This window comes from Chrysemys picta, chromosome 3 (assembly GCF_011386835.1).
Source record: "Chrysemys picta bellii isolate R12L10 chromosome 3, ASM1138683v2, whole genome shotgun sequence".
NCBI classification, from domain to species: domain Eukaryota; kingdom Metazoa; phylum Chordata; order Testudines; family Emydidae; genus Chrysemys; species Chrysemys picta.
Genome location: NC_088793.1, coordinates 64,826,905 through 64,971,083, shown reverse-complemented (window position 1 = coordinate 64,971,083; position 144,179 = coordinate 64,826,905). Strand labels below are relative to the sequence as shown.

The following is a 144,179-nucleotide window of genomic DNA, read 5'->3' as shown; positions in this document are numbered from 1 at the left end:
GTGGCTGCTGGCCAGGCACCCAGCTCTGAAGGCAGTGCCCTGAAAGCAGCAGCGTAGAAATCAGGGTGGTAATACCATACCATACTGTACAATACCATGCCACCCTGTCTTCTGCGCTGCTGCCTTCAGAGCTGGGTGGATGGATAGTGGCGGCTGCTGACTGAGGACCCAGCTCTGAAGGCAGCAGCGTAGAAGTAAGGGTGGCAATACCATACCATACCAGGCCATCCTTACTTCTGCGCTGCTGCTGGCAGTGGCTCTGCCTTCAGAGCTGGGCTTCCAGCCATCAGCCACCGCTCTCCAGTTGCCCAGCTCTGAAGGCAGCGCCGCCGCCAGCAGCAGCACAGAAATAAGTGGAGCAGTACTGCAACCCCCCCATAATAACCTTGCGACCCCCCACCTCCACCACTCCTTTTGGGGACAGGACCCCAACATTTATAACACTGTGACATTTCAGATTTAAATAGCTAAAATAATGAAATGTGTGATTTTTAAAATCCTATGACCGTAAAACTGACCAAAATGGACTGTGAATTTGGTAGGGCCCTACAAATAATAAAGCAAACATTGTGAAATAGTTTACAAGAACTTAAAACACACTATAAAGTATGTGATAGGACATCAGATTTCAAAAGATCAAATGCTCAGTGCAATTTGTTTTTGAATGGGCATTGTTTCATTTAGTATTCTTGCTTCTTCACAGAATGTAAACATCTATGGCTTTTATTCCCTAGCCTTCATCTAACTAGTAATGAGTCATCTCACCCACTGAGTTATACAGTGTACTGCCAAGCTGGACACAAATTGATATTAATAAGGGACTGATCCAAGACCCAATGAAGTCAATGAGAATCTTTCAATGGGCTTTGGATTATGCCCTAAATGATCACAGCTGAGATGAACTACCTGGATTTGACTTAGGTACACAATATTAGATATCATGCATTTTCCTGTACATCACCATTTTGTAGTTAAAGCATTAAAAAATCCAAAATTTGAGAATAATCTTTTAAACCAAGAAAAAAACAAGTTAACCGATTAAGCCATTTTTAAAAAACATTGCATCTAAGAAGAGAAAATATGAGTCAACTTCCATCCCAATATAAATTAAATTATCTGAGTTATGCACCCCATAAAAACCTGGTTTAAAATACAAAAATCAAAATGAGCTATTGCGGTTTTGCTAGATACATACTGTGAAATCATAACTCCACAAAGAAAGCCAAAGAAATATTTAAGGAGCTCTGCAGTCATCAAACCCAAAATGTGTCTGTTGCCTTCTCCTTCTCTAGACAATAATCTCTCCATTTGATGGGTTTCTATGAAATTAGGTTTACTAATGTGCTACATGATTTCAGACTAATGCCAGAGAAAGTTAATTAAACCTCATGAGTGGCTGGCCATCATTCAGAAAAGGACCAAGAATAGCAAGATCAAGAATGATTGCTCAGCATAGAATGTATTGCTCTAAATGTGATGTTTGATTTCACCAAGTCATCTACGCTCTTTGTTTTCAGTGCAGATTAAAGAAAGACAGATATGGAAACAGTGGGTTATGCTGAATGATTTGGATTTCTCTCGTTTTATTTATGGAGCTTATTGAATTTTTTTCTTTATGTTTCCTGTTGCTTGATTTGCATTCTCCTGTACTGAAAATTGCCCTCCAATTTTGTGTCGAACAATTTTGCAGGCACCTGTAATTGATGGCATCTTATATTACTTAGATATTTATTGTAAATGATTGTGCTAGCAAATGAGGTAGTTAGACACCCAAGTGCTTTAAAATGCACCCATGATTCTTTGCATGTGTAACTGTCTGCAAGTAGAAAATCAGAATTTATATTGATGTCCTTTTAACCATCAGAGCCTAAATATTTAATTAGTCCAGATTTCGGCGTATGCATATCCTCTCTAATGGCTGGAGAGTAACTGTTTTTTTCTAGCTTTTTTTTTTTCTTTACATAATAGAAGCCAAATCCTGGGGTTCTTATCAGAGAAAAGTTTCATAGAAGTCAGTGGGATTTTAAAGTCAGGACTATAGGATTTGGCACTAATCCTGAAAATAAATAAAGTCTGAACAAACAAACGTTCACTCTAGAATATAATGATCCTGGATACTGTGCTGTGGTGTGCATTCTATGCTAGAACATATAGGGTTAATGATGGCCTGAGAGGCCAGTTAAGTTACCTGATATCACCTGGGAGGACCAGAGTTAATTAAGAGTGAAGCCCAGCTGGAGAAGGGCTGGGACAGCTGTCGAATACCAGGAAGGAGGCTACAGGGAAAGGAGGTAGTAGTTACTCCCCGGTGGGGGCTAGGAGAAGATGAAAGGAGGAGGTGAAAGTAGCCACAGGAAGTAGAGTAGGCTCCTCTGGTAAACCCAGGAAGAGGCAAGGGAAGAGAGAGAGGCTGGGTAGGAAGGAGCCCAGGGAAACAGCAACAGGGAAGGGGCTTGAGCAGGTCTAGATTGCTAGGTATAGGGCCCCTTGGCTGGAACCTGGTGTAGTAGGCACGAGAGTTCCCCTCGCCAGCCACTGGTACAGTGGCACAGGGCCCTGAGCTGGGGTTGACCACCATTCACAGAAGGCAGTTGGACAGCGGTCCTGCTGGACTTCATAACTGCCCATGGACTATATCAGGACCTGGCCAGAGGGCCAAGTTATCAGAAGACAAACTATCGCAGAGAGAAGAAGGGGACACCCAGTACTGTGAGAGCTACTTTCCCAGATCTAGACACAAGGAGATGCAGTAGCAGTGAGTGGGAGCCATGTTACAGATGTATAGAACCCACACTGCCTGACTTCAGCACTGGAAGTTGACCAGCCCCGATTTATAGAATTGCCTAAAGTGTCCATCCTTGAGGAAGGCAAAACTGCAAGTGATAACTAAAGAAAGAATGGGGAATGAGAGGAGTTAGGGACAAATGAGACAGAATCTCTTTCCTTACCCAGGAAAGGTTACCTTGTCCCCTTCTGCATGAAAAATAATAGGAGATGAGGTATTTGGGGGAACCCTTAACAGAGAAATTCGTTGTTGAGGGAAGGGAGCAAGACCACCCCCAAAACTGGCAGATTCCAAAGGATCTGAAGCATCTCCTGGGTCTGCCCCCCTCTTCCTGGCTCTGGCCCCTACCAAGACCCCTCAAGTTGCCTGAAAGTTGGTGGTGATTGTGGTGTTATGCACAAGGAGAATGCAACCTTGGCTCCCTTTGTACAGGGAACTTGAGGGCATGATTGGTTTGCGTTATCACTGAGTTCACTAGGCTTCTCCACAACTCATCCAGTAATGGTTTTGGCTGGGACCACATATAGTGATGTAAGCAGGTCTGAATGAGCTCTCCCCTGATATCTAGTGGTGAGCTGTGGAAAAAGACTTCAGAAGCTGATCTCGTTTGCATAGACATACCCACCCTATGTAGGTGCTCAGCATGATGGGACTGCATGCCCAAATAATCACTTGTGGCTGGTGTTGGATCGCTGGTCTCCTTGTTATTGGGACAGGAGTAATAAAGCGTTGTTATCTTTCTTGTGTGAACCGAGGGCAGCAGAACTGTACCTGGCATACCCCAATGGAGGGACTCACCCTCAACTGAACAGCGCTCACTAGGCAGGGGACATGGGTTCGAAAGTCAAGTAAGTTGAGAGAGGGTGGTGATAGGTACTTCTACCTGATGCTGTGGGCCCTGTTTAAGGGTCCTAGATGCCATTTGACCCTTCTGCTCCCCATGGTATAATAAAAGGGCTAACTTAGACTCAATTGAGAGTCTTGTTACATACTGCAGAGCTGAAATCACTGATACCTAGGTGTAAGTATTAGACCTACTGTGGGACAGTGTCTCTATTGCAAGAGACTGTCTGGTGTACACCAGCAGTGAGGTCCCACTAACAGCTGAAATCACTGAGAGCTGTGTTAAGTGTGTGATGGGGGGCCTGATGACACCTTGGTGAGTGGGAAGCTGGTGGAGAGGCGTGGCAAGCGGCTAGCAGAGAAGCTGGTGGAGAGGGCCAAAGCAGAGCCCCACAGGGGTCTGACAATCAACTGTTGGGGTGACAAGCGAGTGCCCGAGCAGTGCAGCATGTAAGGTGCCTCCTTACCCCCACCCCCTGTCGCCCTCCATGCAGGGTAGGAAGTAAACTGTGCAGATGAACATCTGGACTTTGGGGATGCACTGGCCAAGGACAGCAACTGTGAGTGGGGTACAGAGAAGGGACAGGCACATTACAGGGACTCTTGGGTTGCTGTATTTAAGATCCTAAGGAGAAAAGGACACTGCCCTACTTACTTGGGGGTGGAGCTTTTGCTCATGGTTTGTGTTTATGAACCCAAATTGTGGTGTTTTCCCAAATTAATGCTGAGTTAATTCCCTCCTTTTATTAAAAGTTTTTGCTACACTCAGACTCTGTGCTTCTGAGAGGGGAAGTATTACCTCTTATTGGTGCCCAGGGGATGGTGTGTAATTGTCCCAGGTCACTGGGTGGGGGCTTAAGCCGCTTTTGTGTTGTATTGTTGAATAGGAACCCCTAGATACTGAACCCGGCCCTAGTTGCTGGTGGCAACACCTGGAAGAAGGGTTACAGTACTATTAACACTAACCTCAATGCTTTCACAATTAACAGCTACTGCAAGTTCTTTTGTTCATTTTCTTTGCCTGAAATATTTATCTTTCCACCTGTTCTTATGTGGTGGAGTCTCCCTGCTGTTGGAGTTTGTTCCAAACTCCCACCTCTTGCTTTGGGATGGAGAGCTGTCTGACAGCTTTTGTGGAGGCAAGGAATCACCCAGAAATCACTTAAGTCTCTTCACTGACAAGCAGATGCTCAAATATATAAGAAAACAAAACAGTCTTGTTGTCCCTAACGCATCGGTCCCTGAATCAGCAATCAGGGCCTGGGGGCACCTCCTTCTCTTGGGTCTCTGGCTGATTCTTCCATGCAGTGTGGTGCAAGTTCATAGTGGCCATATTCATAGTTCCTGGGCCTGTCTCCCAGCCCTAGCTCAGACTCTGGGCCTGCTCCAATTCTCAACAAAAGCATAACACATGCCCTCTCCTACAGCTTCTCAATGACATCTCCATCCTCCAACAGGAGGACAGCTGGAAGCAGGGAGTAAGAGTCAGATTTCCTGCCCTCTCTGCAGGTTAGAGCTCCACGCTCAGAGGAAGAGAAAATAACACTGTGGACTCAATCCTTTTCGCACCTTCTTCTCAAGTTCTGATTCACAGACGATAGATGTCTGTTCAGCTGGAGATGGGCTTTCACCTGGTAAAAGACAGCTGCCATCAAATATCTTGGTGAAATTAGTCACTGTAGCAGGGGAAAGTAAACTAGACCTGGAGCTTTAGTGGACATTTCAGGGCCTGTGGGAGTTAGAACCTTAATGGCTCCAACCATTAACTTTCCCTTTTGGGAATTCACCTTTGTTTTCATTATGAGCTGTCATCCTGACTGAGATTTATTTCAAGCTATTAGCTATTGGCGGAGTGCCAGAGAAACAAGACACAAAGGAAGTGAAGAAAATTACAATCTAATGAAGCCGTGTTGGGTAATGTGCAATGTTCTGGCGAAGGAAATTCCTGCCTAAGATCCCTAAATAGTGTATGGACACGTTCAGGAAATGCTGGTGGTGCCATGCTGGGCTCCCACTAAGGCCTAGCCCATGGAGAGGAACTCAAGCATATAGTTCCGCCCCCACCTGCAGAGACGGATGATTGGTGCATTCCATTTACTAAAAACAGTTCCCGTTTTGTCCATTCATACTCATGTTCCCACCCGCCTCCCCCCCCCCATTCTCCCACAACAGGCTCTTCTCCCCACCGCCGTCTAAATTCCTATCCTGGTTCCCACTCATCCTGTATCTATTTCCCAGATCACACGTCCCCTGTTCCTCACTGCTCTGCAGTTCAGTCATGCAGCTTCCACCTCCTCCTCCACACTGCCTGGGCATCAGCAGGGGGAGCACTGAAAGCACAGAAAAATTTCCCCACTCTCAGTTCTGATGTTTGGCCCTGCAGCACCCAGGAGCAGCAACTGCAGGGATAGTTCGGCTCATCTCCTGCTGCGCTGGGCTGGAGCATGTTCAGTATAGATGGGATATTTGGAGATTTTAGCTGTCAAAATAGGTCTCTACTGAGCATGTGTGAGTTGTAATTTCCCAGAGGCTTATCACTTTGCCAAAATTGGGGAGTGGGAGGAGTTCATGGAAAATATCGAGTCTCTGCCTCAAATCATGGAGGTGCCTGTTTTGCAATAAAAATGTAAGATTTTTGTTGTTGTTAATCACACTCTTGGAAACAGCGGCAACATTTTTCCTGAAACTTTCATAATAAATAAATAAGATCACCCTGAGGCAGATATCTCACATGGAAAAATTTCAGCCCAACTGCTTAAAGTTTGGCAAAGTTATAAGCAACTGAAAACAGGGTATCTGAAACTATAATAAGAGAATATGAAGGTTGGCAGTTGTAACATTGCTGGTGCCACTGTAAGTTTTTCAGTTTCTTACCTTTGAGTTCTTGATCTTGCCAATTTAAAATGTTAATAAAGTTGGTACTTTTCATATTGCATTTCTGTATCTATATTAGCATTCTATTTCTGTATAATTTGTACATTTATAAACTAAGTACTTGTAATCCTTTTAAATACTGATTCCTGGGTACAATTTTTAGTAGTGAATTTAATACTAAGGGAAGGGGCCATCTGAGCCTCTGAAATTCTAGGGACATTCAGTAGTTCATTCAAACGATGTTGATAACCTTGTGTTTAGGAATCAGTGATTTCATACAATTTTTATTTAAACACACAGAATGAGCTGATGCTCCTTATGATCTTAGGACCTCAACAGACCCCTTCTCTTAAAGCAGTTTTAAATTGTCTAGTTAGTGCAATTGGTTATGCATCTTTTTAAGATGCTCATTTCAATGGAATTTTAGCATGTGCTGAAGTGTTTTGCCAAATCAAAGTCCTTGTGGGAATACAGTGAGATAAAACTTAGGTCATGAATATCATGCTGTCTTGGTCATCTTCCAAAACAACAAAAATGCATCAGCTACCTGTGTCAGGTTAACCGATTCATAGGACTGTAGGATCTCATTGATTTTTACACAGAACACAATGGAGAATTATGCATATAAATCATTGGCCTGATATGAACTGATAGATCTTAGGATCATATGAAGCCCTTGGGGTGTAGTCTGACCCCTGATCACTATAGCGCTATTTACAAGGTTTTGTGGGAAGGTTTCTATTTCTAAGCTGTTGCAGCAACAGAGTTACTGAGAGTGGAAGCAATATGATGTGATGAAAATGTTGTGGTTTGTGCATGAAAACTCTTTGTCTGCAAGGATAGTCTTCCAAACATCTGGCTAGTATGTTGGATGTTTATGATAGGTCTATTAGCATTAAATTAAGACATTCCTTTTTCACTTGTCACAAAAATCTCTTGGAAAATCAGGCTCATGATACACTAGATTAACTGGCACCTGGGTAGCATCAGACAAATCATTCTTCTATAACAGTATTAGCTTTCTATTCCAAATCTGCTTTCTTTTTGGTTCTGTTCTGTGCTGCTTTATGTATTATGACCCAGCTATATTAATTGCATTCTGGGCAACGTCCTATGTAACTGTCTGGAGACTGTCCCATGTCTGTTTGAGACTTGGTATTTTTAGTGAAAATGCTTATTTGAATTAGATTTACAAGTATTTCAAACATTGACTTGCTCTATGATTGACATTAATACTAAGCAAATAGAGTTTGTGTAAACATAATGGGCCACATACTGAAGTTCTTACTCAGGAAAAAACTCATTGAAAGCAATTTGCCCAAGTGATGACTATAGGATTTGACCCAATATGAATTAAGTATTGCTCAGCAGTCATGGTGTCCAACATTCCTGCTAAGGGTGTGAGTAACCATCACCTGCCAGTTGGAGTTGTGAGAGTGGAATCTAAGTATAATACCCACAAAAAATGAGAGGGAAGGAAAGAAAAATGCTCTTAGAGAATCAAATAAAATAAAGATGGGGGGGGGAGGGAACGACTAGGACACGGTCCTTAATGTCACTTTCTATTAGTCCACTAGTGCAAAGTGGCTTTAAACCCAGCAGATCTGGCCCCCAGGTGATCTCCCCTGCCTATGTGGAATCTCAGAGAGCCAAGGAAGGAGTTCTGCCAGGGACTCCCTTGAGTCAACCAATCCCCAGCTGCCACTGGCAGATGTTTTGGGCGAGAGTGCTCTTTATTTCATGGACCAGGTGCAGGGAATACTGTGCAATGGTTCTCCATCCACTTGGGGCAGAGGCCACTTGGGGCAGAGGGTTGCCATTTCTTTGCTCTTACGGGTTGGAGGGAAATGGAAGAGGAGAGAATGGAGGGGAGGTCAAGATCCTTCTGGGAGAAAGAGCACAGATGAGTATATTGACCATTAGCTCTGTGTTTTAGAACTCTGAGCATATTTATCGCACTTCTCAGTGAGCTCAAGGTTAAAGGGGGCGGCGGCAGCACAATGGTATTTTGTGCCTTCAAGTAACCCAGAACTGGAGGAATCCTTCTAACATGCTGTTACAGGAGTCCTGTATAAAACAGATGCCTCTATATATGGATAGTTATGAGATAAAATGCCAGTCAATGGCCAGATCCTCCACTGGTGTAAATTGCCATAGCTGCATTGACTTCTATGAAATGATACCAATTGACACCAGCTGAGGATCCTTAGGAGTAGATCAGATAAAAATATCAGACTTAAAGCAATCATAGCAGGGGAATAACCGTCTCTTTTTGGCTGCTCAAAACAGTTTTCTAACAGATTCCCTGTGGGCTGAGTATTTCTATGCTTGCTCTCTGCTCAGGGGAACAGTCCTTTAAAAGCTTGAGCACATCCATTTTTTGCACTTCAATTTTCCCGATGATATTTGGGTCAGATATTTTGTGCTTCGATAAATCAACAAGGATAAATTTAGAAACTTTCAACTTAAATAAAGGGCCACGGGTATCAAAGAGCTTCCTCATTCTGCCACTGCACTCCATGTTGCCATCTCATAGACTCATTGACTTTAAGACTTGAAGAGACCATTGTGATAATCTAGTATGACCTACTGCACATTGCAGGCCACAGAACCTCATCCACCCACTCCTGTAATAGACACGAACCTCTGGCCTAGTTACTGAAGTCCTCAAATCATGGTTTAAAGACTTGAAGTTACAGAGAATCCGCCATTTTCACTAGTTTAAACCAGCAAGTGACTCGTGTCCCATGCTGTGGAGGAAGGCAGGAAAAAAAATGGCTTTCTGCCAATCTAACTAGGAAGAAAATTCCTTCCCAACACAAATATAGTGATCATTAAACCTGGAGCATGTCGGCAAGACCTACCAGCCAGATACCTGGGAAAGAATTCTCTGCAGTACCTCAGACCTCTTGCCATCTAGTGTTCCACCACCAGCCATTGGGGATTTTTTGCTACTGGCAGTTGCGGACCAGCTACATGCCATTGTAGGCCGTCTCATTATACCATCCCCTCCATAAATTTATCAAGCTTAGTCTTTAAGCTAATTAGGTTTTTTGCCTCCACTGCTCCCCTTGGAAGGCTGTTCCAGAATTTCACTCCTCTGATGGTTAGAAACCTTCATCGAATTTCAAGCCTACACTTGTTAATGGCCAGCGCTTATATCTATTTGTTCTTGTGTCAACATTGATGTTTAACTTAAATAATTCCTCACCCTTCCTGGTATTTATCCCTCTGATTTATTTATAGAAGCAGTCATATCTCCCTTCCGTCTTTGTTTGTTTAGGCAAAACAAGCTAAGCTCCTTTAGTCTTCTCTCGTGAGATAGGTTGGCTGTATGTGTTCCAGTTTGAATTCAGCTTTCTTAAACATGGGAGACCAGAATTGCCCACGGTTGCCAATGTAAAATGAATTAGTGATTTCAGTCTGCTCTCTAGCCCACATCACAGTTGGCATGAATAGGCACCTTTTTCCCAGTCTCAGTAGAGAGGCCAAGTACTCATGGTCACAGAGACTGTAGCTACAGTATAATAGTTGCTGGCAGCACAAAAGGCGGAAAGAAAATATTGTACAAAGAATGGAGGCTACGTTTTTTTCAAAATATGTGAACTGCTGCTCCTTCTGATTGTGGATGTGATATGAAACTACCTGGGGATGGTTAAAGTGATAGATAACTGTTCAAAGGTTTAGTTGATTTGTAGGTCATGTCTATAGAATCAAAGAAATTAGAGCTGCAAAGACCTTTGAAGTCATCCGATCTTCCCTCCACTAGTGAAGAACTGTTCCCTACAGTATGTTTGCTAGAATCTTGCCGAATATAGTTTTAAATATATCTGGTGATTGGTTTTTTTACCACTTCCTTAGAAGACTATTCCACAGTCATATCGATCTCACCAGGAGAAAGTTTTTCCTAATATTTATCCTGAATTTTACTTACTGTCATCCCATTGGTTCTAGTTATACAACTTTCTACCTCATCTAATAGTTCCACCTCATTCTCTTCACCCCTTGGTGCATACAAGAGCTGAATTAATAATTTGTAATGAATAATTTAATTTGAAAAATTTAGTCTCTGTGCTTGCAGAATACTTGCAAGCAGATAGCTATTTCCTTGAATTCGTCTTATAAATTTAGTCAGTGAATTCTTTGATAACTTTTTCCTTTGCGCTATGGATTGACCATGAATAGTTAATTGAAAGTGTTCAGCTCTTGATTTGGGATTTGAAATTCAAATTCTGCTGTTTGTCAGGCTTAATCAGATATGACATATAGTGTTGCTGTCAACTCCTCAGCTGGACAAAAACCAAAGCTCTTCTGATGTGAATAGTGATGTGTGCAAATTTAAAATTCACCCCCCACAAATGCACTTTGAAACTTGTATTCCATGATCATTAGTACCAGCAAAATGTGATCATCCCAATGCAAAATCAATATGAAAGGATGTGAACATGGTTGTAGCTATTGTATTTAATTTTTTGACCAAATATAAGCTGCTCATGTTTATATCCTTTAAATATTTTTACATTCTTATGCCTTAATCACCACTTAACCAAGCTACAACCATATTTAGTTATGTTACGCCTTCTTCTGAAGACAACTCCATGAGCTCCTAAATAATTTTTATTGTTCTTTGAACTCTCTCCCCAGTTTGCATTTTGCTCATGGAGTGGCTGAAGAGAGATCCAAAGTAAGGATGGGATGAGTAAGGCTAGAGTACTGTTCCAGCACATGTTGTTTAGGGCATCCGGAAAGATAAGCCAAATAACTAAAAGTGTGATCTTAAAGTGGATTAGTTAAACCACAGTTAAACCCCTGTGTGGACACTCTCGTTCAGAATTAAAGTGCCCTGTGATGGCGTTTATGCCTACACTGGCACTGAAAGGGTTAATTGGAGCTATACTTCGAGCTATAAATTAACTGCAAATCAGGCTAGATTTGTTATTAGACCCAACTAAGAGGAGCTGGGTCTTTTTCAGTAAAGAGGGAGTGAAAGCTATAGAGGAGGCTCAGGAGGGACCTATGACAGAGAAACCCAGGAGAGCGGCAGTAGGGAATTCCTCCTATCTGGGAGTGGCCTGGAGAAGGCCAACTGAAGAAGGCCACAGGGACAAAATTATTACCCGTTGTGGGACTTGGAAAGGGTGCAGAGAACAGAGAGGGGGATTGGTGTTCCAGTAAAGAGCTGAGAGCACCTAGGGAGAAGCCAGAGGCCTGGGGATGAGAGAAGAGGCTGTAGGGAAGTTGCACAAAGAGCTCAGCAGAAGGAGAACTTTTAATACAAGGTCCCCAGGCCAGAACCTCAAGCAAAGGGTGGGATGGAGTTCCACTATTAGCCCTGAGGAAGAGGTTGTGTGTAGGTCTGATGTAAGGATTGATGAAACCAGGTTCAGCTGAAGATTGAATCTCAAGGAGGGGTCTGTGGTATAGTCCAAGTGGGGGCAGTAGAATTTTTTGGGTTGGGATGTTTTTGAACTTTTAATTGCACTTTTCTTACCCCAGAAGGGTTGGAACTAAATTGTGACTTGGTCAGAGGGCTGAATCATGAGAAGAGCAGCCCACCACTGATCTGCAGCGACTGTTGTCAGGAGGTGCCAGAGAAGAGAGAGCCTGCCACACCATGCCCAGCCATAAGGGAGCACTGTGTGATATACCCTTAATTCAGTTTAGCTTAATTCTCTTCCAAGGCTACGTCCTCACTACGGTGGGGGGGGGGGTGTCGATTTCAGATATGCAAATTCAGCTACGTGAATAGCGCAGCTGAATTCGACGTATCGGAGCCGACTTACCCCGCTGTGAGGACGGCGGCAAATCAACCTCCGTGGCTCCCCCATCGACGGCGCTTACTCCTACCACCGCTGGTGGAGTAGAAGCGTTGATTCGGGGATCGATTGTCGTGTCCCGACGAGATGCAATAATTCGATCCCCGAAAGATCGATTTCTACCCGCCGATTCAGGCAGGTAGAGTAGATCTGCCCCAAAGTAAACAAAACTAAACTGAATTAAGGCCACTTGAATCCTGAATGTGAGTGTCCACACAGGGATTTAATGCAGTTTAACTAATCAATAGGAACTGTGAATTTAAAGTGAATTCAGATTAAGTATTCTGAATGTCACCCTGTATGCAAGCCCTTAGACCTTATTACTTCATCTTTGAATCTCCTAACAGAAAGCAAAATTGGACTAAACTGGAGTAGTGTTATCAAAGGTTGCCCCAGAAAAGCACACATCTTCACTGCAGGAAGACTCGCTGTATATCAAAGCTGTGAATTAGTCTTGCTACTTGTAACTGCCATCTTGATCTGTTACCCACAATACCCCCACTTTGCCTTCCAACAGATTATGAGGCTTGTAGCAACAGAAAAATATTCCACAGGATGTATAGGACATGGGTACCGCTGTTACCATAGCAAAATATATTATCATTTTCTTTTAATGAATGTTTTTAAAACACATATACTTAGTTGTTTTGTTTTGCAGCGTTTGCCAGTAATGATGCCAGTGCATCAAGTGCTGCCAAGATAACATCAAAATGAGACCACAGCTGTGATGGATGAGCTGTGAAAGAATTATTTATCCATGGGAGTAAGAGACGGAAAATCAAATCCTTGTGTCATGTCATAAACAAATTAGCCTACACACCAGGCAGCATAACGATAGATCTGAAGAGAAAGAGAATGGCCTCTTAGTCAACAGGATAGTGACCTTACTCATGTAATTTCTGCAAACAGTTTATTCCGTCTGTAAGAATTAAAAGTCTCTCTGTTTTGCTGTACTAGCAAAGGCATGCGTGAGGTGTGAGGGAGGAGTTGAGCTCACCTTTTCTCATTTCAGGAGAAAAGGGAAAGAACTACATACTGTTAATTCTTCTCTGCAAAAAAAAGTCCGCGCCCTCCTCCTTCTGTACCTCCTCTTAAGCCTTCAATGCAGGTAGGATCCTCTTTCAGGCTGAATGGTAGCACACTCTACCATCCATTTTATATGCTCTACTGAACAGAGGTTCTGGGCTGGGGTCAATGGAACAAGTAGGACTAGAGCTCCAAAACACATTTCTAGAGCTAAGCAGCTGGTCAGCAGTGGTGGCACACCAGCTATCTCACTCAGCCATCCCCGTTCTGAATCTATACGCCCAGGAACAAAGAATGGAGGCAACACTTGTATGATGGGGGACTCTATCCTGGGGAGCAGTTACCCTGATGAAGATTTAAGACTTGTGGTAGATAATCAGCTGAACATGAGCTGCCAGTGCTATGTTGTTGCCAAAAGGGCTAAAGTGATTCTTGGATCTCGTAGTCAGTCGGCTCAAAGCCTGGATCAGCCATTGTCTCTTTGTCTCTTGGCCACGAGTTCCCCCCTGGAACCACCACTCCTGCAAGCTCACTGTACCCTGTCACTTATGGGATCCTTTTGGGGTCTGATTATCACTAGTCCCCAGACATCTAGAGCCTCTAAACCAGGGTTCGGCAACCTTTGGCACGCAGCCCGCCAGAGTAAGCACCCTGGCAGGCCGGGCCGGTTTGTTTACCTGCCGCGTCCTCAGGTTTGGCTGATTGCGGCTCCTACCGGCCGCAGTTCGCCGCTCCAGGCCAATGGGGGCTGCGGGAAGTGGCGCGGCCCGACGGAAGTGCTGGCCGCCGCTTCCCGCAGCGTAAGCATCCTGGCGGGCCGCGTGCCAAAGGTTGCCTATCCCTGTTCTAAACAAAGGGGGAAGGGGAAGGGAAGGGAAGGCTAGTCACTCCCTTCCTGAGCTCCCTAGCAGGCAAACTTTCCCTTCACTGCTCTGTGGCCAGTTTCACCTTTTTACATTTCCCTTCTCCAGGCAGAGCATGCTCTGCAGGTGTGCCTAATTGGCACTGCCTGAGTGCAGGGACACTCATTAGGTTTGCTGTCAGTGAGACAGGGGCCTGTCCCATTACAGATGCATAAACAAATAGGGGAATCTCAAGTAGGATGAGAGGTGTTATTTCACCTCTGCATTTGACACTGGTAGGACTGCTGCTGAAATACTGTGTCCAGGTCTAGTGTGCACAATTCTTGAAAGGATGTTGATAAGTTGGAGAGGGTTCAGAAAAGCGCCACAAGACTGATTAAAGGTTAAAATTATGCCTTTTAGTGATAGACTCAAGGAGCTCTATCTATTTAGTTTAACATATAAAAAGTTAAGAGGTGACTTGGTTACAGTCTATGAGTTCCTACATGGGAAATAAATATGATAATGGGCTTTTCAGTTTAGCAGAGAAAGGCATAAGATGATCTAATGGCTGGAAATTGACATTAGTCAAATTCAGACAGGAAATAAGGTGTACATATTAAACAGTGAGACTATTTAACCATTGGAATGATTTACCAAGGGGTAAATTTACCAATTTAAGCGATTGGCTTTGTACCTCCAGTATTCTGCTCCTTACTTTTGTGTCAGGCAGTACACTGAACAGAGTGCCTGTCAGAGAGTATGAGAGCACACACATTTGGTGGGATGTGTATGTATGACAGGCATTGGCCTCATTGGAAGTGTAGAATGAGAGAATGGAGTCAGAAGGCAGATTCAAACACAAATCCCTTCAGGAACTGAAGGAGGAGACGGATAGAGGACAAAAGAAGATTCAAGCAACACAGGTGAGGAGAAGTTGGGTGCAAAGGGAACAGTTAAGAAAAAAAGGAGGAAGAAAGTGGGAAAAATGGAAAAAGAATTGTTGGTAAATAAGAAAATGGGGCATAGAAACAAAAGACCAGAGGTGAGACAAAGGCAGAATAAAGAAAAGATGCAGAAAAGCCATCACACTAGGAAATTATGGGATAGATCCTCTAGAGGCAAAGATGGCCTCTGATGCTGGAGGTAGCCAGACTCAGGGCTGCTCAAACTTGTGCTGGCTGGTAACAGTCCACGTGCAGCCATTACACTGCTGAGAATACCTGGAGTTGATGGGGCTCTGGGCTTCCAATCACCTCTAACATTTCCTTTACTTCTTATGGGTGTGAGCAGGAGTAGGTTGGGGCAGGGGGAAGGGCCAGAAACTGCCACGTTAGTCAGGTTTCAAGGTCACACAAATGGGGCAGAGGATCTGGCCCAGCATCTCTTGCCAGTCAGGCAGATAGAAAGTACTGCCTCAAAAATGTTGGTTGTGACTGGAACAAAAGGTTGGGAAAACTGAAAAGCAACTTTACATTCAAAGATGCAAGAGGAAGAGAGAGGTATCACATTTCTTGTGATATTGAAATGCATCCAGCTTATAACACATCAGTTTTTCAAAAGAGCAGCTTTCATGTGCCTGGGCAGCTAAAAGGTGTGAGCACAAACACACAGTTAGCAGATTGTTTGTGAATCCCCTATCCAGATCCCAGATACTAATGCAATTAACTAAACGAAATGGCAAACTTAGGTGCTATTTGTTTGACAATAATTGTGATGATGGCAGATATGGGAGATAAATGCATATTTTAAATACACAGTTTCACATACAGTGAGATGGGGGAGAGCACACTCAGTATAACCACATGGGGACTATGCTCCCTAAATGCCAAGCTAGAGCCCTATTCTATTCTATTCTATTCTATTCTATTCTATAGATTCTTGTATAGCTCTCATCACTCTAGTATTTGAACCCCTTCCAGTTGTGCATTAAGCAACATGACCACAAATATGTCCACACTGCAAATATGTCCATGATGCGCAGACATGCTCGATTACCTGAGCTAGTTTTGATCTAGCTAGCTCACTGAAAATAGCCGTGAAGTTTCAGCAGATCAGGTGGCACCTGACTATGTACAAAGGGTCCTAGTTTGGCTTGTATTTGGGCAGCTAGCCCATGCCTCTCCCCATGCTTCTGAGGCTTCATTGCTATTTTTAGTGATCTAGTGCAATCAAAGCTAGCTCCACTATGCATACAAGTGCTACAGTCACACCTCCCAATTGCAGTATAGGTATATGATACCATCATTCACATGTGATTCATTTTCTCATCCTCTCTATAGAGGAAAAATGAGTTTGCAGTGTAGTGGTTTGGTTTCTGAAGGGGTTTTTTGTGTGTGTCTTTTTGTTTGTTGTTTGTTTTGTTATTGGTATGTACATGTTGCCGTGTGTTTCGGGTAGCAAAGGCCAGGTTGAAGAACTGTACTTTACCATTAGCAGTGAGGTTTTTGATGGTCCTTAGTTACTGTGGAAGTTCATCTGTTCATCTGACAGTCTGTGATTAGCCCTGGAGAAATCTCTGTCTCCTTCACAGACTAACTTTATCCTTAAGGTAAAAAGTTCCATCGTGACTTATGGTGTTCACCGCAGAGCTTTAGGCAATCTTTTAGTTATGCTGGGCCCAGTTCATTTAGCACCCTGAAGATAAACACTGAGACCTTAAACTTGACTCTATATTCTATGGAGAGCTCATGCAGAAAGCACAGGACAAGTCTGATGTGCTTGCATATTCCATGTTGCTTTGGAGACCTGCCGCAGCACTCTGTAATAATTGGTGTTCCTTAATGTCTGATGACTTCATGTCCAAGTATGCCATCCCTTTCTGAAATCCAGACAGAAGAAGATGAAGGCATATATAATTGAGGCCAAGCCATTGTCCACCAGGATGGGATGAGGCTCCTAGCCAAACAGATGGTGGAAGGAGTTACTTGCGGATGCTGTTATGTGCAAGCTTAGCATCAATGAGGAATCCAGGAGCACCCCTAAACTACAGTCTGACTTGCCCAACTGTGGGATATGTCTTCAACTAAAGGAGACTTCACCATGACTATGAACTCCTCAAAGTGCTCTCCTCTGCCCACCATCATAACTCTGTCTTGTTTGGACTGAATCTTAACCAGCTGTTCTTCATCCACAAGCTGATCTTCTCCAAGCCTGGGACACCTTGGTGGTAGTGGTGTGGCCATATGTAGTGAAAGTTAAGCGGAGTTGTGTGATATATGCATATTGCTAGCACTTGAGTCAATATCATCGAATCAGTTCACCAAATGGCTGTGTGTAGCTGTTGAATAGGACTGGAGAGAGAGCCCTGGCTCTAATGCAATTAAATGAGATAGACGGGGAGATGTGATCTCATCCTTTGCAGCTAGGAGAGAGAATGCATACAGACCAGTATATGTAATGCTCTTTGGAACAGATTCTTATTTACACTAAGACCCTTACTCATCACACTTACAGGGTAAAGGTGCCCTAATAGGGGAGCACATTATATCAGTTTATAGTTGAAAGGGGTATTAGTGCAAGTGAGAATCTTATCCTAAATATTCTGGCCCTGGTTCAAAAGAACATCCCTATTCAGGAAAGATTCTTGAGCATATGATTAACTTTAAGTACTTGCTTAATTACTTTCTTGAATTGGGGCCTTTATTTGCACCATGCATAAAGAATAGGTTTGTTGAACTGTTCTCCAAACTCCTTGAGAAAGGCCTGGCACAGAGGCTCTTTCTAGAATCTGACTGCCCTTCACAAATAGAATTGAGCGTACACATGTACACTGACTCACTAACTCTATGTGAATGTGCCAAGAGAAAATTGTATGTAACATCTACTATAAGCAGCAATAAATATTACAGTAGCCTAAATTTTATAAGAATGATGCCCAAGGCAAGGCCTGTAGCCCAGAAATCAAAAGATTTATTTTAATCCTAGGGAAATAATTCTAATATTGTTTTAGACTTCACACCCTTTAATCCTCGAAATATTAATTAAGCCACAAGATAATGCTGTGAGGGAAGTAATTTTGGTAGTATAATGCCCATTTTGAAAATAACTAGATTGAGGCAAAGAGTGATTAAAAGTCTCTAAAGTCATACAGAGCACACATTTTTAGTGATTTTAATCCCGAGCAGAAACATACGAAGACTGGTATCCAGCAAGTGATTACTCATGTTTAAAAATGTGCTCGTATCTTTGGCAGAGTAGTATTTCCTTAAAACAGATGCTTTGGGTAATAATTATATCACTCCCTTTTCTCACCACTTCAGTACATCAACAAAGAAAAAAGTGAGGTGAAATTAAAGGATAAAAGGGGAAAAATGTTGACAAATATTTTTAAACAATTTTACTTTGATATACATTTTGAGATGTTGAGTATGTCAGCAAAGTGGTGTTTCATTGATTTATATGTAACTGTCTAGGGAGGAAAGCTTTCAAAAATTAATCTCCTTAGCATGTGGTATTGGGTTTATGCCAACGTGAAGGTTTTGGTAATGAACTGCTAATCTGACTTTGCTCACTACGTACTCAAGGTACTTAAAGTATGGCTCTGTCTCAATGTCAGCTGCAATTAAGCATTAAGAGCAAGAGCATCTTAGAAATTGAGTGAGTAGTGAAATAGATTTTCTTGACTATTTATATTTATGGCCCTTTTCATGTTTAAATCACTCTCAGCCACTGCACACTAAACACTTCCTCGTAAATAATATAGCTGGAAATAGCATATACAGTTACTTGTCACTTTATTTATATATGTGGAGCAAGATGCTATCAATAGGAGAAATGAGATGAAATGAAGAAAGGAAAAGTTCAGTATGGAAAAACATCCTGGTAATATGACTTGCTAGACTGAGGAAGAGACGCCCGAGGACAGCGGTAAAAGCCTCATTGCCTGGGACATGTAAAACTAGACCTGACAAAATTCCTGAAAATGTGCTATAGGAAAAAAATCCTGCACTGAAAGGGAGGTGGACTTAAAAGATATTTTCCATGACTAGTTTCTCTTATTTTCTGAGCTGTTTTCCAGGCATAAATTTCAGTTCTCTTCCAGATAATGTCAGACAGGGTGGTTCCCTTGCTTCATTGAGGTTAAGGCAAAGACTGTTACAATGGGGAGGTTAGATTTTCTTCCCAGATGGAAATGCGTTTGATGGTAATTCAGTCTAGAACCACTTCTGGGTTAATTTAGAACCCTGTAATGGATGATCCAGGCAGCCTCTTTTTGATTATCTTCAGATTATCTGTGATGATCTGTGTAATTTTATTATTCACAGAATAGGTTTGACAAGGAAATGGCTGTAATAGTATTCTCATCATGAACACTCCTAGGAATATTTATTCGTACTACTAATCATGATGCTATTGCTTTCTGGGATCATTCTTAGAAAAATAACCTTGCTAACCCAACTGCCCACAATTAGGTGAATAAAAGGGGTCGGGAATAGCAGCAGTCCAAATTGGTGAGTATAAGTCAACTGCATATTAACAATTTTATTTTCTGTATTCCCCCAGAACTAGCTATGAAGCTGATAGATAAGGTGTGTTAGAGGCTGAGATGGGAAGATGTGTAAATTTATTGAATCTTAAAAACGATTCCGTTCTGTTTTATTTTTTTCATCCACAGCGGGGGCCAACGTTGGAACCATTTCTCATTTTAGACAAACTGCTTTGCCCAACCCTAACTTTAGCATTCTGAAATATGCTTGTAGACAATTTCAACTTTGTTAAATATAAAAACAATTGAGAAAATACTAATTACATTTATACTGCCATAACATTTCAATTTTTTCACCTTTTTTTCCAGCTGGAAAACAGAGAGAAAAAATGTTTTCCCTCCACTTTGTCTCACTTTTTTTTAAACCCTCTACCTCCTTTCTTTACTGTGGGGAGAGAAAGAAAGTCTTAAAAATAACATATAAGGGAATTTTCCCCACCAAAATGAAATGAATAGTTTTGAAACAATTAAAGAAAAATATTGCCACATAAATTTTGAAATAAAAACAAAATCTTTATTTTTGTCTGAAATTTTTCACAAAAAGGAAAACGTTTTGACCAACCCTAATAACTAGCTTTCTTGTGAGATTTCTAGCTGAGATTTTCAGACTCAAGAGATTCAATGAACATTTGAACGCTTGTATGACTGTTCAAAATTTGAGAATCTGCCCTCAAAGATCTGGTGACTGCTAACCATAACAGCAATTGCTCCTAAGCAGCAGTTAGCTATTTTTCTATTTGCCCATTACTTACTTTCAGTGATGATGCCATATTCTTTAAATTTAGAGATGGTTCTGGACACGAAGATCATATTATTAGATTTAAGCTCTTTGGAACAGGATTCTGTGTTTGCACAGTACCTGGTACAATGGGGTCACGCTCATGGCTGGGGCTCCTAGGTTCTATACATATCTTCTCCATATCAAATATGCTTTAATATTAGTGCATCTGTGTGTATAATTATACATAAAAATGAAAGCATTTGCTACTACTATATTTCACATCTCCACTGAATTTTACCTACAGTTCAGATAACCAAACTCATACATATCTGTGTTAGGGTGACGAATGCAAGATCTAGCCCCAACAAGCTAATTGAAGACAGTGTTGGTTTATTTATTGCTAGTAATGACATTTGCAGAGAGGATTTCATAATGAAATACACTCTTAAGGATCTCTCCTAGTCTACGGGACCACAGCACCTTATCCTACCAAAATTGTTTGCTGCATACGATACGCCTTTCCTGTTATAGCCTGTTCCAATACCCCAGGAAAGAATAAGGAAGAATTTGCATATCTGAGTCAGACAGCTAGAGACAAACATTAAATAAAATGAGGCAAGAAATTTAATTCATGTTAATAGCCACAGTTCTTATCTTTTAGATAAGCTTCAGCCGATTTACTCCCCACTAAGGCAGGCTATCAGAGAATCAATTTATGCTTTTCTAACATTTATGTATTTTATCAACATTACGGAACCAGGAAATTGGAAAATGTGTCTCAAAGCTTAAAATGCTTTCTCCCTCTAGAAACTGCTTAGGAAAATGAGATCTTTCATTTAGATTCACAAATTGTTTACACTCCTAATAATAATTACATCATCCCTTGCCCAAAGTGAAATAGGTTGCTACACATCTTCACACCTGTGCAAAGGGTAACTCCAGGACTCGTGTGCTAACACTTCAAGCACAGAGAAGCCACGAACGCTCAATTTCATAAATTAGATTTCCAAGGTTTAGAACATATTCTTCTATAAGATATAGATTAAAGATTGTCCAGGACTGTGCTTTGATACTATAGCGATACATATTCTGAAAATATCCTAGATCAGGGGCCTGAAATATCACAACCCCCAGAATTTCCTTATGACAGGCAGATAAAGGCTGATTATGGCTACAGATAAGTTATCCAGAACTGAATAGCTAGGGTTTCATCACACGCTACATTGACTTAGTAGTCGGGTCACTGAATATCTGGAAAATTCTGCAACATTATTCTTTAAAAAACTGTAAATGTAAATAATTCTGCAAAGATACCAAACCCACACTACATAATTTGTTTGGGGTGTTTTGCTAATGGCTCTACTCATTAGCATTAATGGCTGCTGGTATAGTATAGGAAGAAACTAACATGCAAACAGGAGCAGAAGAAATGTTTTTAATGTACTGTGGATTTTCTGTCTACTAGTCTACTGGCACTCTTACCTAAATCTTCCCTGTAAATCAAACAAGTGGTGTGTAGTAAGTTTTTAAAGTGGTCTGGCCAATGTGTACATAATTGGTGTACTGTATAGTGGATATTCAGTAGTAGGCCTGTAGATAACTGTCGTGTTCTTCATCTTGCTCCTAACATAACAAACAATGGCTATTATCCAAATTCAATCCCTTTCCTGAAGTTTGCCTGTATTCATTCTTTTTAAAATAACAAAGCCCTAAGCCAGGACTGGATTTACAACAAAAGCCTGAGTCCCCAAAGGCCCTCCTGAGATGTCTGTTTGGGATATCTACTTGCTGGACACCTATCCTTCTCTCTAGATCTCTCTCTTACCTCAGTTTGAATTTCAGCTTTTTATATTCCAGATTGAAGTTCATAAAACCTATCTGGATTTGGTGCAGTGTTATATCAGCAGAATATCTTTGTACTTCTATAGAGTTCTTCAACCTGATCATCCTTACAAAGGTAATACTACTCTCTCTTTTACACTGGTGCAGCTTCCATTGGTCCGAACTTGTTAGACTGGATTTATGACTGGATCAGTCAGAGGTGTATTGAGTCTTAAAAAAAAATAAGTCTCTTTCATATGTAAGTTAGAAAAGCAACTGTAAAATCTAGTACAGGTATTTCTAGATATATCTTTTTTTAAAAGCTACACTTAGCAAAGCAGTTCTGCCTCTATCTTGTCCATTAGCAGCACTGAGAATGACAGCTGACATGGTGAGGGCATCTCATAGCCAATCTCCTTTTAAGTGTTGCCACTGGAACTTCTGTGATCTCAAAGTGCTGAAATAAAAAATAAACACAATAAAAAGAAAGAAATATAAACACGCCATTTGTTTTCTGGGGACTGAAAGCTGGAAATCCCTAGCACTTGGCTTAACAATAATGTTTTTACAGTTCCACATTAACCTTTTGCTTTTAAAGTTAATTTATCAAATTGTACCTCCTGAAGGGTCACCTGAGTTCATGGACCTTGGTGTCTGGATTCAGATGCTGCAATGTTAAGATTTTTCCAAAGGCTTTTTTTTTTTTTCTTTTTTAAAGCCAAGCCCAAAATGCCCAAAGCTGCCCTGCCTTTTCTCCAAGAATGACTGGAAAAGCCAGGCCTCTAACACTAATATGAAAGAATGTTTCACTGTAAAATTAAGAGGAAAAAATAAATAAACAAACAAACAAACAAAACAAAAACACCCTCACACTGTTTATCCAGCATATATATTTCCTTCCGCCAACTTTGTGTCACTGAGGTGGCATGCTAGAAGAAATTGGCCTTTTCATTTAAACTGGGTCTGTTCCATCAGACAAGGTAGGAATAGAAATATTTATTGAAGGTGAAATGTTCCAGACTTAAACACTGGGTAGGAGAAGCAAATTCCTGAATAGCAATTACTGTTTAATTATACAATATTTGTTTTGTTTTATTTTCCTGTTTTCCTTAAAGCCCAAATATTTCTGGTCTGATATGAAAGCTGAAGCCATGCTGCTGCATTGGTATTTTTGGAAGTTTTATTTTGGGGGTTTGTTATTTGTGGATCAGACTAAACAGCATTTATGTGAATATTCAACCCTAACAGTTAAAAGCTTTCAAAGTTTAAACATCTCATTATTCTAGGATGAGTTAGTGCAATGTTAAATGGTTTTCAGACATTCAGCTAACATTCCAATGTATAGCCTTCTCCTTCCTCTTCAGACTGCCAGATTCCACGTTAGTCCCAGTGAAAGGAAACCTCTACCCTGCAAACTGAGGTTTAATCTAGCTAGTATGGGTAACAATAGCAGGTGTGGGAGCATGGGCTAGCAATCCGAGTACATACTCAGGGTCCCCAGTAGGCTTGTACTTAGGTGGCTAGCCCATGCTGAATCCCGTGACACCATGTTTTCACTACAATTGTTACCTTGCTAGCTAGATTAAAGCTAGTGTGGTTATGCCTATTTATGCTACAAATGCACCTTAATTTGCAGGGCAGGCATACTCTAGCAGGGCCACACAGAGGGTTATGGGGGCTTGGGACAAAATCTAAAACTGAGATGCCCCCACACTTCCAAAAATTACCGTGGAGGTGAAATAGTTGAGGAAGAGGGGTGTGGATGGGGGCCAGGGAAGGCCCAGAACTGTGGGATCGGTTCTCTCTCTGCAGGTAGCAGGGAGCTCTGCCCTACATGTGGCCAGGGGGCTGCTCCTGGTCCCACCTCTCTCTGAACTCCAGAGCTGCTGTGCATGGGAGCATTATCCCTGACCACCAACCCTGTTCCTACCTCCAGGTTCTCACCCTCAGGATTGATGCAATGATACCACCAGTGGCAATGGTGGGACCTTGACCTGGCTGGGGCAGGCAAGTTGCTCCCTGCACTGTCAATGGCAGACACCAATCCTGAGTGGTGCTGCAGCTGCAGCACCCAAATTTGGCCCAACCGCCCCATGACAGGACAGAGGGGTGGTTGGGCCAAACCCGAGTGGCACTGTGACCCCATGCAGCAAGTTGCAACTCCTCTCACTCAAATTTGGCTCAGCTGCCCTCTATTATTTTGGGGGACCTCTCAAATGGGGGTGCAGAGACAAACTGCTCCTTTTGCCCCTCCTTCTGGGCAGCCTTCTAAGAGATAAAGGATGCTTACAGTGCACTGCAATTAATATATGTATGTCTTCCTCTTGCAGTTAAATGATAAGCCTGTATAGGCCCTGATTCATTGAAACACTTAAGTATGTGCTTAACTTCAATTGACACAAATAGGGCTTAAGTTATTGGTTAAATCGGGGCCATAATTACTCTCTAAGCATAGAACTGTATGTAGCAGGGGACTTCTGAGAGATTTCAATGACAGTACAAGATTAGTGACTAAAAGAAGGCTAGGAAAGAAGTTAAAATCTGAGGGCCACATCCTCTGCTGGTTCAAATTGGCATAGTTCAATTGACCCCAATGGAGCTGCACCAATTCACATTAGCTGTCAGAATATACCAATTCACATTAGCTGACAGAATATATGTAAATATACAGTGCCATGTGTTTCAATGGGTGCACTTGTGTGTAAGGCTATAGAATTGGACTGGTAAATATAACCTACTGCTAACAAACCTAGTGTGAGGAGAGAACACGGATAACAAGAATAAGATCATGTGGTTGCTTCACCTGGTGACATATACATCTTAAATCCCTATGTATTAAAATATTCTGTTTATAAATGAGCTATTGCTTTAAAGGAGAGAGATAACATGATGGTATAATATAAAGATTTTCATTGCATGTCTTTGGGTTGGCTGCATTATTTATAATTATGCTAGTTGAAATTATTCAAAGTATTTGCACTGAAAAATTGCATTTTTTAAAAAAATGAAAAACTTCATGAAAAACTCTTCATGAAAAATACATATATTTTTTCTCTGAAGTTTGCCATGACACTTTCTGTCAGAATTTCTCATTTTTTAAATAAAAAAATGTCATTAAAACTTATCAAAATAATTATTGATTTTGTTTCATATACTTAAACCCGAGCTTTTGGTTATAACAGTTTCAAGAATGTTTTCAATACATTATGCGTAGACTGCGTAGACTGTCGGTCCTTCATCAGTTAAGACAGAGCCGATCACAACACATCTTCCAATCTTCTCTCGCTCTGGCCATCCTTTGCCATGCTTGTCCATATCTCCTTGTTAGGAAATCATCCCACCTCATTGGAGGCCGACCGTGTGGCCATTTCTGTTCTCGCGGATACCACTCAGATATAGCTGCAGTCCATCTGTTGTCACTGAGTCGGGCCACATGTCCCACCCACCGCATTTTTCTGAGCCTGCTTTCCACACCAACATCTTGCACTCCAGACTGCTGCCTAATTATTTCATTGGGGATGTGATCATGGAGTTCGTTCCATCACCCTCTGTGTGACAGACAGTTGATGTTCTTCAGTCTTTGTCAGCGACCATGTTTCGCTGCCAGATAGCATCGCTGGAAGCACGGTCGAGTTAAAAAGATTTGCACGAGTTGTTTTGCTGATCTTTCCTTGGAGGATGTCCCTGATGTCATTGAATGTGCACCATCCAGCTTTTTTTCTGAGCAACAGTTCGCCTTTCTGATCGTGTCGCATGTTGACTTCCTGGCCCAAATAAACGTATTTGTCGACCTCTTGGATCTGCTCTCCTCCAAGAGTTATTTGGGTTCTTGGCAGAACATCTGATCTCATATATTTCATTTTCAACAGGTTCATTTTTAATCCGACTTGACTACTTTCCGTGTTTAGTTCTTTAAGCATTCTCAAGCTGGACTGTATTTTCAGCTATCAGCACTATATCATCTGCGAACCTGAGATGGTTTAGCCGCTCGCCGTTGATATTAATCCTGCCTTTCAGGTCTTCTTGTCGAAAGACCAATTCAAGACAGGCTGTGAATAATTTTGGTGAAACTGTATCTCCTTGTTTCACACCTTTCTCGATGGGGATTCGGATGGGAGTATCGAATAGTGATATATCCATGCTGCAGCCAGAGTTCACTTCCTTTAATAATGTGATATATTTTGCGCTGATGCCCTGTTCTGAAAGAGCTTCAAGAACGGCGTTAGTCTCCACGCTATCAAACGCCTTCTCGTAGTCCACAAAGGCAATGCACAAAGGGGACTTGTATTCCCTTGAACGCTCTAGTAGTTGGTTTAGAGTGAAGATGTGGTCTATCGTGCTGTAATTTCTTCGAAAACCGGCCTGCTCTCTAGGTTGCTGTTCATCCAGGTTTCGCAACAGTCGATTTGTTATTATTTTGGTGAACAACTTATAGACATGTGAAAGCATGCAGATCGGGCGATAGTTCTTTAGATTTTCTTGATCGCCTTTCTTATGCAGCAAAATGGTATTGGGCTCTTTCCAGCTGGACGGTATCTTCTGGATTTCTAGGTAACGGCTGAACCTTTGGGCGAGAGCTTTCCAGAGTTCCTGACCTCCCGCCTTAAGCACTTCTGCTGTCAAACCATCCTTGCCTGAAGCCTTCCCCTCTTTCATTTGATGGACTGTGTGACGGACTTTGTTGATGAGAACCGGGAGTATGTGTTCATCGGTTTATTGAAGTGATGGCCTTGGGACGTCTATATGGGATGCAAAGAGCTGGGTATAGAAATCCCTGCAGATTGCCTCCATCTCTGTTTGATCAGTTACTGATTCTCCATCCTTGTTCTTCAAAGCTGATAATGATGGCCTATACAACGCCAGTTCCCGTTTGCATTTTTTGAGACTTTAATGATCTTCAGCAGCCTTTGGAAGCTTTTTGGTTTGAAATTTCTTGAAGTCTTCCTTCAGATCCATTCGTATGAGCTTGCAGAGAATGGAGTATTCAAGCCTGTCACTGCCATTTCTTTTCATTTTCCTCCTCTTCTCCAATAAGGTCTTTGTATTCTCTGAGATTCTTCCACTAGCTCTTTTTGGTCTTTCACGCTCAGCTGATTTCACACACCATTACAGTCTCTTGCTGAAGTTCTCATAATCATCGTCAGAGTCATCCAGGAGGCTCCAGTCTTCTCTGGAAATGTTTTCCTTCAGGATTTCCTTGTCGAAAGCTACCAGTTGGTGCCTTCTGTTTGCCATACACAGAGCCTTTTTCTCCACTTTCACAGTGAATGTGAGTCTGGCTCTCAGTAGGCGATGATCACTACCGATGTTAAATGATGGCACTACTGAAATATCCTGCACAATGCGTCGTCTATCAATCAGAAAGTAATCGATTTCATTCTTTGTCTTCATGTTAGGTGCGATCCAAGTCCATCTCCTGTTGGCCTTCTTTCGGAACCAGGTGTTACCAATGAATATTCTCCTTGTCTCTGCCAATATAGCTAGTCGTTCTCCTCGTGCATTTCGTTCTCCAATACCGTACTTCCTATGAACTTTTCACCCTCTCTCCCTCTTCCAACCTTGGCGTTAAAATATCCCATCGCAATTGTATATGTGGAATTCTGAGTGAGGGTTTCCTCCAGCTCCTGATAGAATCCTTCCACATCATCATCTTCGCATGCACTTGTGGGAGCATAGATCTGGATGATTTTGAGGGTGCTGTTTCGGTTCAATCAGAGGTAAAGCACCCTGATACGCGATGACTTCAAATGGCATGAGACGATTTTTGAAGACCATTCCTTCTTTATGATGAATCTGACTCCTCCAACTGTCCTCATGCCTTCTCCTTTTCCTAGAATGACCGTGCTTCCATCCCTCCAGCTGACCTCCATCTCCTTCTTTCGTCGTGTTTCGCAAACACCCAGCACATCATAGGCTGTTTTTGCTTTTTCCTCCATGAGATGGTTTATCGATTCCTCCCTCATCAGTATTCTGCAGCTATAAGTGCACACTAAGAGAGTTGTCCGGTTTCCTTTTGGCAACCTGGCACCTGAGATTCTTTTCAGCCTCTCGTCAATTGAATGCCTCACTGCCTCTGGAGTGGGGATCGAGGGAGGTGCAGAGAACTCAGACTTGGTTTTCCATATTGTTTTAGTCATTATTTTCAGCCACCCGCTGGCTGGGCTGTCATTATGAAGGGTCAGAAAACGTAGGACCTTAACCTTCATCATTTGTCTGACTTGATTGTTTCCCATCCTGGGCATCAGGGCCACTATAATTTTGGAGAGAAAGTTTGGGGCAGGAAAAGAGGAAGAAAACATTGTGTGACAGACTGACCCCTTGCTCCCCCAAAATGACCAGTGTTTTTGAAGTTTCTCAGAGATTTAGAATAAGTCCTTAAGAGAAGACTTTTTTAAGCAAGGAGCAGGTGTAATGGTAGAAGTGTATGATAAATCCAATTGAACACTTAGTCTTACGTATTTTCACATTGTGTATGTTTTGTATAAATATGTTTGTGTGTTTTCTTCTGGGGAGAGATACATGGCTGCATAGTAACTGCTAAATATGCATTATTTAATAGAAAATGAAGACCTCTCTTTAGGTTTATTGAAGCTTACTATGAAATCCTGCATCTGGGTTGTATTAAATTCTATAAGACCTTTCCATAAGGTGGTTCTGCTTCTTCTGAAATACTTTAAATGGCAAATTTCCCATTGACTTCAAGAGCAGCATTAGGCCCAAGAACAATATACTTCAATATGAAGTTCTGAGGGATGCTTGTTTGAATAAAAATCCTCTTTTCATATTTAGGATGCAGTATAAAAAATGTACAGATAAGCAGCTTAGTGGTGGGCTGTTTTCATGTGTTAAGTATGACTGCATAACTGGGATAACTGTAAAGATGAATTGCAAAGCCACAAGCAAGTTGCTGTAAATTACCCCTAATTAGTAAAGAGTGAAAACATTAAATGCAATTCCTATCTTGGCACCATCTATTTATTTCACCCTGTTGTAGGTGAATTAATTTTCCTTTAAATTTTGTTAAATTCATTTTCTAGAAATGATTAGAATGATTTGCATGGCAAATATAGGAATGTAACTTTTTACTACTAGATTTTGTAGAATAATTACGTATTTGTGTGTTTGCATATCCATATATATAGTCATCACCTGTATATGCACTATCTTGCTACTCCAAACACCTCATAATTCAGAAACACAAAATGTGGGTTAGTAACTAAAACTAAACTATACTTGTCAAATGATACAAGTACATTTTATGATTAACTTTTTTTTGTTGCTAGAAGTCTCACTAATTCAAAAAAATAGCTAATTTGCAATGGATTTCACAGAGTTTATTGAAGATAAGGGAGGTTTTACTCTTTATACTGAGCATGCCTGCATACACATACACACATCTTACATGAAGGTGGATTTCGTTATTATTATTCATATTTATTTAGTAGTGCCAAAGGATGAGACCCCCACTATGCAAACAGAGTAGTAGACAATCTCTTCCCCAAAAGCTTACAATCTAAATAGACAAGACAGCCTCAGCGTGGGGGAGGGTAGAACGTTCAAGCAAAGTGAACAATATGATGTGAGCAAACATCATGTTAATGCCATGATTTTTTGGTGGTGTGTGGGCGGGCTGGCAGGCGGCTATTGAGGAGCTGATAACTAAATGGAGAGAAAGGGAAGGTAAAGGAGGTGAGGAGAACAGGGCAAAACACCTGGTAAACTATGTAACCCTGTGCTAAATGAATTGCCATTTATCTTTGAAAGCCTACCCTCTGTTCACTAATACATCTACTCAGGACTGATTATCTTCCCAATGTCAGGAGCAGTTGCAAACAGCAGCCATTTAAAAAAAAAAATCCACATGCCAGAGAAATGTTTCTTCCTTCAGACTCACGAATTTGAAATTTCCCTTCAACCGCCTGCCAATAAATAAAAATCTCACCTGACAGAAGCCCAGATTAGGCAAGTTTCAATCCTGGACTGGTAATGGTTTTCTACACATAAAAAATTGCGCATCTGTTATCTTAGGATCCTGTAGGAACAGAAATGGGAGCCTTTTACCTTTTGGAAGGGCTGATTACCAGCTCCTAATGGGTCCCTTTCAGTCCTGGTCCACTTGAAAGTTGTAGTGGTATAATTATTTTGCTTAGAGGTGTGACTTTTTTTTATTTGGTATAACCAAAATAATTATGCCAGTACAACCCCTCCTCACAGCCATGGGAAGTTACATGGGTATAAAAGTGCCTGGCATACTTATTTCCCTTCCTGTACAGGAATAAGTGAAGGTATAAACACCTTCATATCATTACAGTGGGCAGGGGGTTAGCCCTGGAAGGACCTGATGCAATAAATGGACTTTTACATTTTGACATTGTTATGCATACCTGAGCAATTTTTGGACCTTAAGTCCTTGATTCAGATAATCTTTAAACTCACAAGTAATAGTGCCATTGACTTCCGTGGGACTACTTATGGGTTTAAGGTATCTCATGAGTCTGCGGATACAGACTAACACGGCTGCTACTCTGAAACCTGTCATGAGACTAAGTACCTTGTCAAATCAGGGACCATAATTTTAGTTTCAGCCCTGTATAATTAGACTCTTGGAAACTAAGACACCTGACTTGACAGGACATGAAAAATAGACCTGAAAATTAATACATTTTAAACTGTAAAAAATAAACTCTAAAATTGTTTCTTTGTGGCATATATAGAATATATGAGGTTACTCACACCTTTATCACTTGTGGGTAATGAAGTCACCCCAAACTCATGCCTATAAAACCTTATGCCACAATATTATATATCCTTATGCTCTGTCTAATAAATTATGTATGGAAAGTAATTTTGTTTGAGTATTTGAAAACAGTTTTCTATGCAGTATTGTTGTATCTCTGTCAGTCCCAGGATACTAGAGAGACAAGGTGGGTGAGATAATATCTTTTATTGGACCAACTTCTGTTGGTGAAGGAGACATGTTTTCGAGCTTACAGAGCTCTTCCCAGAGCGCCTGGGAAACATATTTGGAGTGTGACAGCTAAATACAAGGTTGAACAGATTGTTCAGCATACCAGCTAGTATGTTATCAAATATGACTGAAGGGTATTAACAGGCCACCTCACCTTGAATGGTCCCTTGGAATATGTGTTATGTATTACTTATGCTAAGCAATCTGTTCCACCTTATATTTAGCTGTGACACTCTGAGTACTTTTCCAAGACCTGAAGAAGAGCTCTGTATAAGCTCAATAGCTTTTATAATCTGAATGAACATATGTTTCATACTTTGGGATTAGTTTTACAGTTCTTACTCAGGAAAAGATCCTTGTATGCAGGAAACTGTGAATTACTGGGAAATTGACCTTTCCGCTAGAATACGACATTCTGGAAGCTGCTACGCATTGATATTTGATATCACCTACAGTAGCAGTATCATTTGATCCTGTCAGCCAGCTACACAGATCTACACAGTCAAAATCTGTATGCTTGGTTTTTTGAGACGAGCACAGTTAACTCTGATTAAAGTCATTTGCGAAGCTTGAAAATCTATGTGTTGTTTCATAAAGCAACACATTGCAAAGTGCTCGGCAAATCCCTTTCCTCTGGCATTAGAGACATGAATACTAGAGCCTGGAATTTGTACATTTTTCAGTCTAAGAAGTTAATTAATTTAAATTAAACTGCCTCACAGCCATTAATGGTGTTTGCCAGATACGTAACAGTTACAGTGATGTGCATATACTGTATTCTGTAGTGTTATAAAAGAAAAAATAGTATATTGGCCAGTCCTGTAAAATATCACTGAGATACTGATTTATCCATACAACTGCTCATTAGCTCTAGGAACCCATCTATTTGCTTTTAATAAGTAGCATCTAAATCCAGAGGGTATAAGTCTCAGTGAAAAGGGTGGCTGGGGTGTATGAGGTAAGGGAAGGGGAACAATAACAAATTAAGAAAGAAGCACTGAAATAAAGTAACCCCTCTGCCAGGTGGAGTTAGCAGCAAAAAGGACTGGGTTCAATGTCTAGAGGTTTCTCTTAACAACACAAAATAGAATAGAGCCCTCAACCAGTAATCTGGAAAAATTAAATACCACCTCTGGACACCTCTAAGCAACAGTATTTCCCCACTCTCAAGCACTGAGTCTGTGTATAACAAAATAAAACTTTTATTAAAATAGGGGCGAGGAGGAAGCATTGATTTGGGAAAACATCACAACCACAATTCCAAAGCATGTGACTATAGGCAAACACCCATGCCACAATGCATTGGGCAGTGTCCTTTACCTCAGTTTCTTGCCTAGTGGTGTGAAAGTCGGACAGACAAATGTCTTTGAATGTACCATTCCCCTATCCTCCGCTTCACCCCATTCACAGTTGGCAGTCCTTGGTTAGCGAACACACAGAGTTCAGAGGTGTGTTGACAGGGGTTCACTTCCCATGGCTGTGAGGAGGGTCATTGAGCAATGCCCCTGCTGCTGACTACCACTGCAGCTGCCTCGCTGCCACTACTGGCCACTGGCCACCTCTATCTTTCTGCTGCTGTTTCTCTGCCCTGTCATGTTCTGAGGTTCCACTACTTAACCCAGCTATTAGTGATTTCAGCAGGTAGTGGGGAATCTCATAGCCAGTACAGTTTCTGTGTTGTCTTTTGCTGTAACACATTCCTCACACAAGGTCTAAGGCTTAGCCCCTAGACCTGTTCAACAGTGATATCAGCTCCAAGAATCACCCACCAGAAACAAGAACTCTCAGTTGAGTCTAATCAGCTCTGTCTTTGAACACTGGAGAGGATCTGATCAAATGATCTCTAGGACTCTTTAGGGAGAGTCTTCACTGGGCTTTGGCATCCCTACCCCCTATCAGCAAATGAGGTTCATTTTAGGGTGACCCCCACCCACTCAGGACATGCTAAGCACTGTTTTCTGCCCCTTTCTTCTACAATAAGGATAACAACATTACCCCTGCATTCAAACACTAGAGCAATTTGTAACCTAAACAGGCCAAAATTGATCGTTTTCGCAAAGCAGCTCAATGTGCCGCACATCTAGGCAGAGTAGTACTGTGTATGCAAACATGGTTGGCTCCTGAATTCTTTGTAAAAAGGAGACTTTGATACCCCGGAAGGGGAGGACACATGTGACTTGGCCAAAGGGCTGAGCCACAAACACAGAGCATCTTGCCTCACTGAGAGCTGGGAAGAGAAAGCAGGGCATGCAGTGAGCGGTGGAAAGGAGATGTTGGAGCTGGAATCAGCTAATCCGCCGAGTGACCAGGAGGAAGTACACTAGTGGTGAGCAGACCCCATGAGAGGCACTTTACTGTGTCATTATTTTTATATCGCTACAAATGTACATTGCACTTTAAAAAACAATTAATGGGAATAATACTTAGCTCTTATGTAACTAAGTCTTATTATTTACTATTATTATTAGTTATGCTGATATATCAATAATACTCAGAATTTCAGACAAATCCCTGCTCCACTAGGCTTAAAACCTACTGAGACATCTTTATATCTAAGGCCTGGTCTACACTAGGCGTTTATGTTGAAGTTAGCGCCGTTACATCGAATTAACCCTGCACCCGTCCACACCGCGAAGCTATTTAGTTCGACATAGAGGTCTCTTTAATTCGACTTCTGTACTCCTCCCCGACGAGGGGAGTAGCGCTAAATTCGACATGGCCATGTCGAATTAGGCTAGGTGTGGATGGAAATCGACGCTAATAGCTCCGGGAGCTATCCCACAGTGCACCACTCTGTTGACGCTCTGGACAGCAGTACGAGCTCGGATGCTCTGACCAGCCACACAGGAAAAGCCCCGGGAAAATTTGAATTTGAATTCCTTTTCCTGTCTGGCCAGTTTGAATCTCATTTCCTGTCTGGACATCGTGGCGAGCTCAGCAGCACTGGCAACGATGCAGAGCTCTCTAGCAGTGATGGCCGTGCAATCTCAGAATAGAAAGAGGGCCCCAGCATGGATTGATCGGGAAGTCTTGGATCTCATCGCTGTGTGGGGCGATGAGTCCGTGCTTTCCGAGCTGCGCTCCAAGAAATGGAATGCAAAGATCTATGAGAAGATCTCTAAAGACATGTCAGAGAGAGGATACAGCCGGAATGCAACGCAGTGCCGCGTGAAAATCAAGGAGCTGAGACAAGGCTACCAGAAGACCAAAGAGGCAAACGGACGCTCCGGATCCCATCCCCAGACATCCCGTTTCTACGAGGCACTGCATTCTATCCTAGGTGCGGCCGCCACCACTACCCCACCACTGACCGTGGACTCTGAGGATGGGATATTGTCCACGGCCGGTTCCTCGGACATGTTAGGGGACGGGGAAGATGAGGAAGGAGATGAGGAGGACGAGGCAGTCGGCAGCGCTCACAACGCTGATTTCCCCGACAGCCAGGATCTCTTCATCACCCTTACAGAGATCCCCTACCAACCGTCCCCAGCCGTTACCCCAGACACAGAATCTGGGGAAGGATCAGCCAGTAAGTGTTGTAAACATCTAAACATTTATTTTTAACAGAACAGGAATATTAACAATTAAAAAAATGGGTTGCTCATGATTACTTTGCCCTAGGCGCTTAATGGTTCAGTCATGGGCAGTGCAACTATTGAAAAAAAATCTAGCAATGTCCGGTTTTGCATGATTGTCCTGCCCAAGCCGCTCTACTGTTTATTCCCTGCTACAGCAGCTACAGTAAAATGCGGTCTATATGTCCGGGGATAGAGCAGAAATCCTCCTGGGACATCTCGATGAAGCTCTCCTGGAGGTAATTGGAAAGCCGTTGCATCAGGTTCCTGGGGAGAGCGGCCTTATTGGGTCCTCCGTAGTACGACACGTTGCCGCGCCACGAGACAATCAAGTACTCGGGAATCATTGCTCTGCACAGCAGGGCGGCATACGGCCCTGGTCTTTGGAGGCTTTTCCGGAGCATTCTCTCTTTCTCGCTGTCAGAGATCCTCATCAGGGTGATGTCGCTCATGGTGACCTGCTTTGAATTAGGTAGGGGAATGTTAGTGTTGGGACTGCTTGCCCGTTCCTTTACAGAACTGTAACCGCTGGTTTGCAGCCACGCGGTGGAGGCGGGAGAGGGGCAGCCTACAGGGATCGTTCCCGGGGACAGCCGCAAGGGGGTGGGACGGGGCAGAGTTCCTGCTGGCCGGATTGCTGGCAGCAGGGACTGACATTGCTTTCAATGTGAAATGAGGCCAGTGCTAATATTAAAGTTTTAAGCTGCCACAAGTCTACGGCTTACCATGTCTGCCTGCTACAGAAATTCCGTTGTGCTGCCCCGCTTCTCAAATGTGCTGTGCAAGACCCCAGGCACTGAATGCGAAGGCCGAGAATTCGACCTTGTGCTGAGTGCGCATGTGATAGGTGCTGTGCATGGTCTTGTTCACAGAGAAAGAGTATGTTCTTTGTTCACAACTACATTTATCTTTCTGAGGAATTCACTCCCTTTTTCCCATTCCCGCAGCCACATCTGCGACTGTCTCACAACCTAGCCATCACACTCCCAGAGGCTAGCGCAGATTAGGCGTAGGAAGAAGAGGACACGGGAGGACATGTTCTCGGAGCTTATGGCCTGCTCCCGAGCCCAGGCAGCACAGCAGACCCAGTGGTGGGAGAACTTGTCCCAAATGCACCAAGCAAACATGGATCGGGAGGAGAGGTGGCGGCAGGAAGACCAGCAGGCGACTCAAACGCTGCTTGGACTACTGAGGGAGCAAACGGACACGCTCCGGCGCCTTGTGGATGTTCTGCAGGAACGGAGGCAGGAGGACAGAGCCCCGCTGCAGTCTATCTCTAACCACCCTCCCCCGCCACCAAGTCCCATACCCACCTCACCCAAAGTCCAAAGAAGGAGGGGCGGCAGAGTCCGTGCTAACTCTCACTCCACCCCTGCAGAGAGCACTAGTAGCAGAAGGCTCTCATTCCCCAAAATTTGGCAAGTTCTTTCCTTCCCGCCTGACACAAGCCCCCGTCCAAGTTTCACCTCCCAGTTCCATGTGTAGTTGATAATAAAAAATACGTTTCTGTTAACTACTGTTTCCATCATGTTCTTTTGGAGGAGGAGGGGAAAGGGGGTTGGTAATTGGACAGGACAGTCACCTTTGGCAGGGTACATAGGCGGGGGCAGGTACAGCAGCAGGGCACATACACAGTGCAGTGACTAGTTACCCTGGTCAGTTTGGGAGGTGGTTTTCGTGTTATGTGGTGGGGGGTGGGTTGCTCTGTGACTTTGTGGCGGGGGAGGGCAGTTACAGATCTTAAGCGGCGGTCCTTATGCAGCCACGCAGCAGGAGATCTGTCCTCCCCCTGCCACAAAGTCACATAGCCCCCCCATACACATAGTCCCGATCAGGAGGGGTGACAGGCTCCATTGAAACAAGCACCCCACCACAGCGGAGCCTGTCAATCCTTGAGTTTAGAAGCTTCATTTGCGTCACTAAACTACACCCCCTCCCCACCACAGTCTGCGTCCCAGTTTTAAAAAATTCCCGCGAAAACAGTAGTAAAGAAAACGGTGTTCATTAACAAAGTAGAACTGATTTTATTTCGAAACGTGTGTTGGAAGGGGGTGAAGGGGGTATGTAACTGGAGAGGATAGTCAACATTAACTGGGTAAAGAAACGGGGGCAGGTTCAGCTTCTCTGTACACAAACTTAAAAGTCACAGGTTACCCTGCTCACTCAGGAACCTAGCTTTCAAAGCCTCCCGGATGCACAGCGCGTCCCGCTGGTCTCTTCTAATCGCCTGGCTGTCTGGCTGGGCGTAATCAGAAGCCAGGCAATTTGCCTCAACCTCCCACCATGCCATAAAGGTCTCCCCCATGCTCTCACAGAGATTGTGGAGCACACAGCAAGCTGCTATAACAATGGGGATATTGGTTTCGCTGAGATCACAGCGAGTCAGTAAGCTTCTCCATCTCCCCTTGAGACGGCCAAAAGCACACTCCACCACCATTCTGCACTTGCTCAGCCGGTAGTTGAAGAGTTCTTTTTCACTGTCCAGGGCGCCAGTATAGGGCTTCATGAGCCAGGGCATTAGCGGGTAGGCTGGGTCCCCGAGGATGACTATAGGCATCTCCACATCCCCAACAGTTATTTTGTGGTCCGGGAAGTAAATATCTTGCTGCAGCCGTCTAAACAGACCAGAGTTCCTGAAAACACGAGCGTCATGAACCTTGCCCGGCCATCCGATGTAGATGTTGGTAAAACGTCCCCTGTGGTCCACCAGTGCTTGCAGCACCATGGAAAAGTAGCCCTTTCTGTTAATGTACTGGCTGGCCTGGTGGTCCGGTGCCAGGATAGGGATGTGAGTTCCATCTATGGCCCCACCGCAGTTTGGGAATCCCATCGCTGCGAAGCCATCTATGATCGCCTCCACGTTTCCCAGGGTCACTATCTTTGGCAGCAGTACATCAACGATTGCCTTGGCTACTTGCATCACAACAACCCCCACGGTAGATTTGCCCACCCCAAACTGGTTTGCGACTGACCGGTAGCTGTCTGGCGTTGCAAGCTTCCAGAGGGCTATGGCCACTCGCTTCTGGACAGTCAGGGCTGCTCGCATCCGGGTGTCATTGCGTTTGAGGGCAGGGGACAGCAACTCACAAAGTTCCAGGAAAGTTCCCTTCCGCATGCGAAAGTTTCGCAGCCACTGGGATTCATCCCAGACCTGCAGCACTATGCGGTCCCACCACTCAGTGCTTGTTTCCCGTGCCCAGAATCGCCGTTCCATGGCATCAACATGACCCATTGCCACCGTGATGTCCTCGGCGCTGGGTCCCGTGCTTTCTGAGAGGTCTGTGCTACTCTCAGACTTCAGGCCCTCACCGCGGTGCCGTAGCCTCCTCGCCTGACTTATCTGCATCTGCCTCAGGGAAAGGTGTATGATAAGCTGCGAGGCGTTGAGAGCGGCCACAACTGCAGCGATGGTCGCAGCGTGCTCCATGCTCGCAGTGCTGTGGCGTCCGCGCTGTCACTGACTAGAAAAGTGTGCAAACTGATTTCCCGCCGGCGCTTTCAGGGAGGGAGGGCGGGAGTGATGGACGGATGACGATAGTTACCCAAAAGCACCCTGGACACATTTTTTTTACCCAGAAGGCTTTTGCGGCTCCACCCAGAATTCCAATGGGCAGCGGGGACTGCGGGAACTGTGGGATAGCTGACCACAGTGCACCGCTTCGAATGTCGACGCTTTCCCCGTTACTGTGGACTCACAAAGTCGAATTACTGTCCTTAGTGTGGACACACACGTTCGACTTTGCAATATCGATTCCAAAAATTCGATTTAAGTAAAATCGAACTACTCTCATAGTGTAGACATACCCTAAGACAATCAGATGCCAAATAGCTATTCAATAGTTTGAAAGTAGAGGAAATTACTAATTTTTATTAGATCCTCAGCTGATGTAAATTGTCACACTTCCAAAGAAGTTAATCAAGTTAAGCTAATTTACAGCAGCTGAGAATCTGCCTCTTTGTCTAGGTAGAGTAAACCATGCTGCCCACTAGCCATACACTGGGACTGAGAGTTCACCATTTGGCATGTCTTCACAATGTTTCAAAATTCTGTTACAAAATGGGATCCACATCTAAAGCCTCTTCATCTCCTACAAAGTGTCCTAAACACACTAATGACATTTGTCATGTCTGCCATTCAGTTTGTTAAATGCATATGATTAATATTATTATTAATAATAATATTTTATTACATTTTGTCCAATGAAATCTATAAATCCTTTGCAACCTGACCTCTACAGTTAAGGAGCAGTAGCTGTCAATGAGTGTGCTAGGCTCAGATTAGACAAAAGTGAGCTTTCTCATGGGCTTTGATATCACAGTGGTTAGATTCATAGATTCCGAGGCTAGAAGGGACCATTGTGATCATCCAGTCTGACATCCTGTATAGCACAGGCCACAGAACTTCCCTAAAATAATTCCTAGAGCAGAGCTTTTAGAAAAACATCCAATCTGGATTTAAAAATTTGTCAGTGATGGAGAATTCACCATGATCCTTGGTAAGTTGTTCCAGTGGTTAATAACACTCACCATTAAAAGTTTATACCTTATTTCCAGTCTCAATTTGTCTAGCTTCAACTTCTAGCCATTTGATGACATTGGATTTTGTACCTTTTTTTGTTAGCCTGAAGAGCTCATTATTAAATATTTATTCTCCATCTAGGTACTTATAGACTGTAATCAAGTCACCCCTAAACCTTTGCTTTGTTAAACTAAATAGATTGAGCTCCTTGAGTCTATCGCTATGTGGTATGTTTTCTAATCCTTTAATCATTCTTCGCTCTTATCTGAACTCTCTTCAATTTATCAACATACTCTTGAATTGTGGACACCAGAACCAGACATGGTATTCCAGCAGCAGTCATACCAGTGCGAAATAGAGGTAAAATAACCTCTCTACTCCTACTTCAGATTCCCTTGTTTATGCACCCAGGGATTGCATTAGCTCTTTTGGCATCACACTGAAAGTGCACGTTCAGTTGATTACTCACCATGAACCTCAAATCTTTTTAAGAGTCACTGCTTACCAGGTTAGTCTCCCATCCGGTAAGAATGGCCTACATTATTTTTTCCTAGATGTATAGGTTTACATTTAGCCATATTAAAATACACTTTGTTTGGTTGTGCCAAGTTTACCAAATGATCCAGATCACTTTGTGTCAATGACCTGTCCTCCTCATTATTTACCACTCCCTCAAACTTTGTGTCATCTGCAAACTTTATCAGTGATGACTTTTTGTTTTGTTTGAGGACGTAGATAAAAATGTTAAACAGAGTATATGATCAAGAAGTAATCCCTGCTGGACCCCACTAGAAACACATCCACTGAATGATGATTCTGAGTTTACAATTACATTTTGAGATTTACCAGTTAGCCAGCTTTGAATCTATTTAATGTGTGCCATGTTAATTTTATATTGAAATTTTTTTAATCAAAATTATGTGTGGTGTGGTAAAGTATTTGAATGACTTGTCTACAGCACATCAGGTAGGAACCATCCCATTAGTGTCTCCTGTTGAAACTGATGGGCATGAGTGACCAGTGAAACAGAGAAAGCTACAACTTTGAGAGCAAGAGCAATGCAACCGGATGAAGAAGAGGATAATGAAAGAAAGGCAGTGAATCTCCTTTACCAGAACCACGCGGTCACTGCTCATCTTCAGGGCCTATGCTGCCAGAGTTCACCCTTGGCCTTCCTTAAATGCCATAAATGTTTGAGAGGGGGGGAAAAAAGCCAACATATACAAGTCTCTCAATTTGAGTGAAGTCTCCAAGAAGAAAAAAAAATCACTATTCTTGGCACATACCAGGTGTGGAGAGGAATCAGAGCAGAAAGAGAGAGGAAATTGGGTCTTCTGGAAGATTATGTGCACATGAAAATACTCAACAGAGCATTTGTTAAACCCTCCATCTCCCAGCCTCTGTCTTTCCCTGTGTGACCTCAACCCTCCCCTTCCCCCTGCCAACAGTCAGAGAAGGGGAGAGTTGCAGATTTCAGGCTGCCCTAGTGCTGAAGAGTTTTGCTCCGGTTGCTGACATATGTGGTGGAGACAGATTTCCATAGTATGCAAACTAAAATGCATAATCTGAATTACACTATGAGCCAAGCTTCCACACTGTTTATTAAAAACATCCCTGATGTTTAAAATGCTGTGGTCTTTTGAAACCCACCAATCAGCCCCGCAGTGATTCCTCCCATTTAGAGGGAACCAAACACATAAGTGCAGTCAGAACATGTGGGTCACTTTACCTCCCTCCCCCTTCCATTTAGCAGCAGAGACCGGTCAGTCTACTTTTCCTGGTTCACATCTTGGAATGAATCACTCCAGACAAACAGCTCTAATACAGGCACTGCTTAGAGGCCCACATAACAGGAGGAGAGGAGCTGTCTACAGCAGAATACCGGATCGCATGCAGAGAGAGGGATAGGGAAATATTTGTATGTCCCTTTATGGCAGTGTTTTGTTTTGAGACACTTTATTTTTAAAAAAATAAATTATTAGTATTGTTCTTATTTGTCTGGAAAAATCACTCCTTCAGCAAATCTCTCTTCCCGTCACTCATTCTTTTAACTTTCATTCTCTTCTGCTTTAAACTTAATTTTGGAGAGGTTCAAGTATTGGAGCATTTACGTTCATCTTTGCCTCTTTTCATTTTTGTACATGGCGATCCCTTCTAGAAAGCTGTTCTTTAGAAAAATATGGATAACACATAGGACAATAAATGCCTTGTATGTCTTCCAGCAGCTAGTGTAAACACCCCCAATAGATCTATCCAGGCATTTTGAAGCTCAATTTTAAATGCCAAAAGAGCATTTAAATACAGTTGTGCCCTCTTTACCTGCCAGAGATGGGGAGAAACAGGAAGAAAACATCTTCCATAAGTGAATTCAGTCTAGAGCTAGTTGGAAACTTTTTTGATGAAGCATTTTTTTTTCATCATAAAATGTTCATTTTCCCCCAAATTTTTCTCAGGTTCAGGATAAAATTTCTGGGCGTGGGATGGGGAGAAGGAAAATAGCCCAGAATAGCCAGTGGCTATGGAATACACTTGGGATGTCAGAGACCAGTTTCAAGTCCCGGATAAGTTTGATTTGGACCAGGGACTCAGTCCTGAGTCTTCCACTTTCCAGATGAGTGCCTTGGCTACTATGCTATTGGCTATTCTGGGGCTTGCTTTCTCTCAAAATTTGTGAAGGTCTTGGTTCATTCTGCATCAGAATGGAACCAAATGTCAAGGTTTTTTTGCTAACTGGAATTTTTGTTTTCCAGCCAGCCCTAGATCAGTCTAAAACAACAAGGAGTCTGGTGGCACCTTAAAGACTAACAGATTTATTTGGGCATAAGCTTTCGTGGGTAAAAACCTCACTTCTTCAGATGCATAGAGTGAAAGTTACAAATGCAGGCATTATATACTGACACATGGAGAGAAGGGAGTTACTTCGCAAGTGGAGATAAGATAAGACTAGTGCAACTACCTGTCCGAGTACTCAGAACTGACACCTGCAGTGTCTTAAGTGGGTACTGATGCAGATTGGATCTTGTAACATTAAATGTGTGTTTGTGTAAAGGTATGTCTACACTGCACTCTTCTTTTGCTGGCATGTAGAGTATATGCACCACACTTCCCCCTCGCACAGGTATAATACCGGCGTAGACAATGAAGCCTTGCTTAGGCAAATAGAGACACGCCTGAACCCTTAGAACATATACCTTGGTATGTACCCTTCATGGCTCTCTCCACACTCAAGCAGTGCCTTCTGCATCTACACTGCTATTATTAATAATGGGGTGTCTCTCTGCCTACCTGCTGCTGCGGCTTTTCTCCACTGCAGGGAAAGTCTCCAGTAGCAAGAAAGGCTCTAGCAGGGGAGAAGCAACAGGGAAAGTTTCCTGCCACGAGAGCCTTTCCCCACTACCTCCCCTGCCAGAGCCTCTGACTGACACATGTGCTACACACTCCAGGGTGGATGCAGCCTGCTTTTCACTGTGGCATGCAGCTGCACAAACCCTACACACCGCCACTAGTGCTGTGCAATGTAAACGTAGCCTGAGAGCACGAGAGAGATTCTCTTGATGGCATCAAAGCAGCTGGTTTACTGCTCACATCATGAAATCCTGTGTTTGACATGACTCTTTTGGACATCAAGAATCTTTTCCAATATAAGCAACACGACTCCTTCACCAATCGCAGAAGAGAAGAGAACTGCTAGAATCCCAGGATGAAAGCACTAGAGTAACACTGCATTCATTCTTTTGTATTCTGATGACAGAAATGTTGTTCATAGCTTGCTAGGATCGAAATATACTTTATGCTAATTATAACTGAAGAAACCTGCACAATGTACCTGAGATGAAAAATACTGCTATTTTCATCCAGCTCCTCCCAAATCCACTGCCCTTGGGAGTAGGAAAAAGCTTTATTTTTCCTGTCAACTATAGGCAACCTAAGGCCTTGTCGACACAGGAAACTTTTACCAGTTATGGCAATATAGTTACACAGGTATAGTTATAGTGCACTTTTATACTGGAATGAGTGTTTTGTTTTGTTTTGTTTGTTTCAGTTTCACTTAAATCCCTTCTGAAGCAACATAAATGAAACTGAAAAAAGGCGCTTTGATACAGGAATAAAAGCAGCCACATGGGAATAATATCAGTTTAAAGTCACACCTTGGGTTACACAGAAAAAGACCTTCCTGGGTAAAGAAGGCCTAAGGTAATGGCACTGAATATAGTAAACAGACCAACCTTTAAGAAGACTTTTGCAGACTGTGTTCCAGTGATCAGAGAGCCATCCAGTGGGCTAGAGCAAAACATGACTTACTCAAGTACAAATTTAAAATCATCTCACTATCTTTTCCCTCTCCACCTCTGATTGCTGACTTGTTTTTCACTGCCCTACATGTTCTTAATGAATGTATATTTCCTTTAACTTTAATTTGTTTTGCTCTATATTCCTGTACCATTTGTTAGAATTTTCATGTGATGGGTTGGAATTTGTGCACTTTTAAACCATGTGCTTCCATAGTTTAGTGTTGAATAGATATTAAATATGTGGAAAACTAAAAGCAAAAACAAAAAACCCAGCCCATGCCACTGTTGGTTCTTATGCTGAGCAGATGTTTGACTATGTTGAATGGACATCTAAACACCAGATCTGTTTAGTTTATTTGATTTCTACCCTGGAAACTGTTTAGAACAGTGTCTTCTATATAGTCATTCTACAATTAGAATAGAATGCTAAATGCAAAGTGAAGCTCATTGAAAGACATAATCCCAACTATACATACAAAATGATGGGATCTAAATTAGGTGTTACCATTCAAGAAAGATCTTGGAGTCAACATCCGTTCAATGTGCAGCGACAGTCAAAAAAGTTAACAGAATGTTTGGAACCATTAGGAAAAAGATAGATAATAAGGCAGTAAATATCATGACACTATATAAATCCATGGTATGCCCACACCTTGAATACTGCATGCAGTTCTGGTCACTCCATCTCAAAAAAGATATACTGGAATTGGAAAAGGTACAGAGAAGGGCAACAAAATTGATTAAGGATACGAAACAGTTTCCATAAGAGGAGAGATTAAAAAGATTGGGACTCCTCAGCTTGGAAAAGGGACAATAAAGTGGGGATATGATAGAGGTCTATATAATCATGAATAGTGTGGAGAAAGTGAATAGGGAAGAATTTTTTTACCCCTTCACATAACAAAGAAACCGGGGGTCACCCCTATGAAATTAACAGGCAGTGGATTAAAACAAAAAACAGGAAGTACTTCTTCACAAAATTCACAAGGCTGTTGTGAAGGCCAAAACGATAATGGAGTTCAAAAAAGAATTGGGTAAATTCATGGAGCATAGGTCCATCAATGGCTATTAGACCAAGATGGTCAGGGATGCAACCCCTTGCTTGGGTGTCTCTAGCTTTCAAAAGCTGGGAATGGGCAACAGGGGATGGATCACGCAATGATTGCCCTGTTCGGTTCATTCCCTCTGAAGCACCTGGTATTGGCCACTGTCAGAAGATAGGACACTGGGCTAAATGGACCATTAGTCTGACCCAATGTTGCCATTCTTATGTAAAAACATATCACTCCTAAGGCTCTATTGTGCTGTAAAGGAATAGACAGGGTACAGTGTGGGATCACTGCTCCTGCTCTACTAAAAACAGAGGGAGAGCACCCTCTTTTCTTCCTGGCTTGGTTGAGCAGTGCTCTTTTAGAGCTTCTTCCCTTCCTTGGCCGGTCCAATGAGAGCTTCCTCCCTTCTGTTTCAGTCTACTTCAACCACTGGGCAAAACCTTGCATTAGGGAGGTGCAGAAGCACATTGTCCCATTAGGAGCCTTGTGCTTACATCAGGCATAGTACAGATCTAATGAGCACATAGGGAGCCTATGTGCAACACTATTCTGCAGGCCATTGTGAGACCATAGCATTGCCTCTCTTTGTATACTTCAAGAGGCTCCCTGTTGTCTTTGCACACTGCCCAGCGTCAGCAAACATCTGCATGGTGGAAAGGGTTCTTGTGGTCTCTCCCCTTTGGATATCCATGCAGGACAGGGCATAATCTTACCCTCAGCCTTTCCATACAAGGATTTTTCCTGAATGATTCCCGACCAATCTATGGTAAGTGGTTAAATATAGAATTACAAGGAAAACTGAAATGTTAAGAGTAATTCTTGTTTTTCACGTTATAATACTGAGTATTTTATATGGAGTGCCAATCCATTAAAAATGACTAAAATAGGACAGAGATATTGTTAGAAGGTGATGTCACCTCATGTATGTACTACAATATTTTGGAGTGGAGTTTGTGAAATTTTATTCCCACATTTTTTTTCATCAAAATTTGATCAAAACTTTCATTAACATTTTGACCAACTATCCTTAAAAACATCCTAGAATAGGTTAAGGCTGGAGTAGCAAGCATTTACTTTGTATTTCCTGGCTTTAACAAAACCCTAGAAAATCAGGCATGTTCCTTTGGATCACTATGTAATGTGCAATGCATGACTACACAATAATTTGCATCATATATAATGGGCCTCTTCAAATGTACATTTTTTCTACTTCTCTTGCATATTGGTCCAAAAGTACAAATTAATAACATTCACAAGTAAAGAAAACCTAATTCCACAACATGAGTAAGTCCAGCCCCAATGTCACCCGTTTTCTGCCTATGGCCTTAGAATATCATGCACATTTATACCATCAGATCTAAGGGACAGCATTGAGTTTGGGTCTTTAGCTATGAGGGAAAAGTCAAAGAAGGAAGCCAAATAGCAGTTGTGTGTGTCATGGTGAAGCCCTAGCAGTGGACAAAACCATCAGCCTTAAATCCCTAGCTCCCGCACCTAGGAGTCGGACATGCCGGCTGCTTCCGGGAGCCGTGTGGAGCCAGGGCAGGCAGGGAGCCTGCCTTAGCCCCGCTGCACCACCAACCAGACTTTTAATGGTCTGGTCAACGGTGCTGACCGGAGCCGCCAGGGTCCCTTTTCGACCAAGCGTTCCGGTCAAAAACCAGATGCCTGGCAACCCTAGTGGGTAGTGAATTAATAAGAACACCAATCAGAATCCTACTTCAGGGTTCTCTCTAGGGTCCCCTGGCAATAAATTGATTGCAATAGTTGGTGATTCTTGCAAATGGGCACTTAAATTTTCTCCCAGAAAAAAAATACCTTCCTCTTCAATACAGATAAGCTTGCATTTGCCGTTGGATTCTGATGTTGAAAACAGATCCGGAGCAGATGATATGAAAGCAACATTATGACCCTGAGCAACAGAAAAGCAGCAGGTGCAGAAGAAGCATAGGCCAGGTTAACAGCGGGAGAAGCCATAGTATCAAGAGACACTTTGGGATTGCACACTGGGTGAATGCGCCAGTTTTCCCATAACATCAGATAATATTTATAAGCTATTGTATAAGGATCAAGAAATAATGTATATATGAATCTACAAACAATTTCATGAAGTAAATGCACAAAAATTACAAGTCTATAAAATTTCCTAGGCTAAAAACTTAATTAAGACAATTATGGTTGAGAATATACACACCATAATTATAAAGGTCTTAATTAAAATATTATAGTTTATAAAAAGAAATTGAAAGTCAGGAAATTTGGAGATAACAAAAAAGTAAAGAAACAAAACCTTAACTCTTACCCTTTCCCTCCTCAATAATGTATAAATTTGAGAAGTTTAGATCAAGACATTTCTGATATATCCTTCAAACAAAGGAAGAAAAGTTTTCAGTTACTGAAAACTCACTTTTAAAAAACAATCTCTACAGAACAGACAGTTATAGTTCAATCTGTAGTCCAGTTTGTTAGATTAAACTTTTTATTTTACAATGTCCAAAGGCATCTTCTGGTCTAAGAGTAAGAATGAAAAGTTTCAGGTGAATATGAGCCTTTTTGCTCCCAGAAAGCAAGAAGGTCGGTGTGTGTTCTGTGTGTATGGTTTATAGTGTATTAAAAACAGCCTTGTTATTACAGCAGCGGAAAAAAATTAGTTGAAAATAATTTATTTAGCAAATGTGAGCTTTTTTTTTTCTTCTGGTCATGAATTGTCCATAAGCAGCTTATGAATTTCTCAGATTTATTTGCTATTCAGAGCAGATGTCCCGGGATGACTGTAACGTCAAAAAACAGTTTTCTGGTGCTAATACTCGATTTACAGTATCAAAATTCCACTTTCCAAATATGCATACAATTAGCTGCTTTTGTTAACATTCCTGTCAGTAAATGAAAGCCTCCAATCTGCAAGCTCATATATGTGAGAGGATTCCTAACCTACTGGGGGGGGTCTATTGAAATCCATGATGTTTGGCATCAGCTCAAAGGTCCAGTTGCACCAGTGGAAACAGACTTGCTAAAGTTGCTTAAATGAATTTAGGGATTTTGTGTTTACTCTTTCATACAAAGGAATATTTGTGTAAATTTTTGAATTATTTGCTCAGCTCTCCTTAGTCTGGATGCTGTCTTTCAACCATAAATATAAAGTCACTCTGGTGACATCATACTAGTGAAAAGTAAAGGGAGAACAAAGCTCAAAGAATTCAAGTTTGAGTTCTATTTTTGACCATGGAGAGCAATGAATTTCAGATCCTGATCCTCACCAGCACCATCTCCTCCATATACCCAGAGACTACATTCTATCTAATCTGCCCCATGGAAGCAACCAGTTTCATCCTACTGGTTCTCTCCTAGAGCAGGGGTCCTTTCTCTAAAAAGGAACTCAGTGGCCTAGTTTGGTTCCACAGGCCTGCAGACTGGAAAGTTCATGGTTTGTCCTGAACTATTTCACCAAGCTCTATTTTAAACTTTCAAGAATTTGAAATAGAATCTATAGTCAAACTTAGAGGACTATATAACAGATAGATAGATAGATTAGATAAACATATATATAAAAGTTCCTGAAAGTAGATAACTATTCTGATTTTTAAAAAATCATGTTCAGGAAACATTATATCGCTCAACCATAGCAAAAAAAAAAAAAAAAACAGCACTGTGGTATAAGGCAACATTTAGTAAGAAAAGTGATTGTCAAGGAGGTAAAAAGAGAAACATAAATAATGACTGTTACTCTATTTAACAGGAAACATTTTTCTCCTGTGCACCTTGTCTTTATATTACTCTTGTAGACCTGCACTCTTAGGCCTTGGCTACACTTACCCGGTAGTTCGGCGGCGAGCGATCGAACTTCTGGGTTCGACTTATCGCGTCTAGTCTGGACGCGATAAGTCGAACCCGGAAGTGCTCGCCGTCGACTGCGGTACTCCAGCTCGGCGAGAGGAGTACCGCGGAGTCGACGGGGGAGCCTGCCTGCCGAGTGTGGACCAAGGTAAGTTCAAACTAAGGTACTTCGAACTTCAGCTACGTTATTCACGTAGCTGAAGTTGCGTACCTTAGTTCGAATTAGGGGGGTAGTGTAGACCTGGCCTTAGTCATGTTAATTCATAACCTCAAATGCAATGTGTATTATAGTTAGAGTTGAAACTAGGAATTTTTGTGGGAAAGTTGAAATTTGACCATTTAAAATTTGTTGTCATTCCAAATTGGAACAAAGCCAAATATTTTTGAAATATCCCTGGGAACAGAATTTCTCCAAAAATTCTGGTTTTTGAAATCTCATTTCAAATTCTATTGTATTTTTATATTTATTAGTTTTACATTATTTCATGATGTCAGTGATGCTAGAGCATAATATGCACTATTACTACCGACAAGTACAATCATAGAATATCAGGGTTGGAAGGGACTGCAGGAGGTCATCTAGTCCAACCCCCTGCTCAAAGCAGGACCAATTCCCAACTAAATCATCCCAGCTAGGGCTTTGTCAAGCCTGACCTTAAAAACCTCTAAGGAAGGAGATTCCACCACCTCCCTAGGTAATAATAAGTAATAGTATGACATAATAGTTGAAATCTATTCTATTTTATTCTTAAAACCTGGGACAATTAAGCATTAGGAGAAATTGTTAGAGCACTAGTGGTGTAAACCTTATTCCAGATCTGACCGACAGTGCTCCCTTGCCCATATGTTGTTGAGCAAGCGTAGGTAAAGTTGATGCCTGACTTTGATGGGGAAGTTCATAAGTTCTTGTTTAATTTACATTGTCTCTGGGTTATTTGGTTGAATCTGGAAAAATGGTTGGGTATGTTTGTCCGTTGGTGTGTTTTTAAAACTAATTTTTATTAAAGTTTTTATGAGCATGTCAAGAACACCGAATAGGAGGCAGTGCGCTCTCCTAGGAGTTGGATGATGCAAGTTCAAGTCCCTAGGCCAATGATTATTTATGCAAACTAAATGGAACAGCTTCAGCAGGAGAAATAGAGAGAGAATTCTCCCTGCCTATATCCTGGTGGTTAAGGCACGCAGCTGAGAGAGGGTAGACTTGGCTTAACTCCTGACTTCCCCACCAGGGATTCAAACCCAAGTCTCCCATGTCTGAGTTGAGTGGCCTAACCAGTGGGCTAAAAGTTATAAGCTGTTTAGCACCTGCGCCAGTTGTTTTGTGAATTTAGCCTCTGCCACCCCCCAAATTTCTGGACAAAACTATTTACAAATAGTTCCAGGCTGACAGAAACCGCAGTTTTCTAAAAATAAACTATTTTTAAAAAAGTTTTTTGCCCCACTCTAATCAACAGATAGGAGCTCATCTCAATGTGTAAGTAGTAGTATGAATCCATGCTCAGAACGTCTCCTTGTTTTGGAGGTATCAAATTTTATAGGCACATAAATCCTTGTGACGTTAACTACAGCAGTGGTTCTCAAAGCCGGTCTGCCGCTTGTTCAGGGAAACCCCTGGCGGAAAAGGCAAGTTTGTTTACCTGCCGCGTCCGCAGGTTCGGCCGATCGCGGCTCCCACTGGCCGCGGTTCACCACTCCAGGCCAATGAGGGCTGTGGGAAGCGGCGCGGGCCGAGGGATGTGCTGACTGCCGCTTCCTGCAGCCCCCATTGGCCTGGAATGGTGAACCGCGGCCAATGGGAGCCGCGATTGGCCGAACCTGCGGACGCGGCAGGTAAACAAATCGGCCCGGCCCGCCAGGGGCTTTCCCTGAACAAGTGGCAGCCCGACTTTGAGAACCACTGAACTACAGCACAGACGTTAGAAAAGGGCCCAATGTTCTATGAATGGCCCTGCCATGTCGATATTATGTTAAGTTCTTGGACAAAGCAGACTGGAAGAGATTTACAGTTCCTTTAAGTGGATTATCCATTCAAAAGGAAATGAATGAACTGATTATTTCAGATGAACTACAGGAATTTCCTGAAGCCAAGGGGAATTAAGAATGCTTGGGAAGAACTGGACGTGCTCTTAGTTTGATAGGAAATCCATTTGTTTTAGGTGTCTCTCCAGAAATGTTTACTATTTACTAGGGCTCTCAATTAATCGCTGTTAACTCATGCGATTAACTCAAAAAAATTAATCATGATTAATCGCACTTATAACAATAGAATACCCATTAAAATTTATTAAATATTTTTGGATGTTTTTCTACATTTTCAATATTGATTTCAATTACAACACAGAATACAAATTGCACAGTGCTCACTTTATATTATTATTTTTATTACAAATATATGCACTGTAAAAATGATAAAAGAAATAGTATTTTTCAATTCACCTCATACAAGAACTGAAATGCAATCTCTTTATCGTGAAAGTGTAACTTACAAATGCAGATTTATTTATTTTTTGGTTACATAGCTGCACTCAAAAACAAAACAGGGTAAAACTTTAAAGCCTACAAGTCCACTCAGTCCTACTTATTATTCTGCCAATCGCTAAGACAAGCAAGTTTGTTTACATTGACAGGAGATACTGCTGTGACAGTGTACCCCATAAGGCTTTATGGGGAGGGGGTGCTTATAAATGTATGTATGACATAACTGGAATATGTTTTGTGCTGCCTGTGCCATGTAACATATCTCCGTAAGGGTTATGATCTACTATATCTATTCATCCTATTTGTACGTATATATCATTTTCTACTCGAGCTTAAGAATATGGGCTGTATGCTTGCCTGATTTCTAAGTAAGCTTTGTGAGGCATTTGGTCAGCTTCTTTAGGAAGGAATTTGCCAGGTTAAGTACCTGATCAGGAGACACTTAGGGAACAATGCATCTTGGAATGCTCCAATCCACATGAGAAGTCTTCCTGGAGACATGCAAGATGCCATGTGGACAATGCAAAGACTGAGTCATGCAGGGGCATGTGACTTGCCCAGGTGACTCCAAAACTCCATCTTGGAGCTGGGCTTTGCATAGGAGGGAGGTCTCCACCCACAAGAGAGAGTCTACTTAAACCTGTGGGAGACCCCTCCATTTTGTCTTCAGCTGGCTAAAGAAGGAGCCTCGCCACCCCCCCCCCCCCAGGATACTTGAAGGAGACTGAAACAAAGGACAGTAACTACAGGGGGTGTGAGTGATTGCTGGACCCAGGCTAAAAGGAGCTTAGCCTGTAAAAGGGAGCACGCTGGAACTGGTGAGGAAATTATCTGTATTCAGTTTGATTAGGCATAGATCTGCGCATTTTATTTTATTTTGCTTGGTGTCTTACTTTGTTCTGTCTGTTACTACTTTGAACCACTTAAATCCTACTGTCTGTATTTAATAAAATCACTTTCTATTTAGTAATTCACTCAGAGTATGTATTAATACTTGGGGGAGCAAACAACTGTGCATATCTCTCTATCAGTGTTATAGAGGGCGAACAATTTATGAGTTTGCCCTGCATAAGCTTTATACAGGGTAAAACAGATTTATTTGGGTTTAGACCCCATTGGGAGTTGAGCATCTGAGTGCTAAAGACAAGCGCACTACTGCGAGCTGTTTTCAGGTAAACTTGCAGCTTTGGAACAGGAGATTCAGACCCTGGATCTGTGTGTGGAGCCAAACAGGAGTGTCTGGCTCAGCAAGACAGGGTGCTGGAGTCCTGAGCTGGCAGGGAAAACAGGAGCAGAAGTAGTCTTGGCACATCGGGTGGCAGCTCCCAAGGGGGTTTCTGTGATCCAACCCGTCACAGTGGCGTAGTCGAGCAGGATCTGTGCACAGCTGATTGCTTTGAGATACTGGTAGTGATTTTAAGTGAGTTTTAAGTGTGGTGGCTGGAGAACAGACAAAGTGGTTACTGGTTTATTTTCTGTTTGCTTATTTCGGGCAAGGGAAGTAGGGACAGAAAAGGAAGCTCTCGATTAACTAAGAATCCCCTGAGCTGAGTGCATCTCAGTTTCAGTGAACTGCAGAGGGGTTGTAGCCCAGCACGAGAAAGCAGGACAATGAGTACCAGTGACGCTGCTATTAAACTAAAGCTGGCCAGGTTGGAAGCAAAAGAGAGAGAAAGTGAACATAAGAGACGGCTGGAACTAAGACAATTAGAAATTAGTGCCATGGAGACAGAACATGCAAGGGAAGAGGCTGCCCACAAGAGAGCTATGGAGGCAGAGGCAGCGAGGGCGGAGGCAGAGGCAGCGAGAGTGGAGGCAGAGGCAGCGAGGGAGGCAGTGAGGGCGGCAGCGAGAGTGGAGGCAGAGGCAGCGAGAGAGGCAGCGAGGGCGGAGGCAGAGGCAGCTGCCCACGAGAGGGCTATGGAGGCCCAGAGGGAGGCCCGGAAGCATGAACTGGCTGTTATGGAGTCAAAGAGACGAAACCCTCCCCCTGCTGGCTCCACTTCCCCGAAAATCCATAAATGGGAGCGGCTATGTCCACAGTATGATGAGTCCAGCGATATTGCCGAATATTTCATCACCTTTGAGAGACTGTGCACCCTCCATGCCATCCCTGAAGATCAGAAGATGACCACATTGATAGCAAAATTGACTGGCAGAGCTCTGGACATATTCAATAAGATGCCTATTGATGATGCTTCAAACTATGGTAAATTTAAAGAACTGGTTTTGAAACAGTTTCAGGTTACACCTGAAACCTACAGGGTTAAATTCAGGAGCCTTAAGAGGGGATCTGGATTAAGTAATGTGGCTTATGCCAATGAAATGAGAGATTTGGTAGATAAATGGGTGCGGGGGAGAGGCATTACCAGCTTTGAAGGGATGTGTGATCTAGTTACTCAGGAACATTTCCTGAATATGTGCAGTGATGAGGTAAAACAGTATTTGTGGGACAAAAAGGTAAATGCAGTGGGTGAATTAGCTGAGTATGCTGACTCTTATGAACAAGCCCAAGCTGCAATCAAACACAAACCACTGGCAGAAGGGTATAAGGTTGGGGGAAAGCAGAATCACCGTTTTACCCTGGGGTCTGGGAAAAAAGAGGCTGGGCGGTCACCTCCCCATTCCCCTGGTACTCGACCCAAATTTCCTGTGCAAGCAGAGGAGCCCAAGAGGTGCTATCATTGTAAGTCCACTGAGCACCTGAGGAATAAGTGTCCCTTACTGAGTGAAGCTGCGGCTTCTCAGAGCCAGGCTGTGGCCTCTTTCCACACAGGATTTGTAAAGCTTGCTTCCACACAACCCAGCAATGAGCATATGCATGCTGTTAAGTTGAATGGTCAAATGCTTCTTGGATTAAGGGACACGGGTGCTGAGATTTCTGTGGTCAGGAGGGACCTAATCCAGGAGAAGGATCTGTTGCCAGGTAAAATGGCAGAATTAGAGCTGGTCGGGGGTTACAAAGTCCTTGCACCTTTAGCTAAAGTACACATGCAAACTCGGGATTTGCAGGCTGAGCTGACTGTTGCAACGGTGGCACACAATTTTGCACCGTTTCTACTGGGGAATGATTTCTTTAGTGTGGCAGAATCTGTCCCAGGGTTGGTTAGCAGTGAGAAGGAATCTTGTGCCAAAAGCCCCAGAGGGGGGGGGTGAAGTCACACGGACTGCTGGGGGAATAGGAGAGTGTCTCTTAGGTTCCTCTGCAACAGTAAAGGATGCAGCTTCGGGGGCAGGGCTGGTTGTGGCCAGTTCCTGTAGCCCTGGGGCTCAAGGGAAGTTCCAGAGGGAGGAGCTGGATGAAGCCAGCTCCTGTCCCGTAATCATCTCCCCTGGGGAGGGGGATGTACCACCTTGTAGCAAGGAGGCCACCACAGCTGCTGACTGCCAGGAAGTTGCATGTCAGCAGGGGGCTGGGCCTGCCCTGGGGTGCACAGAGGCGTGTGTCCCAAAAGTGGAAGTTGGGGTCCTGGGGACCGCTGTGGTGGGAACAGGCCCCAAGGACTCTATAGCTGAGTGCCAGCCCAACCCGAGTGGAAGGGGAGGGATTTTGCTGGCCAGCGAAAGGTCTGTCGTAGCTGGTAGCTGTGAGTCCACAGCTGGGGCAGGATCACCTTCCCTTTCAGGGGACACAAGAGTGTCGGACCCAGAGGGGAGATCAAAGAGGGAAGCCCAGATGGAAGGTCAGGGGGGGCCAGAGAGTCCACCCACCTTTTGTGGGGAGGGGCTTTCCCAGGAGGAGGGTGAAAAGTCTGCATTCGAAATGCCAGCCCCCTCTCCTGTGGATCAGGTTTTAAGGGAAACCTGGGGGTCAGGCCTCCAGGATGAGGGGGTCTATCCAGCTGACCCATTGGAAACAGAAAGTGGGGTGCCCAAAGGGGTCCAGAGCACCCCAGGGAAAGCTGCTGTTCTTGCTACACTTGCAAGAGATAAAACTCTCTCTCCAAGACGGGGGGGGGGAAATCTCTTCATGGGAGGAACTTCACAAGGGAGTGGGGCCCAGCCCAGAGAAACTCCAGAGGGAGGGGCCGAGGACAAGTATGGTTGTAGTACACCCTTTCCTGGCCAAAGACCCAAGCACATGCCCGAACTAGAAGTCTTCCCCAAAGAGGCAGAGGAATCTGCATCAGAGGGTCTACCAGAGGGCACAGAGAACTGGGAAAATGCAATGGGTGCTAAACAAGTCAAATTGAGTGAACGAAGCCTGTCCACTGTAGATTTGCTGTTAACCTTGTGTCTTTTGCTAATTCACCTATGGGATAAAACAAAAGAATTCACACTAGTGGTAAACCCTTTAAAGATGTGGAACATATTTGATTTGTGGAATAAGCTGTTATACATGCTGGGGATGGTGACAGGACAGCCCCACCAGCATGTTACTTTACAGCCCATACCTGTAAAAAGCAGCAAAAGCATAACAGGCCTATGCTGCTGTGTAGAAGGGGAAACTGAGGCACACCGCCTCATGGCATTGGTGGCTAAATGCCAAGATACCTCCACGTTAATGAGTATTGCTGCCTGCATTCTGTTAGCAATACTACATCCCTACCTGTTTGCAAGCATCTGGGGACCAGGGACCCCAAAACGGGCTAGAACCCCCAGGAGTGACACCATATGGTTTCAAGGTACTGAAAGGAAGTGTGACCAGAAACAAACAGAAATTTTACAGGTACTGCCCCCGCCATGGACAGTGTCCAAGTCTCTGGCAGTAAGTTCAGGGGGAGGGTGTGACAGTGTACCCCATAAGGCTTTATGGGGAGGGGGTGCTTATAAATGTATGTATGACATAACTGGAATATGTTTTGTGCTGCCTGTGCCATGTAACATATCTCCGTAAGGGTTATGATCTACTATATCTATTCATCCTATTTGTACGTATATATCATTTTCTACTCGAGCTTAAGAATATGGGCTGTATGCTTGCCTGATTTCTAAGTAAGCTTTGTGAGGCATTTGGTCAGCTTCTTTAGGAAGGAATTTGCCAGGTTAAGTACCTGATCAGGAGACACTTAGGGAACAATGCATCTTGGAATGCTCCAATCCACATGAGAAGTCTTCCTGGAGACATGCAAGATGCCATGTGGACAATGCAAAGACTGAGTCATGCAGGGGCATGTGACTTGCCCAGGTGACTCCAAAACTCCATCTTGGAGCTGGGCTTTGCATAGGAGGGAGGTCTCCACCCACAAGAGAGAGTCTACTTAAACCTGTGGGAGACCCCTCCATTTTGTCTTCAGCTGGCTAAAGAAGGAGCCTCTCCACCCCCCCCCCCCCCCCCCCCAGGATACTTGAAGGAGACTGAAACAAAGGACAGTAACTACAGGGGGTGTGAGTGATTGCTGGACCCAGGCTAAAAGGAGCTTAGCCTGTAAAAGGGAGCACGCTGGAACTGGTGAGGAAATTATCTGTATTCAGTTTGATTAGGCATAGATCTGCGCATTTTATTTTATTTTGCTTGGTGACTTACTTTGTTCTGTCTGTTACTACTTTGAACCACTTAAATCCTACTGTCTGTATTTAATAAAATCACTTTCTATTTAGTAATTCACTCAGAGTATGTATTAATACTTGGGGGAGCAAACAACTGTGCATATCTCTCTATCAGTGTTATAGAGGGCGAACAATTTATGAGTTTGCCCTGCATAAGCTTTATACAGGGTAAAACAGATTTATTTGGGTTTAGACCCCATTGGGAGTTGAGCATCTGAGTGCTAAAGACAAGCGCACTACTGCGAGCTGTTTTCAGGTAAACTTGCAGCTTTGGGACAAGAGATTCAGACCCTGGATCTGTGTGTGGAGCCAAACAGGAGTGTCTGGCTCAGCAAGACAGGGTGCTGGAGTCCTGAGCTGGCAGGGAAAACAGGAGCAGAAGTAGTCTTGGCACATCGGGTGGCAGCTCCCAAGGGGGTTTCTGTGATCCAACCCGTCACAACTGCTGCCTGCTTCTTATTTACAATGTCACCTGAAAGTGAGAACAGGCGTTCGCATGGCACATTTGTAGCTGGTGTTGCAAGGCATTTACATGCCAGGTATGCTAAACATTCATATGCCCCTTCATGCTTTGGCCACCATTCCAGAGGACATGCTTCCATGCTGATGATGCTCGTTAAAAAAATAATGCATCAATTAAATTTGTGACTGTACTCCTTGGGGGGAGAATTGTATGTCTCCTGCTCTGTTTTACCTGCATTCTGCATATATTTCATGTTATAGCAGTCTCGGATGATGACCCAGCATATGTTCATTTTAAGAACACTTTCACAGCAGATTTGACAGATGGCAAAGAAGGTACCAATGTGAGATTTCTAAAAATAGCTACTGCACTCGACCCAAGGTTTAAGAATCTGAAGTGCCATCCAAAATCTGAACAGGACGAGGTGTGGAGCATGCTTTTAGAAGTCTTAAAAGAGCAACACTCTGATGCGGAAACTACAGAACCCAAACCACCACAAAAGAAAATCAACCTTCTGCTGGTGGCATCTGACTCAGATGATGAAAATGGACATGTATCAGTCCACACTGCTTTGGATCGTTATCAAGCAGAACCCATCATCAGCATGGAAGCACGTGCTTTGGAATGGTGGTTGAAGCATGAAGGGACATATGAATCTTTAGCACATCTGGCACAGAAATATCTTGCAACGCCAGCTACAACAGTGCCATGTGAATGCCTGTTCTCACTTTCAGGTGACATTGTAAACAAGAAGCAGGCAGCATGATAGCCTTCAAATTGTAACCAACCGTATTTGTCTGAGTGATTGGGTGACCAAGAAGTAGGACTGAGTGGACTTATAGGCTCTAAAGTTTTACATTGTTTTTCTTTTACATAATTCTACATTTGTAAGTTCAACTTTCATGATAAAGAGATTGCACTACAGTACCTGTATGAAGTGAATTGAAAAATACAATTTTTTTTGCTTTTTACAGTGCAAATATTTGTAATCAAAAACAAATAGAAAGTGAACACTGTACACTTTGTAAGTGAAATTAATATATTTGAAAATGCAGTAAACATCCAAAAATATTTAAAATAAATGGTATTCTATTGTTTAACAGTGCAATTAATTGCAATTAATTTTTTTAATCACTTGACAGCCCTATTGTTTACATATCTATGGAAGACAAGGTAGTCAGAAATTGTAACTGATATTATTTTTTTTTCTTACTGAAGGGATGAGTTCTCCTGTAGACATTTCAACTTCTCTGAAGAATGTTTATGACTGTAATGTTGAAAACAACAAATTGCAAGGCCTTTTCCTGGAAACATACATTATTATTAATTTTAGAGATATATGGGCCCAGATGGGAAATCAGTATCATCTAATAGTATTTCATAATTCAAGAATTATTCACAATCGTAATATTTAATGATTCCTCATTTATTAGTTCACTGAAATGTCTTGTTTCCTAAGGAAACTGGCCTCTTTCCAAATATACACATTCTATCTAAAAAAAATTAAACAAAATTAACTCTGTGACAGCTGGCAATAGTTCCCAAGAGACCATGTGCCAGCTGGAATTACCAGAGTGTAACATTCTGTAGCCCCTCCCCCCCCCCCCCCCCCCGCCACCATTCCACCCTGCATCAGCAGCTCTGGGGAGGGCGGTGTAGGAGCCATTTAGGGTGACCAGACAGCAAATGTGAAAAATCGGGACAGGGGTTGGGGGTAATAAGAGCCTGTATAAGAAAAAGACCCAAAAATCAGGACTGTCCCTATAAAATTGGGACATCTGGTCACCCTAGAGCCATTTATGCCAACTCTGGGTTCATTGGGTACCCCCAGCAGGGGGAAATCCCAGCAGGGACTTGTAGGTTGGTGCTGCTCCCTTTGTATTGCCTAAGTAATGTAAATTGAGCAGAACAGGGCAGATTCTCTGCCCTAAAATATTGGTTATGCCAGCTTCAGAAAGGGCCTCTGAGTGCAAAAATTGGATGTCACTGAATTAAAAGATAATATCTTTGTGATTTTTACTTCTCAAAGATAGAGGAAGAACTTAACCACTGGTGAAGTTGATCATCTGCTTAATTTGCTGAACAGCATTCTTCTGGTTTTAGGCTGTCTTTGTTCAGTTTAACTTGTCACAGGCTCTTTATCAGGAAAATGTACTTCATAACTCACACTAGCTAGTGTTATTGCTACTCTGCTCAGCTAATTTTCTAAACAAGCTACTTGAAATGGTCTTTTAACTCCTAAAATATTACAAGGGAGATTTTTCAAAGGAATAAGTAGGAGGTAGGCACCTAACTGCCATTTGTGTATTGGGAAACCTCCCTGTAAATGTTTACATAATACTTTTATTCCTGAACCTGCCTCAATAACCTACCAGTGCTGCTGTGCTGCTAAGACGTAGGAATAAAATAATGTCAGTTCAGAAAAGTACAAGAATAAAGGTAGAGGTTTTAACATTTTCATTTATGTTTGTATCTTTGTTGTTTGGTTTTATTCTTGGTTTTTATCCTTTGGTCTGCTTCTGGTGTATTGCTGTATTCTGTCAGCAGGAGACATAAGTGAAGTACTTTGGAAATTTAAAATCTAATGGTCTATATAGTATTTTACTGTTCCATGCAAGTGGTGTTTTAATCCTTTAAAAATGAGGATTTCATGAAATCCTTTTATTCCGATTCTCAATATGAATCACAATTGAACCAAGGCTTACGCTGTTTAAACAGTAAAGAATTTTACACAGCAGAGTTCCAGCTGCAGTGTAAATACTATTTAATAAGACTTTTTAAAAAAGACATAGTCCTGGAAAAGTCATTATGCTTATTTGTTTGCCAGAAACTATAGGAATAAGAGAGAAAAATCCTTCATGTGTCATTTATCCTTGTCACTTTCATGGGTAAGGGAATTATAAACAGCTTTAAGTATTTTGCAATAGCAACATTTCTTCTATTGAATGTTCCTCTCACTACTTTTCTAAAATACAATATTTGTTTTTTAACTGCTACAATTTTCAGCTTCTACTTTCAATGTAGTTGAGATGAGTTGCCTGCATATTTTATAATTGTGAATGCCTACTTGATTTTTATGGCCACATTGTAATGCTTCTAGTTTTGCCTACTGCCTAAATAAATCCTGAAACAGCATTATGTCTGTTAGTCAGAAAATGTCTTTTGCTACTATGGTTAGTAGCTGGTGTGTTTCATGTCCTGGCTTCCAAGTCACGTAAAGTTAGTTAAGAGTTCTTGCCATAATCTTTTACGGCAACTGAAAACTTGCATGGGTCCCATAAATATATAGTGCATCCCATCAACTTTAATGACAAGTAATCCATAGTAAATTTTTAGTTCAATTTATTGATAGGTTCCTCATGTTTCTAAGTTTGTGTTCATTTGATTCAAAATGTAGCTCCATTCTAGAACACCTTTAAACATATACAATAAAAGTTTCATCCACACAAGTATTTGACAACCATCTTTGTCCATTAGTCTTTCCTTCTTTGTTTGGGTAACAAAGGACTCCCATTGTCATCTAACCCCTTGACCTATAGTATGAGTTGCTTTGCCATACTTTTAAAGTGTCAGGTCGACATTTCTATAGGACCCAGTCCTGCATTCTTGCTCACCCAAAAGTCTTGTGTGAGAACCAGATCCAGCAAAGTATTTAAATTTGTGTTAAAACTTTAATTGTCTTCAGTGAGACTACACATGTGCTTGTAGTTAAGTATGTGCCTCTGGTTTGGGGCTGTAGTCTTTACCTTTTGGAAAGGGAAAAGGGTTATCACAATTACACGTAACGGGGTAATCAAGAGACAATAATATTGTGACCAAAACAGCAAAGTTTAAAATGATGTAATTGAAAAGAGAATGCAGAAACATCACCACCAATACATTGCAATAATACCTGACCTCTTTATAGGAAAATAGCTAACCCTAAAAATTAGCTGAGTCATCGTTTACTTCTAGTACACTCCCAATTTTCACACGGAGGATTAGAAGACGGGGCATTAGATATACCATGGACAGCTAGAGTAACTAAAGAATTATCATACCCCAAAAGCCCCAGGAATATAGCTGCCAAGAAGTCCAACCTCATCTCCCAAAAGGAATATATTCTGTGGCAAAGACCAATGCTTATCGTATACAGTTCTTATAACAATATGTGTCTGCCCTGGACAAAAATAAAATACTATATATGAAAGAAAATCTGAAGAAACACAAAGCTGGAGATCATACAACCTAAAAATCTGGATAATGTAAAGAAGAAATGAAGGGATGATGACAATTTAAAAACACCAGAACTCTTGAACAGATTAAAAATCCTTCCAAGCATGACAGCTCTAGAGATTTATGTAAGGACAACATGTTAATCTAAGATTGAAATCAGAACAATGCCTGTTATGTTTTTTGCATCTTCCATACTTCCTACAGAAAATATAAAATTCAGATGGGGTGTAACTAGTTCAATATGTAGGCCACATTGGCCAAATAGATTAGATATATTCCATCCAAAACAATATATATTTTGCTCCAGCTCAGTACCAAAAGTATTAATTTTTCTTATATTTACAATGAACAGACATCTCCAAACTAGTTAGATTCATTTGGCCTAAACATCAGTTGCACAATAATTTGCATCAGTAAATCCCAGATGGTGGACTTCAATTTCAATGCTTCAACATATGGAAAAACAGGATTTACACAATATTTTAGGAGCACTTTCTCCCTCAGGCTCATCCTTATACCACCATTTCCTTCCTGCTTTCTCTGCTAGGTATTCTTCCACTTCTCATCCTTCATTGTCTTTCAAAACTTTCTTTTTACCATGAGGAGAAACTTGCAGGTCGACACCTAAGCAAACAGGGAGGCTAACCCACACAGGAGATGTGGGTAAGCCCATCTAGATCACTTGGTGGCCTATGTGGAATGTACAGGTGCCAGGACATAATATGCTGATAACATACTAATACCAAGGAAACTTTGGTTGCAGGCAGGTGCTAGATGCAAAACACTTACCCTTATCTAAACAAGGGGTTTAATTCATACTGAGTTTTTGCACATATAATGGTACATATTAGATGGTACACAGTTATTGTGGACTCATGATCAGCTGTTTCAATCCATATCATATTTACATGACAGTGACTTTGTGCAGAGTAAGCACATAGTATTCTGGACAGATATTGCCTCTCAGCTGGCCTCTATGCATTCTGGGACATTTCTTGATGCACACTATTTATTATTTGGCATATGCAATTCGGTCAAGCCAAGCAATAGCAGGTCTTATCAACAATGTTCAAGGCACAAGGACCACCAGGAAGTTAAATCATTTTGCAGTCCCCAACAATATGTGGCATGGTTTGTGGCTGCCCACACTGACATAGTGGACTGTCTCTAAAACGCCACCAAAATTCTACCGCAGCACAAATTCCATGTCTGGTACAAAAGTGTTTCAGAAGGCTCCATTCCCTTTGTGGTAAATCAGACCCAGGTTGACATTCAGTGGCGTCTGAGACAAGATAATTATTTGTCACTTTCTCTGTGGACCATGCAGCTCACCATGTGTCCTCTACCATAAATCCCCCACTCGGTAAACTTATCCATAACAGGTGACGTGAGGACAGACGACCATGTGCTGTACATTGAGGGATACATTGTGGAAGCCAGGCGGAAGCTATTAGAATTCTAGAACTGGGCTGAAAATTTAAAATTCCATGATTCCTCACCCATGATTTCTCTCTTTGGCAAGCAAACAGCATTTTGAGAGCATTTGCAAACTGCTGTCATCCAGCATGGATGGAAAAATGCTCCATACCACAATGCTGACAACGCAAATACTCGGAGGTTGGTAGAGATTTATTTGAGACTTTGGCTCCAGGTGGTTTAGCTTTGTATGTCACCTGCCACGCTGCTAAGTAGTTTTGGGAGCTGCAACAGCCACTGTACCGGCAGCAACTGCAGCAGGCAGAAGAGGAAATGGAGGAGGAGGAGGAGGAGGAGGAGATTGAGAAGCTGTTTGTGGATGAACTTTTCTTGAAGCAGCTGCAAACTGTGCAGGGCCATTTCTGGGCTCAGGAAACCAGCAGTGAGTGGTAGGGAAGGACCATTCTGCAGACCTGGGACGACCAGCAGAGGCTGCAGAATTTTAGAATGACAAAAGGCATTTTCCTGGAGATCTGCACTGAACTCCACAACATGAGAGCTCTGAGCATTCAAAAGCATGTGGTGATCATGATCTGGAAGCCTACTGCCCCCAATGGTTACTGGTTGGTTAGCTTATTTGAGGTGGGCAGATGGGTGTTGGACTTGTTGTGATGAAGATGTGCGCTCAAGTACAGAAGGTATTGATGGTGCAGGTCATAAAGTGTGGCAGTGCTCAGGAGATTGATGATGGCTTTGGACTTGGGGTTCCTGAATAGTATTTGGACAATGGATGGGATTCATGCCTATTGTTTGCCCCCAGAACCAGGCCATAACATTCCCAAGTCACAAGGGTTATTTCTCCATAGTGCTACAAGGGCTGAGTGAGAACTTTCATATGGGGTGGTCAGGAAAAGTCCATGCTGCTAGGATATTTAGGAACTCACACCTGTTTTCACTAATGAAAAATGGAAAATTTGCTCCCAGGACTGCTATGGATATTAATGGTGGTGAGATTCCCCCAGTCATTCTGGAAGACCCAGTTATCTCCTGCTTCCCTGGCTGTTGAAGCCATTTACAGGGGATGGGACAGCAAAAAGGAGCTGTTTAACTATCACGTGAGTAGTTAAAGGATGACACTGGAGTGTACAGATTGAAGGGTAGATGACACTATCTGATGACAACATTAGAGGTGGCTGAGCAAAATCTCCCTCATGTTATAACTGCTTGTTGCATTTTGCACAGTATCTGTAAGTGCAAGGGAGAGATCCTCAGTGATGGATGGGAGAGAGAGGTGAACAGATTTTCAGAATGCTATGAACAGCCAATTTTTGCTGCTTTGAGGTGAAAATTCACTGAAATCTTTGATTTGGAGGTAATGAAATGTTATCATCCTTATTGTACAACTAAAGGGCAGCAGAACTGTATTTAATTTGCTCTAATTGAGGGGTCACCATAATGTTCACCTCTCTTACCCAGAGTGAGGTAGTGACGGAAATCCAAGTGAAAGAAAAAAGAAGGGTTTGGGGGACAACTGTCCCTACCAGGTGGTATCTCTGTTTAAAATTACCTAGATTATATTTGACTCTCCTTCTCTAGTTTTTAAGGACAAAGCTGATTAGACTCAACTCTAGGGTGTGCTGGGATCACTGATAAACTCATCTGGGGGGCTGAGTCTTAAAGCTAGTGGGGGAACAGTGATGTAGTAAAAGACAATGTGGCGGGTGCAGCAGCATGGAGGTTCCCTGCTACCCAGTGAAATTACTAAAGAGCTGGAATCACTGATAGCTAGGCTAGAGGGTGGCACTTCTGAACACAGCTTCACAGTTAAAGGCGGCATGGTAAAGAGACGCAGCATCAGCATCGAAAGTGCCCCTCTCGAGCACATCCTACAGCTGTGATGGTTGGGCCAGGTGGTTGTGTGCTGTAGAACCAGACTGGACAAAGAACACAGCAGAGATGGCAGAAAGTAGTGGCAGAGACAGCAGCAGCAATGGGGAGAAGTGGCAAAGGTGGTAGCAGCAGAGGCACCACTTGTCCCCCTCTCTCAGGGCTGGAGGTGAAGTCACCTGAATGCACCCTGGGCTCTGGGACTTCACTGACTTCGTACCACAAACTGTAAGTGGGGTGCAGTGGAGGGAAAAGGGGAGTAGTGTGTTAAAGGGGCATTTGTCCATTGGACTATCACATCACAAGATGGGAAATTCAGACAAAGGATACTGCCCAAAATACTGTGGGGAGTGTGTTTTACTTTGTGTTTGAGTCATTTGTAGCTATGTTTTCCCACATTAATGCTGTGTTCCCTTTTTCCCTTTTTTGTTATTGTTATACACAGCCTCAGTGCTTGCCATTGGATTGCCTATTAGATACACCCAAGGGGTTTTTTAGTTTCCCAGATTTCTGGGTGCTGGGGAATGAGCTGGTGTTGTTTTGTAATTTTTTTGGAGGAACCTGGCCTTTGTTGCTGCCAACACCACCTGGCAGAAGAGTTACAGATGTGTGGAAAATGCTTTTAAGACTCCCTAATAACCTTTCAACAAAAACGCACTTTGTTTTACACAAATTACAATTTGTTTTTCACAAATTATGAAAATAAAATACTTCAAAAAACAAATGTGACAAATTACAGACTTACCATCAAAAACAGGAGATGGCAAAAAACCTAAAAAGTGTAATGTGTGCACATATTTCACAGAAATCTGTAGGTCATTGATTTCTTCCTTGTCATTTTGATGTAGGGGAAAGCCCTGGCCTACATTTGAGAGTCCAAAGTGGTGGGCTCCCACACCCTGCTGTTCTCACCACCCTATGCTGTGATCTGTGGCGGGAATGGCCTCTGGTTAGAAGGCTGTGCAGGGATCCGCCGACAGTTCCAGTAACCATTGTTGTCCATGGGTTTCAATATATGGCTGGGATGCTGTACTGCTTGAGCCTACTGAACTCTGTGGCAGCCCTGCAACAGCATCCTCTCCAACAGAGCATTATGTTTGTGCATCACTTCCAGGACCTACCTCTGCATGTCCCTGTGCTTTTCAGTAGTGTCCTGGGTCAGGTTCTTGGTCATTGTGACACTCCACTGGGACATGTCTCTTATCAGCTGCCTCTCTTTCTCCTCCACCAATAAATCACTCCTCCAATCCTCCATAGATTTGTACGTTTTCTGAGAGGCTGTCAGAAGATTAGCAAATATTTCTTCTTTTGTCCTTCTTTTCTGCCCCCAAAGATTGGCCAGCTGTTCAGATACTGATAGAGGCCATGGCTTTGATCTTTGCACCACTTCAGGTGCAGAACATGGGGCAGCTGAGAAAAATCATAAGTGGTTTATTGTTCTTATTACTTCAGTTTCCATAGCAGCAAAAAAAAAATTAAAATCACTATTTTGGAATGACCTTTCCTGTGTTATGTCTCAGTCTTCAGAGACATCAGAGATGTTAAGTCCATTTCAACCTTAGAACATAAGAACATAATAAGAGTGGCCACACTGGGTCAGACCAATGGTCCACCTAGCCCAGGATTCTGTCTTCTGACAATGTCCACTGCCAGATGTTTCAGAGGGAATGAACAGCACAGCAGAATTTATTAAGTGATCCATCCTCTGTTGTCCAGTCCCAACTTCTGGCACCCAGAGTTTTAGGGATACCCGGAGCATGGGGATGTATCCCTGACCTCTTGGCTACTAGCCATTGATGGTCCAATCCTCCATGAACTTATTTATTTTTAAAAAAACTCAGTTATACTTTTGGCCTTCACAACATCCCTGGGCAATAAGTTCCACGGGTTTTCTGTGCGCTGTAGGAAGAAGTAATTTTTTATTTGTTTTAACTTGCTGCCTGCTAATTTCATTGGGTGATTCCTGGTTCTTGTGTTATGTGAAAGAGGCAAAAAAATTTCCCTATTCCCTTTCTCCAAATCATTCATGATTTTATAGACCTCTATCATAGCCCCCCCCCAGTCACTTTTTTTTCTAAACTGGACAGTCTCCGTCTCTTTAATGTCTCTGCATATGGTAGCAGTTTTATACCCCTAATCATTTTTGTTGTCCTTCTCTGTACCTTTTCTAATTCTAATATATCATTTTTGTGATGGGGTAACCACAATTGCATGTGGTATTCAAGGTGTGGGCATACCCTGGATTTATATAGTGGTATTATATTTTCTGTCATATTATCTATCCCCTTCCTAATGGTTCCTGACATTCTGTTAGCTTTTTTTTCACTGCCACTGCACATTGAGCAGATGTTTTCAGAGAACTATTCACAATGATTCCAAGATGTCTTTTTTTTGTGCGGTAACAGCTAACTTAGAATCCATCAGTTTATATGTGTAGATGAGATTAAGTTTTTTCCAATGTGTATTACTTTGCATTTATCAACATTATATTTCATCTGCCATTTTCGTGACAAAAGGAGCTCACAAAATTAGGTGACTAGTATCTCTTTGTAGTCAGCTTTGGACTTAACTATCCTGAGTAATTTTGTATCATCTGCAAACTTTGCCGCTTCACTGTTTACCCATTTTTCCTGATCATTTATGAATAGTTTGATCAGCACTGGTCTCCATACAGATCCTTAGGGGACACCACTATTTACCTCTCTCCACTGTGAAAACTGACCATTTATATCTGCCCTGTGTTTCCTATCTTTTAACCATGAGCAGTTTTAACAGATCCATGAGAGGACCTTCTCTCTTATCCAATGAGTACCTACTTCGTTTAAGAATCTTTGGTAGGGGACCTTGTCAAAGGCTTTCTGAAAGTCCAAGTACACTGTATCCACTGGATCCCCCTAATCCGCATGTTTGTTTGACCCCCTCAGAAAATTTGAATAGATTGGTGAGGCATGATTTCCCTTTACAAAAGCTGTGTTGACTCTTCCCTGAAATATCCTTTCTTCTATGTTTGTTTTAAACCACTCACCTATTAATTTCAGTGGGCGACCTCTGGTTCTTGTGTTATGGAATAGTGTAAATAACACTTTGCTACTCACTTTCTCTACACCATTCATAATTTTATTGACTTCTATCATATCTCCCTTACTCCCCTTGTGCCTAATTGAAATGAACTCTGTTTCTCTCATTGGGTGTTTGAAGAGGTGGGTGGCCACTTTGGTTTGGGTCTGGAGATGTGTGTCATGGCTTTGCATGGCACTGTGGCCATTGGCAGCTGGTCTTGGGAGGAGAGGGTGATGAGCGGGGGTCTGGGGGGGAGGGCTGGTGGCAGGGGACCCTGGGGGGAGTTGCAGGGGGTCAGTTAATAATTGCCTCTTTAGGCAGTCTTAGGGTTACCATTCGTCCGGATTTACCCGGACATGTCCTCCTTTTTGTGCTAAAAATAGCATCTGGGGGGAATTTGTAAATTACTCAAAATGTCCGGGATTTCCCCCCCTCCCCCGGCAGAGCAGAGCGAGCGGCTGGGAGGGCTGCAGGAAAGTCCCGGGCTGGACTCCCGAGCAGCTGTAGAGGAGCTCCGCCCTGCATTCTGAGCCGGCAGCTCTCCCCTGCAGCCCGGCTCCGGCAGCTCTGTGCAGGGCCAGGGACCGGGTTTTGTTGTGCTGGGGAGCGCAGCCACATGTCCGGCTCGCACAGAGCCCAACACCCTGTTCTGAGCAGCAGGGTAAGGGGGCCAGGGGGCAGGAGAAGGGGCAGGGAGGTTCTGGAGGGGGCAGTCAAGAAACGGGGAGGGATCGGGAGTTCGGGGGGGGGCTTTTGGGGGGGAGTGGAGAAAGTTTTGGGCAGTCAGGGTACAGGTAGGGGGTAGGGTCCTGGGGGGCAGTTGGGGGGGTCTTAGGAGGGGGCAGTTAGGGGACAAGGAACAGGGAGTCTTAGGTAGAGGGTGGGGTTCTGGAGGGCAGTTAGGAGCAGGGGTCCCAGGAGGGGGCAGTCAGGGGACAAGGAGCGGGGGGTGGGGGGCTGGAAGTTCTGGGGGGGAGCTGTCAGGGGGCAGGAGTGGGGAGAGGGATCGGAGCAGTCAGGGGACAGGGAGCAGAGGGGTTTAGATGGGTTGGGAGTTCTGGGGGGGGCTGTCAGGGGGTGGGGAGTGGTTGGATGGGACGTGGGAGTCCCAGGGGTCTGTCTGGGGGTGGGGGTGTGGATAAGGGTTGGGGCAGTCAGGGGACAAGAGGCAGGGAGGCTTAGATATGGGGTGGAGTCCTGGGGGGCAGTTAGGGGCAGGGGTCCCAGGAGGGGGCAGTCAGGGGACAAGGAACGGGGGGAGGGTTGGGGGTTCTGGGGGGGCGGGAAGTGGGAGGGGCAGGGGCGGGGCTAGGGCGGGGCTCCTCCCGTCCTCTTTTTTGCTTGCTGAAATATGGTAACCCTAGGCAGTCTTTACTTTGAATGTCATTATGCTGACATAGGAGACTAGGAATCAGAGAAGGGGCTTGTTTTAAAAAGGCCAAGTATACACCAGAAAGATATGCAATGAAGTTATTCACAAGGATTGTCCACCCCGAGTAGTGCTGCAGGAATGGAAGGGAGTCCTGACCTAGCTGGCATGAATGATAGTGCTGCCTTACCGTGGAAGGTGGAGGTAGGCCACATTGGTGAGTGGGAGGGATGCAGAACGGAAAAGGGGGAAAGAAAGGTTTGGTGGTGTGTGTTAGCCTGGCATTCAGTTTTATGGCTAATAGTCTGCTTTTGAAATGAAGTCCTTCAGTGCGGTCACCATTCTGAGCATTCATACTGAGAGGGTGAGGGGGAAGGAAGAGGGGGGAGGGGCTGGAGGCTTAACGCTCAGAAAGGTTCCTAGCTCACATCTGCTAAAAATGGCTGTGGCCATTGGGCACCCAGAACAAAACAAACCCCAACTGTATTTAGCAGATTCTAAGACAATGCTTCAATAATAAAGTGATTTAATGCACAACAAGAAATGTACTTACTTGCTGAAGCCCTCTCCAGGAGTTTGTCAGGCTGAGTCTCTGGCATGGTGTCCAGCAGGAGGTGCATGTGGATGTCTTCAGGCTCTTGTGTGGGACAGAGTTCCTGGCTTTCTGGGATGGTCTCTTCCTCGTTGTCTGCATGTACAATGTCCTCCATGCCTCCCATGCTGTCCGCCGCTACCCAGGCTGTGGTGGCGGCACCATGGGAAGAAATCCTGTCCATTTCCTCGTGATATGGATGGGTCACAGAAGCACTGCCGGAGGTCTGGTTTTCTTTGCTTATGTTGTGGCACTGAATAAGGTTCCACCTGTGATCCTTTTGGCCATCTGTTTAGAGATGGATATGTACACCTCCTTATGCTGGCATTTTGTGGGAAAGGCTGCCTGTACCTTCACTTCTCCACAGATGGCTGGGAGAACAACAACCTCTGCGTGGATCCAAGTGGCCGCACAAGGCATTGGATAATGCTGCTGTAATAGTACTGCTGGAATGCTGAGTACTACAACTCCAGGGGCGAATGAATTTTTGCCTGGCTTTGCACAAGCTTTTGAAAGAGAAGGTATCATGCAGTCTATATGACCTGAGAGTGGTGGAGGACACACAGTAAACAAACAAGTGTAGACAAACCCCTTTACATCCTTTGAGTGTGAAAGCAGAATCTCAGGGTCCTCTGGCGAGTGGACTGCCTGGCAGAACACCTACCTAAAAAAAGGCACTGTTGTCCCTCTCAGAGAGTGGTAGAAAGCTCAAGATGTATGTTTGACTGTGAATTACTGAGAGGTGACAATACAAAGCCTTTAGAAAGAGCAAGAGGTAAGGTAACCCAAGGATTAAGATCTTAGACAAAGAAGTCATTAATTTATAATTCAGCCCAGGTTTATTTTTGTGCTCCTGTAATTTTATTTAAGGTCAGCTTTTTAAAATGTTTTTGTTACTGTTGCAGTTGCTTCAAGTCTGTTTCAATTTGCATTTTTTATTTTTGTGTACTTTTAGAAGGTCAATAAATAGTGTTAGACCTTGTAAATGTTTTTTATCCTTTTATCTGTGAAGATGGAATAATCTAATGTGACTGCCTGGGTAACACACTACTTGGGATTCAAAGGGATGTGACCATTAGCCTTAGTGGCAGCAAAAATGTAAATTGCTTTATTCTCCAATAAAAATGTTCCAGAAATTATCATGTGTAGCTGGCTGACTGGACAGGGATCAAGTGTGGTTGCAGTTTGCTTTAGAGATTTCCCCAAGGTTTTTTCCACTCCTGTACCACAGACATGATGCTAAACCATAAAGTGCCACACAAAGTTTTGCCTTAGCACAAATTCTCTTGCCAGAAAGATCTGATATCAGATCCAAGGTTCAGTCCACCTTACTTTGTGACTACAGAAGGCCTTCTCACTGTTTCATTTATATTGTCGCCATCATATTTCCCTTTCCAAAGTCTGTCTCTGATTCTTTATTGTTGCCCCGAAAAAAAAAAGACATTTACAAAGTTGACCAGCAATATGGAGTAGGCTGACTCACTTGTTCTGTTTGTCACTAAGTATGTTCTTAAGTCCAAGGCTGAAGTGTTGGAGGATAGCAGTAAAGCACAGCAAGGTGTGGATTAGTAAGCTATTGATGCACATCTTCTGTATGTTGTCTGGTTGAAGGCCAGCAAGAAGTGCCGTATGAACTCCCTCAGGTATGTCCTGGCGTTGTCTGTAGCTATTACAACATGAGACTTTAATTAGAAATTAGTGCATTTTTTTTAAAGTGAATTACATACTGTAAGCTATGTAAATTTTGTATGTATCCATCCATTATTTATTTTTTGTTTAATGATGTGGAGTTCTTAAAGTATTGGTATTATTGTTATTAGAAGGATGAGAGAGACTATAAGGATCGGTTTTAATCACCTTTTCTCTGCTATTTTTAATATATTGTTATATTACTGTATACACTTTTTAAAAATATTTTCCACACTCACTCCCCATCCCTTCCTCTCTCCCTCAACCATATTTACTATCTCTCAATAATTTCCATAGCAAATGTGCTCAGTTTAAAAATAAAAGTAAATTATTTTTTCTTCCTGCCAGCTCTGCAAATTTACCATGATCTCTGAAAATAAAACTGGATCTTTTTTTTCCTCCCTTGCACATCATCACTGATAATAGGAGTACTGTTAAACCACCTTTTAACAATTCCTCCTGGACAGCATCACCGATCTGCCAAACCTGAAAGCTACACAACTAATTTAACATGGTTAATTTGGTAACTGCTTCATGTCTCTGAGATTATGTACACTTTAGGAGAATTTATTTTTGGTATTTGTGGTTCCACCAGCAGTTTATTAATCCCATTAGATATGTGGAATTAATAAATACAAAAAAAAAATCAGGTTAAGGAATTTTTGCTTGTTGGCCTGGTGAAGTGCTAAACACATACTTTGAGGTGCTAAATGTCCTCATTTGCCTTTGATTTCTCTGGGAATTGAGAACACTCAGTACATCACAAAATATGCTGAGCACTTTGTAGGGCTGGGCCTTTAGTGATTTAAATATGTTGCCTTGGTCACCAATTTGAATCTGATCTCCCTCAAAAGAGAACAAATTCTGCTACCCAATGGCCATTGCAGCCCTATGTTAAATGAGTTGGCGGTCTCAGTCTAACATCATATCCAAGTCATTCACCCAGCCACAGAAGAAGGACTGAAATATTTTGTGGTGTGTTTTAGCATGCCAGGCTTTAGGATGATTTGTAGATGGATATGATGAAACTGACAAAAGCAATGGCAATATTGTAAATAAAATAATCGAGTGACACTAACATGGTTTTGTACCAAAAATAAATTATTTTCCTATTTTAACACAAATCTCTATTTGTCCTTGTGCTGTAATAAGAGTGAACATACTTAAATGTGGTAGTTGTCCCATCAGAAAAGGTTTTTGGAACTCCAGCTTAACTCCCCCTTTTTTTTTCAATCTTTTTTTTTTTCTTTGATGGAAAGTTAATTGATGTAGTCCTTGCTGGCACCCAAAAACATGGGTGATGAATGCTTTAGAAATGTATATCACTAAAATATTAATTTTATCAGAAATCTTTTGCCGAGTTCCTTCTCTCTATCAACTTTCTATGAAGACCAGAGTTTAACTTGGCAGCATTCAAGGTTCTCAGTGAAGTTAGCTCAGCTGATTACCTTCGTATCCAGCCATCCACAAATATCCTAACGTGTTGAAAGTCGTGGAAATTTGCTAAAATACATGAAAACCGTGGAATTCGTAGCTCCCAAGACAGCCATAACAAAAAACAAGCAATGGAGCCTGACCCTGCACTGGGCTCTTTCATAAGAATAAACATTTGTAGGATCAGGCCTTTGGCTATGCAGTCAGTGAGCAAGGCAGCTGATGTGCTATGACTGCTACTCATTAAACCAAATTCATTCATTTCAGTATTACCTTGTTCCCTTTCCCATTTGCTTGTTTCTCTTCACCTGTTTTTTCTTGTCACATGCTTAGATTATAAACTCTTTGGGGTAGGTATTGCTTTTTTATTGTGTGTGTGTAAGCACAATGAGGTCATGATCCATAATTTGAGAACCTAGGAGCTATGGAAATAAAAAGCACATAAATATAATCTATAGCGATGATTATTACAAAGCAAATTGTGAAATTCCAGCATAGGATTCTTTCTCCCAGGCTCAACATTTGAGTAGGGACCAATATTGTTAAAAATCAAATAAAAGTAAATAAAGTGGAATTATTGAACTTAATGTCCTAGTATGCATTTGTACAGCACCTCACACAATTAGGTCTTGATCCTGAGTGGGACCTTAGGGCTCTACTGTAATAAATATGAAAACAAACAGTAATGATGAGATGCAATAATCAAGAGAGGACATCATAAATCCATTGTTTACTGTTGTTAGATCTGGTTCCAATTGAATGGGGACAAAAACTTCTGGCTAATTGTAGATCTGAAATGTGTGGGTTTTTAGCTGCCATTGCTCTTTGGGCATCTACTAGCAATGAGAACTCCACAAGGACCCCAGGATTATGAATCAATACAACAACATTAGGGCAGATGCTCTAATGGGGGATGTTCCAGAGAATATATGTTCTTCAGTAAACTTCCCAGCCAACATAAACTAAGTCTTTCTTGAGTTCACTTTTAGCCAGATGCTCCTCATCCAGGTAATGATTTTGGCTGGGAAATGGTACTGTTTTCTTCTGATGTGAAGGAGATGTAGAACTGGATGTCATTTGTGCATGGTTGGCACTTCAACCCATGGTGTCTCACTTGCTTTTCCAACATCTTATAGACTCATAGACTCATAGACTTTAAGGTCAGAAGGGACCATTATGATCATCTGGTCTGACCCCCTGCACGCTGCAGGCCATAAAACCATCCCCGCCCCTTCCCTGGACTCTGCTGCTGAAGTCCCCAATCCTGTTATTAGTGACCTCAATCGGCAGAGACCCTCCTGCTAGAGATCCCTGCCCCATGCTGCGGAGGAAGGCGAAAAACCTCCAGAGGCTCAGCCAATCTGCCCTGGAGGAAAATTCCTTCCCGACCCCAAATATGGCGATCAGTAAGACCCCGAGCATATAGGCAAGAGTCTCCATCCTGACCCCTTTTAGCCATTATGCTATTTACCTACCATTGCTTGGTTTTCCTTGACAACTATGTTTTATCTTCAGGCCACTGTTGAATAATGTAGGGGAGATAGTTGAGTTTTGTGGGATTTAGAAGTTGAGGGCTCTAGAGGTGGAAGCCCATAATGGTCCTCCAAACTCAGTCTGAGAGGAAGAACCCAAATCATTTAAGGGTATTTTCATTTACCTCTGCAACAACTTAGAGGTGAGCAGAAATATTTGGTGATCTGCACCAGGGCCGGCTCTAGCTTTTTTGCCGCCCCAGGCAAAAAAAAAAAAGGCGGCCAGACTGCCAAAGCAAAAAAAAAAACCCCAAAACAAACGGCAGCCACAGGGAGCGTGTGGAGGGCGGTCAAGGCTGCTTGCAGGGGGGGTGAAGGGCAGCACCTGCCCGCTCCCTCTGCCCATGGCAGGAACAGCAAAGCAGGTCACAACCAGTGGTAACTATTAAAAAAAAATGGGCAATGCACCCCAGAATCCAGCCAAAAAGGCCCCAGAGAGGGTACAGACTTACTAGCCAGTGCCACGCGACTGAGGCCACAAGGTTGTTGATGATCAAAACCCATCCTCAAAAAGAGAGCCCAGGAAGGAGCCAGTGCCATTTCTGCAGGCTGCCTTGCATCTTCTCCTCAGCCACCTCCCACTTTCTTAGTATATATTGTTCAGATCTAAAAAGATCCCCAACACCTTAGTCCCAGAGGTGCCCCTTTGCAACTGTTGGGGCAACAAAGGAGGTCCACTACACCGCCAAGAGCCCAGTAAGATCAAATTGCTCTTGGACCAGTAAATTCAGGCAGAAGATGCATGTTCATGCACTTGTAAACAAATGCAAAGGGCCTGCATGTCATTGTCAAATGTTATAAAAACTGAGATATCATCAGCATAGGCCAACAGGTGAACCAGGAAAACATCCACCGCCCATGCCATAGAAAGGCCAGTCATATGGCTTCTGAGGAGGTGCAGGAATGGCTCCAAACTAAAAATCATTCAGTATCCCAGACAGGGGACAGCCCGGACGAATGCTTCTGTGAACTGGGAAGCAGTAGCTAAGACTCCCATGAATCTTTAGGACACTCAAAATGTTATGGTACAATAAAGAAATATATGAAGAGAACACTGGCCCCATCCTGAAAGCATCTAATGGTTTTAAAAGATAACCATGTTTAACTCTATCAAAGGCCTTCTTCTTGTCTACTGAAATAAGCACAAAATCTAGATTACAAAATTTGCTAACAGTAACAACATCACAAATTAAAAATAAATTATCCCAAACACAGTGTGTTTGATCAGGATGTGTCAGAAAGTCCAGACACTACTTCAGCCAGTTGGCTAAGGCCCTGGATAAAATCTTATAATCAGAGCAGAGAAGGGAAATCGGTCTCCAGTTCCGTAAGTCACAGAGATCCCCTTTGTTGTGCAGAAGGGTGATCACTGCCCTGTGAAAACTGAGGGTCAGCTTTTTCTCCTGGGTACATGCCAGCATCACTAGAAAAAAAGTCAGGACTGATAAGATGCAGAAGTACTTGTCTAATTCAGATGGCAGCCCATCAATGCCTGGGGCTTTGCCTGAAGAGAGCTGTTGGGCTACAACAGAGAGTTCCTGCAGTGACAGCGAGGTGTCCAATCAGGTGGCGTAACCCCTGGTGCAGCTTCCTCCATTGCCAGCAGATCACAGACTTCATGTGAGTACAGAGTACTGTCACAAGAAACAGCAGCTGTCCGGAGCTCAGCGGGGGTCAGCTGCTAACAACCATTCGGCAGTCATGGACAAAAAATTTGAAAAAACCCCTCGTGGAAGACTGTTTCATGCAGCTGAATAAAAGGGATCCAAACCAGGGCACCTTTCATCTGCTCTTCCAACAAGCCTCTCAGGAACTGGTACTTCTCAGGTAAGGTTTGGTGAATCTGTATATCAAGGTTGCCAGGAAGGTCCAAGATGTCTTGGTTTCAGGGCACTCATGGCCTGATGCAAGGACTGCATGGCAGGCTGGGTATGCTCTGGCAGAACAGTTGGATCTGGACCTTTCCGACATCCCAACAGTATCTCAGGGACTCATTCAGGGGCTTGTGCTGCCACCAGTGCTCCAAAACCACAGCAAAGGTCTGGATGAAATTCAAGTCCTGTAATAATTTGGTATTAAAGCACCCGGAGGAAGCACAAATGATGGGATCACAACATAGGGTTCTTGGAGTGGGGCTGCTCCCTGGACAACAGAAGGTCACATATGGCGAGGGGGGAGATACAGGCTTTGTTCCTGCTAGTACCTTGATGTCTCAGCCACTGTCCTGGGACATCAAAGGACCAACCCTCTCCCCCACTGTTCCTTGAGCCAGCGGTGTGTGGTCAGGGACCCCTCAAATTACTAGGGTCATCACACTAGGGTCACCACACCATTTCATATTTTCAGAGGTAGCAACACTGAATAATCCACCCCATCTATGTAGTGCTTTAAAACCAGGTTCAAGGGCTGTTCAGGGTTATTTAGAGTCACATAAACCTGGCTCTAGAATGATATAACATGCCTCACATCTGCGTTCTTGCATCCTAATGGAATTATCCTGACAGCAGAAACTACCTTCCCATAACGGGAAACAGCAGACACTAGCGTCTCATTGTGAAGGAATGGGGGGACATTGGAAAAAAAACTAGTAGCAGGAGTAAAGAATGGAAAAACTTGAACAAAAGATTCCTTGACCCAGAGTTCGTCCTGCACCAAAGGATTCACAAACTGCTCCTGGGCCAGGAAAATCATTATAGATTTACTCATTCGAGAGGCAGATTTTATATGACCACAGCCACTAACCTTACCTACACTCAGGGCTGGTCTTCTCTACAGGGAGATTGATGCAGCAGAGGTTGATTTAGCGGGTCTAGTGAAGACCCACTAAAGCGACATCAGAGCAGTCTCCAGTCGACCCTGGTATGCCACCTCCCTGAGAAGAGTAAGGGAAGTTGACCGGCGAGCGGCTACCATCGATGCAGCGCAGTGAAGACACCGGGGTCAGTCGACCTAAGTTATGTAGACTCCAGCTATTCATCTAGCTGGAGCAGCGTAACTTAGGTCAACTTACCCTGGTAGTGAAGGCAAGCCCTCAGCAACACATCCTCCAGAGTCCAGGACACAGCTGGCACACACCCAGCCCCAGGCTTATGGGTCAAACCACTAAACCCATCTGAAGTGGGCCTATGAAAATCCACCCATCTACCACCAGGGAACAGTCTCTATGAAGGGGGGAGACCAACAACAAAGAAACAGCAAGTAACAATACAAAACAGAGTATCAAAAACACAGCTAGTGCACACAACACACACCAAATACAGCCTCACTCTCAGAAACTCTGACAATCCCAAGAGAGAAAAAGAAAACAAACTGAATCGTGGCGTAACCAAAATAGTGAGGGAGAATTGATTTCATACTGCAAAGTTTACATTTGTGCATGAAGGATACATGCACATTCTCTCAGTGCAGTACAATCTCTCAATATTGAAATCTCAAACTGAGATTAGTCACTTTACAAATCAACAGCTATTTTTCTTAGGGCTGATTGCTAAAGCATGTATAAACTCCATCCCTTCCTTTCCAGAGCAACTCCCTGTTTGCTTTTCCTCTTTCATAAACACTCTGAACTTTCTGACTTCCAGAGCAGATGATTGCCTTTAGAGCTGTAGGTAATAATTGCAACCAACTAATAATACATGTCTGTTTTACCCCTAGTTGAGTTCATGTCCTCTTATGCTAAAACTTTCCCAATGTTCAATATTCACATTTTAGTATTTAGAATTTTTTCTCTCTGATTAGTTTGGCTTCCTACAAGAGGAAAGAGAGCGGAAGTGGCAGCTCAGTGGTCTGAACTCTGGAAGGAGAAAAAGAGCAAAGTGAAGTATCTTCACCAGTGGATCCAGCCTTGCTGTACAACATCAGAATGGTGGTGGGACTTATTTATATATCTTCCTGCCATGAAATGTAACTATGGCTTCCTGGCTGATCTGCACTTACCTGTGAGTAAAATAATTCTTTTTGAGAAAGATATACTATTTCTAAAAGCCTCCGCAGTGATATGTCTATTGCTATGGAAACAATTGTGATAATAAAAGTCAACACCAGGCAGCACTCTCCTAGCTTTGGCATTCATTAGGCCAGTTCTCCGAAATGTTCACGAAGTTTCACCAACTCATCAGGAAAACTGAACTTATGTATAGTTTTGCTCAATGACTGCCTGAAATCTTGTAAACCGTGGCACTTGCACTTGAGTTTCTCCTGGGTTTGAGGGTGGGAGGTTGTGTGTCCTTAAAATGCAAAGCAGAGTTCATGTGTTGAAGTCTGAAAAGTATTCAGAGGAACCTGCTCAAATCTAATAGCTATGTAATCCTTATACTGTCATGCCTACATTATTACTTTTGACAGGAAGTGATAACTTCAAGGATGATGGCTCCCAAACAGAGAATAGAGAAAAAAATAACAATAATAATACTCACTGCTTTTTTTCAATAGCTCTAAACGTGCTTTACAGGGTTGGTGAGCATTGTCATCCCCATTTTACACTCGAGGAAATGAAAAATTCATAGAAGGGTTGAAAGCAGAACTGAGGTCTCTTAACTCGCAGCTGCCAGGCTGGCCACTAGGCCACACTGTATCTTGGGAGTAGCCACTCATTTACAGGTGAACAAAGTAAACTACTGGGAGTGAACCTAACAGGTAATGATCAAGTGATCTCTCTTCAGCCCTCCATCTCCACCCTCTGACAAACAGAGGCTAGGGACACCATTCCTTACCCATCCTGGCTAATAGCCATTAATAGACTTAACCTCCATGAACTTATCTAGTTCTCTTTTAAACTCTGTTTAGTCCTAGCCTTCACAACCTCCTCAGGCAAGGAGTTTCACAGGTTGACTCTGCGCTACTCTTACTTTCACTTAATTCTCCATCCAACTGAAGTCAGTGGTGCTTGAAATTAAATATATGCAAGTATTTGCAGGACTGAGCCCTTGATTACAGAGGATATTTTCATAGTCTTTCTTTCTAACGTTGTTATATACACTTTTTCTGTTTAGTCCCAATTTGAATATAGAAACCTGAAATAATTTTCAAAGTTTTGCCTTTACTCTATTGCTACAATTTTATTTGTTTATCTTCTTACAATTCTTGATGGGTGATTTTTATCTTGGATTGGAATGTTCCTTTTCCTTAGTTTTCTGTTTTGTTGTACAGCCCAGAATATAGACTAACTCACTAAATAGTGCTTTTCAACTTGTTCATTAATTCTTAGAAACAGAATTTTTACTAGCAAACCTCCCAAGTAACCCCAGAATTGAAAATATTTTTAATACCTTGTGTAATATATATTAGCCTCAGAAAGACTTAGACACATCAGGAGGTAGTTCATGAAATAGTTGGTATATTTTAACATAAGCAAATATGAAGTGATGTATTTTGAATCTCAGAATGGTAAAGATACCTTTTGCCAAGTAAAACACTGAAAATGAAAGGAACATAGAGACTCAAGTGGCCAGAAGAGGGCTGTGTAGACTGCTTTCAGAGAACCCATCCCAAAATCAGAGGTTCTTTCCAATCCACTAATAATTTTACATATACTTGATGTATTAAAAAGGCCAATTTCCCAAAACTCAAAACAATTATGAGGAAAGTTGAGTGGAAAGAAATATTTAAAACAAAAAATATGAATGAAAATTATGAATAGTTTAAGAATGCTGTATTAGATGCTCATAAAACAACAATTCTGGAGTCACAAAAAAAAGAAGCCTTCTTTGGTTTAAAAAAATCTTTGTTAAAAGGAGAGGTAAAGAATGCAATAAAAAATAAAAAAATATGATAAATGTAAAAATGGTGAAACTGATAGCTATAAGTACAAATCAGCATTTAGGAAAGACGGACAATTGGTAAGGGAAGCTAAAGGTATCAATGAAAAATGTATGTCCAGTAGTGTTACAGATAATAAGAAGGAATTCTTTGATATATCAAGCACAACAGAAATCCTAGCAATGGTATAAGTCTTATAATAGACAATGGTAGTAAAATTACCACTCATGATGCAGAAAAGGGAGAAGTATACAAAAATATTTATATTCAGAATGATGTACATATATATATCTTACAGTGATATCTGTAAGGATTCATATCTTACTTTCTGTAAGGATCCAGGGACTAGAACCTGGGTCTGCAGTGCCTGGGACAGCTGTATGTCCAGACTACCCGCCGATACGGCGGGTAGCAATCGATTTATCGGGGATCGATATATCGCGTCTCGTTAAGATGCGATATATCGCGTCTCGTTAAGATGCGATATATCGCGTCTCGTTAAGATGCGATATATCGCGTCTCGTTAAGATGCGATATATCGCGTCTCGTTAAGATGCGATATATCGATCCCCGAACGCGCTCCCCATCGACTCCGGAACTCCACTGGAGCGAGCGGCACTAGCGGAGTCGACGGGGGAGCTGCGGCCATCGATCCCACGCCGTGAGGACGGGAGGTAAATAGGAATAAGATATGTCAACTTCAGCTACGGTATTCCCATAGCTGAAGTTGCATATCTTACATCGACACCCCCCACCCCAGTGTAGACCAGGTCCAAGAGTCTATGCAGAGGCACAGCCAGAGAGCACCTTGGAGAGTAGGTGACACAAGACATACCACTTAAGAGACTCAGAGTGATGGTACCCTGCAGGCCTCTGATTGCCAAATGCCCTATTTAACCCCAGGAGTTGCCCCTGGAAGTTGTTTGGGCAATCATACAGGCTTTGGTCTGCTGCAATGCCAAAATTTGCTTGATCTCTGATCTCCAGTCTGTGACCCTGACTCTTGCTTATGGGACGGGGTTCTTGCTTGGTGACTGCCATCCCTGGTGGGCAGACCTCCGCACAGCTGTGACTGCTAGGCCAGACCACCTATGGCCCAGTCTCTTACACTATAAAATCGGTAACTAGAACATAAGAATGTACATACTGGGTCAGAATAATGGTCAATCTACCAAAGCCAGATGTTTCAAAGGGAATGAACAGAACAGAGCAGTCATCTAGTGAACCATCCCCTGTCATCCAGTCCCAGCATCTGCAAGTCAGAGGCTTATGGACACCGAGAGCATGGGGTTACATCCCTGACCAACTTGGCTAATAACCATTGATGGACCTATTCTTCATGAACTTATCTAATTCGTTTTTGAATCCAGTTATACTTTTGGCCTCCGAATACCCCTTGCAATGAGTTCCATGGGTTGACTATGTGTTATGTCAAGAAATACTTCCTTATGTTTATTTTAAACCTGCTGCCTATTAATTTCATTTGGTGACCCCATCTTCTTGTGTTATGTGAAGGGGTAAAATAATGCTTCCCTATTCACTTTCTCCACACCACTTACGATTTTATAAACCTCTATCATATCTCCCCTTAGTTGTATCTTTTCCAAGCTGAACAGTCCCAGTCTTTTTAATCTCTCCTTATATGGCTGTTCCATAACCTTAATCAATTTTGTTGCCCTTCTCTGTACTGTTTCCATTTCTAATATATCTTTTTTGAAATAGGGCATACAGTACTCAAGGTGTGGGCATACCATGGATTTATATAATGTTATTATATTTACTGTCTTCTTATCTATCATTTTCCTAATGGTTCCTAACATTCTTTTTTTGACTGTCATTGCATATAGTTGGATGTTTTCAGAGAACTATCCACAATGACTCCACAATCTCTTTCTTGAGTGTTAACAGCGAATTTAGACCCCATTATTTTGTCTGTATAGTTGGGATTATGTTTTCCAATATGTGTTACTTTGCATTTATCAACATTGAATTTCATCAATCATTTTGTTGCTCAGTCACATTTATGAGATGGGAGATTGTATCCTGGAAAGCAGTGACTCTGAAAAGGATTTAGGGGTCTTGGTAGATAACCAATTGAATGTGAGCTCCCAGTGCAATGTTGTAACAAACTGTGTGAACATGATCATTATCTGTATAAGCAGGGGAAGATCAAGTAGGAATAGGGAGGTGATATTACCGCTGTATATGGCATTAGTGAGACCATTACTGGAACACTATGTCCAGTTCTAGAGTGCATATTTCAAAAAGGATGTTGAAAAATTGGAAGGGGTTCAGAAAGGAGCTATAAGAATGATTTGAGGTCTGGAAAACATACCCTACAATGAGAGAATTAAGAAAATCAATCTATTTAGTTTATTCAAGAGAAGACTAAGAGCTGACTTGATCACAGTCTACCAATACCTACATGGGGAAAAGACTTCTGCTAGTAGATAGTTTTTTAATCTAGTCAAAATAGGCACAACAAGATCCGAACTGAATTTAGACAAATTCAAACTACTAAAACTGTGCACATTTTTAACAGTGGGGGTAATTAACCATTGGAACAACTTATGTCCTGAGATGTGGTGGATTCTGCATCACTCGAAGTCTTTAAATCAAGACAGGATGTTTTTCTAAAGGATATGCTCTAGCTCAACAAAAGTTATGGGCTTGATGCAGGAATTACTGGGTGAAATTCTATGGCCTGTGTTATGCAGGAGGTCAAAATAGACAATCATTATGGCCCCTACTGGCCTAAAAATACATGAATCTGTGAACTTAGGTCTTTGCGATTTTTTTGCAATTTACTAACATCACCACTGGTCAGAAAATATTTTAATTCCTAAAATACCCCTATTTGCACTGCCCTGTCTTCATTCATCTTCCAAAAAGCACCCCACAGTCACAAACTTCCCCACTGGTCCTACAGACTCCTTTTAACTTTACCATGTCCTCAAGGAATACAGGGGAAATGATTTGAGCTGATAGCTCCCTCTGAAGGATATAGTACAGCAAGATAGCAGGTAACATCAGGATTTCCCTAATACAATGTGAATAGCACGCACATCCCAACTCAAAATTTGTTAGGCATTTATTTACAGCTGCTCACCATCAAAACGAATTCTTGATGATGAAGCCATATTGGGATGAGATGTTGCATATTTCCAAATCAAGATTGCAAAAGACATTGTAAGACTACAGCCTGGAACATAAGGTCCTTGGAGACTTCTTTTCATGCTGAAAATCACTGGATTACATGAGCTTTACAAGTAAATTTTTGAAGCTGGAAGAATAAAAAAAGGAATGCCAGTTGTGGGGATTCCCTACCATATTTTTGGGATTATGGATCCAGGTTTTAATTTCATCACCATATGTTGGGTTGTCTCACAGTTTGCTGGTTTAAAATGTGACCTAATTTTGTAATATTTGTTGAGTAAACAGTAACCAGGAAATTCTTTTAGACTTGTAATATTGCTCACACAGTATTTCCCTTCCCTCAGATGTTTGAGAGACATGTCCTTAAACAAGCATAAATTGGATCTTCTGTTTATATTTTGTCTGTTTTGAGTGGTGTAAATTTTATTGGTCTCTCTTACAGAGACCTGAGACAAAAAAGCTGAATTTTATATCAAGAAAGTGGTTAGTGTATTTTGGCCTGAAAGTACTCAGGCTAGCTCAGTGAATATTTTTAATAGGCAGGCTGAAGATACTGGTAAATGAGCATGGATTCTCCCTCAAATGTTTCTTTTTTAAAAAACAAAATAGATAATGGCTCAGATTTATAGGCAATCTATTTATAGTTAAACACATTACCTTGGACTTGTAGATCTTGTCTGTGTGAATCAGTAAATGAAAATCTGAATCTAAATCCCTCCATTGACATTACATGTTCTTTAGGACTTGTCTACATGGTGAGTTAGGGTATGTCTAAACTGCAATTAGACACCTGCAGCTGGCCTATGCCAATTGACTCAAGCTCATGGGGCACTGGCTACAGGGCCGGCTCCAGGGTTTTTGCCGCACCAAGTGGCAAAAAAAAAAAAAAAAGCCGCGATCCCGATCTGCGGCAGCAATTCGGCGGAAGGTCCTTCGCTCCAAGTGGGAGTGAGGGACCGTCCGCCAAATTGCCGCCGAACAGCTGGACGTGCCGCCCCTCTCCAGAGTGGCCGCCCCAAGCACCTGCTTGGCAAGCTGGTGCCTGGAGCCGGCCCTGACTGGCTAAGGGCCTGTTTAATTGCTGTGCAGACGTTTGGGCTCTGGCTGCAGCCTGAGCTCTGGGACCATCCACCTCACAGGATCCTAAAGCCCAGACTCCAGACCAAGCCTGAACATCTACACTGCAGTTAAAGAGCCCCTTAGCCCAAGCCCCGCAAGCCCGAGTCAGCTGGCCTGGGCCAGACACAGGTTTTTAATTGAAGTGTAGACATACCCTTAGTGTGGGGTAGCAGAGTCCACATGGCAAGCTAGTGCAAGGCAGACGAGTGCACTTTAGATTCACATCCGGATTTTATTGTGCTCTAACTTGCCATATAGACAAGCCCCTAGGCATAAACAAGGCTTCCCCATCCCGTCTTTTTTGTTGTTTTTTAAATAAACCGCAGAAATAATATATTAAAATATTTAACTTATTTAATAAATTGGACTATTAGGGTGACCAGATGTCCCGATTTTATAAGGACAGTCCCGATTTTGGGGCCTTTTTCTTATATAGGCTCCTATTACCTCCCAGCCCCTGTCCCGATTTTTCACATTTGCTGTCTGGTCACCCTACGGACCATAGAGAAGTTAAGCAGTGTCCATGTTCTAACACATTTATCAGAACTCCTTTTCACTCCAACAACATCATTCATTTTAAAAAAAAATGTTTTTACTGCTTTCCATTGGGCACCAGCTATTTCTCAAGACTTGACTTTGATACAGATGCAAATGTTGATGGATGTACGACACAGATGATACTGCTTGAATGTTTATGGAACATATGCAAACTTTCACTTATTTATATAGAATACTCTGAGGATGAACTTTCACAGTAAATGGTTCATAGTGGAATATTTACCAAGCATGGCAGGAATAAACTGGACTAGATTCAGGTATTTGTGTTTTCTTAACTGTGGGTTTTTTAAAAGTTGAAATATATGTTTCTTTGCATTTTGTCCATGTTGACACAGGCAGTGCACAGATATCAAATACTTGCTATTGGCTTCTACCTGCGGGTATCTGACACAATGAAACTACTTTCTGCAAAAAAGTATTGGCTCATCTCCTGCTGGTTAGGTGATGTAGGGAAGCAAAATAGTAAATATCCCCATTATGCAGAGATATATGTAATTTGAATGTACCCAAGCTTCTTGTGTCTTCAACACCATGCTCTTGGTTACTAATCAACATCAAATTACCATTTTTATTCATAGTTCTATCAGTATAATTCATCTTCCCTATTCAACTGTTCTAGCAATAACCAATCATGCATTAAGATTTAATCACTACTCCCTGCCTGTAAGAACTAAATTTCCAATAGAATCCATTGATTTAAAGCAAAAGGGCTGGAGTACAGGTTCCCAAGAGCTTGTGTTGTGTTCCCACATCTGGACTCAATGCAGCCACAAGGCAGACTCAAGTCATTGGGTTAACCCCTACCTTATACTGACCTTCCTCCCATCAGCACTACTCAGTTTCTATGTTGTTCTCTACTTCTTCCTCTGGCTAATGAGAGAAATGCACTGTTTAGCACCAACAAGTAGAGAGGACTTGATGGAGGGCAAGAAGAGGGGGGTATTTGGGGCTGACGTGAGGAGGGGCTGTGGTGGTGGCAAGAGGTTAGTGGGTGAGATTTAAGGTAGCCTATTGGTCAGAAGTAGATGAGGAGTGGTGGGTAGATGTTGAGGAGTTGAGAAACTGAGGGGATTTGGGATATAGACCCTGTGGCTTTGTTTGTGGGACCTGTCAGCCTTTCCCTTTAAAGGAAGGGAAAGGAAGTTCATATTACTAACAGCAACAGTGACTCCAGGGCTGATGCTACTCCCAAAGTCTTCTAATAGGAGCTCTGGATTTGGCTTCAAATGCCACCAGAAATATTTCAGTCTAATCAAAATCCAGGGAGTTTGCCACAAGACCAGACGGGAGTTAATGGCTGAAGAGATCCAATATTAAAGATTCTGAGAGTCAAAGGGAAATGGAGGACTCTGTGAAGCAACTAAACCATCCTCTGGAAGTGCCAGTCCTAGTGGTGTTTCCCAGCAAGGACCCCAGAGAAAACTCGAGATTCCGAAGCAGAAAGAAAGGAGAGAGGCAGAAAAATCTGAGCGTGTCTTCCTCAGACCCACCTGGGTCCCTTCCCTAGCTAGGAGTAAAGAAACAAAGTGGTCAATAAACAGCAATTAACTTAGAGCAGCCTCCATGATCTCACATGTACACAAGGTGACTGAATGGCTCCCGAGGAATCTGTATTTTTTGCTTCTTAGTGCACACTTTCACCAAAATCCTTCATGCGTGACTATGAGCACCCCCACTCTACTTACAAGCCAACCAACATTTGACAGGTAAAGGCTAGAGGGGTTTTGCCATTGAGTACTTGGCGTTCTTAGAACACCCATAATGTATGTGTGAGATGGATCCATCAATTGTGGAGCAATGACTGCTTGTAGTAGGATTTATAGTATTTCATCTGTTTGCATTATATTATTTAACTTTTAAGTTCACTTTCCTCTAACATCATTTGCCACACAAAAGTTTATGGAAAACGGACAAAAAATGGAGTACGAAAGTAGCTGAGGTGAATTCATTTTAAAACTCAGTTGATTGTGAACACTTTTTTGTATTATTCCCTCAGCTCTAATAAATACGGCTAAAAAGATACTGGATTGTAACTGCAGAGACAATGTGGCATACTGGGGAAGAATTACAGATTATAGGAGTTTGATTCTGGCTTCATCCACTTAAATAAAACAGATACCCTAAAGCCAAAAGTGTGATTGGCTAATAGAATCAGGGCCTGAATCTCTCTGCCCCACAAGTTCATTGAATAAACAGATCCAATGATTATTTATTTATTCAGCACTACATGTTGTGCATGGCACATTACAGATTAATAAAAAACAGGATGGCTCCCTCCTCCAAAGATCTAATTTAAACATGGCATAGGAAGAGAAGATGTCAGTTAAGGGAAGGAGGGTGCAGGAGAGAAGGTTAAAGAGTACACAATGTAAGGCCATAAGGCTATTTGTTTGTGTAACTCATGAACTGTGCTTGTTCCCGTGTATTTACTTAATTTTATTTTTGGAATTGGTGAAGGAATGAGAGTCAGTGGGAGATTCTACACAGTATCCATTCAGTTGTTAGCTTGCCTTTTTCACTTATTCCTATGTTAACCTTAAAATGTGTGTGAGTATGCCAAACAATGCTTTGAAAGTCGTCATGATCAGCTTGCTGCAGCCTGACCTCTTTTTAAAAATTAGTGAAGCAGAGTGAAATCAGGAAAGATTCCTATTGGTTTCAAAGGAGCATATTCAGGGTCCTATCTTACTGTATCCAAATGTTCTTTACATTGGGTTGAGAAAATGGTGCAAAAAATGACATATTCTTATTATGCCATCCTGTATGTATGTGGTTTTCATGTAACAGAATCTTTCAGATTCAATCAGGTTTTAATATATTTTTAAAAGCTTAAATGAAGAACAGTCTTGTTTTGAATGTTTCAGAAAAGCAACTTGATGCTTTTGGGATTTGTCCCAAGAGTCCATGACTCCAACACGCGTATTGTATCCAGCAGTGATAAGTTGGAAATCCTTCAGTCTCATGCATATCTTGTTCTTTATCTTGACCTTTCATTGACCTTTTTGGATCGATTTTTCAATCTGACCATGGGATTTACATACATAACTTTGAGCTGTAATGAGAATTTCCCACATAACCAGCCAGAAACCTCCTTTGGGTCAGAGCTGTAGAAAGTTATTTTCTTGTGGACAAATGAGAGGTGTTTGAAACAAGAGAGTCATCTAAGGCTAGTGATACAAAATGTGCTGCCAGTTAAAGGTTATATGATGTATGCAATTGTAAAATGCAGCAACTACATGTTCCAACAACAGCACTTTCTTCTGGGGAGTAAAATGGAGTTCACATAAGATTTCCACTGAGTTCTCATGGTAACTTTTGTGATAACCCATACACTCCTACTAGGGTGTATTCTGGAAGATTTTCTTTAACCTTGTCCCTTGCATTCCTGACATTTCCATTTATAAAACATTTATTTTATATTTTCTTGTGAATCAGACTAGTTGAATCTAAACTGTAGGCTCCCATCCTCTCCCCAGCTACAGGCTTTTGTGGTTAATGATATTCAAGTCAACGTTCCATAATATCTGGCTCTGACTTCAAGACAAAGTCTTTAAGCACATTTACTGACATTTTATGATACAGTTGTTCTAAAGGTTAACAATCCAAAATTTTTTAGGAACTATAAATCATTTGCATATGCACCAACTTTATGGAATTATTTTCCTGTGCAGTCTTTGGGAAGACTATTAAATAGCTTTGCATGAGTTTCTGCTCTGACAGCTATAATAGGTCTACAGTATGTTTTTAATTATTGCATGTACCCAAAGAGGCAGAGTAGGAATCACTTTACACAGTTCATTGTCTCAATAAGGCACATTGTCAAACCATAACTTTCCAGATCTCAGTGTGTCTTTATAACAGAAGTGCAAGGATTTGGCCAGCCCACAGTGGGAGTTGGCTAGTCCACACTCACTCATGAGCTGCCACAAAAGAACTGCTGTATCTGGTGTAGAACGCAAAGCAAATGGCTTCTCACAGGCAGAAGTTTAAAACAAAAGAAGAATTCAACTTCTGCATGAGTAGGATCTTCAACAGTAAACCGAGGAACAAATGTACACACCATCCTTTCAACACATTTCTGAAAGGTAGGTAGATAGATAAGTAGTCATATTCCCATTTTCAAAATGGGGAAAGTGAGTTGCCCAAGCTCACCCAGTGAGTCAATAATACCCAGGATTAGAACTCAGCTCCCTTGACTCTTGTTCTATGCTGTGCCTTCAAAATGTACTTCATCTATATTTGTTCACACTTTGATCTAATACCAATCTCTTCACAAAGACAGGTGCCCAGCTCTGTTAGAGGAAGATTATATTTTCAAGCAGACAAATCTTTTAAAGAAGTTGTTATAAGAACCTAAGTACTGCCATACTGGGTTAGACCAATGGTCTTGTGACAGTGTACCCCATAGGGCTTTATGGGGGGTGGTGCTTATAAATGTATGTATGACATAACTGGAATATGTTTTGTGCTGCCTGTGCCATGTAACATTTCTCCGTAAAGGTTATGGTCTACTATATCTATTCATCCTATCTGTACACATATATCATTTTCTACTTGAGGTTAAGAATATGAGCTGTATACTTGCTTGGTTTCTAAGTAAGCTTTATGAGGCATTTGATCAGTTTCTTTAGGAAGGAATTTGCAAGGTTAAGTACCTGATCAGGAAACACTTGGGGAACAATGCATCTTGGAATGCTCCAATCTACATAAGAAGTCTTCCTGAAGACATACAAGATACCATGTGGACAATGGATTTGGCCTGTAAAGGCTGAGTCATGCAGGGACATGTGACTTGCCCAGGTGACTCCAGAACTCCATCTTGGAGCTGGACTTTGCATAGGAGGGGAGTCTCCACCCACAAGAGAGAGTCTATTTAAACCTGTGGGAGACCCCTCCATTTTGTCTTCAGCTGGCTAAAGAAGGAGCCTCTCCACCCCCCCCTCACCGCCCCCCAGGATATTTGAAGGAAACTGGAACAAAGGACAGTAACTACAGGGGGTGTGAGTGATTGCTGGACCCAGGCTAAAAGGAGATTAGCCTGTAAAAGGGAGAATTCTGGAACTGGTGAGGAAATTATCTGTATTTGATTAGACATAGATTTGCGCATTTTATTTTATTTTGCTTGGTGACTTACTTTGTTCTGTCTGTTACTACTTGGAACCACTTAAATCCTACTTTCTGTATTTAATGCAATCACTTTCTATTTAGTAATTAACTCAGAGTATGTATTAATACCTGGGGGAGCAAACAGCTGTGCATATCTATCAGTGTTATAGAGGGCGAACAATTTATGAGTTTACTCTGCATATGCTTTATACAGGGTAAAACAGATTTATTTGGGTTTACACCCCATTGGGAGTTGGGCATCTGAGTACTAAAGACAAGCACACTTCTGTGAGCTGTTTTCAGGTAAACTTGCAGCTTTGGGGCAAGTAATTCAGACCCTGGGTCTGTGTTGGAGCAGACGGGAGTGTCTGGCTCAGCAAGACAGGGTGCTGGAGTCCTGAGCTGGCAGGGAAAACAGGAGCAGGGGTAGTCTTGGTACATCAGGTGGCAGCTCCCAAGGGGTTTCTGTGATCCAACCCGTCACAGGTCTATCTAGTCCAGTATCCTGTGTCCTACAGTGGCCAGTACCAGAGCTCCAGGAGGAGTGTACAAAACAGGGAAATTTTGGAGATATTTTCCCCTCCTAGCTCTTGGCAGTTAGAGGTTTAGGGTCACACCAAACATGGGGTCGTGTTCCAGATCATCTTGGTTAATAACCATTGATGGACGTATCATACACGAAGTTATGTAGTTAAGAAGTTAAGAACATAAAATGGCCCTACTGGATCAGACCAATGGTCCATCTAGCCCAGTATCCTGTCTTCCGACAGTGGCCAATGCCAGGTCCTCCAGTTATACTTTTGGTCATCACAACATCTCTTGGTGATTAGTTCCACAAATTAGTTGTGCATTGTGTGAAAAAGTACTTCCTCTTTGTATTAAACCTGCTACCTATTAATTTAATTTGGTTGCCACTGGTTTTTGTATTGTGGGAAAGGGTAAATAACACTTCTCTATTCAATTTTACACACTATACGTGATTTTATAGACCTCTTTCATGTCTACCTTTATTCATCTCTTTTCTAAGCAGAACAGCCGTAATATTTTTAATCTTTCCTCATATGGAAGCCATGCCATACCTTTGATCATCTTTGTTGCCCTTCTCTGAACCTTCCGCAGTTCCACTATCCCCTTTTTGAGATGTGCCAACCAGAACTGGACATAGTATTCAAGGTGTAGGTACACTATGAATTTATATAGTGTCATTATGATATTTTCTGTCTTATTTCTAACCCGTTCCTAATAGTTCCTAACATTCTGACAGTCTTTTTGACTGCTGCTGCACATTGAGCTGAGGTTTTCGGAGAACTATGCACAATGACTCCTAGATCTTTTTCTTGAGTGGTAACAGCTAAGTTAGACCCCATCATTATATATGTGTGGGTTGAGATTATTTTTTTTCAGTGTGCACTACTTTGCACTTATCTGTGTTAAATTTCATCTGCCATTTTGTTGCCCAGTCATCCAGTTTTGTGAGATCTCCTGTAATTCTTCAGTCAGCTTTCGACTTAACTATCTTAAATAATTTTGTATCTGCAAAATCTGCCACTTCACTGTTCACTCCCTTTTCCAGATCATTCATGAATAAGTTGAACAACACAGGTCCCAGCACAGATCCTTGGGGGAATCTGCTGTTCACCTCTCTCCATTGTGAAAAATGACTCTTTGTTCTTATCCATTGTTTCCTATCTTTTAACCAGTTATTGATTCATGAGAGGACCTTCCCTTTTATCCCATGGCTACTTATCTTCCTTAAGAGCCTTTGACTAGGTCCCTTATCCTTTGGTAAGGGACCTTGTCAAAGGCTTTCTGAAAATCTAAGTACTGTATATTGACTGGATTGCCCTTATCTACATGCTTGTTGACACCCTCAAAAATTCTAATAGATTGTGATGAGGCAAAAGCTGTGTTGACTCTTCCCTAACAAATTCTGTGTGTCTGATAATTCTGTTCTTTACTATAGTTTCAACCAATTTGTGTGGTACTGAAGTTAGACTTATTGGCTTGTAATTGCCAGGATCATCTCTGAAGCCCTTTTTAAAAATCAGCTTTATGTTAGCTACCTTCCAGTTAACTAGTGCAGAGGCTTGTTTCAGTGATAGATTACATGATACAGTTATTAGTTCTGTAACTTCATATTTGAGTTCCTTCAGAACTGTTGGATGAATACTTATTATTGTGTAATTTATCAGTTTGTTCTCAAACCTCTTCTATTGTGGGACAGTACTTCAGATGTGTCACCAAAAAAGAATAGCTCTGATGTGGGTATCTCCCTCACATCCTCTGCAGTGAGGACCGATGGAAAGAATTCATTTAGCATCTCTGCAATGGCCTTGTCTTCCTTGAGTGCTCCTTTAACATCATCATCATCCGGTTACCCCACGGCCTGTTCTAAATTGTTTTATATAGCCTAAACCTCCCAAGCCTTACTTGTACTAGTATTTCCTCTAATTTCAGTGGGAATACTGGTATAAGTAAAGACTGTCAGATTATATAGTCCCAGCATGTTAATGCCTAATTGTGCTGTCATGTTTTTCTCTTTTTTGTCTTTCTAATTTATTTGTAAATCCAATGAAGTGTTAAAAGAAACAAATGTCTTTAAACAATTACAACAAAAACAAAAAGAGCTACTTTTTCTAATTTCATTTTCTACTTACCTTTAAACACAGAAATATTCCATGTTAATCATTTCAATTGTAACACTTCAGGAGGTGCTTACCTACACAGTGCATGAGTGGTGCTGCCAGAAGTCGAGTTCACAGCAGACTCCCCTGTGCTCCGTTATACAGGAACAGACTACCTATACCCCAGGTCACAGCACGACTCACTGAAATTTGGCCTGGCCACCCCTCCATCTATAGGGAGGAGTGGCCAGTTCAGATTTCAGTGGTGTTGCGACCACACTGCCAGAGCAATGTTCCAGGCTCCTCAGGTGACAGCTGTACTGAGTTGTTCAGCACCACTGCTTAAAAGTGATTGGGTCATGGCCCCTGAGCTCTGCAGTCTATGGAACTTTAAGCAAATGCAAAAACCTCAGAGGAGGGGGTTGGTCTTCACCCCCACACCCCAGCTCCACCAAATTGCTTCCACTGATGGGTAGTAAGAGGAGATGCACTGTCTGGGCAATGGTGCCCAGGTCCTCAAAGGTATTTAGGCCCCTAATGCTCATTGATTTAAATGGAAGTTAAGAGCCTATATATTTTTGAGGATCTGAGCCATTGTCTGCTCAACATTGGGAAACACAGTGGGCAATGATCCCTTGCTACACCTTTTAAAACGTGTGGCATGCACTCCCCTAAAGCAGCAATCATGGAAATCAGAGCACTAGCTTCATTTATCCCCTTTGTTTGACATGCCACATCTGGGACTGATCAACAATACTATCTGTGGGCCTTGGGCAATGCAGGACTGGGAGCTAAATGGTGTCTGCTTCCTTTGTGGGTGTACAGGGCCATCAACAGGATTTCCTCCTCTAACTCCTTGCTATATTGCACCTGTCCTGGAGTGGACATCATTGAGCCATCAATCACTATTTGTATTTTTGTTTTAAACAAACCACTTCATAATAGTGTTTGATGTGAAATACTTTACTGATACCGCTGAAAGTACCAGCAGCAAACAGGGATGGAAGGTGTCTTGTGCTAGAGTATCAGATTTGGTCTTCTATTCACCACTCTGCCAATGTCTTGGTGTATGACCTTGGATCTCTTCCCTTCTCTGTGCCTGTATTTTCCTATATGTATAATAATACCGACCTCCACAGAGTAGTTGAAAAGATTACTTCATGTTTGTACTGTGCTTTGAGATCCAGGCATGTAAGGCTGGCTATGTGAGTGCAAAAGATAATTTTTCCCTGCCCAAATTTAGCTGGGCTCTCAATACCGCACATCTCAGAAAATGTACTATGCCCCAAGTTCCTCCACTCTGAAAAATGTCCTCTGTTTTTGAACATACTGTAACTATTCTGAGCTGTGTTAAGGAACCTAGTACCATGTGACTAAGGGCTTTACAGTCATTCTTTTTCTTCCGAGATAAATATGCAGTGGTGAAGGGTTTTCAATGAGATTTGGCACTCTTACTAATTGCTCAGTCCCTTCAGTCCCATAAAACCTCCCCTGCTACCATTCCTCCCTCAGTGAAGCAAATCCAAAATTGTTATGGCTTTTAACTGCTGCCATCACACCAGTTTTTATTGGAGATTTTCTCTTCATCTCTTTCTATTTTTCAGCATGTTAATAAAATATTAGATAAAAGTGACCCAGTGGACATAATTTAGTTGAATTTCCATCAAGTTTTAGGTAAGACCCCCTCAAGAGACTATTAAGGAGAATAAACAACCCTAGGATAAGGGACAAATTCATTGTCATCATTTCCTACACTGGGCTTCATTCTCCTCTCTACCCTGGAAGCACCAGTGGGACTCTATTAAATTCAATGGAGTTAGTCATGATTTACACCAGTATAAGTGAAAGGTGAATGAGGCTCAGTGAGTATGAGAATTTCACACACTGTGAATTCAGTTTTGGTCCATATTATCCTTAATACTGTACAATAAATACTACAATTATCAATGGGCATTTGTAGAATGTGAATAAAGGCTAGATTCGCAAAAGGACTTCAGTGCCTAAATGCCACTTTAGGTGCCTAAATCCCAGAATGAGGCTTCACTGGAATTCACAAACCTCCCTCCCCCTCCCTCGGTTGCCACAGAAAGCTGTAGGCACCTAAACTCGTTCAGCATCTAAATTTTTCCAGTAAAAGCTCCCTAGGCACCTATGTTTCTGCCTGTGCACTGGAGCCTCATGTCTGGAATCTAGATACTTAAGCCCCAGTGTGACTCGTCGATCCCTCTACCTAACTCACCTGCAGGGCCCAATCTGCTAAGCGTGCTCAGACCTCACCTATTGGATAAGGCAGGCAAGCTTGTACAAGATGTTCAGGGGGCAACCTCCCTGATAACTTTTAGTTCAGCTGGTAGGGTAATAACCTGGGATGTGGGAAGCCCCCCATTCAAGGCCCCCTCTGCCTGAGAGAGACAAAGTATTTGAACTGGTGAACAGACCACCTTTCAGGTGAATGCCCTATAGGGTTGCCAACTGTCTAATCTCACAAACCCAAACACCCTTGCCACACCCCCTAACCCGCCCCTTCTCTGAGGCCCTGCCCCACTCACTCCATCCCCCCTCCCTCCGTCACTCGCTCTCCCCCACCCTCACTCAATTTCACCAGGCTAGGGCAGGGGGTTGGGGTGTGGGCTCTGGGCTGGGGGGTGGGGCCAAGGGTTTCAGAGTGGGGGAGGGGGCTCCAGGCTGAGCCTGGGGTTGGGGGTACAAGAGGGGGTGCAGGGTGAAAGCTCTGGGAAGGAGTTTGGGTGCTGGAGGGGGCTCAGGGCTGGGGCAGGGGATTGGGGTGTGGGAGAAGGTGAGGGCTCTGGGAGGGAGTTTGAGTGCAGGAGGAGGCTCCGGGCTGGGGTAGGGTATTGGGGTGCAGGAGGAGGTGCGGGGTGCGGGCTCTGGGAGGGAGTTTGGGTGCAGGAGGGGGCTCCTGGCTGGGGTAGGGGTTGGGGTACAGGAGAGGGTGCGGGGTGCTTATCTTGGGAGATTCCCAGTCGGTGGTGCAGCAGGGCTATGACAGGCTCCCTGACTGCCCAGGCCCTGTGCCTCTCCCAGAAGCAGCTGACACGTCCCTGTGGCCCCTGGGCGGGGATTGGGCTCTGTGCACTGCCCGCACCTGGAAGCACCACCCCTGCAGCTCCCATTGGCTGCATATCCCGGCCAATGGGTGCTACAAGTCAGTGCTTGGGGCGGGGGCAGCATGTGGAGACCCCCAAACCTCTCCCCCAGGGGCAGCAGGGATGTGCGAGCTGCTTCTGGGAGTGGTGCGGGGCCAGAGCAGGCAGGGAGCCTGCCTTAGCCCTGTTGCGCTGCTGGCCTCTCAGTGCCTAAAATCTCACAGTTTAGATTCAGTAGCCTTCAGGAGATAGGGCATGATTCCGGGAGACTCCTGGTGAAACTAGGAGGGTTGGCAACCCTAATGCCCTAGTCACTGGGCTAAGGGATACTCTGATTTGGGGCTCCATCATTTTCTGTTGTTGAAGCTGTTCCTGCAGCATGGACCTAGGTGCCTATATCCAAGACAGGGCAGGGCTTAGCATACACTCCCATTTTGGCAGTTACATTGGCTTGCTTCGGCAAGGCACTGCCTAGCATGTTGGCTTCTGTTAATGCCATTCTCAGGCACCTAGCTCTCCCCATTCACAGTACGGGACCCTGAGCACCTAACTCAGACTTTGTGAATCACTGTGATTTTCTAGGCACCTAAAATTTAGGCATGGTGATGCTGAGCTTCACAACACCTAGGTTCCTTTGTGACTCTGGCTCTTAGTGTCCAAGACATTTTACAGATTTTCAAAAAGCCTGTGAGTGACTAGGAAGCCCAAGTCCCCTTAGGCATTTAGGACCCTACAACCACTTGACTTTCAATGAAAGGTTTCTAAATGCCTAATTCACTTTTATGGATGAGACTTGGGCTGCTAAGTGACTTAGGTGCTTTTGAAAATTTGATCCTAAAGCAATTGGTATTATCTACTTTCAATCCTACTTAGGAAATACACAAACATGAATGGGTTCTTGCTATTCTGAATATTTTTCATTAAGAAATATATTAATAATAATTTAATTGCTATTAGCTACTGGGCAGAGCTTCTCCAAGTTCAAGTTCATTGTGTTGTATTGTACTGCAGGTAGGGTGACCAGACAGCAAGTGTAAAAAATCGGGACAGGGATGGGGGGTAATAGGCACCTATATATGCCAAAGATCCAAATATCTGGACTGTCCCTATAAAATCAGGACATCTGGTCACCCTAACTGCAGGCAGCAGCAAAGAACACACAGAAACACTGTGATTGGGGGTACCAGTCTCTTTCAGGCCCCCCTGCTGGAGACCTCATGGTCCTACCACTCTCTGCCTCAGGAAAGGAGCAGTGAAGATGGGTCCTCCAGGCCTGCCTAGAAAGGCTGCAGGGAAACAGCCAATCATAGAGCAGCAGGCTCAGATGAAAAGAGCTGCAAGGTCTAAGCAGGTCAGTTCCTGGCTGGGATCAGAAGGGTTGGAAGATAGTGAAACTCTCCAGGCAGGGAGGCCTTGATCAGACAGAGAACCCAAAAACTGTAACCCTAAGGTAATGGGTGAAGGTGATGAGACCAAATGGAAAGCAGCCCAGGCAATGCAGCTGTAGCAGTAGCTAGTAGGAAGCAGTATGTAGCTGCTGTTTATAGGGTCCCTGAGCTGGGACACAGAGTAGTGAGTTCCTGCACTGGTCATTGGAAAAGTGGCCAAAGCCCCGAGAAGGGGATATGACTCTTTACTAATAGCCCAGAGCCTGGGCTGAAGACCCTGGAGAGGGCCAACCATTTGTTGAATTTAGCTACCCTGGAAGGAGACTGAACTTAAAGAGTGACCTGGCTGCAGAGCTGGGGCAGCGAGAACAGGTGAAGACAAAGAGTCTCAAGGGAGAAAGCCCCTGGGCAGTGCTGTATAATATAGCCGGGATGGATTTAAAGCTATCCCAGAAGGGGCTGAGAATTGAGCACAGAGAAAGGGCTAAAGACACTAACAAGGGCACAGCAATAGGCACGGTTGGACCTTTGTTACCCAGAAGGTGTTCATTCATCCATTGTTGTATGTGTGACTTAGCCAGAGGGCTGAGCCACTGAAGACCCACTTGATGAAATCATCAACCTACAGGGGGCGGCACGAGAAAAAGAAAATTGCAGCCCCACACCCAGCTAACAGGAGGCTCTTATGAGAGGCGAGTGCCCCATCACAGACACATATGGTGGCAAAAGAGGCAAGCGATCTGTTAACTTCACAGTAGCAAAAATGTAAGTTCTACTTCTGGATGTAGTGAGACCAATAGTATTAACTTCCAAAGGCCCCAATTCTGCAAGGTGCTTAGGCAAGTGCATAACTTCAAGAACATGTGTAGCCCCTAATAACTTCCTTATGACCATGCGTGTCCTTACAGTTAGGTACCTGCTTAAGTATCGTGCTGAATTGGGGTTAATTCAAATATGGTTTGGATTATAGGTTTTGCTTCATACCAATCTCTTTCATATATTTTATGTTAGCATGATCTAATAGACCTTTGCATTTGTTAGTGACTTAATGAACACATTGAATTGTTAGTAATGGGAAGAAAATCGCTCCATGTAATACCAATTGCAGGTACTGGGCTGAGCATGCCTAGTCCTACCCAAATCTAAAGACCCACTTCCTGAACAATGGGGGAAGTGCCACTGAACTTGGATGGAAAGTGAACAAGGAACAACAAATGAGAAAACAGGGACAGGAATGAAGGTCAAAGGTTGAAAATCAGGGAATCAGAAGGGAGTACTAAGCAAAGAACCCCCCCCCCCCCAATAACAACCACTGCTCCTCAAAAGTGTCTAAAGAATTAGTGGACACCATCCAGAGGAAATCCACTTAGAGGAGTGACCAGCAATAGGCCCCCCCAGTCCCAGAGTGCCCACCCATTGAGCTTTGGCCCATGAGGTAAGACATTAATGAAGACTTCAAATAATTTTGTCTGGATGTCCAAAGCACCAGGAAAGTATTTTAGTGTCTGCAATTTAGCTGAGATTTGTGTTAAGTGTTAATCAGAGAACAAGATGTGTAAGCAGTGAAAGGCATAACATGATCCAATGGCTGGAAGTGGAAGCTAGTCAAATTCAGACTAGAAATAAGGTGTAAATTTTTAATGGTAAAGGTAATTAACCATTGGAACAACTTACCAAGGGTCGTGATTCTCCATTCCTGACCATTTTTAAATCCAGATTGAATGTTCTTAAGAACATAAGAATATCCAAACTGGGTCAGACGAAAGGTCCCTCTAGCCTAGTATCCTGACTTCCAACAGTGGCCAATGCCAGGTGCTTTAGAGGGAATGAACAAAACAGGTAATCATCAAGTGATCCATCCCCTGTCGCCCATTCCCAGCTTCTGGTAAAATTGAGGCTAGAACACCATCCATGCCCATCCCGGCTAATAGCCATTGATGGACCTATCCTCCATTAACTCATCTAGTTCTTTTTGAACCCTGTTATAGTCTTGGCTTTTACAACATCCTCTGGCAAGGAGTTCCAAAGGTTGACTGTGTGTTGTGTGAAGAAATACTTCCTTTTGTTTGTTTTAAACCTGCTGCCTATTAATTTCATTTGGTGACCCCTAGTTCTTGTGTTATGAGAAGGAGTAAATAACACTTGTTTACGTTCTCCACACCAGTCATGATTTTATAACACTGAAATATATGCTCTAGGAATTATTTTTGGAAAGTTCTATGGCCTGTGCTATAGGGGAGGTCAGAGTAATAATCACAATGGTCCCCTCTGCCCTTGGAATCTATAAATGTGCAATATAAAACTTTTAGGGGACTGCTCTGCGTAGGTGACAAAGATGTAACTCATTAGTCTCAATGAGACTAGATCTCTTTGGTGTGAATAAAGTGCTTACTGATTACTTGCTGTTGTAGCTTGCTGAGCTTGGAGGGAAATCAGCTTAGCAAGCACTTTCACATTTATTTCTCAGAAGTTTCCTAGTAAATCAGGCTCATGGTCTAATAGGAAATTAGTTGAACTGATAGAGAAGTCTATTTAAAAATGCAATTTGGATGTTCCACTTTTTTAAGTAAAGCAAACTTATTTTTTAATGTTTGTTTGGGGGTTTCTATGAAAAATATCTTATCCCTCAGGTCACCATCCCCTCGCTGCCTTCCTATCTCTGTCTCAAACATTTTTTGTCTGGAGGCAACAGGAATATAAATCTTATTTTTAATCTCTGTGAACCGAATCATTCCTTTTCTGTTGGGAAAACACCAAGTTACAAAATATTTTGCTGGTGTGGAATGTTGTATGGTGCAGAAAACCTGACTCATTCTCCCCTGCCTGGGGCACGGGGATGGGTCACTGGCCAGGCACAAGGGAGAGTGGATATGGGATTCTCACTGTCTGGAGCCGAAGGGTCTGTGGGTTGTCCTCGTCCTTGGTTTCACACTACCTCCCAACACGAGCCAGGCACAAGACTCAAGTTGGAAATTAATCTTCTCATTAGCATTATCTCCCCTAAAAATGTCCTCAAGGAACTATGCAGGTTTTCCAGGGGAACTTGCTGCCTAGACCATCTTATCCCTAGCTCGTCCCCTCAGTTGGTGGTACCTCTTGAAGTTGCATGGAGCCCCAGACATATGTTGTGCACTCGTAGTGACTACCATCACCTCCAAGGAAAAGGAAACATGCAGTGCTTGTTTAACTCTCTAGTTATCCACAGAAAAGATGCAGTATGGCCAATGGCATGGTAAACTTTCCCATACCACCTAGCCAATGTGCCTCAATTCTCACCTGGAAGGATCACCTACCTCTAGGGATTAGTAGTTCAATTTCCTTTTATTTTATGGCTTCTTTGAGACTGTTGCAAAGGGACCAATAGTAGTGGCGAAAATCTCTCAACTAGGAGCTATAGTGAGATTATCGATTTATTTTACATTAGTCATCAACCCTTGATTACCACCTATCATTGGTCATCACCTATTTGGACTTGATTTGAACTGCTGATCTAGAGGTGAAAGGATAGGAATCCGGTTACCAAGACCAGTCTGTCTCCTTCATGTTGATTTTGCTCTGCCCATTGCTATTTCTGTCAGCATCTCTGTGCTGGCTAGTTTGAATTCCTTTCTGATTCAACTACACACATTTCCCAGCTCTTGTTTTCTTTAGATTTTCAACAGCTGTTTTCTCATTAACTTTATTTTACTATTTATATGTGTATTTAGTTTAGGAAAGAGAATGTAGAATAGAAATGCATGTTTGTACAAAATCCCTACCTGTCTCAAAAACCCTTACAGAATGAAAACTGGCCATTCTGCAGCATTCTAACTGCATATATTTGTGTAAGAGTAATTATCGGAGATACCTATTTCATTAAAGGCTGAAATTCTTAATAGCATTTTGGTTTGGCAACTAATTAAATATAAAGATGATTCATGCTTTAAAAAACATAGACATTAAGATTTTTTTTTTTTTACTGCAGGTGGGTAAAATCTCCTATTTCATACTTTTCACATATAGTATAGATTGTATCACAAATGGTGTAATATTATCCTGGCACACTGAATACAATTCCACAGGAAATATAACTTCACTAGGCATTTTACCTTAGGCTGAACTCACAGACACCTTCTGAATCTTCTCTACTGATATTAATTGTCCTTATTTGAAGTCTTTCATCTGAAGTATCTGATCCAAATTTTTAACAATTTTCCCAAGAGAAGCCTTGAACTCTGATAGATTATACATTTCAGTATTTTTTTATATTTCTATCTGTAGGCCTAATGAGTATTTTTTCCAATGTCTGACTGCCAAAAAAACATTAAAGCCCTTTTATTTGTCTAATCTCTAACTCTAGATGTTTCCCAGCTGTGTTACCCCCACTAAGAACTGGGGGGTTAGAGCTTTTCAAATGCAAATAAAACTTGTTTCACAGGTACTGTATTTAGCAGATTGAGTAACTTGCATATTTCTTTTAATTAGTTGGATGAAAGTCGATCCTTAGAATTCTACCAGGTTCAGGGATGGTGGATTCTTTTTCTTTCTTTCTTCCAAATCTAGTGCTCATGAGAAGCCCTGAAATGGCAGCAGTGGTGACTGAAGCCTTCAGTTTACCCACAAACCAGTTAAAACATTGGTGCCAGGAATGCAAGCTTCCATCAGACCAACCTGTGAGTTTTCCCCAACCCTGAGGAAAGGGATCACCATTACAAGTGAAAAGATCTGTCGGGTTTTTTTCCCTGCTCACTTTTCACCTGACTCTGTGAGGTGGTCAGCACCCATAAGATCAGGCCTGTTAGCTTTTCTACTGGAACTGCAGCAAGAATGGATATTTATATCAGTAATTTTTATGTGCCAGACTCCTGTCCACTAGGACCTAGACTCACCTATGTGATGACAGGTAGCTTATCTGAAATTGTCGGTTAAAGATGGATGTAAATGCATTAGTGAGCTAGAGGTTAAAGGCTCTGCATCCCTTTACCATTAACTATTAATTTCCTCTCTACAATATGCATAAACCCTCTATTTTGCTGCACTATTAGTCAAAAGGCATCCCTTAGATCGCTCTAACTTTACATGGGGAAAAAGCTATCACAGATAGTAAATACTGAATTACTGGATAAGCCCAGCATCCTGGCAAATGCTCCTTTCAAGAGATGCAAACCACAGATTGTGTGTGTAAGGTATGTGTTGTGTGTACTACTGACTGGATAATGGCTAGTCTGCTTGCATACCCAGGACCTGACTCTGATCCAAGTGACACTGGTGTAAAATCAAGAGTAATTCCACTTATGTTTCTGAGCTAAAAGGTCCTGATTCTGATCTCAAACCAATTTTTCCCTGGTGTGACTCTATCAACTAACTTCTCTGGAGCTACTCTTGATTAATACCAGAATAATTTAGATCAGAATCAGTCATTGGCAGTCATTTACACACATGCAAAGTAGATGTTAAACACTAGCATTCTGATTGGATAGTGTTTTATATTCCACTGGCAGGAAATGCAAAGCAGTAGAGAATCTTGCTCCTAAGTGCACTTTGAAAATGACACTTAAGTGACTTAAGAACCTCAGTGCCCTTGGAAATGTTACTGGAGCATGAGGAGGAATATATTTGCCAGCAGTCTCTGAGGTAGGGCCAGGACTTTGGGTCTGACTTTTTTGCCCTGCGGCCACCAGGATGTATCTATTAGATTAAACTGACGCTTTAAATATGATTAAAATGATCCCAAGAGTTCTGCAGTGTGAAAGGATCGCTACTTTCCTCACATTCTTGAATTACTACATTTATCTATTTTTCAGAGCACCTGACACATTTTCTTTTGTAATGCAGTCAGTGTCAAAAGAGCAACCATTGATACTACAGTTCATGCACTTTAATTCATGGCTCAAAAGACAAAGAATTAACTTTCCAAGGGTGGAAATTAAACTTTATAACTTCTGCAGATGCCTCTGTATGAAACACAATTGTTCCCAAAGGAGCTGATCTCAATATTTTTTAAACTTTACTATATAAATCTGAAATTAAAATGTTAAAAACAAATCCCAAACTTGGGCAGGCAAGATTTGTAGTGTGTGTCAAATCCAGTACGAAGAGCATTCAGTCTTCAGTCATCTGTAATAATAAATTATAGCAGTGCTATTCTTATGGCTATACTTAAGGTTGCTTGTCAGCATTTCTGTTGTTAATGCCTCTTTTGGAAGGTGTATAACTCAGCTTTGAAAGTCTGAATTTAACCGAATTACAAAAGTACCAGGGAGCTGAATGGTACTTTGCTTAATATCCTTCTAACAGGCCTGCAATAGACAGTGGGACTGATTCTCCATTGCATTGCACCTTATAGATTTTTACAACAGCACCCAGTTTATGTAAAATCTACCAATTAATCCCTTGATTCTCCCCTCACCCACAAGCCTTTTTAAATCTGAACCAAATCACTGCTACGTGTGACTTTGTGGTACTTCATAACTATAAAGGGAAGGGTAACAGCTGTCCTGTGTATAGTACTATAAAATCCCTCCTGGCCAGAGACTCCAAAATCCTTTTCCCTGTAAAGGGTTAAGAAGCTCAGGTAACCTGGCTGGCATCTGACCCAAAGGACCAATAAGGGGACAAGATACTTTCAAATCTTGGGGGGAGGGGAGGGAAGGCTTTTGTTTGTGCTCTTTGTTTAGGAGTGCCTTCGCTCTTGGGACTGAGAGGGACCAGACATCAATCCAGGTTCTCCCCATCTTTCTAAACAAGTCTCTCCTATTTCAAACTTGTAAGTAAATAGCCAGGCAAGTTAGTTTTCCTTTGTTTTCTCAACTTGTAAATGTACCTTTTACTAGAGTGTTTATCTTTGTTTGCTGTACTTTGAACCTAAGACTAGAGGGGAGTCCTCTGAGCTCTTTAAGTTTGATTACCCTGTAAAGTTATTTTCCATACTGATTTTACAGAGATGATTTTTACCTTTTTCTTTAATTAAAAACCTTCTTTTTAAGAACCTGATTGATTTTTTTCCCTTGTTTTAGATCCAAGGGGGTTGGAACTGTATTCACCAGGAGTTGGTGGGAGGAAGGAGGGGAATGGTTAATTTCTCCTTGTTTTAAGATCCAAGGGGTTTGGATCTGTATTCACCAGGGAATTGGTGAAAGGTTTCCCACCAGGGGAGGGAATCCATTGGGATGGTGGCAGCGGACCAGAGCTAAGCTGGTAGTTAAGCTTAGAAGTTTTCATGCAGGCCCCTACATTTGTACCCTAAAGTTCAAAGTGGGGATACAGCCTTGACAGCCGCATTGGGGGCAGGAGAAAGATGGGGCTCAGACAGGACCACCCCCTTCTCCCCAGCACTGTCCTGGACCCAGATTTGTGCAGGAGTGACTACCCTTCCCCTCAAGGAGCACTAAAACTCATACATTGCCCCCCTCCCCTGAGCCATATTGGCTTGAGGAAGCAGAAAATTCTAGGAAGGAGCCAGCCCCAAGGCCAAAGAAACAGATGCTGGCAGGAGAGCTAGTCAGAATTCTTTTTTCACCCACAGAAAATTTTGAACCAAAAACTGAAACGTTTTCCTTTCTTTGGGACAAAAAGTCAAAATTTTCCATGGAAATAAACTTGCTCCAAAAATTATCTAGCCACAAACCCAATTTTCCATCAATAAAAACAATTTCAACTCGCACGAGCAAACACTGAAGCAGCAAGGACCAATAGATGCCGAAGATGCCATCAGTGATTTCTACATTTTCTGCCTTGTGCTGATTGGCTGTTTGCTCCAACCCTCTCACACATTCATTCCCTTATATCTTCATTTCAGACTCACTCCACCTGCCCTTTATACCCTCTTCTTTCCGCCCTTACCACGTTCCCTCACCTCCCTCCATTCTCAGTCTTCTTTCCATTTAGCATATCCCTCCTAGCAAACCCCCTTAGTGTCCCTCCCCAAAATCGTATTGATCATTCCACTTGTCTCATATCCCCTTTCCCCACCCTGTCTTTCTGTGCCTATTTAAATTGTAAACTCTTTGCAGCAGGGACTGTTTACTACTCTGTGTATGTACTACTCTGTGTATGTACGGTGCCTAGTACAATGAGACCCCTATTCTTGGTTGGACCTTGGGCACACAGCTCTTTCTAGTATTTTGCCAGTTCAGAATTTCCTTACTTTCAAATTTATCTCTGGCATTGGACTGCAATCTTTGGATTACTGTGCTGAATTTTTGGCTAAATTCACTCAGGAATTCAAAAGATTTTTTATTAATTGCCACACATCAGGCTCAGCCTAATATGTGAAAAATAAGCTGTTCGTTCTGCTTTGTACATTGCTGCTGAACTACGCCAGCAATGATGATTCTTGAATCAGAATTTTGCTCTCCATTTTCTTGGTGATGCAAGATGCTGAATAGAATACAGCTGCATTGTGTCAGTAGTGCTGACATTCATGGGGGGGGGGGGAAATCTCATTAGCAGATTAAGCAGAACTTGGAAGAAACAGTTCTCTTTTCTTCCTGCTACATATGGGTAGCTCACTTTATCATCAATGGGAGTACAGCATGAATGTAGTGGGGTGGACACCCACTCCTGCCCTGAGGGGTTTGGATCAGCCCTGGGAGAAGGCTGGGGCAGGGAAGCAGCTACTGGGCTGATTGGTGAAGTAGCTGCACCTGGGCCACACCCCAATCTGAGTCTAGCTGGCCTGTATAAAGAGGCTGGGAGCCAGGAGCTCAGAGTCTCTCTCTGCCTTCAGAGGGAGAAGGGCCTGGCTGCGGGGAGCTTGTACCCGAGTGGAGCAGGGCTGGGGGAAAGGCTGGAAAGCCCCAGGCTGTGGCCTAGTATTAGGCTAAAGGTTACTGGGAGTTGCAGGGGGCAACCTAGATGTAGATCAAGGCAGCAGGTCCAAACCCAACCCTGCCAGTGATGAGTGGCTGATACTGCAGTCTGCCCCTGGGCGTGGGGCTAGATGGTGACTGGCAGTAGCCTTATTCTGAGGCGAGGTGGGGTTAGTGGATGGGGATTCCCCTGGGAGGGGAGACCCAGTGTGTGTGGGTACTGCCAGGGGGCAGCACGCAGAGCAAGGGGCACCGGTAGAGAACAAGGCAGATCACCGGCCTGCAGAGGGTGCTCCGGAGGCTGGGTTGAGCTGATTCCCCAGATGACCAGCAGGAGGCACCACAGGGGTGAGTCCGACCCCTTACAATGAATCCTAGAAATGCAGGCTGGTATGGACCTCTTAAGCAGGAAAAAAAATTGGAATAAACACAGTTCTGTTCCTTTCTTCTATACAAGGATAGCACCCATTGCCCTCAATAGGAGTTGAGTACAGAATCATAGAAATGTAAGAATGTCGAGAGCTCATCTAGTCCAGTCCCTGCAGTAAAGCAGGACTACATATATCTAAACCATCCCCAACAGCTTCTTAAGCTCTGAAAGATCACCAAACACCACAGTAGGTGCACTAAGGAGTCCAGCCCATTACAACCCCTTTTAACTGTACAGCACACTACCTTCTCCCACCACCCTTCTTTATGATGGTTCATTTGTAGCTCCACCTACTCTCCATTCCTCCCTGTCCTTTTGGGGCAAGCTATTAAAGAGTGTTCTGAGTGTAAGGACTGCAATTTTTGCCTGTCTCTTAGCTATGAAGAAGAAGTTGGTGAAGGGGGCAGAAAGACTCCCATTCCCATGATGCCCTCCTTTGTGGGGGCTAGGAAGAATCTAACCCTAAAGAAGAGAATATCTCCCATAGAGATTAATATCTCACATAGATGGTTAACCTTAAGAAGTAAAACTGTTACTCTGAATGGGTGGGACTAGTTGAAAATTTTTGACTGAAATATTTTTCTCTTGAAAAATTAGGTTTTGTCAAACATGAAATTTGTCCTGAGAAAATGTCATCTTCAATTTTTTATTTCTATGGGAAATTGTGAAATAAAGTAGAACCTTTCTGGTTTTTGAAAACCAAAACATACCCAAAATGTTGAAATTCTGAACTTTCAGATTTTTGTTTTTCATCTTCACCTTTTTTAGCCAATTAATGCAATAGAATGGGTTACCTTTCACTTTTTACTTTCTCATTTCCTTTTTTTTGTGTATAACTTTCCAAAACTTCCTCAATTTAAGAAAAGTTGCAGAGTGACAAAATGAAACTATTTGGTTGAACAAATTTCGAAATTTGTGCAAAATAACCTGTGTACAAACTTTTTGAACACTAACATTTGTGTGATAGTGTTTAAAAAACATGCTGCAATGGCTTAACCGTTGGTTTGCTGAGACTGCTGCTTATTATACCAAGCATAATCTTTCAATATTCTCTTATCCTTCCCCTTCACCAGCTTTTGTCTTTTGGTATATGTGAACACTAAGCTTTTTTTTTTTTTTTTGAAAGGAATTCTTTTCATTAGAAGTGTGTGCAGAGACTAGCACAATGGAAACCCTTCCATGACTGGCACTGTAGGTCACCATAATAATAATTATTAATAAAGAAAATGACATGCAGAAGTGATTGTGTGCACGCTGCTCAGGCACAAATTGAAAATAAGTTGCAGAACCACTAGAAGCCAGGCATATTATTTTTTAATTTTAATGTTATAAAAATACTAGAGCCAACCATTGAGATGCTTACTCAGGATGTCTTGCCTCGCTAAAGGTTGCAAAATTTGGGCCCATGTGAATAAAAATAGGGAAATTGGTCACTCTCAGAGCAACATCACAACTGAGTTTATTTGAATAATTCCCAGAAATCTCATAACTTTATATGTATTGGATAATTCACCTGAACCACCATGTTTATTTAAAACCAGCAGTTTGTGACTTCGTTAGAATGGCCAAATACACTTTTTTTTTTGGTGGCTTCTCAATAATCATTGTTAACAGGCATGTACATACATGGGCCTAACTCTGTAAGAAACTGAGACCCTGAATTCCATGTGAGCTGCAGAAGTATGGCACCTTGCAGGACTGAGTCCTAACCAGCTTGGGGACTTATTAAAAGATCATGAAAGCTTTTTACGTAGTTATGATTAGAAATGTATCAGTAGAACCAAAACCATGTTATAATGCTCTCATACCTTCCCCAGGAGCCAGACTGTGTTCTCCTCCTCAAGTAGTAGCTTTGTTTACTTCAGATGTTCTTCTGTTATACTCTCAATCTGTTATTGATCGTTCCATGTATGTGTGGACTACTACTTCTCTTGATTTATGTTTATATTAATGGTTCAGTTTCAGTGTGGAGGTAGCAAAGAACAAAACCAGGGCCCAGTCATGAGGTAATGGAAAATATTTACACATACAAACCCTTCTAAGGACAGTTATAAATCATGACTACATTCCCCAAAACACCTGTCTGTACATCTGTATCTAATCTATCATTTTAGACCTAGCCCCTTATACAAAAGAGGTTGTATAATGTCCACAAAATCTAACCACTCTGTAGTCAGTATGTAGTGTTTCCTGTTTGTTAGTGGTATAATAAAAGTACAGCATAACCTGAAGATTGATAAATCAGTCACTGTTTAAAAAGTACTGCGATTTCCCTTTTGTAAGTAACAGTTGGCTCTTCAGTTTTATAGTTTTATTTTCTGATTTTAATAGACTGCACTAGAAAGGAGCAACTAAGAAACATATGCAATTTGTTATGCAGCGTGGTACCATATATTTCGCCACTAGCAACAAAGACTAAGATTCACAGTAAATAATATCCAAACAAATTAGTCCCTTCTTGACAGATGACAGATTAGTCATTGGGAATTCCTATGCAGTTTTGGATACGATCTGAACTTTTTATCTCTGAAGTATTGGGTTTTTTTTTTTTTTTGTGGTATGCATTACAAATAGTTTCCTGTTGTTTTAGGATTACTTTCAGAGCCTTTATTTAAAAAAAAAAAAAAAAAGATGACTTGGAAAATGAAAACTATAATAAACATGGAAATACTTCAGAAAGAAAAACTGCTGACAGGGGAGCGACAACAGGACTAAATGCAATAGATAAAGTATAAAAATGATATAAATAGCTACAAAAATATCAACACAACTGAGAATAAAAACGGGCCAAAACATTTACACACACATCATGTGAGGAGATGATATACAGAAGAGAGGGTAAATATGGAAACTATACCTAATCAGGATCTGAACCTATGACTTCTTGTGTACAGTCAGACAGTCATACCTGTATGGAGCATCTCTGTCATTGATGAGGCCTTGGCTACACTCGTGGATTCACCGCGCTGCCGCTTTCTCTGAGGGGAGTAGCTTGCAGCGCTGCGAGTGAGCGGGCAGCGCTGCAGGCACTGATTACACTGGCGCTTTACAGCGCTGCACTCGCTGCGCTCAGGGGGGATGATTTTTCACACCCCTGAGCGCAGCAAGTGCAGCACTGTGAATTGCCAGTGTAGCCAAGGCCAAAGACTCATGTAGGCACAACAATCTATCAATGTGCAAGACATTGAAGAATTGGGGCCATAGTCAGCTAACTATAAAATAAATTTTAAGAACAGGAGAAAAAATCCTCCACTCTCACACTCAGACTCTCACACTCCCCCTCTTCCATCCCTCTCATCATCTCTAACTATCTCTCTTTTGCGAACTCTGCCACTAAGAACTGTAGAAATACCATTTTGATATATCCTATAAATACCTATATAGAAATATATTGTAATGGCAATTGATGGGAAAGGTGGAGCCAATTGGAACATTATGACAAAAAAGAGAACTTAAAAAAAATCTTATTGTAAATATTACAGGAGTATACATGTACATAATGTGTGATTTCTTTACTGAAGACCAAAATTTTTTTTTTAAATTATCATTTTATAACTTTTGTTAGACAGCATTAAGAAACCAATCTGTCAGTCCCTTGAGAAGTCATTAAAGACTAGTTTTTTTCCATAGTCAAATACATTCACACATGCATTTCATGCACAAATTGTCTTGTTGATCTACAAAATATTAGTTAAGACATGTACCCATATTGTGCTCTTATTTATACCAGTATAAAATTGACGTAACCCCATTGACCTGAGTGGAGTTAAGCAAGATTTACACCAGTATGACTCAGAGCAAAATTTGATCCACCCAGTCTCTCCATATTCTGTGCTATGCTGTCCTGGTGACAAGATATATAGAGTGCTTCCATTAAGTTTTTGCAAAGCCTTTCCTCAAGAAATTCACAGAAAGACCTGTGTAATCTAGTCTTCATCAGAGGACCAGCCTCTTTCATGCTGTATGGAATGGGTTTTTTTTTTATCCCCCCAACAGTGTCAGATAAGCTGAATTCAGCATTCCCTTTCACTTTTTTCCCTAAAAAAAGGATGCTTATTTATGCTTTTATTTATATCTCTTTTCATTGAGGAACTCATCATCCTACCCCCACCATAAACTGCAGCAGCGTCTGTAATTCAACCTTACCACCATCACTGAAGCATTTTGATTGGCCTTCTAATTTGTTTTGCAATACTTTAATTGGATAATTTTTATTCGTTGCAGTGTGCATTACCAGAGTCTTGCCAAATATTTCTCTAGTGCACAGTACTTACAATTCCATATAAATAGTTGCCACATTTAAAGATCAGCATCAGCAGTAGCATGTATTTTGTCTGAATGGGTATTCACTTTTAACATGTTTACATAATAACAGAGCTATTTTAATAAAAAAATAAATGGATTTAAAAGTTGGCTGGGATTGTTTCATTAACTCCTGAAGCTGTCGTCACAGAAATGACACTGAAAAAGTGAGAATATAGACAATATTAATACCATTTTTATGAGCGGGGGTACCATGACATGGCTTTTTCACTAGCAGCAGAAAAAATTATTGTGACTGAATTATGGTATTTTGCCTCCCACAGGATGTACAAACACAGGCAGAGACATAAATTTAATTGCTTCTAGTTGTCACAGTAGTATTCAGCTTTGAAAAGAAATGTAAAAATATCTGGAGGAGAACATTAGGCATACGTTTGGACAAATACTGCAAAAAATTATTCATGACTACTGATTGAATTTTTTTAAGCAACTTAGCTTTGACCATTTCCCTGGGTGCTCCCCTCTTGGATTTCTGCAAATATTATAGCAAATGATTTTACTGATATGGAAGTTCATTGAGATAGAGAGGCTTAAAGGAATACAACAGTCACAGAAAGTCAATGCCAAATTCATATATAGGAACATCTGTACCAGAAACTTGATTTGAAGAATTACTCATCTCATCACAGAACAGAATCTTGCCATGTGTCTTTGTGACCACTCAATGCAGATCAGACTTGGACTATTGAAATCATGCAATGAGTTGCTTATGAGCAATCTGCAGACCAAGAATTATTTGCAGAAAGTAGCTGACAAAATTTTTTTAAATGAATAAATATGAGAAAATCAGGATGTGTTTGAAAGCAGAAAATGAAGGGAACTTCACAGTATAAATTAGACCAAGTCACTCATCTGACTCTAGGTAGGAGACCATCTGCTGACCAATATCCTTGGTATTAATGCAATAGATTTCACTGCATTGTGCTTCATCTCTCATGCCTTTTTAGAAAACACAGTGGGATAGTCTTTGGCTTCCTACCATTTGGTCAGAACGTGAGAAGAATTTTACTACCAGGCCATGCATCTTGTACTCCAGTGTTGTCTTTTTACTTATTGCTCAGGTTTACGCTTCCTAGCCAGGGCTCCATGCTTCCCTCTTCTTCTGTGAACAGTGGGGAGCTAAAAATCTGTAGCTCTGAGCCAGGTGAAACATGGCCAGTGGAAGGACAGTTCTGCAACCATTCTCCTAGACTCCAAAGAAGCTACATTGTGGGATGTCCATGGGGATCCAGATCTTCAGGTTGGGAGGGAATGTGGTGAAGTTGTGAGATTAACATCTCTCTGTGGTCCATTTCCCCACAACCAGTAGGGCAAAGAAGTATAAGTAATTCTAGACTTAGGTGGTAATTTGTAGAAAGTTTATGGAGAAAGAGGGGAATATTACTTTTTGCATCAGTCCTACAAATGCAACAGTATATTACTGGAATAATGTCACATTGCTGGCCAATCATCTCTCCTAAACACTTAACATCATTTTCAGAAATTCTGCTTTGGGGGCTGCACAGTACATTTGAAATGATACTTTTAATTCTGTATTCATATTCTGTTTTGAAGGCTGCTGTGATGTCAAAATACCCAACCTACTTTTTTAGTGATACTGCACCTGAAACTCTTCAAATAATCTTTATTATTTTTTAGCATTTTGGAAAAAAGTCTGAGCATGGTCAGAAGTTACTTTTCATAAGTAGTGTTAATACTATGGCAAAAAAGAACCATAATATCAGGGAAGATGAAAACAATATCACTGAGTGTCCTTGGAGATCATTCTGCATTTTCAAAATGTTAACAATATAACAACGTGATGCAATGGATGCTGCACCATATTAAAATTACAAGACAGCAGTAGAGTAATAGCAATGCAAGTCCATGGAAATCCTATTACACTGATCTGCAAAACAATGCTAATTCAAGTCTTTGGCGATTACATGATGTATATAGGATAAAAAGATAATGTTATGGTGATAATGACAAAACAGTTTAAGTGCAACCATGTAGGGGCTAGGTTGCTATGTGATTGAAAAAATCAAAATGAAGACTCTGTGTTTAAGTGTGCATAATACACTGCATAAAACTGTATTTTTAAAAATCTTACCACCAAGCATTGTAGAGGTAATTTAAAAAATACATACAATTGTCTGTTAATCATTTCCTTAACATAAAACCCAGCTCCAGAAGCCATATAACAATAGTCTCATATATAAATCACAACAAACACATGCCAAATCAAATGATTTTTTGAAAGCCTGCTTTAAATATGTTTATCAGATAAAAGATGTTTGGAGTATTCATTAGAACTGTGGGGAAAGTTTGACATGCAATCAAAACCTGGGTTTGTCTTTTTTTTTTTTTTTTTTTTTTTAACCTTGATTCATTAGTAAGTGAAGAAAATATACAATTTGCGTATGGTTTTTGTCCTCACAGAGAAACAAATTTTGCAAACTAAACTGTTTGGAGTTGAACAAAAATGAAAATTGTTAATCATAGGAGCGATTAGGAAACAACTTCACTTTCTGATGTCTCTTGTTTCTCCCTGGCTCATAGCTAGTATCAAATTATCCAACTGTTGCAAAAAAAAAAATGGTGGGAAAACATTTTTTTTACACTGATAAAACTGCCTGTTTTTTTTTTTTTTTTTTTTACTAAATTCATAATTGTCTGGCTATCTTGAACTGAAGATTTTGAGGGGAAAAAGTCATACTGAGGACTTCAAGGATAGGAAATTTCAGCCCAAAATATTAACATTTGACAAAATGTTTGGCAAAGAACAATTCATATTAATAAACATGTTGCCTATAATAGAGTATACACCGGGTGGGGGGAAGACTTTTTACTCTCGTCCCCTAACTCCCCTACTCTACTTGCACTACACTGATGACATCTTCATCATATGGACCTATGGGAAGGAGGCCCTTGAGGAATTCCACCAGGATTTCAACAATTTCCACTCCACCATCAACCTCAGCCTGGACCAGTCCACACAAGAGATCCACTTCCTAGACACTACAGTGCTAATAAACGATGGTCACATAAACACCACCCTAAACCGAAAACCTACTGACCGCTATACTTACCTACATGCCTCCAGCTTTCATCTAGACCACATCACACGATCCATTGTCTAAGCCAAGCTCCAACTGCATTTGCTCTAGTCCCTCAGACAGAGACAAACACCTACAGGATCTCTATCAAGCGTTCTTAAAACTACACTACCCGTCTGGTGAAGTGAAGAAACAGATTGACAGAGCCAGAAAGGTACCAGAAGTCACCTACTATGAGACAAGCCCAACAAAGACCACTAGCCATCACCTACAGCCCCCAACTAAAACCTGTCCAGTGCATCATCAAGGATCTACAACCTATCCTGAAGGACGATCCCTCACTCTCACAGACCTTGGGAGGCAGGCCATTCCTCGCTTACAGACAGCCCCCCAACCTGAAGCAAATACTCACCAGCAACTACACACCACACAACAAAAACACTAACACAGGAACCAAACCCTGCAATAAACCCCAGTGCCAACTATGTCCGCATATCTATTCAAGGGACACCATCATAGGACCTAACCACATCAGCCATACCATCAGGGGCTCGTTCACTTGCACATCTACCAATGTGATATATGCTATCATGTGCCAGCAATGCCCCTCTGCCATGTACGTTGGCCAAACCAGACAGTCTCTACGCAAAAGAATAAATGGACACAAATCTGACATCAGGAATTATAACATTCAAAAACCAGTAGGAGAGCACTTCAATCTCCCTGGTCACTCAATAACAGATTTAAAAGTGGCAGTTCTTCAACAAAAAAAGTCAAAAACAGACTCCAACATGAAATTGCAGAACTGGAATTAATTTGCAAATTGGACACCATCAGATTAAGCCTGAATAGAGACTAAGTGGATAGGTCACTACAGAAACTAAATCAATGTGTTACTCTCTAAGTAAGTACCACAAGTACTCCTCGTTTTTATAAAAACTAATTTCCCCTTGTTAAATACTCACACCTTCTTGTCAAATGTTTGAAATGGGCCACCTTGTTTACATTGGCCTCATTAACACTACAAAAGTGATTTCCACTCCTTCTTGTCAACTGTTGAGAAGTGCCTATTTGCAACTTAAATTAAATTGGCTCGTTAGCACTGACCCCCCACTTGGTATGGCAACTCCTATCTTTTCATATGCTGTGTATTTATACCTCCCTACTGTATGTTCCACTACATGCAGCTGATGAAGTGGGTTTTAGCCCATGAAAGCTTATGCTCAAATAAATGTGTTAGTCTCTAAAGTGCCAAGAGGACTCCTCATTGTTTTTGCTTAATTTAAGGTATCAGGAACCATTTTTCTGTCTTAATATTATTATTATTTTATTATTATTATTGACATGCTATTTTTTCAACTTGGGGGAAATTCTCCTTTCATATATGCTTGGAAAATCTTGACTTCAATATGCTGCCCTTTCAAAATATGTATAGATCGCTGGATTGAGGAATTCTGCTTATGTAGGGAGGGCAGAATATTAGAATCAAGATCCCCCATTCAGAACTTAAGAGACATTTACCTGCAGTATTCTAGATCAACAACATTTCCAGGTGTATTTGTTGTGTAGACTTTAGGGTTGGTTTTAAGTATCAAACACTCTTGTTTTGTGCAGTTCTGCTTCCTTTCTCTGAGTCAGAGATTATAATTCTACATAAATGTCATCTGTATGTGCAGCATATTGAAGTTTCCACATTTTCTTCCTTATTTGCAATAAATGTGCTGTGTTTACTTCAGCAGGCAAACATCAATAACTACTTGTTTTAAAATTTAAATTTAATTTATTTTCTGCTGCAAATTAATCTTTGGCTCTATTGGCAGAGCTCAGGACCAGCAGTAGCAAGCACTAGACCCCAGGAGAAAATTTTGGCTTAGAGATAAGTGGAGGGTGAGTTTTTGCAGGAAAAAATATCTATTGATTTGAAATGCAATCAGCTGTGTTTAGATACACACTTTTCTCCTGGGAAAGAAGTGATCTTACAGTCAAGAGTTAACCTAAGTTCATGATGATAAAGCTACTCTGATGAAGACTGAGATGATCCTCAGTAGCACTAGTAAAAGAGAGAACAATCTATGTCAAACAAGAAACTTTAGTTGTATACTTAAAGTATGCTTATGTTGTAATATTATATTTTTAAAAATGAAATTTATTGTTCTAGACATTATATTGCTATATTGACAGCCTTAAAGATCAGCAACCAATAGGTGAAGATCTGTATGTCCCACTACTGACCCGTCCAGTCCTCTATCACTTGTACTATCCACAAGCCATTTTACATTGCTGGATGGCCAAATTGAATGCCTATATGAATGCAACTAGCCTGACCACTATGTTTTTATATATTGTATATATAAGTATATATACTTTCCCCCGCTCTTTGTTCTCTTTTTGTTTATGTAATATTTTGGGTGGGAGTGTTCTTTTAGGCTGCGCCTTTGCAAGCTCTTCAAAGCAGGAATGGTCATCTTATATGTTTAGAAAGTGCCTTTTGGATAGTAACTCAGTATAAATAATCATAATATTGTGAACCACTTTGGGTAGCAGTATAAAATCCTTAGATTCACAGATGTACCTAGGAAGATAAATTTGCCTGCATTTTCACCTCTTCCCCAAACAAACACTTCATGTGACAAAACTAAGAGTATTTGATTATGTAGGGGACTTATTTAAATACATATTTCAATGTGGAAAAGTGACAAGTGTAATACAATGACAATTTTATCTTTCAGCACATTTTTGTTTGATAGCAGACTCCTCCCAAGCATCTTCATCACCCAAACCAAGCCCCAATTCAACTAGGTACTAAGGCATGTGCCCAATTTTGAAGTTAATGGGAATATTTACATGCTTAAATTAAGAATGTGCTTAAATACACTGTTACCTGGGGCCAGGTCAAATTATTTGAGTGCCAACTATGTGCATGAAGCAGTACAAGAGAAAGAAAAACAGAAAGAAGACCCTTCTTTGAAGAGTTTTCAATCTGAGAGATAGATACAGCTAAGAAAGGGATATGCTGAGAAGCCTAGAGAAGCATGAACTTTAAAAATCTTAACACTTTATTATTATCAGGAATCTGAAAATTCGTTTGCTGTGGAAAAAAATGTGGAATTTGCATTTTTACAGAGAATCTTTAGTTTTTACAATGTGTGTGTGATATCTGATTAAAATATGACCATGCAAATCATTGTTGCTACCACTGTTATATAATTGCAGTGAATCTTATACAGTGTCAAGTAGGTGTCAATAGAAAGGGTATGATTTGCTGCTTATGATTATGCTGTTTGTATGGATGTACCATTTTGGTATTTGAAGTTATGACGGTTAGCTCTATACCTGTATTTCAAAATGTTTGCTCCTGTGGTAATGCCCACAAGGTAGTTAGTCAGCACATCTTGGAGGGGACTATTCAAATTAAGTGGCTCATCAAGGAACATTTAGCTCACAATGGAAGATGCCCACCTACACTGTTTGAGGTATAGGTAATGGCTTCTACTGTGTCTAATCATGCATAGACATGTGACTTGCCCATGTGACTCCAAACACTATCTTGTCACCAGTGATTTTCCACTAGCTGTGCTGAGGGCTTTTTTTGAAACAATGGGTGCCCCTCCACATGGCTGAAGCTAAAAAAGGCCCTGGAAACGCACCCATTTTGCCTCTTTCCTGCTCCAGCCTCTTTCTTGCTCAAACCTCTGGACCTTGGATTTATACTAATGGGATCATTCTAACCAAGGGACTGAGGACCTTCCAATGATTTGACTTGACTTAAACCAGCAGTTGTAAGCCATCACTGTTGTAAGCTATCACTGCTACAAGCCTGAACCAAGAACTTTGCAATTACTGTATGTATTTGATTCCTTTAACCAATTTTAACTCTTGCCTTTCTTTCTTTTTATAAATACAACTTTAGATTTTTAGATACTAAAGGCTTGGCAACAGCCTGATTTTTGGGTAAGATCTGAGTTGTATATTAACCTGGGTGTGTGGCTTGTCCTTTGGGATCTGAAGAACCTTTTGTTTGATGAAACTGGTTTTAAAGAATCACTCATCTTTAATTATAGTTTTTTTGTGGTGATACAAGGACTGGAGTGCCTAAGGAAACTGCTTTTATGACTTCTTGTTAGCCACTGTGGTGAAACAGAAGTTTATTTTTGTTGCTGGTTTGGTATATCTCATGGGAGAATAACCTCTAGTTTTGGGGTGTATCTACCTATTTCTCAGCAATTTGTGCTGAATTCGGTATTCTCAGTTGTGACCCACAGAGGCATGGTTACAGTGTGAAAAAATAAAAACATATTAATTATTAACTGCATTTTACTGAAAATATCAGTGTCCCTTATTCAATGCGCGTAACTTCCCCCCTCTTGTGTTTGATTTTTTGAATGGACTTTAAATGTACATAGCTAAACATACTCCAATAAATGGTTGCAGCATATAGAGGTTACTCAACAGCATGTAGAGGGTTCATCTTTTAATGCATCTCAAATTTCACTTTAGCTTCCAGGTGTGAGTAATTAAAGTTATGAAAAGATTCTGAAAACTTTAGGGGTGATTTTTAAACACTGTGTCACTGAGTTTGGAAAGGACAAATTTCACATTGATGGTAATGTTCTGTTCTATACTGTATGCAGCAAGGCTGTAGATTATGTTCAAAGGCAGATAAATTTAGAACACATGGAAAGCTCTAAACATAAACTGAATAAAAAGAATTGAAAACGAGACTGAAGCAGCAGGATCATTGACAACAGTAAAGAAACAATGCACTTTGACTGGATCATTCTATTAATTTACTTTTATTATAATTGATGGTGCTGGTAGACTTTGAACTTGCTTAAAAATTATAAATATATCAATAACACATTGTGTTAGGCTGATACCTATATATATTGTGGCTAGAGAAACCAAAGACCAGCGTTTCATTTTAATTGCGGAAATGCGCAGATTTTTATGGGTTTTTTTATCAGAGAATTTTGGTGTTTTTTATCATGGAAATCTAGGATCCCTGATTATTATTATCATGTTCATTATTATTATTGTTGCTTACTACTGATGGCCGTTATGTAAAATTAATTGTTGGTTGGGACTTGAATGCAGATTGCTTAAATCTAGCCACTGACTGACTGGAATTCTCTGCGATATTTGTAAATTCCCTCGAAGTTTTAACTCTAGTTCTGAAGTATAAGCTTACGCTTCACCCAATGGTCAAATAGTTTGTTCTTCTTTGCAAATATTCAGCTTTCTGAATATTGTTATAAATATTTATTATTTGCATTGTGGAACCATGATCAGGACCCCATTGTGCTAGGTGTTGTACAAACACAGAATAAAAAGATGGCCCCAGCCCTAAAGAACTTACAAAATAAGTCCAGCCTGAATCTAAGGATACAGACTACAGTCAGGTGAACAACAGATTTTTCAGTTCACTGACAATTCCAAAGAACTTTAAAAAATTGTTTTGGATCAAACCAAAAATTACTTTAAAAGTAATTGGAGAATTGAAACATTGAATAAACATCTGTTCAAAATGAACAGCATATTTTGTTTTGACAACATCAAAATATTTCATTATGATTTTGACCATTTTAAAATATCTTTTATTATTTTTTAATATGTAAGCCCTGAAGCCTGAACCCAGCCCTAACTTGCTACCGCCAATACTAGGCAGAAGGGTTGCCAATGATTAAAGACATCTTGAAATAAAAAGTCATTTCTAATCAAATGTCAAAACACTTTATTTTGAAAACATGAAAACAAAATATTTATTTTTTTCCTGTTTTTTTTTCCTGCTATATTAGTCCTGTTCTTGACAGATTTTATGACCAGGTCCTGCCTCATACCAGACCTCTGATACAGGGCTTATGTCTCAGGCTCTCTTTCTACTACAATCTACAGGAGAATGATTTTTACAGAGGTAAAAAAGCTAATTCTTCTTAGTGTATGCGCAATATGCCTCAGGTGGTACAGAACAGGATTCATCACCGAATTCATTGCACAGAATAAGGGTATTCTGAGTTCTCTGACTTAGCAGTCAAAGAAAGGGTCACTTTCTGCCACAAGGATCAACTACAGAGATTTGAAGAGATCTGGGTTCCATTTTTAGAAACATCTAACTAGGGAACACCCAAAGTCACAGTGACCAATCCAGATTTCCTTCCCCTTCCCCTTCCCTTTCCCCTTCTCCCTCTCCCTTGACTCTTCCTTCACCTTCTTTCCCCCTCTGCTTTCAGACTTCCTCTCCCTGCCTTGTTCATGTTGTCCTCTGATTAGTTGTAAAGTGTTGATTTATTTGATTTTTATAGTTTAATAGCGAGGTTGTAAAAATGATTTTTCTATATGTAAGTTATAGCTATGTTGTATGTTACAATGTTGTGCCAAAAGTGAAGCCATGATCTAGGTATGAATCATACTGGATGTCTTAGCAGCAACACTAGCTTATTTGCTTACAAATATAATAGGACATTCTCATTGCTGGAATGGCACAATTGTCAGTGTAATTTAAGTGCCTTCTTCACTAGGAATCCAATGAATACATTCAGATTCAGATTTACTATACAAGCTAGTGGCACTTTGCTCACACCACAGGTAGCAAGCTGAGGTTTGATGCACCTCAATTAACACCAATTTTAAATTATTTAGGAACAAGCTTGGATATTGTCATAAAACACTCCAGTCTGAACTCTGTAATGTTCCAGTTCAAATTAACTCGCCATGGTTAACACACAATTTTACCATTTGCCTGAAAGCTTCAATGTGTGTAACAGAGATTAAAAATATTAATGGTAAAAAAATTGGCTATAAATTCCCAGACAAATAAGTTTTAAAGCTGGAGTAAAGGTTGCGAGCATATTGTATCAACCTAAGGAAAACTTGTAAAATAATGATGTACAGTAGATTTTTAGAAAGTCAGGAAATTCAAGGTTAAACTTTAAAACTCCCTCAGGCATTTGAAAATGCAGCATTAAGGCAGCCTAAACCACTTTTATCTTTGCCTAAGTAATACACTATAATGCAAATAATCCACATAGAATCATAGAATATCAGAGTTGGAAGGGACCTCAAGAGGTCATCTAGTCCAACCCCCTGCTCAAAGCAGGACCAATTCCCAGCTAAATCATCCCAGCCAGGGCTTTCACATGATACAGTAACTATAACCTCCCCATATCCCCACATCCAGCATTGGAGCAACAGTGCCCAGGACATCCCCAATTTGAACATGATTGCCCAAGATACCCAGACTGTACCAATTTTGTCTTAACTATTTTCGACAGGAGAAATTATATGGGAGTATGAAATGAGCCTCCCACTATAATCATCCAGTCCCTCCAACTCCTCCTTCTGATGCCCAGTTTCCACGTCCTTCCCTAGACTACACTGCAGACCATATACAGAGATCTCAGCTGGAACTGCAGACGTGGAGTGGTGGTAGTAAAAATAGTGCATAGCAGCTAAATTCTAGTGCCCTAATGGAGCTTCAAGTTCTGCATATAAAGGTTCCCTTCCATGTGCAATCTTAGGAAGCAAAATCTTGGCCCCATTATATGTTGAATGCTGACAACATTCCCGGCATTGTAAGAAAAACACAGACAATCCCTGCCTCAAGGAACTTCCAATTAAATAAGATGAGAGAGAGAGAGCCAGCAAATCAAATAGAGCCCATTACATAGGCAGTCATTATTATCATTATATATTTGTATTGTGGTAATCCGTAGAGGCCCCAGCTCCATTGTATTAAGGTAAGGGCCATACAAACATATAATAAAGCTAGTACCTGCCCTGAAGACTGTATACTTACAATCCAAGTATAAGACAAAAGACAACAGGAAGTCACAACAGAGCTGGGGGAGCAGAAGGTAACAATGAAACAATAGTGGACAGTCACTGAACACCAGCTTCATAGTCATTGTTGAGTGATTTTAAGCATCATGGAAGTAGATAAAATAACCTAAAACAGCTTTTTCTGTACCTAAAATTGTAAGCTGGGAGCTAGTGCAGGGTTTCTATGAGAATTTTCCCTTTCCAATTATTTAAAAAGTGCCATTTAATCTATTAAAATTCGTTCAGAATGTCATCAAAATTCGTTCAGAATGTCATCAAAATAGTAGCTTCAATGTAGATTTTACTTGGTGGGTTTTACCCAGGAACAAACACATTTGGGATACAGATATAAAGCCAATTGTCATAACTCCGACACAGAGATAATACGTGGATTTAAACAGGATAATCTTATTTAGAAAATCATTACTTTCCATCATCACTTTAAATGATATACTTTGTACAAGATTTGTTGCAATTGTCTAACCATGGCAATACCATTGATATGCATGGTCGTATTTCTATCATACAGCATCATACTGGCATAAACAGAACCCCTATTATACTGAGTAGTGCTATGGGCTAAGCAAAGCTTTCTGTTTAACAGGAGTAAAAGGTGGGTGAAGTAATATCTCAGGTAATGTCTGAGGTAATAACTTTTATTTTTATTCTGTTTAACAGATATATTTTTCAGTTTATCTTTGTATACTTAAGGGGCTTCTCACTCAGGTAGGGTTAGCATCTCACGTCATTACTCTGAACTAAAATAAGTTAGAATTTCACCTTAAACTGAACTAGGATAAGTAGCTTGCCTGCTGTATCCCAACTGATTGGTTTTTGATGCAGAAGAAGGCTGCATTACCAGTTACTTTAGTGTACTGACGCTTTAAAGAGAAATTTTCTATTCACAAAAATATACATCAATAGTTTGGAATACTTGCAGAAGAATTTAAAGGAAGTAAGAAATGAATGAGGAGTCAGGAAGTACTGGTTCAAGCGATGGCTGCTTAGAAGAGCTTTGATTCACAACCAGGGGTGTTTTCTGGGAAGAGTTTGTGTATAAGATTTTTTTGCAATATTAGTGTGCCATATTCTACCATGATCTCCATTTATAGTGAACTGTTCTCCTTCCCCTGCCTCTCTCTCCCCAAAACATGAAATGCTTTAGTGTTCCACTGCATTTTCAGGTTTCAGAGTAGCAGCCGTGTTAGTCTGTATCTGCAAAAAGAACAGGAGTACTTGTGGCACCTTAGAGACTAACAAATTTATTAGAGCATAAGCTTTCGTGGGCTTCTTCGGATGCATCCGAAGAAGTGGGCAGTAGCCCAAGAAAGCTTATGCTCTAATAAATTTCTTAGTCTCTAAGGTGCCGCAAGTACTCCTGTTCTTTTTACTGCATTTTCAGTAAACCAAAAAGATGAATATTAATTCAGAAGAAAAGTACATTTAAATCTGTCTGGCTTGTATTGTACTTTATTTCAGAATTTGTTTCCTAGAGAGTTGAAAATAAATTTTCGTGGTATGAGCATTGTGATTCCGGTGCATTTTGTTGCTTTTAAATATTGCCTACTGCATTGTATAGAAAGAGCTAAGGATGTTTGTAGGCAATTACTGTTGCTCATTGCATTTTCACTCAGATAAAAACGATATCTTTAGAGAGGAAAAGAAATAGGTGAGTCAGTAACAGTAGCCACTTATTTTTCCAGCTTTGTGTATAGCAAAGAGATCTCACAATTTTCCATAGAAACGAACACATGACTTTTTAAGGTTTTATTATGTTTCAGAGAGAAATGAACATGTGCCGGTACTTAAAAAAAAAAAAATCTCTAAACCACTAATCAAATCAAAAGTAACACAAAAAATATGAACGCAGTGAAGTTTACCAAGTTACAGAGAGACACTTTTTGGCATGGTGCTTCTATTATATTTATATAATATTTAATTAGGAAGCTCTGGTTCATACTTTCCATCACAAAGCTGAAGTTACATCACAGAGTCTCTAACATAATAGAATAGTGATAGGAAAAAAGTCCACTAAGGCAAGCTGAGGAAATATTATCGTTTGGTATAATTACTGCTCAATATTGTATTCAAAAGCTCGTGTAAGTAGAAACATGATTTGAAAGGAGCGATGTTAGTTTCTCCCTATCATGTCCCTATCATGTCATGTTCCTTGAAGTGAATGCAACTATCTGCACAAGTAAAGGTTGCAAAAGAAAGTCCTTTACTTGTAAGTAACCAAAATAATGTGATTGTATCACATTACAAATAAAGTGCTTTAAAAGTAACTCTATTACCAGAAGAAAACTAAAAGGGAAATGTTTAAGGACCCTGCTTTCAAAATCAAGTTTGATTCCCACGAATTAGGGTCTGTCGCCTAAAGCCGCAGTAAAAGAAAACTTAAGCACCTTTAAAGGATAAACCAAAACAGGGTTTATTAACAGGGAAGGTAAAGAATATAAAGCAGGTATGGAACAGATCTAGAACAGATACGAAACAGGTATAAACACCTTGCTGTTTTTACCAAACACAATGGGCATGAAGCCCAGACCCACTTGGATAAATGGGCTAACAAACAAATAGTAATGTTACAGTTAGATGACCATAGGCTGGATGGACTCAGCTCACTTCTGTCTTTCTCACAGGTAATGGGAACCAGGACCGGGAACTCGGAGGATCACTCCACCAGGGATCAGGAATGGCAGATGTCTGGAGCAGATAACCATCACCAGATGGATTGCAGGTAGGTTGTTGATGTTATCTCGAAGAACTGCGCAATCCGAACTCAGGAACACGGGCTGCCTCCTGAGCAGACAGCAACCTGTCACACTACGTCAGTTCCTTATTACCAAGCTGATTACTTAGAATCATGTGACCCTTTCCCGCTCCTTTTGTCTGAGTGTCCCATCTTTTCTCAGTTGCTGGACAAGATTACATAAACACTGACCAATCAAAAATTAGACACCACAAAAAGGGCACCAAGCCAAGCATGAAGACAATGCATCAAAATGGAGGGTAAAAGACAATGACAAAAACAAAATGGCTAAAATTCCCAACAACTCAGAGATGGCACAGTGTTCTGCTGGTGACTAGGGATGACTAAGAGTGTATGGTAAAGATACAGTTGTGAAAATCTTGCCTCCACTCCTCTCAGTGTCCATGATCAAGGCATGAGGCACACTTTTTTAAGTCTGGGTGTAAAATAAGCTAACTATTTTTTTTTTTAAATTCCTATAAAAAGTTGGGTGGGCAGCTCTTCCTGTGTGTAGTCACAAATAGCTAAGTGGCTCTGAAAATTCTGGTCTTAGTAACATGAAAGTTGCAAAATTAGGAAGATCTGTATTTAGCCGCAGACTAAATCCAATCTTCTTGTGAAATGTAGTGTACTGAAGGCAAACTGGCAAAGTGCTACTGTATTATGGTAAATTTAAATATCAAATAATCATGCAAATACTTAAAAATATGTATTAACAAACACTTGTCAAAGCAACTCTTGTTGAGTTTGACACAGGCTTCATAACAGGCCATCCAAATGAGATATTTAGGTAAACATGACAAAATTAGCATGCCAGTATGGAATAGTGGTATTGTGGGTGGGGCGATTAAACAATGATGGGATTTTTGATGTGCAAAATGAGGCTTCAGAGAAAGATAGTCACTGTTGTCCTGATCACTGATTCCTTTTTGCACTGAGTGCACGACTGAACTACAATTTATATTGCACCATCATCTGATTACTCTCATCCAAAAAAAATTATTCAGTAATTAGCAAAATATGCAGCTTGCAACTGCAGTAAAAATTTCTTTTCAGGCCTTGCTAAAGGTAAGCAGCCAACATCAACAAAGTTCTGTAAATTAAACTCATTTTCTTCTGTAAATTAAACTGCTCATTTTCTTTTTATATTGTATTTTCTTTATCTGAAATTTAAATATTTACTGAGCAGTTATGGTCTGTTAGAAGCAATGTTCTTTGACACGGTGTCAAACAGCAAATTGCTTTGCGGGGACTCTAAGAAGCTAAATTTCTATAAAAAAACATTTTTCTTCCAATTGAATGATTCTTTGTAATAGGAAAAAAGACTATTTTATTACTTAAATTGAAACACAATCTCAGATCTCCAAAATATTTGTATAAAGTCAATCAAGTCATCAGTAAAATGAAAGCTGTCACTTGGACACATCCATTTTCCCCACCATAGGTGGCAAGTTACATGGGCCCATGGTGCCTGGGCATCAGGAATACTCCTGGCCCGGCTCAAGCAATGTTTGAGGCCAGGTCTCTCCCTCGGCCCCGCCGTCTGCCCCTGGGTGCTGCCCCCGCATGTCCCCCAGGCCATTTAAAACGGCCTGGGGCCCCCACCCACCACCGGCAGCGCAGAGGAGCTAAGCGGCTTCCTGCCTGCTCGATCTACGTGGCTGCTGGCCCCTCCCTGTGGCCCCTGGGCGGGGTGAATCTGTGTCTATGCGCGCTGCTCCTGCTCCAAGCGCCCCTGCGGCCAATAGGAAGCTGTGGGTGCAGTGCCTGGGACTAACAGCATGCGGAAGCCCCCCAGCCTGCCCTGCATAGGAGCCCCAGATGAGCGCTGCACCCCCCGACCCCCACCGTTTTCCCGCACACACCCTCCCACCCCCAAACTCCCTCCCAGAGTCTGCACCCCTCAACCCCTCCTCCTGCATCCCCACCTCCTGCCCCAGCCCAGAGCCTGCACCCAAACTCTGTCTCAGAGCCTGCACCCCCACCCCTTCCCACACACCCCCTCCTGCCCCCAAACTCCCTCCCAGAGCCTGCACCTCCACTCCCTTCCCACGCACCCCTTCCTGTCCCCAAACTCTCAGAGTCCACACCCCAACCCTCCACACCCCTCCCATTCCCAAACTCCTTCCCAGAGCCTGCACCCCTATCTCCAGCCCAGAGCCTGCACCCAAAGTCTGTCCCAGAGCCTGCACCCCTCACCCCCTCCTGCACCCCCAACCTCTGCCCCAGCTCGGAGCCTGCTACCAGCACCCAAACTCCATCCCAGAGCCTGCACCCCAGACCCCTTCCCCCACCCAAACTCCCTCCCAGAGCCCAACCTCTCACCCCTTCTGCACCCAAATTCTCTCCCAGAGCCTGCACCCCAATCCCCAGCCCCGGGCCTGCACCCCAGACCTCTTCTCCCCACCCAAACTCCCTCCCAGAGCCTTAGGCAGGTGGGAGGCGGAGTTTGGAGGGGCGGGCTCTGGGCCTTCTGGGCACCACCAAAATTTTTACAAACCTGCTGCCCCTGTTCCCATTGTCCTGGATAACAAGGAAAGAGCCCAAGTTTGTCAGGCGAGAGAATGAATCATTGTAGAATAATAGATGTCAGTGGTGGAAAAGACTTGTGAAGTTACCTTGTCCATTGCTTTGCCACAGAAAGATTGATTGTTTTCTACAGTAGCTTTGTCCAGTCTAGTGTTAAATTTCTTGTTGAGAAGAAGAGCTTAGAAGAATTCAAAAAAGATAGACATTTATATGGCTACAAAGAATGTCCAGAGTTATTATATTAAGGATTTTTGAAAAAATAAAGAATTTTGGAAACAACATCCTTCACAACATAACCCAACTTATAACAAATGGGAGTTGGGAAGAGGTATACCTGCCCTGCACTGGACAGGAAGGGGTTAACCTCATACTGTGGGTTGAGGAAGCCACACCTCCTTGCCCTGCTGGGCATGCTCTAACTGGAACTAAGTATAAAAGGGGGAAGCTCAGCTTAGTGTGCCTTACCAGGGAGGAGAGAAAACATGCATTGCAAGCTCCTACCTGGGAGCTGTCAGAGCCCCAGGCCACAGAGGCCAGGCCTGGCCTGCCAAGACCGAGGTGAATACCAGGCTGTCCATAGAGACCAATGAAGGGAAGGAGTCGTTGGGAGCTTCGCCTGCCAAGTACACCCGGAGAACCAGAGAACCTGCGGACTACAGAGCAGGAAGACAGGGTAGTAAGTAGCCCAGGGAACCAGAAATTGATCTGGGTGTGAAACCAGAAGCTGAGTCAGTGTGTTTCAGATGGATCCCCACTGACCCAGTGGTGAATACACTCACTGCTGATAGGGCCTTGGATTGGTACCTCCTGGAGTGGGGAGGGGCTGGGTAGCCCTACATTGGCCGCCAACCCACCCATCACCCCCTTTGTCACACTGCCCTGTGAAGAAGGGTATGCCCATTGACGCTGGCTATTAGGCCATACCGCAGTGCACTAAAGGGTGGTCCTACTGACTGGCTGCTATGCCACACTGCCCAGAGCAGAGGAGCCATCCCTTTGACTCTGGCCATTAGGCCATTCCACCCTGCACTAAAGGGCAGTCCCATTGACTCTAGCTACTATGCCACACTGCAGAAGAGGGGCAGTCTTATTACCTCTGGCTACTAGGTCATAACACCTGGTGCTAAAGGGTGATTCTATTGATCCTGGACACTAGGCCTGACTGTCCTGAATCTAATCTAACCCTGACCATTAGACTGTACTGCTCTGAGAGGAGTGGTCTGTTGGACTTGGTCGCAGGGCCAATACCCCCTAGGGGGTGACAGGTAGGGTGCCCAGATAGCAAGTATGAAAAATAGGGACAGAATGGGGGGGAGGGGGAGTAATAGGCACTTATATAAGAAAAAGCCCCAAATATTGGGACTGTCCCTATAAAATCGGGATATCTGGTCACCCTAGCAGGGTTTACCTACCCCACAACAGGGGCTGATGATTCCACACTGCCTACTGCGGGGTTTCTTCTTATATGTTCCTCTAAAGCTCCGGGTACAGGCCACCATTAGTGAAAAGAGACAGGGCTACATTTCTACATTCTTAAGTAAGGAGCAGGGCCGGCACCAGCTTGGCAAGCAGGTGCTTGGGGCGGCTACTCCGGAGTGGGGCGGCAGGTCCAGCTATTCGGCGGCAATTCAGCGGACGGTCCCTCACTCCGGCTCGGAGCGAAGGACCTTCCACCGAATTGCCGCCGCAGATCGTAATCGCGGCTTTTTTTTTTTTTTTTTGGCTGCTTGGGGCGGCCAAAACCCTGGAGCCGGCCCTGGTAAGGGGGCTTCCACAACTTCCCTTGGCAACCTATTCTGTAGTGTAGTATGCTATGAGAGCTCTTCTCATGACAATGCCAAGTACCTTCTATACAATATTGGTCAATTCAACAACACCTATAGACATCAGTAGGCATTGAAACTTTGCAGCTCGGGAATGTCTCTATATTCTCATTAGTTAAACAAATGAAAGCAACTTAATGTGTACAGCTTCTAAATGATTAATTTGCAGTCCCACCAACTCTTTTTTGTTTTCCCTCCACTTCCAATGTAAATAAAGACTTTGTATTCTTTGTTTGCTTTCACAAGAATCAGAGACTTTTACTTTGATAATTGTAAACAAGACCTACAGAAGCCACAGAGGATAGATCTGCAGCTGTAGCTGTCTTGGAAACAATAGAATATTATCAGGAGATGCAATATGTCATTGAAAGTAATGAAAATGAGACCTATACTTCAACTTCTTAGATAGGGACCTACTTTATGCTGGCTTACAGCAGTCTCATAAAGTATGCAGGTATTGAGACCTGTTAGAGATTTTGGAAGTTAGGCCTTTGCTCATGATATGAGCAGATGTTCTGAATTGAAACAGTTTTGGCAATAAGTTAAGAACAGCATCTCTATCCTCTTAAAGAATACAGCTTACTCTGGCTCCAGCCATGTGTGTTGGGAATGAGATCAGGAACTAAAAATGATTCTACTTCAGAGGCATTGTTCCTTGGCTAAGTGTATTCTCTATGGCCAAAAAAAAAGATTTCCAACAGGAAAAGAGTGAATGCTTTAATCGTGTGAATTACATTAATCTTTTTGAGAGTGCTATAAATTACCAGGGTGGACTCAATGAAATTATAAATCCAGAAATGTTATCAAAAAGCCATTATGAAACAGAGACCTTTTATAATAGAAAATTATCTTTTGACAGATAATGCAACTTGAGATCAAGACTTTACCTTTCAAAACCAATTTATATAAGATCTGGGTTTTTTTACATAAAATAAAACTTCTACATCTCACATCACAAGCTCTGAAACTGGGTTGTCTCTCACATTTTGATGTAGCTCTTCCTCCTAACTTCCTCCTTTCCCATGGGTGCTAGAACTAGGGATGCTGGGGGTGCTGCTGCACTCCCTGGCTTGAAGGGGTTTCCATCATATACAGGCTTTACAGTCTGGTTTAATAGTTGTCAGCACCCCCACTGTACAAATTGTTCCAGCACCCCTGCCCTTTCCCCTTTCAGATAACTAGCACCTGGGATGGGTCAGAGGTCAGTGAAAGGGGTCATGGTCTACACTCCCCAATGCGATTCTGGCTAGCAATTGTGCAAGAGCAGAAGAACTCCCTGTACTTCCTTGCCTTATGCACCATTCAGGGACTGACCAGAATCTGGCCCCAGATAATCCACTATGGCTCAGGTGATGCTTTTGGCAAATCACTCAGCATCATAGAAGATATTGATTGTTGTATAGATGTGGCACCATTCCTATGTAAGGATACAATCCCTAAAATATGGATATTAATAATATTAATCAAGGATTAAACAATATGCTGCATTTTGGGCCAGATCCTAAATTGGTATAAATCCGCATAGCTACATTGACATCAGTAGAGTTATGTTGATTTCTATCAACCGAGAAACACGGTCTTTCTTGCATGACTTTGTAAAGGACTAGACAATATGCTAAAGTATTGGTATATCCATGGAATGTGTTAAAGATTACCTAAAGCCATATTACACATAGCAATACATTCCCCCAGGATAATAACTCTTGTACTAAAATAAGGAATAAATTAAATGATGATTTTATTACAAGAACAATAGGTGAAACACCTGTAACCATATGTGTTTACATCATATTTGAGACCAGTTAACATATTCAAGGGTATGTGTTTGAGTGTGTAATGATGGTTAATATGTAATCAGTTAATTTACCTGCTTAACAGGTGTAATAGGGGATTTTCTAAGCTAAATATAAATATACTAGTATGCCAGGGGCTATGCCATTAAAGTAAAATGTTGGTACAGAGATGTTCAAGTTGACTGGTGGTGAACATTTGTGTAGTCCAAATGATTACATGAAAATAATATATAAAAAACTGGTGACCTCTGCATTTGATACATTAAAATCAATAAGATATGTCCTTCTATTGGACTATACAGTTAAGATGCAGAAAGTGTGCTTTATTCAGCTATTGTTCAAGACAAGTCTCTTTTCTTGAGGGGACATAAGAAGTGAGGCTCACCTAGCAGCACTGAATTGCTTCTCATGAGCCAGATGGATGGGAGATCAGAGAGAGTTAGATCCTTGGCTAGCCAACTTGCTTGTACTTACATAGTGCTATAAGTGTGTGTGGTGCTTTAGAAAACAGATAAAGACTCAATCTGAAAAGATTACAAACCAGAAGTCCCATTCCTGCAATGAGCTGTGTGGGCAGATCCCAGTTAGTGACTATTTAGACTCAGATGATGTATCTAAAAAGATACTAGATTCATGTTTCCTGAATTCATTTCACTTATGACCATTGCCAACTGTCAGATCAAAACGTTTCTCCTGTAAACTTTTCTTGGGTAAGACAGCAGGTCTCCAAAGAGAACAACCTGTATAGAAACACAGCAGGGAATTTCCCCAGACTCACTATTTCTCATTTTATTATATATGGAAATGTGATCTGTGACAGTTTAACATTTTTAGCAGGGCTTCATACGGAAGACTTTTTCTGTTTGGAAAACATTATCATGATGAGAAAATTAATGAAAAAATAGTTCTCTAAAAGCCTGATCCAATATTCATTGAAATAAATCTGAGGTTTTTTAATTGACAGCAGTGGACATTGTCTCAAGCTTTAAATTGCATTTAAATTATGAGACACTGAATAAGAGATGGGCCCAAATAAATTTGAACATAGGGACTCAAAATCCAGATTTCCCACCAAAATTACTATGAACCAAAACCAATGTATTAGAGCTGTGAAAAATGATGCAAACTAGAATCTAGAGTTTTGGTTCAAAATCATTTTTATAATGAAGCTTAAAAATAATTGAATCACAGCTTCATCTAAAAGATTTCCCCGCAGCAGGGGTTTTTCCTGATGAATAAATAATGCAGTCTTATCTTTTAAAAAGACTGATTGGTTTGAAGAGATAAAATGGGCCTTTAGGGTCAGATTTTTAAAGCTATTGTTTGACAAGTGCTATTTTAATTAGGGGGGAGGGGTTTAATTGTATTCTTAATGAGAGATTGGGTAGGAATCATTTGGAACTGCATCCACTGTCTGCTCAGCAAATTGCAACTCATTTACAGGCTTCTGAGCCGACTGATGTGTTGCAACATTTCACCCTTATCTGCAGCTGTACTCTTGGTTGTGTGAGTGACAGCTCTTTCTCTATGGCCCATTTGGACCATTTGTATTTTACCTTGTCACTTGTCTCATTTGCTTGCCAGTTGTTTCTACTGGTATTTCAGATCATGGTTTGGTCTTATTTGTCTTGACTCTTACTTCTATCAAGACTGTAAGCCATACTAGCATATTAACACTCCTTTTACAAGAGGTTCACTTTCGGGACTCTTTCAGTTATTTTGGGATGCCTGTGTTGCCTCAAAGAATGCTTTTCCCTCCTTGAGGAAATGGTGGGAGGATGGTATAGTTTAATATTAAATGTTTTTTGTCAACAATACCCTCAGTAGATAACCCTGGGCCTTCACTGGGGTATGGAGGAGTTAAAGTTGAGGATTGTGGAACTAGAAAAGCCTTTCATGGCAGTGTAAGGTGATTTTTGGTACATGGTCATATTCTGTTACGAATGTTGCAGCAATTCAAAATGGAGTTGAGAAATTCAAGCTGGCTCATATGATAGAAAGGGTTTGAACTCCATTATGGTACCCTTTCTTCATGGTATTTTCCCACCAAAACTCCGTTTTCCTCACGGAACCAGAGGGACAGAGAACTGTCTGGAACCAGTTGGGAGCAGTGCCTGTCAGAGTGTGCCTCATAGATTCTAGGACTGGAAGGGACCTCGAGAGGTCATCGAGTCCAGTCCCCTGCCCTCATGGCAGGACCAAATACTGTCTAGATCATCCCTGATAGACATTTAGCTAACCTACTCTTAATGATTCCACAACCTCCATAGGCAATTTATTCCAGTGTTTAACCACCCTGACAGTTAGGTTGGACATTAGGAAAAAGTTCCTAAACCTTCCTTGCTGCAGTTTAAGCCCATTGCTTCTTGTTCTATCCTTAGAGGCTAATGTGAACAAGTTTTCTCCCTCTTCCTTATGATACCCTTTTAGATACCTGAAAACTGCTATCATGTCCCCTTTCAGTCTTCTCTTTTCCAAACTAAACAAACCCAGTTCTTTCAGCCTTCCTTCATAGGTCATGTTCTCAAGACCTTTAATCATTCTTGTTGCTCGATGTGCGCCTCAGAGAGCATATAGGGACTGTTCGTGGTGACGCAGGCGCTGTCCACTATCAAGGCAGCCATGTCCAGGTTCTTTGTACGGCATTAGATCAAGACTTCGGCTACTAACATCTGTCAAGGACTCTGATACTTACCTGACTCCTGTAATCCACCAAAGGATCCAGTGAAGACTGTGCTATCCGCTCAGATCTGTTGATCTCCTGCTTCGACAATAGAGTCAGATCCTCCGATGTTCCAGAGATCCTGAGACGGACCATCCGTTGCCGGTGTCCTCCATCTGCAGCTAGAAGAGAGTCGGTAATTATTTTTCAGGCATTTATTAGTTTAGCCAAGGGACAGTTTAAGGGCCTGGGCTTTATGCCCCCTTGCTGGACTGTATTTGTGGGTATTTGTAGTGTTCCCCATAATGAATCTTCCCCCAGTTGTATCTATCCCTTAATAAATCTTCTTTCTATTTAAGGTTATATTCTCTCTATCCTTTATTTCAATGCAACATGGGCGGGAGGCACACAGATTTCTAATTGTCCCAGCTGATAGATGCTGGTAGGAGTCGAATCTGTTTTATATGTCACCTTCCTATTATTCCACACAGAGATTTTGGGGTAACAGTGGTAATGATGCTGGGTTGAATGAGAGCCTGAAATATAAAAACCAGCTCTTGAAGAACCTGTTGGATAGCAAAGGTCAAGGTTCACTGCGTAAGGCCCAATTTCAGGGCATTTCTGAAATGAATCCATCTGCATAATTTTTCTGCACAGCTTAGAAAAGAAACAATGCTGAGTAGAAGATGATTGGTCATTTCAAGATGTCATCAGGTCAAGAGTTTTCAGATCCTGTGTGGATTAGGAATTTTGCTGTGATTTTTTTTTTCTCAGACCTGTATACCACAGAGCCTGTGTGTCCATGTGAGATTTGGCAGCGCCTTGAGGAACTTCCGAGGATCTCAACATTGAATGAGGACAGATATAAACGGGACCTGATACACTCAGAATTGATTTCTGCCCTAAATGGCTTTGCTCCAAGGAAGGTACCTGGTATTGATGATTTACATATTGAATTTGATAAGGCCTTTTGGACTTACCTCCAGGTTTTTCAGGAGAGCATCAGAAAGAAGCTTATTTGTTGTCAAGTGAGTCTTACCCTGTTGCTCAAGAAGGGGGACTTTGGGGAGATGAGGAATGGGAGACCTGTGTCCCTGCTTTGCTCTGACTGTCAACCTTTTGCAAAGGCCTTTACAAATAGATTGCAAACTGTGATTGGTATGGTCATCCATGTTAATCTAGACTATCAGGACTAACTGTGATATCCTTTTCCTACTCTGGCATCAAAAATGTTTCATTTGCATGTTGAGTTGATTTCGCTTGATCAAGACAAGGCTTTTAATTATGTAGATCATGGCTATTTGTTTCACATCCTTTGTGATTTTGGTTTTGGGCCCAGGGTTGTATCCAGCATTCAGTTACTGTATAATGATATATATAATCTACTTAAGGTGAATAGGGTTTTAAGTGCTCCCTTTCCAGTCAGTAGGGGAATCAGGCACGGTTATGATATGCTCTGTTGAACTTTTGTTATGCATGTAACAAAACTGGTTCCTTTAATAGATTTTACTAATTTTACATGGGTCTCAGCAGATATCTTGTCTGTCAAGCTTGGTTTCCATTCCTTTCACTGGGTTTCTTGTGGTGTTTTTTTTTTTTTTTTTTTCCCCCAAGAGGTGGATTCGCCCCTTCCTAGGGGCAATATTGCCAAGCTATAGACAGTTGCCTCCTTGAATGAGCCATTCCCGATTATACTAATGGTTCTATTTTCTACCTGTTGCTCTTACTGTGGATTGGGGTGCTGACAAGCCCGGCAGCTTGCTTGCCTTCAGTGAGTCTCTGAATGTACTTTTAATGGTTTACTCTGTAAATCATTGTATATGCTTGTGGTAAAGGTTTGTCATTTTTAAACACTTAGTGATTATCCCTATATGGTATGGAGAAGACAGCTTCTAGTGACAGACTCCAGCCAGCCAGCCTGGTGAACTGTATACAAGCCTCCAATTAGAAGAGGATGGTGATCTCTAATGGTGAATTTGTCATGGAACTATTGCCATGAATGTGTTTGTTTATCATTAGACTCTGGTGGTGTCCTTGTCATGTTCTTTTTGTGACATGGAGACAGTTTTCATTTGTTTTCATATGTTGTTCGAAGTTACAGCCATTATTTGTTTTACTACAGGATGTTTTTTGGTTATCATTCCTACTGTATTTTTACTATTTAGTATAGGTTCACAAATAGGTTGATAGTATGCCTTGCAAACCTTATTTTGGAACAAGTAAAGATGTCCATTTTAAAAATATAGGTGATGTAAATTATTTGGTAATGGGGTTGCTGACATTCTTCGGTCTTTTAGGCTTTTGTTGGTTTTACACCTTCATTTGGAGTTTAGATATTACACTCTTATAAGTGATTTGGATCAATTTATTCAGAGGTGCGCTGAAATGCTCTTTGTACTATTCGGGAAGGGCACTTATTTTTGAATTTGTAAATTATCTTGTTTTTACTGTGTTTCTGTACTGATTTTATTAAGTCTCTCTCTCTCTCTCTCTCTCTCTCTCTGGCCCAATGACTCTAATTATTTACTCACAGTGAAACAGTTTCAATAGGAGAAACTGAGGGAGTCCCCACATCTTGATATCCTATAACCCAGTGGTTAGTATATTCACAGCGGAGGTGCCTGGTCCCTGTTCAATTCCCTTCTTCCCCTCAGGTGGAGGGGAGACTTGATCTGGGACATCTTTCACATCCCAGGAGAGTGCCTTAACCACTGGGCTAGGCATTATTAGGGTGTTGCCCCTTTTCACCCTGTTTTGAATGTTTTGTCAGAGTCTGCGGTCTGGCTCCAGTAGCAGAGCTCTGAGCAGATTTACTGGATTGGATGAATTAGATGGACCAAAGTCTATCTTCCCCTGATTTATGCATCAGTTTATGGATCTGAACATCTAGAATAGGTCCGTAGTGCACCTGTGCATAGGAAGAAACTTAGGTGTCTAGGAAACTTTTACAGCAGAAATTTAGACCCCAAGTGAGTTTTGCAGGGCAGCAACTGAGCAGGGATTTTGTGAATCCCAGTGGGGCCTGATTCTGGGAATTAGGCACATAAATGCTTTTATGAATCTAGCTCCTCGTGTGGAAGATTAAGTTGAGGTAAAAAGGATAATTTGTGAGGTTGAAATAGAGTGTGTTTGACAGAAGTAGTCAAACAGGTTTTACATTGGCTGACTGGCTTCTAAAGGGGTTTCGCTTAAGCTGCAATTATAAGTAGGAAAAGCTATCTGAACTCAGTTTAATTACTATTGCAGGGGAGATCTGGCAAAGCAGGGCTTTTCTTTTGTGGGCAATTAAAAGTGAAATGTGAGAAAGCTATAAGCAGAATATATGTATTAATCTTCTAGATGTTTTTTGTGTTTTGAATCTCATGCATTTCTCTCAGATGTCATTTTATTGTATTATCTTTTATGGCATGTGATTAAAGATTATTTAAAACTTTCTACTGCCAATGTCCAAGCTCTGTTGGATTGCATGGAATTGAAGAGTTCTCCCAGGAATTGCCATTGCTTTGTTGTCACAGAAACAACAATGCATTCAGTAATTAAAAAAAAAAAAAAGTTCAAAAAGTCTCAGGGTAGGTTGCAGAAGGAGATGCTTATATTGTAAAATAAAATATATTCCCAGTATATTTGAGCCAAAGAGCCTCTACAGCAGCTCACAGTTTCTGCCTATCTGACAGTGCTGAAGGGGTTGGCCAAAGCTTAACTTTATTACTTTAAAATTGTTTCCCTGATTTCTTTTGTGGATCTCACTGAGACTTTAGTTACCACCTGTTTGGACTGTACATGGCTCAGAGGGAGTAATAAAACCCTCTAAAAATGACCTCATGTCAGTTTTCTAGAAGTGTCACACATTTAAAGTCCATTATCACAGCCTTTCAGAACTAAAAAGCTAGGAAATTCACCTTTTAGTTTGAATATTTCTGCTTCCTGTCTGCCACGTGCCAATCGCAGCACCGAATACTGGATTCAATCTGTCCAGGGATCCTTTGCAAAAAACAAAATGATATCGAGCCCCCACCCAGAGCTTTACATCTACTGCCTGTTCTGGGAAATTAAAATATAACCTGCTTGCCCACCTTTGCAGGAGGTTCTTCCACATTTGCAAGCACTCAAAGTCCTTTGGGAACATGGAACCAAAAGAATATTTTCCTTGGGAGGGGGAGGGGGAGAATGAAAGGGGAAAAAAGAGAACCCAATATATATTACATACAACAGACTGAGTAACCCAAATCAATGTTTCGCGAGTTGGTTAACCCCCCAGTTCCAAGTAGTAATTGTTCAACTTACAGAGCTCCAGGTCTTACAGACCCACTACAAACCCCAACCCATTGAAAATCCCATTGTAATCAGGGGACAGCTTTCTTCCTCCAGTCTACACTAATCCAAAGAGAACTGCTCCACCAAGTACCACTTGCTCTTAATGTGTTGCTACCTGGTCCAGTTCTGTGATGTGATATCTCCATTTCTGCTGGCTTGGTGGGCCAGGGTTCTGCAAACTCAGCTGACCTTTGCTAAGTCACTACACAGTCCTCACTGAGTCACTATCTTGGCTCTGTCGGGCCTAACTTAGAAGGCAGTTGTGCTCTGCTGTTGCCACTGGTCCAAGCTGGGCCTCTCTGTAATGTCAGATCTGCACCATCACTGCCACCACTCCAATCAGACCTCATTGCAAAGTCATCTGTGCAATGCCACTGCTACTGCCGGTGTGGTCTCATAGATTCACACCACACAGGTTGCAGAATCTCGAGACGAGGAACCAGGAGCAAAACAAAACTCCTGGACTGAGAGTCTGTTCCTTGGGACACAGCTCCTGGTCTCAAGGACAGAGCCTTTTTTTTCTTCTTTTCTGAGCTGGTGTTTTATTACCAACCAAAGTCCCCTATCCACAACTCAGGGTGACCCATTCACTCCAGAGCATATCTGGCACAATTCCTATGCCTTTCATTAGTAAAATATTATCATTTATATAATCTAAATAAATACAAATATCAACTAAAGCAATGGATAACAAGGTTATAATTCAAGCACATGAAACTGGCCAGAACTTCCTTTTTACCCGTCTTCTCTACAAAAAGAGAAAAGTTCCATCCCTCTGTTCTGCCCCTGGAGTTTACAGCCAGATTACAATAGTGCCTAGAGGCCCCACGCTTAATCTGGGTCCCATAGTGCTAAGTGCTATATAAAGAGGTGGTAAAAGATAACCCCTGTCCAGAAGAGCTGTCTTAAGTTATCCAGAGGTTTGGAACATTGGCATGAATTCCATAGAATTGGATTAGTGGCCAGAGGGCAAGTAAGGCAGTCTAAGGTGCATGATATGTCTATTTATCAAATGCTTCTGTGATTTATCACACAGTTATCAGTTCTACAGATGTGATGTGCATATATGTAATAAAAATACTTCCAAACTGTCCAATTTTTGTTACTTCTAAATATGTGTGTGCATGTGACATTAAGCATCCCTGCATTCATACTATTCACACAATTGTAATAACCTTTGTACAAAATATGCCTTGCATGGTATCATGAAAATTAATAACTCACTGATCATTAATATTCTTGTGATGTATACATGATGGGTATTAAAAGTTATGGATATATGCTAGAATTATGACTAAAGTGTGTGTTAACAAAACATGTCAGGGGAATTTGTTAAACAGATCTAGCCTAAACAAACAAATGGGTGGTTACTTCAGTTTACAGAGAAGCAGTAAACAGGACTATCAATATAGCAGGCGGAGGAGAAGCAGGAAACCGAACAATTTGCATTTCAGCAAACACAAGTGGGAGAAGAAAGAGCATGGAGCTTCCTTCACTACCAGACTCCATGTTGCCTTCCTCACAGTTTGATTAAACTTCCTTTTGTGAGGTAACCTTCAGAAGACTCCATTTCAAAGGTTTACTAGTCTATAAAGACATGGGAGCTAAACCTCAAGTGATAAGCAATTGAATCAGCTGCTTTTACACAATATTACTTATTTTTAAAGTTAATTACACCGTGGTGATTAATATCATTGTGAATTATGGATAATTAAAGATGTTTTAAAGTCTGTAGCCAAACAGGGAGAAACTGGTTCTATTCCAGGTGGAAGAGAAAGAAGCAGGTTTCCTGTCTCCTCTGTAAATTAAGCATGGTGGAATCAAAACAATGGAAGTCCCATTTACATACAAGGGGAGGGGAAGATCACAGGAAGGGAAGGACAGCATGAGATCATCCTGCTTCTTGAAACAAAGTCATTGAACTTTGGAAGATATAAGCAAGGCAAGAAGCCATCTTTAGCACTCATCACTAAACAGACACAAAGGACATGTTCTTGCAAGCTAAGAAAGATGGGTCCTTCAACCATGGTGGGGTTGAAGTGTCTGGGAACTGAATATAGGTGAGAAAAAATATCTTGAACAAAGCCTGTATCTTGCTGGATTTTTAGATGTGTGTTTTTATTTTTGTTTTACTTTTAACTCTTTCTAACTTTATTTCTTTTACTTGGCATCACCTAACCTATGTCCTTTTATTAATTAATTTGTTTCACTATTACTCTAAACCATCACTGCTATGTTTGAATGTTAGCCCACCAGCTTGCTGCATTAATTGGAGCTTTCTGGCTTTAGAGGAACAAACGAACCATATTATTTCTCTGAATTGTCCAGGAGAGGGCTAGACATTACAGAGCACATGGTTTGAGGAAAACTCAGAACTAGGAGTGTGTTGGGGTCACCCCACATGTAACAACCAAGGCAGGTGTGTAATCTAGAGTGGAGCTGTGGGGCTGTAGACAGGCTGCAGGGGTCAGAGCAGCTGAATCAGGGTTGTCTGGCACAGAGAAACTCCAGGGATGACCTGCATGGTTGTAAGCTGGTTGTGAGCATCCCAGGGTGGAAGCCACAGCAACAAAGCATTTTGAGACACCCAGGGTTGCAGGGAAAGTGGTGGCACAACCCCTTACTGGTCTAGATTGCATTCCAAACCTGTTATAATATGTATTATACAATACACTGACATTCCGAAGATGGTTTTCAAAACTGAAAAAAACTGTTAAATGAGTCAGAGTTGGATATGGCAAAAACTAGACAAACCACATCAGCAATCTGCACAAAGAGTAACTTTGTACTTCACCAACTAGACCTGTCAGTGCTGGCACCAGCTTCCCTTCCTGTACTCTACACACTCCATACGGAGTCAAGGATAAGTAGCAATGTAAACGATTAACTGAGTGATGGATGGAGACTTTGCTGCCATTGTTGTTATTAATAAGTACCTAAAAAGCAGAAATGGCACCATGAAAGAAATATTTTCCAGCACTATAATCTATACCACCATGCTTTTCATTGAAAAAATGTACCAGAATGAAGCACCATAGCAACATAAATTAGGAGAAAGTGATCTACTCTCTAGAAGCAACCAGCACTCAAGGAATAGGGAGATTTTAAATCCCTCCATGCCCTTGCAGAACATCAGTTCTGGTGCAGAAGGATGGAAAGTAACCTCATTTCCAGCAGCAGTAGAGTTAGAGAGAAGGTCTCTATAGATAGCTATGTAGCTGTTATACCTTTGTTTTCTGACTACTGCACCTATAATTCTTTAAGGATTCTGCTGTCCACATAGACATTTTGTATTCAACTAAATCCAGTCTGTTACAGTGGGACACATCAATACTATGCTCTCTCACGGAGAACTTTTTTCTATCCTGATTTATTGTTCTCTCTGTCCAAAATAAAATCATTCAGACTGAAAGTGGAGCTATTCTTTGCGTAGAGAGAAACATAGCAAGACCCAGCCTCTTGCAAGATATCACCTCAAGCACCTGCTGGGTGGAATCAGCTGGAGATGGTCCAGCTGTGGGGAAATCCCTCCGTTTCAGTCACAAAGTTGTCTCTGAAGGCATTTGGGTTTTGTGGAGTTATGTTAAACTATATGTAGTCAACAATATCTAAAGCACATAAAGAAGAAAAGCTTTTGATATGGTCTTCCACAGTATTGTTGCCAGCAAGTTAAAGAAGTATAGCCTGGATGAATGGACTATAAGGTGGATAGAAAGATGGCTAGGTCATCGGGCTCAACGGGTAGTGATCAATGGCTTCATGTCTAGTTGGCAGCTGGTATCAAGCCGAGTGCCCCAAGGGTCGGCCGGTTTTGTTCAGTATCCTCATTAATGATCTGGAGGATGGCATGGATTGCACCCTCAGCAAGTTTGCAGATGACACTAAACTGGGAGAAGTGGTAGATACGCTGGAGGATAGGGATAGGATAAAGAGGAACCCAGACAAATTAGAGGACTGGGCTAAAAGAAATCTGATGAGGTTCAACAAGGATAAGTGCAGAGTCCTGCACTTAGAACGGAAGAATCCCATTCACTGCTACAGTCTAGGGACTGAGTGGCTAGGCAGCAGTTCTGCAGAAAAGGACCTTGGGATTACAGTGGACGAGAAGCTGGATATGAGTCAGTGTGCCCTTGTTGCCAAGAAGCCTAACGGCATTTTGGGATGTATGAGTAAGAGCATTGCCGCAGATCAAGGGACGTATTCGGCATTGGTGAGGCCTCATCTGTGTCCAGTTTTGGGCCTCACACTAGAAGAAGGATGTGGAAAAATTGGAAAGAATCCAGCAGAGGTCAACAAAAATGATTAAGGGGATGGAGCACATGATTTATGAGGAGAGGCTGAGGGAACTGGGATTATTTAGTCTGCAGAAGAGAAGAATGAGGGGGGATTTGATAGCTGCTTTCAACTACCTGAAAGGGGGTTCTGAAGAGGATGGATCTAGGCTGTTCTCTGTGGTACCAGATGACAGAAGAAGGAGAAATGGTCTCAAGTTGCAGTGTGGGAGGTTTAGGTTGGATATTAGGAAGAACTCTTTCACTAGGAGGGTGGTGAAGCACTGGAATGGGTTACCTGGGGAGGTGATGGAATCTTCTTTCTTATAGGTTTTTAAGGTCAGGCTTGACAAAGCCCTGGCTGGGATGATTTAGTTGGGGATTGCTCTTGCTTTGAGCAGGGGATTGGACTAGATGACCTCCTGCCGTCCCTTCCAACCCTGATATTCTATGATTCTAAGACATTAAGCAATATACTGAAATATCGTCAGGAAAAGTGTTCTAATGGTGAGACATAGAGCATGGAGAAGTCTCTCAGGGGTAATGATGGGCACCCTATTGTTTCTGTTATTTAAGGACTGGAGAAAGCAGTCAAGAGGGTACTGTAGGGAACAATCCTGCATTAGTGAGTGCATTCAAATCAGTTACAATAGGATAATCATATAGGGTCCTATCAGCTTCTATGGGAGCCAATTTAAATGTGCATTGTAATTAGAGGGATGACATTATTTGAGAATATTTTCTGTAATTTAGCTGCATATTACACACACACACTCTCTCTCTCTCTCTCTCTCTCACTTTTTTCAGAAGTGCTGACCACCTGAGGTTTCCTTGGATTTCATCTGCAGTTGTGGGTGCTCTGAAAGTCCAGCCATTTATCCTGAGTGATGAGCTCTGGGCATAAGGGACTAGAGCTATGTGGAGAAAGGGAATTCTGTTTCATGGAAGAATTCTATATTTCAAAATCTGGTTTCATTCTGCATTGGAATTAAAATGAAAAAAAAAAAAGGTTCCCTGGCTCTGGGGCCCATCTGCCATGCGGTAGCCCAGAGCCACAGACTCTGGAAGCCCTGGGTACCCATCTTCAAGGCAGTCAGATAGGGGGGTTGCCTAGGAGTTGGGCAGATGAGCTGGCATGAAATAAGGCAGCATGTTGCAGAACCTGACTGTACCACTGGGACTTCGTCAAAATAGAATCATCTCTGGGAAACGTTTCTGAGCATAGTCTGACCCAGTATGGCAACCCCTATGTTCTTATGTTTCAATTTCAACAAATTGCCAACTTCTGAAGAAAAAATGTTTCATCATTTTTTCTGGCCTGCTCTATAAGTAATTGCTGTAGATGGCTATAAGTAATCCTGAGTTTTAATTGGTAAATTTATTTACATCTCCTATCTGATTCCTTATTCAGAGACCTTAGTGTTCGGGCCTACCTGTTGGCTTATAGGACTCTTTTCACCACAGAGCCAATTGTTTGGAAATAAATTCTCATGCTTCTTAATAAATCAAACCATGTCAAATCACAAACACGTGTATATGCAGGAGAGAAAGGTTTTGGTTTTTTTTTCAAATAAGAGGATAAACAAAAAATATTTATGATAACTTTTTAAGTAAAATTGCATGTATCCTGGCCAATAGGGTGGTGGTCCCTTGATCAGCTCATTTAACATGCTTTCAACTTCTGGCAATAGACCAGGATTTAACAATTCACTCCAACTTTCTCACCCATGCCCCACCTATGGAAGCTGCCAAGATGTTCTCATAGTCATGAACATAAATCAGTAACAAGAATGGAATGTGAAATGATCAGTTATGCAACAGACACTAGTTTGAAAAAAGATTCTTCACTTTCCCATTATGAATATTTAAGAAAATTGTGAAGCTGATTATCATTATCCTTATAAAGGAGGAAGGTATTACAGACTTCTAATCTGAATCACAACAAAATGACCTCTCGTCTCTAAATATTGTTTTTATTAAGCTACCTTGATATAGAGATACTCTGCCAAATTTTACTTTTAGATACAAACCACAGTCCTTCATTTATTCTTGTACACCTATATTTGAGAGTAGAATGTGGCCCACTTCATTTAACCTTCTAAAGTGTCTGTCTTAAACATTTGTAGAATGTCAATGAAAACATCTAGACCCGAAGGTCTATGACAAACGACCCCTTTTAAAACACACAACTATGAGCACTTCAGAAAAGTGTATAAACTAAAACACCAATGTTATTTAATTTATGAATTCTGTTTTCCAAAAGTGCTCTTCTGAAAAATATTTGTCATCCTGTAGTGACATTTCAGCCTTGTTTGTACCTATTCAGACCTTGCTGTAGCCCTGTTCCTGACTTGCTCCAGTACTATGCCCACCTCCTGACCCCAGGCTCTGGAACGTACTCGAACCCAGCTTTGACCTTCAGACTCCTTCTGGACTTACTGTGATCTTGATGTGGCTTGTCCATGGACCCTGATCCCAATGGTGTTTTCTTTATAAATCCTGGTTTCTAAGGGGCACTAAGCAGAGACAGTCAAGTGCAAGACAGATGGGAAAGGAACTTAGAAACAGTCTTTGAAAAGGGACAGCAAGATGTGCACAGATAAGAGTCATATCTATCAATACAAGAAAATAAACGATTAATAACATTTACTCATAGAATTTCTGTACATGGCAGCTAAACAATATACAAGTAACCTAGTAAATAGTGCTGCTTGGAAATGATATTTTACACACACACACACACA

General features: G+C 41.8%; 1 long non-coding RNA gene across 3 annotated transcripts; it reads left to right on the top strand.

Annotated features, from left to right (window-relative positions):
- The first annotated feature begins 77,785 nt into the window (after nt 1-77,785).
- On the top strand, nt 77,786-142,358 carry LOC122173569 (uncharacterized). 3 transcript variants are annotated; one of them, XR_006174145.2, is made up of 5 exons: nt 105,604-106,033; nt 123,934-124,031; nt 132,907-133,046; nt 133,625-133,776; nt 142,243-142,358. It is a non-coding gene; the product is annotated as an uncharacterized LOC122173569 (long non-coding RNA). The 3 variants fall into 3 exon arrangements; XR_010599502.1 differs by lacking the exons at nt 105,604-106,033; nt 142,243-142,358 and adding an exon at nt 77,786-78,019 and having other exon boundaries at nt 133,625-136,275; XR_010599501.1 differs by lacking the exon at nt 142,243-142,358 and having other exon boundaries at nt 133,625-136,275.
- The last annotated feature ends 1,821 nt before the right edge of the window (nt 142,359-144,179 follow it).